We start from the raw sequence: 144,179 nt of genomic DNA, 5'->3' as shown, positions 1-144,179 counted from the left end.
TGCAAGATAGTTTAACAAACCTGGCTTGTTCTTTTGCATAAACACAGTAAGATTAGAGAACTCTCCATTTGGGATACCCAATTATTTACTGAGAAGTCCTGGGGATCAGCTAAAGACAGGAGACACAACAATAGTGGCATTAATCTTCATTAATCTTATCTGGCACGTCAGAGCTACCCAGGCCTGGCCAGAAGATGTCTTGCGATGTCTCGAGCCTTCGGGTTGTGGCTTTGGTTCTCGTTTTCCACAGAGATGTCCTGGCAGAAAGGAATCCATCCCATCCCTTCTTCAGGGCTGGGAGAAATCCTGGTTTCTAGGTTTCTCCTTGACGCTGAGAGTAGGCCCAGACTGAATTAGTCATTGCAGAGTCCTAGATTCCTCATTCTCCATAGCAGTGATGGTTTCCAGTCTTTTCTCGAGCCAGTCTGCCTCTAGGGTCGCCCTGAGGTTTGTAGGGTTCTTGAAACAGTACCTGTTAAATCCCTGCTCCTGTCATTTAGACAGATCCCCTGGCTGTTTCCCTGGAAGAGGGCTTTGGGGTCCCATGGCTGGTTTTTCCTGTCTGCATGAGGGGTAGACCCTATTACAGAGAGGAAAGACTTATCTGGAGTTATGCAAACCAACATAGTGCCATGAAACATCAAAAAACATACTGAAGGTACAAAAGAAGAGAAAAGCAAGTATTTCACTTTACTCACAGAGATGTAATACACCTGTTTGCTGTGGGTCCTAGTCAGAGAAGCTAAAATCTGTAGAGATAAAGCATACCGTTTAACATGTTTTTAATCCCATGTCAAAACCCTTGATTTCCTGCAACTTTTGAAAAATTCAATGATCTTAAGAGCATTGTAACAGGAGTCCAGATAATCCATCAATCATCTTTTCCATAGATCTTACCACAAAGATGCTAGAAGAATTCTGCATGTGATTTAAAGCATTTCTTATAACAGTTTGACCAGTTCCTTTTCTTTAGAACAACCTCAAACCTTCTACACATTCCTTTACATACATTCTGTAACTTTCATTCATTTAAAAATCAACTTCACTTTAACAGAACTCCTTTCCTTTTTTTTCCCTCTGATATTTCCATCCATTATCTTTCTGACTTATGACATACATCCATATTAGTGCAACATGATCTCCCAAGTTTAGACACAGCTTCCAATAATCTCACTTAACATGACAAAACTGTACTCTGCAGTACCATTCCAAAAGCATCAGTTCTATACTTAAAAGGCTTTAGAGATGCTCACAACTAAAGTTCTTACAACATATATTTAATGGGCAAAAGTTTACTTTACATTAGAAATTAACCAAGAGACATCTTAGAATTCTGATTTCTAGGAAAACACAGATATAAAGATTAAAACACTCATAGATTACCATGAAACAAAGGATTTCACACTTGAGGACAAAGCTCTCTGAAGGTCAGGACTAGGTTGATACCTGGAGACAAAGCTTGGCATAAAATAAAATTATCAAAATAATAGCATATACTTTCAAGCACTAGACAAGCAATGCTATGGCTTCTAATTGTCAGGCTGACATCTGAGACTAATTCAATACAACTTATTGCTAAGTAGCCCTAGAAATTTTAGTTACCAAGAGTCTCAGAGATCAAATAAAACCACTGGTAGGATAAGTTTTGCAACCAACTTTATAACTCTAGAAACTCATATTTTAAAATAAACATGAACCTGTTTTTATGTACCACATTATTTCAACTCACAAGATATTCTAGGTCAAATATTCTAATCCAATGCAGATACAAATATGTACATTAACATAACAGCATAAGACTTATAAACAATCAATTTTTATAAAACATGATAAAACCTTCTTTGGCTTAATTTCAATAGTTCTTGTACCTTAATTATTTAAAATCATGAGCTTTCTACACCAGATACTTTTGAACAATTCCACAAAAATACAAACATGCTTTCAGATACAGAAAAAGCCCTTTGGATTTTTTTTTAACCAAACTTTGATATCAGCATAAGAAAATATTTGAATTGTTGTGTGAGCACAAAAAGGATGGCAACAATCTATCTTTCCCACCGCCCGCGTTCTGTAGTTTCCCCCACTCCAGGGAGGTAGATGGAGATGGGCAGGAAAAGGAAGGAAACCTTATGGCCAGGCTGCTTGATCTTAGTTGCAGTTTATTCCAATCCTCTCTCCACTCTCGTACTGAAAGAATCCACATTAGGGCATCAAATTTTTGTGTACTTCAGCTAACTTGCAACATTGCTTTCTGTAAAACTGCTTGGCTGCTTTGCACCTGGGGGAGAGGGGACTTGCAAAGTGAACAGGGCATAACTTCTTTCTACAAGATTCAGGTGTATTTACTGTCCCTGAAATGTATTGTCTCAGTAAAGCACCCTGCAGATTTGGGTAAAGGCTAACTCAGGATGCTGGTGGTTGGGGGAAATTGCCCTTTCCTGGAATGTATTGTCTCACTAAAGCACCCTGCAGACTTGGGTAACACAAAAGAGGATGGTCAAGGGAGATTACCTAAGGCTTAATGATTCCAGCTATAACCTTGCTTGTGCTGACAATCGATGTACATAAATGCTGATCTTTGAATCTATAGGCTAAGGAGTGAGGTACTTTTAAATGGATTGGTTAAGAAAGTATATGTTACAAATCTATTGGCTATGAAATGCGCGGGCTTTGCTGTAACGGCCAGTGAAGGCCTATATAAGATCCCCTTTGAAGAAGTTCGGGGCTCTCAGCCACTGCCCATTTTTGGGGTATGCTGCGGAGCCCCAGCATGCTGGTCTAAATAAACCCCGTTTTTACTCCTGCAGGAATTGTGTCTATCTGGTCTCTCCGTGCCTCCCAGGGCCAGGGAACTCCCGATCCCAACATTTGGAGGTCCCACCGAGATCACCGAGGACCCTGCCCCAGGGACGCAGGATTGAGCCGCGGGGTAAGTTAAGGCGCCTCTTTCTCTCTCTTTGTTTCTCCGGTACCGTTTTACTGTAGTTACCGATCGGTGACACAAGCACAGTGGTGTGCAAGCACAGTGACAGTGGTGTGCAGCACACTGTTGTGTGTGCGAGCCTTGTGTCTGACAGACGTGTCGGGAATAGACACGGGCCGCAGCCCTGGGGGACGCCCCGGAGGTGGATGAGGGCCAGGGACGCCTGGAGGCCTCTTTTGTGGTAGCCTCGGAGAGGCTACATCTGGTGTGTCAGGAATCATCGGCCGCTCTATTACTTCTCTATTCTTCTTTCCTCTCCAAAAGGCCTTGCGCTTGCGTCATTTTTTTTTGTAGGTTGGATCACGCTCGTCCTTTTTCTCTACCGAGACACCGTCTTTGGAACCATGGGACAATCTCCGTCCACTCCTCTCACTCACTCTCTCCCACTGGTCAGAGGTCTGCTCTCGTGCTCAGAATCCTTTTCTGATTGTTAAAAAGCCTAAATGGCAGACCTTTTGCTCTGCAGGATGGCCGACGTTCCAGATTGGTTGGCCCCCCGAGGGATCGTTCCACTCGCCGCTTATCTTCCAGGTCAAGGGAGTCATCTACCAGCGTGCTCCCCGGGGGTACCCGGACCAGGAGCCTTAGGCAGGAGTGCCAGGCCGGGGGGAGAAGGGGCCCCCACTTACTCTGCTCCTCCTCTGCCCCTGAACCCCGAACTCTCTATTGCCACTCCCGGGCCAGCACTGGCCTTTCCCTACTTCTGATCTCTTCACTTGGAAGAACTAAACCCTCTGGAGGTGAAAAATCATGTGCATGCCCTTTGGGCATATTTGGGAGTCCCAGGGTGACTGGTGAGTGTGGTGCACACCCGTGTGAAAGAGTGGACCGGTCCGAGCGAGTGCCTAAGTGTGATCTGTGCGTGTATCCATAGTGTGTGTATTTATTATCTTTCTCCTAATTCTGTTTATTAAGATTGTTTAATACGGGTCAGAATTGATCACTTCTCTGAGATCCACAGGAAAGCTCAGGATCTGGGCTTGATGATCAAGAAAGGTAAATTTGACACTTATTGTTCATCAGAATGACCTTCCTTCGGTGTGGATTGGCCCCCACGAGGTTCCTTCTCTCCAAACCTTGTGGCTCAGATAAAGGAGGTAATCTGTGGAAGATCTGCTGTGAAGTTCTCCTCCAGGCAAGCATCTGAATAGTCTCTGCAAAGAGGCACCCCTCCTTTGTCTGTCTTGTGTCACCATCCACTATTGGGGGGATGGGAGGAAAGCCCACTAGTGAGAAGATTCTGGGAAACTAAGGCAGATCAATTTACAGGCAGAAAATCCTTTTCCCCACCCAGTCTCAGCTAGAGGTCAATTCAAATGCTAATGAAGGCAGTCCAGATGTAAGGCAGAAAGAAAAAAAAAAGGGGTAAAAGGCAGGTAAGAAGCCTAAGAAAAGCAGCAAGCCAGCAAAAGCAGGAAAGATGTAGCAAGCTGAGAGAAGGCAGAACTGTTTTTTTTAAGGAGCAGAGTTTTTAAGACCACAGCACTAACTTCGGCTCAGGCACACAGCTGTGGGTCTGCCCAAAGCCAGGCCCACCCAGGTGGAGATGAGCCTCTGAATAAAGGCCAATTTAAGGGAGGTTAGAGTCCCCTTAGGAGAGGCAAAAGTGATAGACCTGGAGAAAAGTTTTGCCAAGGAACCATCCCTTTTCATAGATTCTTGCTTGCAATTAGGAAATCATCTGAGGAGCTTCTAACTAGGTAGTTTTAGATAAGGAGATCTTATTGACCTCTGTAACACCATGTGGCCTGAGTATATTGGGGAAAGATAGCCAGTGAATGGCAGTTTGCATTACCAGATCATTTTGCAGTCAGATCTTTGCAGGTAACAAAAGAAATAGGAGAGTATCAAAGCAGAGGAGGCAGGAAAATGCGAGATCTTATGATTAACTGTTTGACATCAGAAACAAAGAAGCCTATCCCCATGTCTGATAGGAAGGTACTAGTTCCCTGCCTCAGAATTAGCCTTGGCGAAAATATGGTAACATCTTTGTCATAGTTTATTTTGCCGGCTTATATCAACAAAAGCGCTTTCTTGACCCATTTTTAACAAGTGGGAGACTGACTAGTTAGGCTGGGAAATGAGGAGCAGAGTTCCCAATCAGCCGCCCTGGGAGCTGTCCCTTCCTTTCTCAGTCCATCAGTTTCTCCCTGCCATTTTTTTGAAGGGTCAGATTGATCGATCAACTACAGATATGTGCACATGTACGTGTGGTGTTTTCGTCAGTTCACTGTCTGTCTGTCTGTGTCCGTCTGTCTGAGTCTGACTGTCTGTCTGTCTGTGTGTCTGTGTGGAACACTTGAGTGTTGGAACCAGGCTGAAATCAGAAGTAGAAATTTTAGAGAAGTTAGTGACATGCAACCCAGTGATTTAAGAAATGCAGTTGTTTTAGGAACCTGTTAGACAAGGGTTAATCCTTATCAGAAGGTTGAGCCTACAGAGAAAGCAGAATTCTCAATCTAAATTTCTTGTTAGAAGAACATTGATTATATTATTAACAGTTGAAATCCTTTTTGAACTTAAGAATCTTGTACTGTCTAGAAGAGCTATGGAACTAGAGCCTGAAACTAAAGTGAAATAAGAGTTCAGAGAAAGCAAGAACTTGTCTTACAAGCCTCAGCTAACTTTTATGAAAAATTTGTAAGAGGCAGTTTCCCTTTTTCTCACAGAACCTAGCAGGTCTTAGATACGGAGATCTCAGGTGCTAGCCAGGCCTGATCTTTGGGTTGCAGATTCCCAGCTCTAGGCAGGCTAGTCTTTGGTACGAGAGTGGAGAGAGGATTGGAATAAACTGCAACTAAGATCAAGCAGCCTGGCCATAAGGTTTCCTTCCTTTTCCTGCCCATCTCCATCTACCTCCCTGGAGTGGGGGAAACTACAGAACGCTGGCGGTGGGAAAGATAGATTGTTGCCATCCTTTTTGTGCTCACACAACAATTCAAATATTTTCTTATGCTGATATCAAAGTTTGGTTAAAAAAAAAATCCAAAGGGCTTTTTCTGTGTCTGAAAGCATGTTTGTATTTCTGTGGAATTGTTAAAAAGTATCTGGTGTAGAAAGCTCATGATTTTAAATAATTAAGGTACAAGAACTATTGAAATTAAGCCAAAGAAGGTTTTATCATGTTTTATAAAAATTGATTGTTTATAGGTCTTATGCTGTTATGTTAATGTACATATTTGTATCTGCATTGGATTAGAATATTTGACCTAGAAAGAGTTAAAATAACTATGACACATTAAAACTGGTTTAAAAGTAATGGTTTAGTTTAATCATGAGTTTCTAGAGTTATAAAATTGGTTACAAAGTTTGTCCTACCAGTGCTCTATCTGATCTCTGAGACTCTTGGTAACTAAAATTTCTAGGGCTACTTAGTAATAAGTTGTATTGAATTAGTCTCAGATGTCAGCCTGACAATTTGAAGCCATAGCATTGCTTGTCTAGTGCTTGAAAGTGCATGCTATTATTTTGATAATTTTATTTTATGCCAAGGTTTGTCTCCAGGTATCAACCTAGCCCTGACCTGAGATGCTTTCTGTTTCATGGTAATATATGAGTGTTTTAATCTTTTTGTATTTTGTGTTTTCCTGTAAATCAGAATTTTAAGATGTCTCCTGGTTAGTTTCTAATGTAAAGTGATCTTTTGCCCAGTGGATATACCTTGTAAAAGCTTTAATTGTGAGCATTTTTAAGCATTTTGAATATCTATGGAACTGATCTAATGCTTTTGAAATAGTACTGCAGAGTACAGTTTTGTCATGTTAAGTGAGATGGTTGGTAACTTGTGTCTAAATTTGGGAGATCACATTGTACATTGTACTACTATAGATGTATGCCATAAGTCAGAAAGATAATGGATGGAGATATCGTCAGTGGGAAGAAAGGAAAGGAATTCTGTTAAAGTGAAATTGATTTTTAAATGAATGAAAGTTACAGAATGTATGTAAAGGAATGTGTAGAAGGTTTGAGGTTGTTCTAAAGAAAAGGAACTGGTCAAACTGTTATAAGAAACGCTTTAAATCACATGCAGAATTCTTCTAGCACCTTTGTGGTAAGATCTATGGTAAAGATGATTGATGGATTATCTGGACTCCTGTTACAGTGCTCTTAAGATCATTGAATTTTTCAAAAGTTGCAGAAATCAAGGGTTTTGACATGGGATTAAAAACATGTTAAACGGTATGCTTTATCTCTACAGATTTTAGCTTCTCTGACTAGGACCCACAGCAAACAGGTGTATTACATCTCTGTGAGTAAAGTGAAATACTTGCTTTTCTCTTCTTTTGTACCTTCAGTATGTTTTTTGATGTTTCATGGCACTATGTTGGTTTGCATAAATCCAGATAAGTCTTTCCTCTCTGTAATAGGGTCTACCCCTCATGCAGACAGGAAAAACCAGCCATGGGACCCCAAAGCCCTCTTCCAGGGAAACAGTCAGGGGATCTGTCTAAATGACAGGAGCAGGGATTTAACAGGTACTGTTTCAAGAACCCTACAAACCTCAGAGCGACCCTAGAGGCAGGCTGACTCGAGAAAAGACTGGAAACCATCACTGCTATGGAGAATGAGGAATCTAGGACTCTGCAATGACTAACTCAGTCTGGGCCTACTCTCAGCGTCAAGGAAAAACCTGGAAACCAGGATTTCTCCCAGCCATGAAGAAGGGATGGGATGGATTCCTTTCTGCCAGGACATCTCTGTGGAAAACGAGGACCAAAGCCACAACCCAAGGGCTCGAGACATCGCGGGACATCTTCAGGCCAGGCCTGGGTAGCTCTGACGTGCCAGATAAGATTAATGAAGATTAATGCCACTATTGTTGTATCTCCTGTCTTTAGCTGATCCCCAGGACTTCTCAGTAAATAATTGGGTATCCCAAATGGAGAGTTCTCTAATCTTACTGTGTTTATGCAAAAGAACAAGCCAGGTTTGTTAAACTATCTTGCAACGTTTTAAAATGAAGGTGGAGAGAAAACCATGTTTCTGTAACTTGCTTTTTGTAAGAATCAGATTCTAATTCTACAGAGGTGATTGAATAAATGTATTCTAATCTTGATCTAAAAGGTACCCCCTTTGGGGAAATTTAGATAAAACTTAGTTTACTGTCTGTAGGTAAAACAGCCTAATCTGTAAAGGGAACTCAATATTATACATGCTGTCACTAGTCTGATACGAGCATTGAAAGCCAGAGCTTTACTAGGGTGAAGCTCATCTCAAAGTGCAGAATTGCTTTCCCCCGGTCTGAATTGGCCAAAGTGTCGAGAAAGGCATCTAAACTGGTCAAATTAGAGTAGATTAATATCTAGTTCTAAAATACTGTGAATTTTCTTTCTATACTTTATTGCATCTCATTTTCTGTGAACAGTCATTTGGAGAGAACAAGAATATTATCAGCTCTTAATTTCTGTTGCATCATGGGATTAACAACTCCTGAACCAATGCAATGGAATATTATTAAAGGGTTATGTTTTAACACTAGTGAGAACCATCTTCCATGGGGAGGAACTGAACAGCAAGTAAGATAGAAGTAATTCAGAACTGTGCTTTCTGTGCCATTAATGAACCTAGTGGAAATCCTGAGCCTCCTCTCCTAACACCTGTTCAGCATCAAGGAACTTAGAGGTGAATCGGCAGCTTGACCTTATACAAATGATCAAATGTTCATATGTTCAAGGTATAAATATATGTTGGTTCTCATTGATAGCTTCAGTATATGGGCAGAAGCTTTTCCAGTCTGTACTGAGAAAGCCAGAGAATGGCTTGGTGTTTCTGTGACCATTAGAAAAATCTGAACACAGGAAGTTATATTATCAACCAAACCTGTTTGTAGAGTTAATCCTTTTCATTGTTTTAATGATAGAGATGGGTATGGCATTATGTTGCTTTGGTTTCTGTTGCTTTAACTCTTTTTAAGACCTCATCGAGAAATCTCTCACATCCCTGTTCGAGATAGTCTCCCAAAACCTGAGAGGACTCGACCTTCGACCTGTTGTTCCTCAAGAACAGAGGGCTTTGCTCTGATCTGGTGGAGGGATGCTGTTTCTACGCAGACCACACTGAGGTTGTCAGAGACTCTATAGCCAAGCTACGGGAAGGCCTTGAACGACGTCGGAGAAGCCTGGGAGAATTGGTTTGAGTCTTGAAGATCCTCCTAATTCGGGGCAACAATACCGGACTCTACCCACTGAGGGAAGCTACTCTTAACCACGGGTCCTTGAATTAGGCCCCGACCCCCCCCACGATCTCTAGGATTAGAGATGCTCATGAAAAGAAGTGGGGAATGAAAGAATCCACATTAGGGCATCAAATTTTTGTGTACTTCAGCTAACTTGCAACATTGCTTTCTGTAAAACTGCTTGGCTGCTTTGCACCTGGGGGAGAGGGGACTTGCAAAGTGAACAGGGCATAACTTCTTTCTACAAGATTCAGGTGTATTTACTGTCCCTGAAATGTATTGTCTCAGTAAAGCACCCTGCAGATTTGGGTAAAGGCTAACTCAGGATGCTGGTGGTTGGGGGAAATTGCCCTTTCCTGGAATGTATTGTCTCACTAAAGCACCCTGCAGACTTGGGTAACACAAAAGAGGATGGTCAAGGGAGATTACCTAAGGCTTAATGATTCCAGCTATAACCTTGCTTGTGCTGACAATCGATGTACATAAATGCTGATCTTTGAATCTATAGGCTAAGGAGTGAGGTACTTTTAAATGGATTGGTTAAGAAAGTATATGTTACAAATCTATTGGCTATGAAATGCGCGGGCTTTGCTGTAACGGCCAGTGAAGGCCTATATAAGATCCCCTTTGAAGAAGTTCGGGGCTCTCAGCCACTGCCCATTTTTGGGGTATGCTGCGGAGCCCCAGCATGCTGGTCTAAATAAACCCCGTTTTTACTCCTGCAGGAATTGTGTCTATCTGGTCTCTCTGCGCCTCCCAGGGCCAGGGAACTCCCGATCCCAACAGTACCAAAGACTAGCCTGCCTAGAGCTGGGAATCTGCAACCCAAAGATCAGGCCTGGCTAGCACCTGAGATCTCCGTATCTGAGACCTGCTAGGTTCTGTGAGAAAAGGGAAACTGCCTCTTACAAATTTTTCATAAAAGTTAGCTGAGGCTTGTAAGACAAGTTCTTGCTTTCTCTGAACTCTTATTTCACTTTAGTTTCAGGCTCTAGTTCCATAGCTCTTCTAGACAGTATAAGATTCTTAAGTTCAAAAAGGATTTCAACTGTTAATAATATAATCATCAATGTTCTTCTAACAAGAAATTTAGATTGAGAATTCTGCTTTCTCTGTAGGCTCAACCTTCTGATAAGGATTAACCCTTGTCTAACAGGTTCCTAAAACAACTGCATTTCTTAAATCACTGGGTTACATGTCACTAACTTCTCTAAAATTTCTACTTCTGATTTCAGCCTGGTTCCAACACTCAAGTGTTCCACACAGACACACAGACAGACAGTCAGACACAGACAGACGGACACAGACAGACAGACAGTGAACTGACGAAAACACCACACGTACATGTGCACATATCTGTAGTTGATCGATCAATCTGACCCTTCAAAAAAAATGGCAGGGAGAAACTGATGGACTGAGAAAGGAAGGGACAGTTCCCAGGGCGGCTGATTGGGAACTCTGCTCCTCATTTCCCAGCCTAACTAGTCAGTCTCCCACTTGTTAAAAATGGGTCAAGAAAGCGCTTTTGTTGATATAAGCCGGCAAAATAAACTATGACGAAGATGTTACCATATTTTCGCCAAGGCTAATTCTGAGGCAGGGAGCTAGTACCTTCCTATCAGACATGGGGATAGGCTTCTTTGTTTCTGATGTCAAACAGTTAATCATAAGATCTTGCATTTTCCTGCCTCCTCTGCTTTGATACTCTCCTATTTCTTTTGTTACCTGAAAGATCTGACTGCAAAATGATCTGGTAATGCAAACTGCCATTCACTGGCTATCTTTCCCCACTATACTCAGGCCACATGGTGTTACAGAGGTCAATAAGATCTCCTTATCTAAAACTACCTAGTTGGAAGCTCCTCAGATGCTTTCCTAATTGCAAGCAATAATCTATGAAAAAGATGGTTCCTTGGCAAAACTTTTCTCCAGGTCTATCACTTTTGCCTCTCCTAAGGGGACTCTAACCTCCTTAAATTGGCCTTTATTCAGAGGCTCATCTCCACCTGGGTGGGCCTGGCTTTGGGCAGACCCACAGCTGTGTGCCTGAGTCGAACTTAGTGCTGTGGTCTTAAAAACTCTGCTCCTTAAAAAAACAGTTCTGCCTTCTCTCAGCTTGCTACATCTTCCCTGCTTTTTGCTGGCTTGCTGCTTTTCTTAGGCTTCTTACCTGCCTTTTACCCCCCTTTTTTTTTTCTTTCTGCCTTACATCTGGACTGCCTTCATTCGCATTTGAATTGACCTCTAGCTGAGACTGGGTGGGGAAAAGGATTTTCTGCCTGTAAATTGATCTGCCTTAGTTTCCCAGAATCTTCTCACTAGTGGGCTTTCCTCCCATCCCCCCCATAGTGGATGGTGTCCCCCCCATAGTGGATGGTGACGCAAGACAGACAAAGGAGGGGTGCCTCTTTGCAGAGACCATTCAGATGCTTGCCTGGCGGAGAACTTAGCCTTAGTGGTTCAGCATTGTGACGCCCGATAGGAGGACCTATCAAGGTGCTCATACACACAAGCATTCACACAGAGGTTATCACATCCCTCCCCCAGTCCCCCTAGAGATTTCCAAGGGAGCATACCTTCACAGCAGATCTTCCACAGATTACCTCCTTTATCTGAGCCACAAGGTTTGGAGAGAAGGAACCTCGTGGGGGCCAATCCACACCGAAGGAAGGTCATTCTGATGAACAATAAGTGTCAAATTTACCTTTCTTGATCATCAAGCCCAGATCCTGAGCTTTCCTGTGGATCTCAGAGAAGTGATCAATTCTGACCCGTATTAAACAATCTTAATAAACAGAATTAGGAGAAAGATAATAAATACACACACTATGGATACACGCACAGATCACACTTAGGCACTCGCTCGGACCGGTCCACTCTTTCACACGGGTGTGCACCACACTCACCAGTCACCCTGGGACTCCCAAATATGCCCAAAGGGCATGCACATGATTTTTCACCTCCAGAGGGCTTAGTTCTTCCAAGTGAAGAGATCAGAAGTAGGGAAAGGCCAGTGCTGGCCCGGGAGTGGCAATAGAGAGTTCGGGGTTCAGGGGCACAGGAGGAGCAGAGTAAGTGGGGGCCCCTTCTCCCCCCCGGCCTGGCACTCCTGCCTAAGGCTCCTGGTCCGGGTACCCCCGGGGAGCAGGCTGGTAGATAACTCCCTTGACCTGGAAGATAAGCAGCGAGTGGAACGATCCCTTGGGGGACCAACCAATCTGGAATGTCGGCCATCCTGCAGAGCAAAAGGTCTGCCATTTAGGCTTTTTAACAATCAGAAAAAGATTCTGAGCACGAGAGCAGAGCTCTGACCAATGGGAGAGAGTGTGAGTGAGAGGAGTGGACGGAGATTGTCCCATGGTTCCAAAGACGGTGTCTCGGTAGAGAAAAAGGATGAGCGTGATCCAACCTACAAAAAAGAATGATGCAAGCGCAAGGCCTTTTGGAGAGGAAAGAAGAATAGAGAAGTAATAGAGCGGCCGATGATTCCTGACACACCAGATGTAGCCTCTCCGAGGCTACCACAAAAGAGGCCTCCAGGCGTCCCTGGCCCTCATCCACCTCCGGGGCGTCCCCCAGGGCTGCGGCCCGTGTCTATTCCCGACACGTCTGTCAGACACAAGGCTCACACACACACCAGTGTGCTGCACACCACTGTCACTGTGCTGCACACCACTGTGCTTGTGTCACCGATCGGTAACTACAGTAAAACGGTACCAAAGAAACAAAGAGAGAGAAAGAGGCACCTTAACTTACCCCGCGCTCAATCCGGCGTCCCTGGGGCAGGGTCCTCGGTGATCTCGGTGGGACCTCCAAATGTTGGGATCGGAGTTCCCTAGCCCTGGGAGGCGCGGAGAGACCAGATAGACACAATTCCTGCAGGAGTAAAAACGGGGTTTATTTAGACCAGCATGCTGGGGCTCCACAGCATACCCCAAAAACGGGCAGTGGCTGAGAGCCCCGAACTTCTTCAAAGGGAATCTTATATAGGCCTTCACTGGCCGTTACAGCAAAGCCCGCGCATTTCATAGCCAATAGATTTGTAACAACATATCCTTTCTTAACCAATCCATTTAAAAGTACCTCACTCCTTAGCCTATAGATTCAAAGATCAGCATTTACGTACATCAATTGTCAGCACAAGTTAGGTTATAGCTGGAATCATTAAGCCTTAGGTAATCTCCCTTGACCATCCTCCTTTTGAGTTACCCAAGTCTGCAGGGTGCTTTAGTGAGACAATACATTCCAGGAAAGGGCAATTTCCCCCAACCACCAGCATCCTGAGTTATCCTTTACCCAAATCTGCAGGGTGCTTTACTGAGACAATACATTTCAGGGACAGTAAATACACCTGAATCCTGTCACACTTGGTTTAGAAAAGAAGTTATGCCCTGTTCACTTTCCAAGTCCCCTCTCCCCCAGGTGCAAAGCAGCCAAGCAGTTTTACAGAAAGCAATGTTGCAAGTTAGCTAAAGTACACAAAAATTTGATGCCCTAATATGGATTCTTTCAGCAAGTTAGCTAAAGTACACAAAAATTTGATGCCCTAATATGGATTCTTTCAACAGAAGCTAGGTTGCACATCTATGACTGCCAGTGAACCTGAACAGAGAATGGCTGCATTCCCCTGCTGAAGAGCTCCTGACAGAAGTTGTGATGCTCCTGTTCCAGTGCTCCCTGCCTGATCCAGTGCTTCCTGAAGTTTGCAGGACTCTAACAGTTGTTTCTCTGGGACTCATTGCTGGAACTCATTGCTGTGACTACTACTGCTGCTGTTGTAGAAACAACTTTTCAAATTGTGATCTGGACACCTCATTTCTTCAAAAAGCAGCTGAATGACTCTGATCACCCTTGAACAGTGCAGGACTATTGGACACTTTACAACAAGCACTGCTCAGGGTTCAGGGGTGGATTGAAGTTTTAGTACTACTACAAATGAGACTGTTTTGTGATTGGAATTGTTACTCTCTCTATTTCAAAATTTTGTGTTTTTGTAAACAGAAAAGGGTGAGATGTTGGAGTACACGGAGCTTAGGTTTATCAGAGTGTACCCATCACAGTGCTCCCGAGTCACTCCCATTACTTTGTCAGTCTGTAACCACTTCTATGCTCTCTTACCCAACCAATTTGTAAGGTCTCATCCTTCTTAGACACCGAAGCTGTACTGTAAGTTAATAACGCCTTTCTCCTCTCCTTATGTCTTTGGAGCAGTTTACTTGAATGCAATGTCCTTTTGTGTAGATACAGGAAGACAATTAATTAATATGCTCGGTAACTTAGGAATTGATTGGCTTTGAATATTATTCACTCCTGGGCATCTGCCTTCTCAACTTAAGCCTCAGTTGCCCTCACTTCCTAGCACCCCAAGGGCAGGGTCCCGACGTGGGACTGGATGGAACAGGGCAAGCCGGTAAGTTATGTGCTACCCTGGCATCGCGATGGGCCAGGCCAAGATGACACGGTTCTTAACTATAAGTTAAGAGTTTGATCATAGGCAAATGCTGTCACGATCCAAAAGTAACAACGAGACTAGGACCCTGCCGCTAGGAATAGGAAAGCTATCTGGCCTGAGCACTGCAGTCTGAGATCGAGATGGCCCTAGGAGAGCAATTCTATAAGCTCAAAGTATTTCTTACTGTGTCCATACCAAATGATTAATATTATGTATGCTTATGTTGGTTGGACAAGGAGAGAAGAAACACGTCCTAGAAGCAGTTTTCCTACGTGTCCTGGCTAGCTTGGATGAGACTGAACCTTTCCCCCTCCAAAGTGCCTTCAGTAAATGATTTCAGTATATTGAGGCAGTTTCTCTTATCTCACAGGAGCCTAGCTGGTTTTAGGTAAGCAAATCTCAGGTGCTAAGCCAGGCCTGATCTTGGGTATGTAGATACCTGGCTCAGGACAGGCTGATATTTGAGATGTAGGCTCCAAGCTCTAGCAGACTCCTCTTTGATGTGTTAATCCAAATAGTTTGTAAAGGTGAGGCCAAGATTACTGGCCTTGCAGATGTAAAGAAACAATGTGGATGTAAAGAAACAATGTATGTTTGCTGCCTCAATGTTCTTTCTATAACTCTTTTTGATGACATCACTATATTGGCCCTTTAGAGGTACCATGATGTATATAAGGGAGATTTCGGGGGCTCTCTCAGGGTGCATGTCTTGAGGACTCCTGAAGCCTCCATGACATACATCTCTTCCATGTAATAAACTGCTGCTAAGACCAACCAGCCTGGCCCCCATTTCCTTTCTTCGCCTGACCATCGCCATCGACCTCCGTGGAGTGGGGAAATGGCCTGACCGCCGGCCTTTTTATTTTTGTGTGCTTACACACACTCCCACCCTCATCCCTTCACTGCACTACAAAAAACAAAACAAACAAAAACTTAGACTGGAAATGTGGCTTATTTCAGTAGTAGAATAGAGTACAAAAGACTAATTTGTTTTCATTTTTTTATAATTTTATTTATTGAATCACTGTGAAAGAAGTTACAAAGCTATCGGGTAAAAGTCTTGATCATACAATGATGAAACACTCGTCCCTTCACCAGTGCCCATTCTCCGCCACCAAAAACCCCAGTATACCCCCATTCCACACCCTCCCCCTACCTGTGGGGCAGGTGATTTCCACAGTACTCTCTCTCTACTTTGATTACATTCAATATTTTGACACCAGACCCAACATTGTTATTTGGGATTTTATCCCAACACTCAGATCTGCTGAAAAGGCAACAGTAGACAATTTGTTTTCTATTGCTGGTTATGAATAAAATATGATGTCGCGCGGCTGTAGTAGTGACCATGCCATTTTGAAGTTCTGAAATTTTAACAATTAAATGTGGAGGGATTTCTTGCCCAAACCTGCTGGGTTCCGAGATTTGTTCCTGAGTCTCTGGGATCATGGCCGTTAAGCAGCTTGATCAGGAGCTAGAGAGGCCGTTCGTGGGTGGCGACTCAGGGTCTCGTTGGGACTAGGAGAAACGGGCCGGCTCAACCCCCATCCCCTGAGACCCCGCGTGTCTCATCACTGAGGGACCAAACCTGTCTGTCCAATGGCCTCTGGAGGATGGCAGCCACTGAGCCGCCTAGGGGGAGCAAGCGGAAGGACAGCACCCTTTCCCCTCTGGGGAGGCCCAATGACAGTAACCTACTGAGCAGTCTGGATGCATTTCTGCCATAGCTGCTGGGTTTCAAGGATTGTTTCTGAGTCTCTGGGATCATGGCCATTAAGCACCTTGATCAGGAGCCAGGGAGGCCATTCGTGGGTGATGACTCGGGGTCTTGTTGGGATGGGGAGGAAAGGGCCGGCTCCACCCCCATCCGTGAGGCCCCGCGTGTCTCGTCACTGTGGGCCCAAACCTGACTGTCCAGTGGCTTCTGGAGGATGGCGGCCACCAGGCCGCCAGGGCAAACAGGCCAAGGTACGAAACCTATTCCCACCTGGGGTGGCCCAGCGCTGGTAACCTACTGGAGGGAGTGGACGCATTTCTGCCAAAAGCCGTTGGGTTCCATTATTTGTTTCTGAGTATCGGATCATGGCCATTAAAAGTCTTGATCAGGAGCCAGAGAGGCCATTCACGGGTGGCAACTCGGGCTCTCGTTGGGGTGGCGGGGAAAGGGCCAGCTCCACACCCATCCCGTGAGGCCCCACGTGTCTCGTCACTGCAGGCGCAAACCTGACTGTCCAGTGGCCTCTGGCAAATGGCAGCAACCAAGCCACCACGGGGAACAGGTGGAAGGACAGCACCCTTTCCCCTCTGGGGTGACCCAACGACAGTAACCTACTGTGCAGTCTAGACGCATTTCTGCCATAAGCCACTGGGTTTCAAGGTTTGTTTCTGAGTCTCTGGGATCATGGCCATTAAGTAGCTTGATCAGGAGCCAGAGAGGACATTCGTGGGTGGCAACTCGGGGTCTCGTTGGGATGGGGAGGAAAGGGCCAGCTCTACCTCCATCCTATTGGCCCCACATGTCTCGTCACTAAGGGCCTAAACCTGACTGTCCAGTGGCCACTGGAGGATGGCAGCCACAGGGTCACCAGGGGGATCAGACCAAGGCACGAAACCTGTTCCCACCTGGGGTGGCCCAGTGCCGGTAACCTACTGCAGAGACTGAACGCATTTCTGCCAAAAGCCATTGGGTTTCGAGATTTGTTTCTGAGTCTCTGGGATCATGGCCATTAAGCAGTTTGATCAGAAACCAGAGAGGCCATGCTTCCAATTATGTAGCTGAGCAGGAGGTGGTTTGTGGGTGTGTCTCCCACATACCTAACTTTTGGCTGTTTACTTTCTTGGTAAATGTTGCCCCAAGTTTTTGGGGTCTGGCCAAAGGCATAGCAGCAATTTTGGGGTATCTGGAAGTCTGAAGGCGCCATCAAGTTGCTGATGCACTCGCCTCACAGGTACAGAGTGACCTGCTGACACACCATACCCCCAAAAAGACTTATTTTTTTTTATCAAGACAAAAAAAAAAAGAGGTTGAAATTTTTACTTTATCATTAAACTGGAAGAAGGAAAAACCTTAAAAATCAATAAAAAGTCAGGCTAGGGATGTGACCCAGGGGTAGAGAGCCCAAATGCACAGTAAGCACCTTATCTCCTGTACTCTTTATTTGGCCCCATGATAATTTTAAACTGCCATGGAGTTGGTGAGTGAAGGTTTTTCTATGCAAAATAATTAAGATGAAACTATAATGAAGCTGGAACTCATTAGTCACTTGGGCCTCCACTTTGAATTTTCTTGGTTCATGCCTTGGACATAATGCTTTCACCTTTTGAGGTATTCAGCATCTGTAACACATCAATAGCTTTGGCAGAACATATAAAGATTGTATGCTGTTATGTAGGAGAGACGTGATCAATGATAAAAGGGGTGACTGATGCTAACATATTAAGGCACAGTGCACAAGCATTGCTAGTTCTTACATAAGCACATAGTTGTCTGCGTAAGAACATAACAGAATGTTTCCGTTGCGAAACTTTGACATTTTTGCACAAGGGAAGTGTTCTGATTTTTTTCCCCATCTAGATCTGTTGTATACCACATTTACACTGGCTACTCTTTTATCTCCATTTGATGTAATCCTCTTTGTTTCTTTTTGCTTTTGTTTTTTTCGTTACAATGGAGTCAAATCCCTGAAGACACCACTGAAGCAAATATTATGGAGTGTTTTGACTATATATTTTTTATCCATTGTTTTGGTCTTTTGAAGTAAAATTGTCTTTTGGGGAAGGGCACTAATTATAACAAGAGAGGCAAGGTGGGGAAGGGCACTAATTATAAGGAGAGAGGCAAGGGAAATGGTTGAAAAGACTGGAGCACATACTTTGCATTCAGGAGGTCTAGACTTGAACCCTTTCACTGCATGGTCCCCAGAGTATCTCTAGGAATGACCCCCAAGCTCCTAACTGGGTGTAAGCCCTCCACACCTCTGGTTAGGATTCAAAAAACAAAGAACCACAACAAAAATGGAGAATGTGTGTGTGTGTGTGTGTGTGTGTGTGTGTGTGTGTGTGTGTGTGTATGAGAGAGAGACAGACAGACACCGGGGGGTGGTGAAAGGAAAGGTAAAAGTAAAGGGGGAAAAGGGAAAAGTAAAGGAAATTCATGTACTAAAGGATACAGACAATCCCATGTTGGAGAGCTTTTAAGGAAAGGATCAACTACTAACCCAAACTGGGGTGTAGGAAGCTCCGCAGTGGAGTGTGCCATGATCTCTCTTATGAATTTGGGTCTGCCATCAAAATCTGTAATTCATTTTTATTTATGTTTGATTGCTGGTGTAAGATAGTTTTGTTTCATGTAACTGACCACTTAACTCAAATTCATTTACTGAAGAGCTTTTCTTTCTCCATTTCTGTATTCTTGGCTCCTTTGTTATAAAATTGACTGTCCATGTCGGGGAGCTGCGAGCTCTCAATTCTATTCCATTGATCTTTGTGCTTACCTTTATTTCATTACTGTGCTATGGACCAGAGAACTATTTCAAAGGGTTAAGTACATGCACGTGCAAAGGCCCACATTCAATCTACAGTATCCCACGGTTTCTGCTGGGAGTGACCCTCAAGCAGATCTGGGAGTAGCCTGATCACCAGGTGTACCCATTCCCCTCCCAAAATGCCATACCCCAATCCCATACTATTTGGTTACTATAGAGTTAAAGCTTCATTTAAAGTTGGCCCATGTTCAAGTAGGGCATTTGCCTTGCACACGGCCGACCCAGGTTCAATTCCTAGCATCCCATATGGTCCCCCGAGCACCGCCAGGAGTAATTCCTGAGTGCAAAGCCAGGAATAATCCCTGTGCATCGCCCGGTGTCACCCCCAAAGCAATAAATAAATAAATTAATTAATAAAATTAGCCCATGTCCGATCTAGCCTGCCTGTATTCAATCCTGGGCACAATGCCTTCCATCTTCTTTTCCCTCAAGATTGCTATGACTATTTTTAGCAGATATTGTACCTTCATGTAAACTTTAGTAGTATTTTTTCTATACTCTTGAAGTATGTCAATAGTATTTTAATAGGCATTACACTAAGTCTGAGTAATGCTATGAGTAGGATGGTCATTTTTGGTTTGTGTTGTTGCTTTATTACGATGGTTATTTTAACAACGTTCTTTTTTTTTTTAAGTGTTTGAAAGACACCAGGCTAGTTGTGCTCAGGGATCACTTTTGGCAAGGCTCAGGGAACCATATGGGATACCAAGAATCTAACCTTGTGGGTATGTTCAAGGCAGTACACTACCCATTGTACTATCACACCAGCCCCTGCTAATTCTTCTAATTCATGAATGTGAAATATGTTTTTATTTCCTTGTGCCTCCATTTCTTTTAACAGTGACTTGCAGTTTTTGATATATGAGTCACCCTCTTTGTCAATACCTTAGAAATTGATTCTTAATGAAATTATAAATGCAATTTAAATTTTTCTTAATTGCATATAGAAATGAAACAGATTTGTATATGTTGATTTGAAAGCCTGTCACTTGACTGTATTGGTTTATTGTTTTTAAATGTTTGGGGATTTTTTTGGGTCAGTTATTTAGGGTTTTATGTATATTATTATGTCATCTATACAGTAATAGTTAAACTTCTTTTCCAATATTGTCATTTGTATCTTTTTTATTGCCTAATTGCCGTGACTAGGACTTCCAGTATTGTATTGAGTAATTGTGGCAACTGCAGACAAGATTGGGGCAACCCAGGTTTGATCCCTGGAATTGTTCCCCTGAGCACCACCAGGACTGTCCTAAGTGTAGGAATAACTCCTGAGCATCGCCAGATGTGACCCCAAAACAAACAAACAGAAAAAAATAAACCCAAAACAGCGACAACAAAAACAGTGGACAGTCTTGTCTTTTGCCTCTTAGAGAAAAGTGTGCCTTACATTGTTGAGTATTATATTAGTAGTAACTTTTTAAAAATAACACTTTATTGAATCACTATGAGTACAAAGTTACAAAGTTCTTTATGACTGTTTCAGGCTTACAATGGTCAAACACCAATCTTTTCACCAGTGTCCACTTCCCTCCAGCACCTCCACCAATATCCCCAGTTTCCCTCCCCCCCCCACCTGCCTTTACAACAGCACTTTTTCATATTTCCTTTTTCCTTCCTTCCTCCTCCCCCATTTTAAGGCACTATGGCTTATAATACTGTTACTTATTGGGTTCCCTCTTGGAGAGCCCGGCAAGCTACCGAGAGTATCCTGCTCGCATGTCAAAGCCTGGCAAGCTGCCCGTGGCGTGTTCGATATGCCAAAAACAGTAACAACAAGTCTCACAATGGAGATGTTACTGGTGCCCACTCAAGCAAATTGATGAACAACGGGAGGACAGTGCTACAATGCTACTTATTGGGTATCACGAATATCATTTTACCTCCTTTCAAAGTCGCTTTCTGGTCTAGAGTGACCACTTCCCTCCTTCATTGTCTTAATGAGCCCTTTCCTCACCTATGCCCCCTCTTTAGAATCCGCACTCCCCACTCCCAGTGGTAAGCTTCCTACTAAGGACCATTCTCCTTTTCATTCCTATTTCCTTTAGGCATTAGTTTTCTCTCTACTACATCTCTTTATATCCCTCCTATGAGTGTGATCATTCTGTACCTGTCCCTCCCTGACTCATTTCACTCAGCCTGGTACTCTTCAAATCCATCCGTGTGCCAGCAAACTGCATGGCTTCATTTTTTATGCCAATTGGTATCCTTTGTTGATATGTGCATATCCAGATATCTGTTTGAGGGCATTGGAGGTTGTTTCCAGATTTTGGCTATTGTGAATAATGCTGCAATGAACATAGTCATGCAGATATCTTTTCTGCATTGTACGTTTCAGCCCTAGGAGTATATTCCCATGAGTGGAATTTTTGGGTTATATGGAAGCTCAATTCTTAGTTTTTTGAGGAATGTCCATATTGTCTTCCAGAAAGTCTGGACCAGTTGACATTTTCACCAGCAGTAAAGGAGAGCACCTTTTTCTCCTGCATCCATGCCAACTCTGGTGGTTGTTGTTCTTTTTTTTTTTCCTGGTTTTTGGGCCACACCTGGCCATGCTCAGAACTTACTTCTGGCTCTGCACTCCAGAATCACTGCTGGCTGGGCTTGGGGGTCGATATGTGGTTCGGGGAATAAAACCTGGGTGCAAGATAAGTGCCTTCCCACTATACTATCACTCTGATTCATGTATCTCTTTGGGGGGAGGGGTCACACCCAACATGACTCAAGATTGGCTCCTGGATTTGCTCATGAATCGCTCCTGTTGGGGCTCAGGGGACCATATGGGATGCCTGAGATGAAATCTGGGTCAGCTGTATGCAGGTCAAGTATCACTCCTGACTACTATCCCTTCAAAGGGCCCCTATTCTTTTTTGTGCATGCCAGTCCCTCTAGTGTGAAGTTATGTCTCATTGTTGATTTGATTTGCATCTCCCTGATGATTAGTGATATAGAGCATTTTTTCATTTGCCTTTTGGCCATTTGTATTTCTTCTTTGAAGAAGTTTCGGTTTATCTCTTCTTGCCATTTTCTATAGGGTTCAGTGTTATGTTCTTGTAAAGTTCTCTCAGTGCTTTGTACCTTTGATATTAACCCTTTATCTGATAAGTGGTGTTAAATAATTTCTCCTACTCTGTGGCCCGTCTTTGTATTCTTGTCACCATTCCCTTTGAGGTGCAGAAACTTCTTGATGTAGTTCCTTTTGTTTATCTTTGCTTCCACTTGTTTGGTCAGTGGCATGACCAAGCAAGTGAGAGCAAAGATAAACAAAAGAAAATCACATTAATTAAACTATCTTTGCATCCCTGAAATAAAGCCCACATAGTCATTTTGTACTTTTTTGGGGGATGGGCTCCCAAGAAGTGCTCAGCAATCTCAGAGATACTCAACCAATCAGGCTGCATTGGTCAGTGCTTAGGCCCAGTGATGCTGGAGACCAGTAAGGCAACCCTAGAGATGTCAAAGGCCACCGTGTCACACCTATCAGTGCTGTGGGTCTGTAGAGTTATACCCATGATGCTTGAGGAACCACATGGTGTGGGGATTTAAACTCTGGTTCTTGTGCATGCAAAGCTTATGACCCTGATCACTGTGCTGTCTCCCAAGTCCCACTGTGTACTTTTTGTTGTTGTTTCTGTTTCACATCACACCAAGCATTATTCAGAGGCTACTTCCAGCTCTGTGCTGAGGTAGTAATCCTGTTGTAGCTCCGGGGACCCTTCTTTGCATTCAAAGACTGCACTCAACTAATTGAGCTATTTCTCCACTCCCCTATGAAGTACTTTCAATATGTTGTTGATTTTAGTTCACAAAGATTTTGCTGAGGACTTTGTCATCAATGTCCATTTGGAATTCAAGTCTGTAATTTTCTCTCGTGTGTGTGTGTGTGTGTGTGTGTGTGTGTGTGTGTGTGTGTGTGTGTGAAAGAGAGATAGAGAAGAGAGAGAGATGTTGTATCTTTTTGGTATCAGTGTAATGTGGGTCTTATGGGTCCTATTTGGAAGAGTCTCAGCTTTTTCATTTTGGAAGAGATTGAAAAAATAATAAGCGATCTTTAAAAAGTTTTTTAGAACTCACTAATAAACTCATTTGGCGTTTGGTTCAATGAGACTACTGATGACTATATTAACTTCTTTGATTGTAATTCATATATTCAGGTTTTTTATTTCCTCCTGACTCAACCTTCGAAGGCTGAGATGAGTCTAAAATTTTTTTCTTTTTTTTAGGTTTTGAGAGTTGGTGGCATAAAGTTGTTCAGAGGAGTCTCTTGTATTTCTGTAGTCTCTGTTGTAACTTCTTCCCTTTCATTTCTAATTTGTTTATTAGAACTTACTTTTTTCATGAATCTAAAGGTTTCTGAATCTTGTATAATCTTTCAAAGAAACAATTTGGTTCCTTTGATCTTCTGTATTGTCTTCTTAAATGTTTAGTTCATTTATTTATCCTCTTTATAAAAATTATTTCATCCTACTGACTTTGAATTTCATTTGTTCTTTTTCTAGTTTCTTGAGATGAGGCTAGGGTGTTTATTTTTTCCTTTCCTTGTCCTCTGATATCAGCCTGTGTTGCTATTATTTCTCTCCTAGTACTATTTTAACTATCCCATAGGTTCTAATAGTTTATTCTTAATTCTCATTCATTTTCAGGCAGTTTTGTAGTATTTGATTATCTACTTGACTAAATGATTGTTCAATAATACATTATTTAGACATCAAATATTTGACTCTTTCCAGCTTTGAATTTATGGTTAATTTCTACCTTCATAGAACTATGAAATAAAACTATTTCATTTATATTTTCATACTTTATGAACATGTGTTTTGTGAACAAGAATGTTGTCTAACCTATAAAATGTTCCTTGTATACTGTTAGATGAATGTGTATTTCTTTTGGGGGTGGAGAACCAGGTACATGTATATTCATTCCAACTCTTCCAATTCTTCATGTTAGGCTACTGTTTCCTTATTGATTTTTTATCTGATTGATCTATCCAGTGGTTAGAGTGGGATCTTAAAATCTACTATTTAAGAAGAAGAGATGATGAAGGTAGAGGAGAAATATATAAATCAGTAATAGAAAGCCCCACATTAGAAAACTAGAGAAAAACCAGAATTAATCCAAAATAAGTCAGAAAAAAAGTTAGAAAGAGTTCAAGCAATTATCAATGAAATTGAAAATAAGGGAAAAAACAACAAGTGAAACAAAAAACTAAAAGTTAATATTTTGAAACTGTTTATAAACTTTAAAAACTCCTAGACAATATCACTAAAAAGAGGGAAAGGAGGAAGAAATAAAATAAGTTACTAATATTAGAAATGAAAGAGGGGAATATCACTAGATATCTTTTTCTCTTGTGTTGCAGTTGTTGTCTTTCTTTTGGCCTGTTAAAATGTTAATACAAACTGTTAATCATTTTTTCATTCATTCATTCATCATCCTGTTATTCCTCGATTGCCTCGAGCAGGCCCCAGTAACGTCTCTTTCATCCTAGCCCTGAGATTATATTCAAGGCTCTTTAGGAGAATGAGACCCATCATTGTTACTGGTATTTGGCATATTGGGTACGCCATGGGGAGTTTGCCAGACTCTGCCCTGTGGGCAGACTACATTCCATAGCCTGCAAGTTATCATAATACCTGTTAATCAAACTGTTGCTTGATGTCACTTTATTTAGTGCAATTATGTGATTGAGTGTTGAATTCTGTTACTAATTTGATGGTTACATACTGTTCATCTCTGTCTCCTATTACCTTTTTTAGATTAAAATGTATTTTGTCTGAAAGGAGTAAGACTGCCCCTCCCTTTTTAAGGCTAACTTTTACCTGTACAGTTGCTTTTCAACCTTATATTTTTATCCTGTGTTTATTATTAAAGTCCTATTGTGTCTCCTGCAAGCAGAAGAAGGTTGAGTTAGTAAACAAAGAGATGGAGGAGGAAAAGGTAAAAGGAAACAGAGGAAACTGAGAGAGAGCAAGAGGAAGAAGAGATGATGAAGGTAGAGGAGAAATATATAAATCAGTAATAGAAAGCCCCACATTAGAAAACTAGAGAAAATCAGAATTAATCCAAAATAAGCCAGAAAAAAAGTTAGAAAGAGTTCAATCAATTATCAATGAAATTGAAAATAAGGGAAAAAACAACAAGTGAAACAATAAACTAAAAGTTGATATTATGAAATTGTTTATAAACTTTAAAAACTCCTAGACAATATCACTAAAAAGAGGGAATGGAGGAAGAAATAGAATAAGTTACTAAAATTAGAAATGAATGAGGGGAATATTACTAGATATCTTTTTCTCTCAGTTGAAATAAACTCCAAGATAACTGGAATTATAAAAAAGTTCCAGTCCTTTGAACACCATTCCAATTTTGGTTATGTCTGTTTACAACAGCAAGACAAGTGCATAAAATACAAATTGTTGAGGTTAGTCTATCATCTAAAAATCACCAGGCAAATAAAAGATATGTATCATTACTGGTGATCAAGTACTGGTGAAGGTACTGGCAGAGGGAAAAAGTCACGCGGGTTCCGGGCCGAGATCTCCAAGCCTACTTGGATTTGGGCCGAGCATCCTCCACCCAGATCCTCCAAATTCCAGTAGGCGGGGGTCACACCCACCAACTGGCCCCCTGGAGCCCTGTAATCCCATCAACGGCCAAGACTCAGAGACTATAAAACCCAGCTCCCGGAAGAGAACAGTGCAGTCTCCTGACATCTTATTATGACATCTTATTATCTCATTCCTACTTTGGACAAACTGGCAGGGTACTGAATGTAGCCTGCCCCCACGGCAGAGTCTGGCAAACTCCTCGTGGTGTACCCAATATGCCAAATACCAGTAACAATGATGGGTCTCATTCTCCTAAAGAGCCTTGAATATAATCTCAGGGCTAGGATGAAGGAGACGTTACTGGGGCCTGCTCGCGGCAATCGACGATTAACAGGATGATTTGTGATTGTGATTGTGATCATTACTGGTACATAAGAAAAGCTGTGGGTGCTTCTTTACTGTTTTTCTATTCACACACAGACAGTAAGATGTCATAGCACTGACTCTCCTATGATGTCACAAATCTGAGCAGCAAAGATGAAGAAGCAGCAAAATAAAGTGATGATAGTAAAAGTAAAATTCTTCTTTTCGAAAATTCCATTCCACCCTATCCCTTTTCCTTATTGAAATGACTTAGGGGATGACAGGGATAGCACAAATGCTTAGCTAAGTTACTGCACTGGCCGTTGCAGCAAAGCCCGCGCATTTCATGGCCAATAGATTTGTGGCAACATATGCTTTCCTAACCAATCCAGTTAAGGGTACATCACTTCTTAGCCTATAGTTTAAAGATCAGCATTTTGCGTCGGTGCTTAGGAACTGACAGGTTTTTAAGGCAGTCCTGGGTCTTGCAACATGGGTCTTGTGAGAGACATCCGGTTATCTGGTCTGACCCCCACCCTTCGAGTACCTGTATCTGAATTCCTTGCTCAGGGGCAGAAAAACCAGTTATTTTGCAGGGTATGCTCCTTAAGATGCGCGACATCTTATTATCTCATTCCTACTTTGGACAAACTTGCAGGCTATGTAGCCTGCCCACAGGGCAGAGTCTGGCAAACTCCCCGTGGCCTACTAAATATGCCAAATACCAGTAACAATGATGGGTCTCATTCTCCTAAAGAGCCGTGAATATAATCTCAGGGCTAGGATGAAAGAGACGTTACTGGGGCCTGCTCGAGGCAATCGACGATTAACAGGATGATGAAATGAAAAAAATGAAAGTTACTGCACTATTCTTCTGGCCCTTGGAGTGAAATTCTCATAGAACTTAAATGGGGTTTAGGAAAAATGATGACCATTGTAATGCTGAGTATGCAGATCTTAGAAAGACTATTTATGTATACAACAGAACTTAGTAAAGACAAAATCAACATAAAGGGAACTAATGGGGACAAAGAAGGGGCTGTCCCAAAGTTAAGTGACATCAACAAGGTAACTTCGTAGTAAGTGAATTTTAGGTGTATTTTATAACATTTGTAACAAATACTTTTAGAAATACTGTTGTACCTTGAGGGATGTCTTAGGTGGGCATGAGAATGCATTCTGGGGGGGAGGGGAATCACACAAGATCTACTCAATTTCTTTAAAAACCACTGAGCTAGAAAAGAAGCATTGAACTTCTATGCTGATTTTACAAAACCTCTATGTAGTACCTTGATTTAGGAGCAAAAGTTAAGACTCTGCTCTTTGTTTTTGGTAAACAACTATATGGTAAACTTAGATGACTTGTCCCCCCTGAACATGACTTGGAAACGCCCTTTTTTAGTTTTTTTTTTTTTAATTTAAAAGAAGGCAGGTTTGACACTCTTCTACAGCTGTCACCAATGTTAATATTTTTGGGGATCTCAAAAAGTTTCATATTCTTTACATCTGATACAGCACTGACTGGAGCTCCAGCCTCAGGTTTCTCCAGTTTACTTTCTGCACTAATTAGTGTAACAGTCTCATTCGTGTTAGTTTCCAAGATCCTCACCATTTCTGCAACTTTACTGTGAATCTTTGAAAATGCAATGGAAATTACGTGGAAAATTAAATCCAGTTCACAAAAATTTTGCAAATCAAGTGTCTAGTGTTTCCAAATACTTGAGTTAAGTCTAGAATGCCAAGTTCACTTTCTGAAGAATCCACGCAGAAGGCAAAATATAATATTGCATAATGTCCACAAATCAGTTTGTGGTCAGATCCTCCAATTAATAATCCTCTTTCTAGGAAATTACAAACATTTTGATCTCTTGGACACGAAGTAGAGAATTGCTAGTGGAGAATTGCTGCCTCCTGTGCTGATCGAAGATGAGAATTTCCTTAACCGAGACTGAACCTGGGTCCACTCAGCCGGGGGAGGGGGAGGGGGGAGCTGAGAGGGGCGGGAGGGCGGGGCGGGGGCGGGGAGCAGGCAGCAAGCCCTCTCCAGTGATCCTTCCACACCCACCCGCTCCAGCACGCGAGTGCACCCGACAGAACTGGAGTTACTTAACCGAACGGTTATAACTGAAATTCACGCAGAGCTGAAAGATAAAGTGCGAACTTTCTGTAATCCATTTGGTAAGATACGCTGAAAGAAAAATATTCTTTAGAAAAATACAAAAGAGAATAAGAAAGCATAGTCTTGGTGTGATTAAGTATGATTAAGTCAGTGAAACGTTAAAAAGACAGTGGATGGGCTTCACAAAAATCCAAGAATTCTGAGGCAGGAGCCAAAGTACACAGTGCAGGTAAGGCGCTTACCTTGTGTGAACAGCCTCCTATGGGGCTGACCTGGGTACAATCCCATCACTACTTGTGGTATTCCCTGCTGCCTGGGGCAATCCCTGAGCGCAGAGCCAGGAGTAAGTCCTGAGCACTACTGGGTTTGACCCCCAAACCAAAAAATAAATAATTAAATGTAGGGGAAAAATCAAATATTAAAAAATTAATTTCACATAGGCAAGTGCAATCCAAAGTGTAAAGAATAAATGGTGAACTAGAAAATATGTCATTTGACCAATGACTTTGTCAGACATTTCCTGTACAGCAATATGCAGAGGAGAAATCTGAGAGATAGCAGATAAAAAACTAAACGAAGTTCCTCACATGGAGTGAATCTTATTTTATGAAATGCAAAGTACCTCCCATCAGAAAACATTAAATGCTGCAAATCTGATCCAGTTCATTTGCAAATATATATAGCAAAACCTGGGTGTCAGAGAAATAGTATAGAGATTGTTAAAAATCTTGCCTTGCATGTGACTGATCATTTCAATCTCCAGCACCATTATGGTTCCTGGAGCTCTCGCTAGGAGTGATCCCAAAGAATAGCAAAGCCTTGAACACCTTGGGTATGGCCAAAACAAAACAAACAAAAAACTTACGTTAGATGAATCTACTTTGTGTTCAATAACACAAGGAGAACAATGAAGAGAATTTTTCCTAAGACTGTGTCTGCCTTGAGTTTTGCAAAACACCAAAACACGTCATCGTTAGCAAATCACTCATAAACCAACAGGAGTACTTAATGAATGTACCAACTATCTTTTTTTGTAGCCCTGAAAATATAATAATGAGTACTAGCGATTAAAAACACATTAGAGTCTTTTTTTTTCTTCTTGGGTCATACCCGGCAGTGCACAGGGGTTACTTCTGGCTTATGCACTAAGGAATTACTCCTGGTGGTGCATGGGGGACCATATTGGATGCTGGGAATCGAATTGGGTCGGCTGCATGCAAGGCAAACGCTCTACCCACTGTGTTAGTGCTCCAGCCCCACATTAGAGCCCCAAAGGGCATAAAGGACATCATAATTCAAAAGATGTGGAACAGGGGAAAAAAGAATGCCTCTGATAACCCACCAAGTTGAATTTTTATAGTCTCATCTGAAAAATGTTAAGAGATGAGATGATATATTGAAAAGCAGCTGGTGTGGGGCTGGAGTGATAGCACAGCGGGTAGGGCGTTTGCCTTGCACACGACCAACCAGGTACGATTCCCAGCATCCCATATGGTCCTCTGAGCACCGCCAGGAGTAATTCCTGAGTGCGGAGCCAGGAGTAACCCCTGTGCATTGCTGTGTGTGACACCAAAAAAAAGGCAGCTAGGGAAACTATACCTGTCTCAAATATTTGTACAAACACTTGCCCGCAGATGTAAGGGAAGGGAAGAAAGAGATCATGCCCTGTGAGCAGGCTTATGAAAAGCGCGGCTGATCTTTTCAGCAAATCATTACTGATCCTCAGAAAAATGTAGTGATTGGGTCAAAAACTTGATGAATTTTCCATACACATACTGGGTGGGTTTGCAGATGAACTTGCCAGTTACCTTTCCAACATATTATAGGCCATAGCCAGAGGACTAAAGCTGCTCGTTCTTTCTAAAGTGTGAAAGGATTTTAAAAGTTCTGAGCAAATTCTTTCTCATACAAAATGAGAATAGCAGATTAGTACAAGAATCTGTGATCCTGAATTTGGGGTATCAGGTCTCAGTTGATGTGACTCAGACTCACTCTTCCTCTAAATATGTGATTGATTAACCAGGACTGGATATGATTAATCCAGAGCGGGGCATCGGGTATTTGATCCTAGTCTTCCAGAATGGCTCTTGATAGGATCCTGACACCTTTTCATCTACTGTTTTTGGTGGTGGTTGTTTGTTTAAATATATGAAGTGGTGCTAATACTACTTGGTGTTGTACCCTTTAAGGAAGTCCTATATTATGAAGCATAAACTAAATAGTAAAAACTCAACAAGCCTTTTAAACATTTTTCTGAACTCTTTAGGTTGGGTGAGTTTCATAAATACAACAGTTGAACAGAGCGATGAAAGAGTATGCAGTAATTTATCCAATGTGGCCTTGGTACCTGAGGGTCTCTTAACCAAGAGCATGTAGTGGTTAAGAATGCAGGTGTGGGGGGAGGGAGTGAAGGAGGAAGGAATGGAGAGAGAGAAAAAGAGTGTGTGTGCGCGCGTGCACGCGTGTGTGTGTGTGTGTGTGTGTGTGTGTGTGTGAGAGAGAGAGAGAGAGAGAGAGAGCGCACTCAATAGTCAGGAGCACATGCTATGTGTGCAGAAGGCCTGGTTTTATTCCCAGCCCTATAAGATCTGCTCAGCCCTACCAGGAGTTAAAGAACCTCTGAGCACAGAGCCAGGCATGTAGCTCCTGGGCATTGCCAAGTGTGGCTCAGGGAAAAAGGAGGAAGCAAGGAAGGGAGGGAGGGAGGGAGGGAGGGAGGGAGGGAGGGAGGGAGGGAGGGAGGGAGGACTAAGGATGGTTCAGAGTATCCTAAAGTTGAATTTCATGAACATTAAACATTCTGAATTTGTTTAAGACCTAGGATGGGTCAGAGGAATAATACAGTGAGGAGAGAGCACTTGCCTTGCATGTGGCTGAGCTGGGTTCGATCCTCAGAATCCCATATGGCCCCCTGTGTATACTGCCAGGTACAATTCCTGAGTGCATAGCCAGGAGTAATTCCTGAGCATAGTCAGGTGTATGCAATCAATCAATCAATCAATCAATCAATCAATAAAAAGGCCTAGAACAAATTGTTTCCCTATAACTTATCACCTGCATCTGAAAAAAATAATCTGCTTTATGGCAGACTGAATGCCTTGCCCCAAAATATCCACATCCTACTTCCTGTATCCTTTCCATTTAAGTAGAAAATATGATTTTAGAAACAGATTAGTAACCTTGAGATGGGGAAGTTTATCCTGAATTGTATGGGCATACCTTTAAGTTGTATGGGCTGAAGCGAGAGCCCAGCAGGTAGGGTGTTTGCCTTGCATGCGGCCAAACCAGGTTTGATTCCTCCGTCCCTCTAGAAGAGCCTGGAATGCTACGGAGAGTATTCTGCCCGCATGGCAGAGCCTGGCAAGCTCCGCGTGGCATGTTTGATATGCCAAAAACATTAACAACCAGTCTCAAAATGGAGCCATTACTGGTGCCAGCTTAAGCAAATTGATGAACAACGGGAGAACAGTGCTACAGTGCTACTTGTATTTTTTTTTCTTTTTGGGTCACAAACAGCAGTGCTCCTGGCTCTGCACTCAGGAAGGCGGTGTTTGGGGGACCATATGGGACGCTGAGAATCGAACCCAGGCCAGCCACGTGCAAGGCAAATGCCCTACCCGCTGTGCTATCACTCCAGCTCCAACTACCTTTAATTACAAATATTCTTCTGAGAAAGACAGAGGAATAGTGTACTACAAAGAGATGAAAAAAGAGATCGGACTAACATGACTCAAAGCCAGTGAAATGGATTATCTCTTAGACTATCCATAGGGAACACAGCCTGACCACATCTTATTTGAGTCCAGTGAAACCGATCTCTGACTTCTGATATCCAAAACTGTACAAGAATGGGTGTTCTGTTTTAACTTTGTGGTGATGTTCTAGGTCACTTATCACTTACTCAACTTCCCGTTAGTCATCGATTTGCTCGAGCATCTCTTTATGAGATGTTCTAGGTAACAAATATAAACCATGATTTTTTTTTGCTTTGTTTAGCTTAATTTTATTATAATGTTGATGAGGAAAAATGATCTTGGCCAAACATTGACAACTTTGAACCAAGCATTACTCAAAAAAAAATGCTGTACTTCACTTCATTTAAAATTTCAGCTTTCCGGACCCTATGCATGACATTCAATGGGGATTTATTCTGTTTCTCTTTTTTTTTAATTTTTATTAGTGAAACACCATGAGGTACAGTTGTATATTTACATTTTTTTTTGCTTGGGTTTCGATTATACAATGATCAAATACCCATCCCTCTACCAGTGCCCATTTTCCACCACCATAGATAATATGCCCCCTACCCCCATCCCCCCCATCCCACCCTGCCTCTGTGGCAGGGCAACCCCTTGTGTTCTCTCTCTTCTTTTGGGTGCTGTGGTCTGCAAAAGAGGCATTGAGTGGCAAACATGTTCAGTCCATAGTCTACTTTCAACATCATCTCCCCTCCTGGGAGGATCCTCCAAACACCCTTAATTTGGTGCTCCCTTCTCTATCTGAGCTGCCTTTCCCCCTAGAATGCCTGGCTGCATCTAAGCTATGGAGTAAGATTTTTAAAATTCGTTCCAGTGGCAAAAGTGCCTCAGCCTCTCACAGAAAGCATTCTAGCTTATTCCTGGGCAAGTTTTGCTGTTACATAGAGAAAAGACTACTACTTTTCAACTGTTATTTTTTTCTCCTTGTGAAAGAAATTCTTGGTCTTGTAATTGGCGAAGGACAAGTGAGTGTTGCGAATGCTTTTCCTGGCTTTTGCAGCATCAACCAGAACTGCTGCTTATATATATATATATATATATATATATATATATATATATATGTTTTATTAGTGAATCACCATGAGGTACAGTTGTAGACTTACAAATTTTTGTGCTTGGATTTCAATTATACAATGATCAAATACCAATCCCTCCACCAGTGCCCATTTTCCACCAACACGTGTTCCAGCACCCTCCCACCCCCCGTCCCCCCATCCCACCCTGCCTCTGTGGCAGGGAATTCCCTTTTGTTCTCTCTCTCCTTTTGGGTGTTGTGGTTTGCAAGAGAGGCTTTGAGTGGCAATCATGTTTGGTCTATAGTCTACTTTCAGCATGCTTCTCCCATCCTGGGAGGATCCTCCCAACACCCTTTATTGGTGCTCCCTTCTCTATCTGAGCTGTCTTTTCCCCTAGCATGTGTGGCTGGCCTGCAAGCCATGGAGTAAACCTCCTGGTACTACTCTCCACTATTCTTGGGTATTAGTCTCCTATTTTGTTACTTTCTGTTCATCCAATGCAATAGTTATGTGTACCTAGGTTGAGAAGTCAACCTGACGAATGACCTGTGCTTGGAGCTGGAGGTTCTTCGTCCTCTTAGTTATTTCTTCGACACTCTGGAAGGCATTCCAAGCCGCTCTCTTCTCTCTTTAAGGTCTTCCTTTATTGCTTCTCTGCACTGCTTTGCGAGCTCAGTCACGTTGGTGAATGAGCTTGAGAGTTTTTGAATACAGGCGTCTTTTGGTGGCTTTATCTCCCTCCACGTTCCTCGCACACATATTCTTCATCAATGTCATCAACGAGGGCATCGTTCCCATGTTGCTGAAATAGTGCCAAAGAGCTCCCAGTTGGTGGTCATTCTGGGAGTTCTCTTCTTAAACATTGCAGGCCTTTCTCTCTGCTCCGTGAAGTAGAATTTTGCACGAAGGAGAAGGTGGCCTGATCCCATTTGGAATTTACAGTGACATCGGTCAGGCAAAACCGTTGATCGAATATTATGTGGTCAGTTTCATTGTTGAACTGTCCACCGGGTGACTCCCATGTCCAATGTTTAGATTTGGCCTTCTGGAACTTCGAGTTACCGTGGATGATCTTGGTCAACATGATCAACCATATCCACGCAGTAACCAAGCTCGTTGAGGTTTCTCGGGTGTTCAAGATGCTGCACTGTCTAATGTTCATTGATTTAAAGAAGGCCTTTGATTCTGTTGAGACTGACGCGGTCATTGAAACCTTAGCCAAACAGGGGGTTCTAACTCAATACATCGGGATCCTCCATGAGCTGTATTATGGATTCACTACCAGGATCTCCCCATTCTACAAAGAAGTGATCATCGATGTCAAGAGAGGGGTTCAGCAGGATGACATCATTTCACCGAAACTCTTCAGTGCCACCCTCGAGAATATCATGCGATGATTGGAATGGGAAGGAATGGGAGTGAAGATAAATGGTCGGCAACTACACCACCTCTGCTTTGCAGATGACATCGTTCTAATAAGACCAAACATTAGCCACTGTCACTGTCACTGTCCTCCTGTTGTTTATCGATTTGCTCGAGCAGGCCCAGTAACGTCTTCATTGTGACAATTGTTACTGTGTTTGGCATATTGAATATGCCACGAGTAGCTTTCCAGGCTCTGCCATGCGGGTGAGATACTCTTGGCAGCTTGCCAAGTGGCACAAATGCTGGCTGAGGTTGACTGTGACTGTGGAAAGGTTGGACTGCAGCTGAATCTCATGAAGACAATGTTCATGAGAAACGGTCTCCTTCCTGACCTTCCATTCGCTCTCAATGGAATGAACATCTCCAAATGCAGCAGTTATGTGTACCTGGGCCGAGAACTCAACATGACAAACGATCTGGCACCTGAGTTGTGCAGAAGGAAGAGAGCGGCTTGGAATGCCTTCAAGAGCGTCAAAGAAACAGCTAAGAAGACGAAGAACCTCCGGCTCCGGACACATCTCTTCAACTACACCATTCTTCCTGCATTAACATGCCTCAGAGAGCTGGGCCCTAGGAAAACAGGATGAGAACGCTATTCGGGTCTCCCAAAGAGGAACTAAAGAGCTATGCTTAGAGTATCACACTTCACTCAAGTGAGAAAAGGAATATGGAGTTCCATCCTCCATCAAAGATCGAGAATCAGGGATGCTGTCTCATTTGCCAAGGCGTCAAAAATCAGATGGGCTGGACACGGAATGCGATTAGAAGAAGACCGCTGGACTAGAGCCATTACTGACTGGATTCCATGGAACATCAAAAGATTGCATGGCTGCCCACCTATGAGATAGTCAGACTTCTTTGTCAAGACCCTGAACGATCAGTTTGAGGCTCTTCATGTTTCTGGAGAGAGCAGACACCATTGGGCTACACTAGCATGCAACAGGGACAAATGGAGACATTACTGGCGCCCACTTGAGCAAATGAATGAGTAACCAGATGTCAAGTGATCAAGTGAAAAGAAACTACTCATTCAACAGGTATGAGCCGGTCGTGATGGGCACCTGAAATCTCATGGGAAGGGGGGCGCTCATGTCTGAGCTTGTAGGAATACAGCTATTTTGTAATGAATTCTTGTGTGATACCAACTTAATTAAAGTACGTTCTTACCCTTCTTTCTAGGAATCTTCACTAGAAATTTCAGAACTCCCAGTTTCCAACATGACTCCTTGTACTTCTCTCTGCCTTTAGTTCAGATTTTTTGTGAATTAATTCCTATAAATATGACTCATTATGTTATTGTTATAGCTTATTAAAAGTGATAACACAACATGTTTTTGAATACTGAGTCTTTGACACCTTCACATTGTATAAAATTGACCAATCTGTTTTTTAATTAAATGAATTCATTAATTTATTTTTATTTATTGAATCACTGTGGGAAAAGTTACAAAGCTTTCAGGTTTAGATCTCAGTCGTGCAATCATCAAATACATTTTCCTTCACCAGTACTTATTTTTTACCACCAAGAACGGCAATATACCTGCCCTCCCAACCCTTCCAATGCCTGTGAGGCAGATAAATTCTAGTTAACACTCTATCTACTTTGATTAGATTCATTGTTTCGACAAAAGATGCACCATTATTATTTAGAGTTTACACCCCCAAATCAGACCTGCTGAAAAGGCATTGTGAAATAATGTGTTTTCTACAGCTGGTAAGAAGAACCAAAAGATTTTGGATTTCTGATATTTTACTTATTAAGCCTGGAAGTACTTCTGCCGAAAGTCAGATAATTATGAGATTGGTTTCTGTGGCTCTGGAGCCAGGGCCGTGTCGGAGAGCCGCTCATGGGGGGCAAACCTGTGACCTCGGTAGGGTGTGAAGGACAAGCCGGAAAGGTCCCCCTTTCCATGAGGTTTCAGTTGCCCGTCACGACCGGCTCATACCTGGATTTCCAAAAATCTCCAAGGCGGCCGCCATCTTGCTGTCCAGAGGGAAAAAGGCAGAAGAGGGCAACACCCTTTCCCTCCCGGGCAGGCATGGTGGCGTGGATTAACGCAGAGTCCATTCACTTTTCTGCTGCAAGCTGCCGAGCTCTGCATTAAGTCCTTGTGCTTCTGGAGCCATGGCCGTGCTGGAGAGCCGCTCGTGTGGGGCAACTCGTGACTTCAGTAGGGCGTGAAGGACGAGCCTGACCAATTTATTTAAATTTTGGGCCTCCAATTCCAAAGTATACACACATGTACAATGTGTGTGTATGTGTTTAGGAAATACCATATGTGTTTAGGAAATATCATATGTATTTAGGAAATATCTACCTACATGCTGCTATTAGGATTACTGAGCTAATATTGACTAAATATTTGGAGTTTATCAAAGTGTATACCCTAAAAATGTGCCTATTGATAATAATTTGTAAATTCTAAGCATGACACTGATTCTACTGTCTTTGAGATAGAGTGATGAAGTAAAACATTCAAGGAAGAAAAATAATATTTCTATCCAGAAATGATTTTTTTTGGAGAAGCTGTTGTATGGGCTTATTCCTGGCTCTCTGCTCCACGATCACTCCTGGTAGTGTTCAGGGAACCATATGTAGTGCCCAGGACTGAACCTAGTTTTGCCACATGCAAGGTTAGAGCCATGCCCACTGAATGATCTTTCTGGCACCCAGAAAACTAATTTTAATTAAGTTTTTAAATAAGTTTGGCAAACTCCCCATGGTGTACCCAATATGCCAAATACCAGTAACAATGATGGGTCTCATTCTCCTAAAGAGCCTTGAATATAATCTCAGGGCTAGGATGAAGGAGACGTTACTGGGGCCTGCTCGAGGCAATCGAAGACTAACAGGATGATTTGTGATTTTGTGAAGTTTTTTAATTCTTTACACCAATCCCACCACCAGTGTAACCTTCCCTCCACCATTGTCCCTAGTTTCCCAGATGCCCAAGACGGCCACTATCCAGGCACATAATTATTTCATCTTGCTTGTTACAACTAAAGGGCTGGCTGATGATGTTACTGAAAAAGACTCCAGGAGAAGAAAATTTGTGAAAATTGTTTAATCTAACCATGAAGTCATTAAGTCTTTGTCTCAGGGTAGACTAAGTTGTTTGTTGCTAGCTGAGCCTGCTATGTTATTCTGTTTGTTGAGCTTAGTTGACTGACATGTTACTTTCTCATGTAATTTGGTGTGTTTCTATGGGCGTGTCAGTATTGTGGAATTTGGAGGTGTCCTTCTCCAGGAGCTCCATGAACTGTGGAACTGGTCCAAATCAGTTTACATGGTGGTGACTGTGGGATGAGTTGTGGCTGCTGGGGCTTCTGGAAGTATGGGGAACGTGGGAGGTGGCTGCCTGCCCTTACCCTGAGAAGACTCCTGATTTTCAGCCTGAAAACTGAAGTACCTAGAAGTTTTGACATTTTTGTGTTTCTACAGAAATTAGTTGTCAAACAATGAAGTTTGGCCATTGGCATGACAGCAGCTATGGGGTGATTAGATGTGGATTTTGGAGCTTTGGCAGAGTGGGGTCTGGGCCTAGCCACCTCCTAAGACTGCCCAAAAGTTTTCAGCTGGATGACCAATGTACCTGCAAATGTTAGCAGCATAGTTTACATGTCTTCTTAGATTAATTGTGAATCTGGGAAGCTGGGCTGATGAGTTTACATGGCAGCAGCTATGTAATGTGGATGTGTCTCCAGAAAAGTACTTTTCACTTATTCATGTGAGTAATTTAAGTATGTCACCACAATTGAAGTTCCCAAATTCTTATATAATAGTTTCGACTAATCCACTGACTAATTAGAACAGGACTAAGGAACTGGAGCAATAGTGCAATGGGTAGGGTGTTGACCTTGCACGCTGCTGACCGGCGTATGGTCCCTGACATGGCACATGGTCCCCTAATGGCCTCCAGGAGTGAACCTGAGCAAAAAGCCTGGAGTGATCCCTGAGCACTACCAAGAGTGGTCCAAAAGCAAAAATGAAAAGGCAAATAAAAAAGAACAGAAGGAAAGAAGGAAGGAAGGAAGGAAAGAAGGAAGGAAGGAAGGAAGGAAGGAAGGAAGGAAGGAAGGGAGAGAGAAGGAGGGAGGAAGGAGAAAGAAAGAAAGACAGAGAGAGAGAGAGAGAAAGAAAGAAAGAAAGAAAGAAAGAAAGAAAGAAAGAAAGAGAAGGAGAGAGAGAAGGAGGAAGAGAAGGAGGGATTAAGTAGAAGAAAGTAAGAAAGAAAGAAAGAAAGAAAGAAAGAAAGAAAGAAAGAAAGAAAGGAGATAGAAGGAGAGAGGAAGGAGAAAGAAAGAAAGAAAGAAAGAGAAAGAGAGAAAGAAAGAAAGAAAGAAAGAAAGAAAGAAAGAAAGAAAGAAAGAGGAGAAAGGAGGGAGAGAAGGAGGGACAGGAGGAGGGATTAAGGAGAAGAAAGAAAGAAAGACAGAAAGAAAGAAAGAAAGAAAGAAAGAAAGAAAGAAAGAAAGAAAGAGGAAGGAAGAAAGGAAGGAAGGAAGGAAAGAACAAAAGAAGGAAAGAAAGAGAGAAAGATTTGCATCTCCCTGATGATAGCAATGTTCACCATTTGTTTTGCGTACCCTTTTGCCATATCATATACAATGATTGAGTACCCATCCCTCTATCAGTGCCCAGAGGAATCACACGAAGACAAGTTGTGATGCAATAAGCAAAGAATCTTTATTGACTAGCTCGGCTAGCCTGAGCTAGGGCCCTCGTCTGGCTCACCCACACAGTGGCAGCCTTCTGGAAATGAGCGGCCCCAAGTCTCAAAAGTGAGTGACTTTGATAGCATATCATAATATAACAAACTTTCTATGGACCACCATTTTGGATGCAGTCTAACAGGCTTTCCACTACTTGTATTTAGCTGATTGGTTATAAGTTGCTGTTACATAAGTGTTGCATTACAGTTACGGAAGGGTTATATAGGGGGCATCCCTACCTGCATCTGATTGGTGAACCTTAGTTGACCTCCCTTGTGACTTGTAAAGTCAAATTCCTCAGAAATCTCCGATTTTGTATTTCTGATAGCACAGCGGTAGGGTGTTTGCCTTACACGCGGCCAACATGGCAGACCCGAGTTCGATTCCTCCGCTCCTCTCGGAGAGCCTGGCAAGCTCCTAAGAGTATCTCGCCCGCATGGCAGAGCCTGCCAAGCTCCCCGTGACGTATTCGATATGCCAAACACAGTAACAACAAAGTCTCCAATGGAGACGTTACTGGGCCCGCTCGAGCAAATCGAAGATCAACGGGAGGGCCTTTACCCTACCTTTACCTAAGTGAAATATTGCTTCTCTCTTTCCCTTATGTCCTCTTGCATAGTTTACTTCAGACCAATGCCCCTTTTTGTATAGACACAGGAAAACAGTTAATGCTATTCTTTTGTAACTTGGGAATAAATTGACTCTGAATCCTATTTACTCCTGAGCATCTGTTTTCTCGACTTGATCCTCAGATGCCTTTCGTTATTAGCAGGTTCCAAAAAAAATCTCTTTGGACAAATAATGAGCAGTTATAAAAAGAATGATTACTCAACTATCAGGATAAGCAATAAAATTAATATGAAGAAATAATAGTTGAATCAAAACCAAACTAAAATATAGGATCGTTTTAAACAGTTGAAGTTAAAGACAGTAGGGGTGATACTGCTTCAAAAATGAAAATACAATCCTCTTCAGACTAAGACTTAGTTAAAACAATCTATTGGTTGAAAATCTTGAGGAAAACTCTGGATAAAACACAGGATACTTTGCTATCGTTGCTTATTATGATGTAAAAATAAGCAGCATAGGGGCTGGAGCGATAGCATAGCAGGGAGGGTATTTGCCTTGCACGCGGTCAACCCTGGTTCAAATCCCAGGATCCCATATGGTCCCCTGAGCACCGCCAGGAGTAATTCCTGAGTGAAGAGCCAGGAGTAACCCCTGAGCATCGCTGGGTGTGACCAAAAAAAGCAAAATAAATAAATAAGTTAATTAAATAAAATAAAAATAAGCCGCATAGACAAAAGCAGACATGTACTGAGGAAGGCTATCAAAGGAATGCACGATGGCTAGGGATGTGACTTCAGTGCTCTATGCCTGACATGCAAGATCCAAGACCTAAATTTAATCCCCAGCACTGAATCACCACACCACGACCACAACTCTAAAGTGCCAAGTACAAGTCCAGTAGGTCCCCAAATATTGCACTCTCTCTGGAGTGGACAGGCACTCACCATAGGCCCCTCCACCCCATGCCAGATCTGACCATGCATTTGAGCCAGATGCTGGGTCTGGGCAGACACTTTTTATATCTGTCTCAAGGTATGTGCTTTCCAGACTCTGCTCCAAGGCTAGAGCTTTGATGTAGGTATTGTATTACTGGCACTGCATGTATTTCCGGGAAAAGTCTGTATGAAACTTTGCATTTGAAGGAAAACATCTTGAGATTGCCCAAAACAAAAACCGAAGTAACTACCATTGTGTACTTGTTATCCACTAATTTGATTACCTGCCTCTTTCTTCTGCTCTCTTAGTCTGCTTCACATGCAGGTTGTTTTCCAAGTAATCCAAGAAGAGCTTAGGTTGGACTCCAGCTACATACCAATGGCCAATTGGACAAGGGAAAGAAAAAATGAAAACTATGGAAGCACCCACATGTGGAGGAAAAACCCTGACGTTAGATGTCAAGTTGATCAAATAAGAAATAACAGTCAATGTTCCTTGTTTTATGTGTTGAACACCAGAGGCTACACATGCTTAATTAATTGGATCATCATGAATGTGATCATAATGCGTTGCACGTGGAAAGCCAGGTTTTAGCCCCTGACATCACATGGTCCACAGAGCAACCCCAGGTGTTCCACCCCCACTCCAGACGCTGGGTTTGGAGGGGCCTTGAGTACCTTGAATGTGGTCTAGAAAGAAAACAAGGAGGGAAGGAGGCAGGGAGGGAGAGAGGAGGATGGAAGAGGAGAGAGGGAAGAGGAGAGAGGGAAAGGAGGGAAGGAGTGAAGAGAGGGGAAGAGAGAAAAGTGGGAAGGAAGGTGGAAGGGGGGTAAAGAGAAGAAAAGGGAAGGGAGAGGAAAGGGGAGGAGATGGGCACAAGGGGAGGGAAAGGGAGGAGAAGGAAAGGAATAGAGGAAAGGTGGAAATAGAAAGGTTTCCTCCTGGCTGTACATAGGGATCATGCTTGACAGGCTCCGAAAAACATAAGTGGTGCCAATGATCAATCCTGGTCAGCCAATCTGAAAGGCAAGTACCCTACCTGTTGTACTATCTCTCTGGCACAATTGTGGCAACATAACTTTTAAGCATAGTTAAATTTTGAAAACTTACAGAGAAGATATAAAAATGTTCTTGTTACTCCAGATGTAAAACCCAGTGTCAAATCCATTTTCTCTGAATGAAGCAAGAAAGTGACAATGCGGACGTATGAATAAGTTAAAAGCCACAAGAACCAGGGATATGGCTCAGTGGTATATCACATGCTTCATATTTGTGACATCCTGGGTTTGATTCCTGGTACCACAACACAAGAGCATGCATAAAAACCCAAAACAACATTAAAAATGTTTTTCAAAACTTGATTTCCTGTGCATATCAGGGACCAAACTAGTTTCAAGTGAGGTTAGAGTGGTAGGAGAGACGAGAGAAACATAGAGGGGAGAGTCACCCAAACTCTTCCTCCTTATCATCTTCCTCCTCAGCTGACAAACTCCTTAGATCCTCTACAGGAATCAGGAGTCAGCCATGCAGTCAGAATGCATGATTACTTTCATGGCCTAAGCACTGGAACAACAATTTTGCAGTTTACTTTGGTCCAACATATTACCATGTGAATGTCAGTATCTCCAAGACAGCTAAGTTGACGAGTAAAGACACATGAGCAGAGAGAGGTTAATAAGAATGAGTTTTTATTCAAGTGCATCTAAGACATAAATGCACAGAAATCAATTAGGGACAAAAATTGAGAAAATGGGTAGGGAAGAATAAAAGCCAAGCAATATAAGTAGTAGAAGTTGTCATCCTGCCAATTTAATTCTGCACCCACTGCAGAGCCTGAGCCCGTCAAATTAGAGACATCAGTCAATGAAAATACATCACTCTGGTGAATCTATAAGTCATTTTACTGATACTTGAAGTCCAGTGCTCCATGACATCCAATGCACTCACTTGGTGGCGAGAATGTCGAACTCTTGAGGTCTTGAGATGTTGGGAATGACCTTCAAAAATACCACCCATGGTCTGAGAGGAGCCCACTGCAGAGCTTGAGCCCGTCAAATTGCAGACATCAGTCCATGAAAATACATCACTCTGGTGAATCTACAAGTCAGGGTACTGATATTTGAAGTCCAGTGCTGCTAGACATACAATGCACTCACTTGCTGGTTAGAATGTTGGACTCTTGAGGTGTTGAGATGTTGGGAATGACCTTCTTCAAAAATACAACCCATGGTCTGAGAGGAGCCCACTGCAGAGCTTGAGCCCGTCAAATTGCAGACATCAGTCAATGAAAATACATCACTCTGGTGAATCTACAAGTCAGGGTACTGATACTTGAAGTCCAGTGCGTCATGACATCCAATGCACTCACTTGCTGGCTAAAATGTTGGAATGTTGTGGTCCTCAAATGTTGGGAACGGAGCCAGGCTCTGTAGCACTGTCCACATCTGTTTGTGTCCATCGTTGATCAGGGGATAGGCAACTCAAATGTCAAAAACATTACAAAACTATTTGCAAGATCGAAGATCCCAGAATGCCCAGTTTCATTGGTGCCACTGACGACCACCAGGATCAAGAAAACCACCTAACCACCTACACTTGTAAGAGTCACCACAACAAATAAGAAACGTGTCCTTGACTGCATCAGAGAACCTGGGGCTCACCTAACCATGGAATATCCATTGTATGTCCCACTGTCAGCTCTGTCTAATTTTCATACTTGTCTGCCCCCCTCTGCATGGTTAGCTGAGTCCCAAGTTCTCTGATCTAGTGAAGGGCACGTTTCTCATTTGTTGCAGTGAGTCATACAAGCATAGATGGTTAGGTGGTTTTCTTGGTCCTGGTGGTCCTCAGTGGCACCAGTGAAACTGGGCATTCCTGGATCTTCAATCTTTCAAATAGTTTGGACTGCTTTTGACTTTTGAGTTGCCTGTCCCATAATCAAAGATGAACACAAACAGATATGTTGAAAGATGGTTCTTAAAGTAGTGCTTGTCATTCATCTTCGTCTAATCACTTCCCTTTTGCCTGTTGGTTCCTGGGACCTTTGATTGATCACACAATTTTAGGTCGTGCACAGCAGCTGGAAAATGTGAGGCAATGGGACAGAGGATGGGAAAAGGGTGACATGTGGGAACAGTGGGACAGGAAGAATAGGGTTCCACGGTACAGGGGACAGATGGAAAGGTAAAGGCAGTTGGGGGAAGAAGGGAGACAGGGGAAACACGGTGGAAAGTGTGCACAGAACAGACAAGTGATGTTCCAACTGGTGCTGTTCCAAATGAAGGTGTTTCTTGAAGTTCTTCCATTGTCAGAAGGACTTCTGTTTCTTTAAACAGCATCTGTTAAACTAAAGGATAGACTGGCTCCCTGATCAGTAAGAGTTGCCTTGTTCTTTCTTTACCGTAGTGAACTGTGTGACCATGGATGAGTATGGTCTGAAGAAGGTAGGTTGTTCCTGATGTTTCTACCACTCATTGGGATTGAGGGCTCTATGAATACAGATGTTTTCTTACTAGCAGCAGCAGACGATGCACTTCGGTCTCCAGTGCTAGGTATTCTCTGGGTCTTCCCCCGAATTAGTGATGACAGTACTCTGCATAGATGATCTTGGACTGATGCAAGTTTTGTACACTCTGTTGGAGCTGAATTTCGGTTGCTATCAAAAAGCTGCTGTGTGTCTACTAACGCTCATCCCAGATGAGTACCGGACAGTTTGATGGGACTGATTGGGAATTGTAGTTTGTATGTACACTGATGCTTCCGGCAGATAGTTCAAAATACCGGCGAAGACCATGGATAAGTTTTACTCAGAACGGGTTGCATCAGATGGTAATTCTGCATGTTGTTTCTGGGCTACACTTCTTGCTTGGCAAAGAGGCATGTGGCTTCTAAACTCTCCACCCAGGTGAATACAGGACATTTCCAGGGGACTGAGTGGGAATTGTTGGATCTATGTCCATTGCCATATCAGACAGAGAGGTTGAGCTCCGGTCCCCGCATGTCGCTGACCTGAAGGCACTCAGGGCTAGCTTCTTCCGACCGGCCCTGAAAGATGGGATGGCCCTTTTGTGCCGCAGTCTCTTGGAACACTCACTGTGGTTGGCTGCCTGGAACTTTTTGTTGAGTACACAGGGAAGTTTGGGAGGAGGGGGAAACTCACCGCGGCCCCACTGCCGGGGCAGTTGGGGAGGAGGCAGCTGTGGTACCTCTGGCATAGGGTGTTTCCTTTTGCAGGCCCTCTTGCCTTCACATTGCGGAGCAGCACTCCCCGGTGCAGGCTCTGGAGGCTTCTTCTCGGCCACGTTGGTTATTGTTGGTGGACCGGGAGGGCTGCGCCGGGCGTCTGCAGGCTGCTCTCCTGCTGCTGACATCCGTGGCAGTGAGCAGCAGGGCACGGACCCCACCGACGCGCAGGCCGGAGGCTCTCCAGGAGGCTGGACATGTGCACCCCGGGGCGGGGCAGAGGGCTCGGGAGATGCGGCCGAGGCTGGCTCTGCTTCTGCTGGCAAGGCCTGGAGGTGGAGAGGCCGGGGGTGGGAGCACGTGGGGCCGGTGCCACTGGACTGCAGGCTGCTGGTACAAAGGGCCTTGGCGCTGCGGGTGCCCTCGTCGTCCTCCTGTCGCGTCTCTGCACCCACATCCCCGTGTCCTGCCCTTTTGGGGGGGTGGTCTTGGATGATCTCAGCTTTTGCCCATGGTGCGGGTTTTATCAGTTCCATGATCTGAAGGGATGGGACGCTCAGGGTGTCGAAGTTGCGCCCCGCAGCCGCGATCTTGACATTGCTCCGGTCCCCGCATGTCGCTGACCTGAAGGCACTCAGGGCTAGCTTCTTCCGACCGGCCCTGAAAGATGGGATGGCCCTTTTGTGCCGCAGCCTCTTGGAACGCTCACTGTGGTTGGCTGCCTGGAACTTTTTGTTGAGTACACAGGGCAGTTTGGGAGGAGGGGGAAACTCACCGCGGCCCCACTGCCGGGGCAGTTGGGGAGGAGGCAGCTGTGGTGCCTCTGGCATAGGGTGTTTCCTTTTGCAGGCCCTCTTGCCTTCACATTGCGGAGCAGCACTCCCCGGTGCAGGCTCTGGAGGCTTCTTCTCGGCCACGTTGGTTCTTGTTGGTGGACCGGCAGGGCTGCGCCGGGCGTCTGCAGGCTGCTCTCCTGCTGCTGACGTCCCTGGCTGTGAGCAGCGGGGCACGGACCCCACCGACGCGCAGGCCGGAGGCTCTCCAGGAGGCTGGACATGTGCACCCCGGGGCGGGGCAGAGGGCTCGGGAGATGCAGCCGAGGCTGGCTCTGCTTCTGCTGGTAAGGCCTGGAGGTGGAGAGGCCGGGGGCGGGAGCACGTGGGGCCGGTGCCACTGGACTGCAGGCCGCTGGTACAAAGGGCCTTGGCGCTGTGGGTGCCCTCGTCGTCGTCCTGGCGCGTCTCTGCACCCTCTTCCCGGTTTCCTGCCCTCTTGGGGGGGTGGTCTTGGATCGTCTCTGCTTTGGCAGATTGTGGGAGTTTTGTCGGTTTCATGATCTGAACGGATGGGACGCACAGGATGTCGAAGTTGGGCCCCGCAGCCGCGATCTTGACATTGCTCCCATACCCGCATGTCGCTGGCCTGAAGGCACTGAGGACCATCTTCTTCCGACTGGCCCCGTATGATGAGAGAATCCCCACCCGGGAGTTGTTGGTCTGCGGCAGGGGACAGGGCCTCCTGGGCGTGATGGTGAAGGATGCGGGCGGGGGCCTCCGTGGCTGGTGCGGTTGGTCGGCAGGTGCAGGAGCCCCGGGGTGGCCCCGGCCAGGGCGAGCAGCGGGGTTTCTGGAGACAGGAATTGGCCCCGGACGACCCACTGGGGGACGTCGGCGATGGCTCAGCAGGAGCCGAAGTCGACTCAGAACGTTGCCCATGTTTCCAGGCCACGGTCCCAGAAAGTGCAGAGGACCGCGCTGGAATCTCGGCTGAAACCAGGCTTCTGACTCCTGGCCTCTGTGAGGTCAGGATATACTGGGAGGTGATTGTGACGTTGCCTGGCCCACGTCACAGTGGAAACAATGTAGCAGCTTTTCCACCACCCACACACGGCTCAGGGACCACGTGCAAGGGCAGAGCGCTGAGGCCCCATTGCCCAGCCCCTTCAGGGCTCTCCTGAGCCTGGGACTTGTGCTGTGGAGGGTGGGTTGGCACCTGATCGAATCCGTGAGGGGTCTGCTAGGGACTGCGCGGGGCACACGTTGCTGAGAGTGTGGTTTCAGCGCCCGGAGTCTGTGCATGCAAGGCCCTGGGCGCCTGGTGCTGTCCCCTCCCTCGGTCCGGAGAGGAGACCCCAGATCCTGTCCTCCCTCAGTTTGTCTGCCTGGCTTGGAGTCACATGGACATTCTCCCAGGCTCACTCAGGCCTCTGAGTTTCCAATTTCCAAGGATGGATGAGTTGCCCAGACCTAACCTCTCACTCCATCTCCACTTCATTCTACACATTGTTGCTTTTTTTTTCAGGGGGGGGGGGGGGGCGGGTGAGTAACTTTTTTTAGAGCATTTCAAAGCCATTCATGATTGAATATCAGTCGGACAGTATTCCAACACTGATCCCTCGACCAGTGTACATTTCCCAACACCAATATCCCCAGGTTCTCTCCCATCACCCCACCCCTGAACCCCCGTCCCTTGCCTGCCTCTTTGGCAGGCGCTTTTACAGATTTTAAATCAACTGAAAACATGTAATTACATCTTCAGCTGTGCCCCTAGGTCAACCCAGGTGGTCGTTGGTCTACCCAGGATATGAACTTAGTCCGAGTTATCTGACTGGTCAGGGCTGTGGGGTGGCTATCACAAGCACATCCTATGTGTCTATTTAGTTACTGTAGTGGAACAAGACTGGAGAGAGAGTACATGGGTACAGCACTTGCCATGTGTGAGGACAGTGCAGGTTTAGCCCCTGCCATCCCTACAGTCCACTGAGTCCAGCCAGGAGTGATCCCTGAGCACAGAGCCAGGAGTAGCCCTGAGTACAGAGGCATCTGGCCCCAAATCAACCAAACAAAATTCTCCCACTGGAGATTGTCATTATGATCACAAAGCAGCTTGGGGCAATCTTCACAGGACCTTATTGGCAACTAAATCTGTCTCTAGATACTCTTCTGCAGCTTATTTCACTTATTTCACTTATTTCTGGCTTATTTCACTGGGATCTTTCATCTGGCTGCTGCTGAGTATTATGGCATATGGCAAGCAGAAGTTACGGACCCAAAAATCATACTGAGCAGTAAAAATACGTTTCAGTGGATGGAGACAAAATCCAGCAGGTAAGGGCATTTGCAATTATGGGAAATCCGGGTTCAATAGCTCTGTTCACCAGATGTGAGCCAAAAACAGGAAAAAAAACTTTTTAGTTGACAATCTATGTAATGTTGGATATTGGTCATATATGAAACGAACTTGTGACCTTTGTTCATGAGATTTCTTGAAAAGAGCATTGGTGAGTAAATGTGGACTTCCACACAAACTTTGAGGCATGGTAAATCATATTAGGTTTTGCTCACATTCAGAATGATTTTGAAATGTAGGGTATAGCATAGGACACAGAAACCTCACCATGATAACAAAATATTTACAACTATAAATTTAAATTACAATTTTTGTTATCATTAGAGATTGTTCAATAAGAACCAATTTCTTAATTTTTTAATTTAATTATAATTTTATTTTATAATTTATAAAATTATAAATATAAATTATAATTTTAATTTAATTAATTTCTTAATTAAACTTGCATGAACACACATGGCATGCTCTCATACTAATTTTGAATGAAGATTTTTTATTGTAAGTTGCGTTTTGCTTTATCTTATTGAGGTATCATGGTTGACATTCATCTTCATGTTATACTTCGGTGGACTCTGATTGCACTCCACCATCACAAAAGTACCAGAGACCCTCTACCACTGTCCTGATGTTATTATTATGAGCAAGGTTTATCACAGGAATTCTGCAAAGTGTTGAATACAAGAGTGTTGCATATGCTAAACTGCCATGAAAACAATCAATTATGCTGCTTTTAAAATCTTTGAGAGGGATGAGGGGGATGAGGGGTGGGAGGGATACGGGGATCCATGGTGGTGGGAAATGGGCACTGGTGGAGGGATGGGTATTTGATCACTGTATAATTGAAACACAAGCACAAAAATTTGTAAGTCTACAACTGTACCTCATGGTGTCTCACTAATAAAAAAATAGTTATGTAATGATAACATTGTACCCCTTAACTTAAAATCATGTGCACTTTTTTGAGATGATGTTACCTAACGAAAAAGAGAAAAAATTAGAACGTCTTTATAATGATGTCAACTATTATAATATCCACATGCAGAAAAGTGTACCTGAGATAGAAAAACTAGAGTAACCGTAACAATGAAAAATTATACAGTACTAAAGAATGCAAAGTGTTTGTTTTATTATTCTATGAAACTTGTAAAATACCATGATGTGCAGAAAATTAATAAGTTTATTGCTACAATTAAAAAAATCTTTTTTCCTGAGATTGGGAAAAACTATGTATGATGAGTGTCGAGGATTTGGTATGGTAAAAGAGAATTGAAAAAATGGTATCCCAGAAAAATCCATCACCTGATTTTTCCTGTCAAACGGTTTGCTTGGGCAGGCAGGCAGGAGTTAGAGAGGGAGAATCCAGATTTTCTTCACTAAAACAAAAAACAAAAGAACAGCAAAATTTTAGTAATAACAGATATCATGGCATTGGCCAATGTGGGGGTACGAACCCACGACCCTGAGATTAAGAGTCTCATGCTCTACCGACTGAGCTACTGACATCTTATCATCTCATACCTACTTTGGACAAACTGGCAGGCTACCGAATGTAACCTGCCCACACGGCAGAGTCTGGCAAACTCCCCGTGGTATACCCAATATGCCAAGTACCAGTAACAATGATGGGTCTCATTCTCCTAACCCTGAAAGAGCCTTGAATATGGCACTTTAAAAAAAAAAATCTCAGGACTAGGACGAAGGAGACGTTACTGGAGCCTGCTCGAGGCAATCGACGAACAACAGGATGGTCGTGATCATGATGCTGTTGCCAGGTAAGATTCATTTTTAAACACCAATCTCCAGACATATCAAATGTATGTGACAGCATGACTTAGAATTTGTAGTAATGACAGTATACTAGCTGACAAAATTTAGTTCACTCATTCCTCATTTTCTTGTATACAGTAATTCATTGTAATTCATGGATAATAAGGATGCAGATAGAGTGATCTGTGGGATTCATTTAATAATAGACTTGTCACTGTGTTTTCACTGGCTGTTCTGCCTCATAACCTTTACTATAGGATTTAGGAGCGATATTTTCTTGAGAGGGAATAATACATGTCACATGGAGTTGATGATAATTAAATGTTAATGAACATAAAATGCTTTGTAAGGTTTATGTCTAAAAATATCATTTCATTTATTACAAATGACTTTACCTGATGGATGTTTATGACTTTATGTGAGAAAATGACTTCTGGTTTACTATTTTGACATTTTAAAATATTTTATTCTAAAAATCTCATTGGAAATGGTATTGTTGATTGTGGATGAAATCATGGGTGTTCTTGACTCCTTCACCCATGCATGGTTCAATATTTGCAGCAACTAATTTTTCATATACCCTTTCTTCAAAATGATTGCGCAATGCTCTATACCAAGGATTGAAAAATATTTTACAAATTTTCAATTATTGTCTATGTATAATTTCTGGAGCTTCATCCCCTCCTCCTCCTCCACCTTCTCCCACCTTCTCCTCCAAAAACCTTTCATAATTTGAAACTGTTATTAGTACATAGTTCAAAGACATACAAGCTAACAATCTTATTGGGTCTGTGGGTCCTTAATTTGCCACTTCCTGCTCAAGATCATCATTGAGTAGATGCCACATTTTTTAGTAGGTTACTTTTTTTAAATTCTTTTCTAATAGCTGAGTAGTGTCTCTCTACCTATCTTTCTATCTATTACAATTACCTTTTATTTATTTTTTTATTATTGAGCCACATATCCTGTAGTGCTGACGATGTACTTCTGGCTCTGTGCTCAGATCGCTCCTGGTGATGGTCCGGAAACCATATGGGGTGCTGAGGATCAACCCTGGGTCAGTCACATGCAAGGCAATTACCATGCCCATTGCATTGTCACTCTTGCCCAATATAATTCAGTTTATTTATTGACTCATCTTTAGGCAGGAGTTCCTACCAGATCTTGGCTAATGTTGATAAACCATGAGGAACATAGGTGTGCATTATCTCCTGTCAGATTAACGTTTTTGTGTTCTAGGCATAGAGAAATGGAAACTCAGGGTCATAAGGAAGCCTTATTCCTCAACTTGTCGTTTGTTTCTTTTAAGAAAGCATAATGCACAACAAGGTTTTTCAGGCATACAATGTTCCAACATCAATCCTACCACTAGTATCCTCCTCTGCCCACCAGTGGTCCCACGTTCCCTCTCACCAGCCCCAGCATGCCCCCTTGGCACTCACATCATAAATTTATTTCATACTACCTGCTCCATCAAAACTCAAAGAAATGGCAAATAGAATTATCAGAAAATAAATCAGTAAGAGTCCATTTGTGATGATTGCTGATTTTTTTGGATTGCTGATTTTAACCAATACAAATAGAACATTCATCATGGAAAATGTACAAATCCCTTAGCAAGCAAAAATAACCTTTCTTAATCTAGTGGCAGGCAACCATATGCATCATTCGTGAGTGTCATACTCAATGCCACAAGTTTATCCTGTCCTTGAGAGAAGCTCTTTTAGCACTTCTTGCAAAACTTGTTTCAAGGCTATGAATTCCCTAAGTTGTTGCCTGTCTATGAAGCTCAGTATCATTCTTTTAAATCTGAATGTTAATCTAGCTGGATAAGATATGATTGGTGAGGTGTTCGTTTTGTTGAGTTTTTGTACTATATTCCTCCATACTCTATACTATATCCACCTATACTCTGCTGTAAATCTTTTGGGGTGTGTGTGTGTGTGTGTGTGTGTGTGTGTGTATGTGTGTGTGTGTGTGTGTGAGTGTGTGTGGTTACTTTCCATTTGTGACACTGTAGATTCTCTACCTTTGTATTTTGAGTATAATATGTCTTTGAATTTTCCTAGTAAAATCCTTTGTTGCTGGGATCCTTGAACCTTAACTCTGAGTAATTGTTATTGATAATTTTGTAACTATTGTTTCTTCATCACCTTTGCCTTCCTGTTTTTCAGGAACCCCTATGATTCTCCTATTGTTCCTCTTCAACTCAGTTCTCCGGTATGCTATTTATTTCTCTTCAGGCTATTGTCCATTTTCTGTTGTTTCCTAGACTTTCCTCATCTTGGAGTTATTGTGGGTGGTGACTCAAGGTCTCGTTGGGGTGGGGGGAGGAAGCGCCAGCTCAACCCCTATCCTGTGAGACCCTGCGTGTCCTGTCACTGGGGCCCAAACCTGACTGTCCATTGGCCTCTCGGGATGGTGGCCACTGAGCCACCAAGGGGGAGCAGGCGGAGGGACAACACCCACCCCCCCACCCCCCGGGTTGTCCAGTGCCAGTAATCCATTGTGGTGACTGGGCACATCTCTGCCCAAAGCTGCTGGGTTCCGAGATTTGTCTCTGAGTCTCTGGGATCCTGGACGTTAAGCAGTTCTAACAGGAACCAGAGAGGACTTGCCTCCAATTATATAGCTGAGCCGGAGGTAGTTTGTGGGTGTGTCTCTCACATACCTAACTTTTGGCCATTTACTTTCTTGGTAAACTTTGTCCCAAGTTTTTGGGGTCTGGCCACAGGCACAGCAGCAATTTGGAGGTATCTGGAAGTCTGAAGGTGACATCAGGCTGCTGATACACTTGCCTCACAGGTACAGATTGACCTGCTATTGGCAACATACCCCCTAATATCATGCAGTTTTAATTATTGGAGTATTGCAGTCAAGACTAAAGTCTAGAAATGCAATGCTTCCCTTCTTTTCTTTTGCTTTCTTATGGATTTTCTGGGAGTTTTATAATTACATTTGAATTTTAGGAGTACTAGTTCTGTTTCTTTAAAATTACCATGGAAATTTTGGTGGGTTTTGCATTACATCTAAAAATTGCTTTGGATAAAACGGTCATTTTAATTGTATTATTTCATCAAATCCATGAACAAGGAATGTGATTTTATTTTCTTGTTCCTTCTATGACGTAATTCAGAATTGACTAATATTTTTCACTAAATAGATATTTCACATTTTTTGCTAAATTGATTTCTAGGTATTTGGAGTTTCTGACACCAAATAAAAGGCAGGGATTTTTTCCTTCTTCTATATTGTTGTTTATGTATAAGAATGCAACAGATTTCTTTCTTTCTGTATTAGTCACCAGTGAAATGACCAATTATGTATGATTTGGTTTTAGGCACATATTGTTTCAACACCAGTTTCTTCACCAGTACCCACTGCCCTCCGCCAATTTTCACTACTTGCCCACTTTGCCTCCTATCTACTCGTCTGTCTATACTGGAGACACTTTTTAAAAAGTATGTGGTTTTGCTGTACCGGCGTGATTGTACAGTGGGTAGGGCATTGCCTTGCATGCAGTTGACCTCGGTATAATTTCAGACCTCCCATGTGGTCCCTCAAACAGCACCAGGAGTAATTTCTAAGTTCAGAACCAGAAGTGGCTTTAGCACTGCCAGGTATGTCTCCCAAACCACCTATGTGCATGTATATGTGCAAGTGTATATGTATATGTATATGTATATGTAACTGTATATGTGAGTACATATATATTGGTCATGTATATAATCATATATATTGGGTTATATATAAAAGTATATATAAGCATATATATTGGGTTATATGAATTATATGTTTTTGTATTGTGGTTTACTGTTCTGTGGCTGATAGGATTTCATACAACACACTTTATCACCTTTGAGCACTACATCCGACTTCAATAATTTGATTTTCCCTTCACAATACTAATTGCCCTCTCCCTGTCGTATCTCCCAGCCTCCTCAAGTGGTATGTTTCCTATTGAATACTAGCTCTCATTTTCTTTGTTTCCTTGGTCTTTAGAAAGTATCACCCTGAGTGAAGTTTTTCAGCGGGAGAAAGAGGTACACAGAAAGATCTCTCAATGTGGAGTCTAAGGAAAACATAACGGGGAAATAATGAATGTCCAAAGACAATGCAACAGTTTTATGTGCATTTATTTTATAACTTGCTACTTTACTTTTTATGTTTTTTTCAAGGATTTTTTTAGTGGAGTCTTTAGGGGTTTCTATGTACAATATTATGTCATTCGTAGACAGTATTTGTTCAACTTCTTTACTAATTATCATTGCTTTGATTTCTCTTTTTTGCCTCCTTGTGGTAAGGACTTCCCACACTACATTGCATAGTCATGGTAAAAGTGGGCATCGTGTCTTGTGCCTGACTTTAGAGGAAAGACTCAGTTTCCCCCACTGGGGATGATATTGACTGTGGATTTGTTGTTGTATATGACCTTTATAGTATTAAGACAAAATTCTATGGTCTCCGTTTTGTTTCAGGTCTTCATCATGAAAGGGAAGAAGAGCTTGGAGGCAGGAGTGCCTCCCAAGCAGTGCTTAGGCCTGAGGTCTTTATCAGTGATGCTTGCCCAGCTGGGCTGGTGTTTCATGCAAGGACACAACAAGGTACTATGTCTTGGAGCTGTGGTCCTGGGAATTACCTGAATCATTCCAGTGGTACAGTGGCAGGGAGAGGGGAACAGGGAGAAATGTGCTTCTAGGCCCCATCTAGTGGTGCTTGGGGTCTCCCCAGGGCTCCACCTGGCAACACCTGGGGCCAAGACTTGAAATGGAATAAGTTTCCTAAGGCATGAGATTTAGTCCATTAACCCCTTACTATCTTTATGTCCCCAAGAATACATTTTAAGTGTTTCTGGGAGAACTCAGTGGTAGATCACTATCAGAAAGCTACAAATTTGAACCTGGGAATTCTCTCACAGGTCGAGTGTGATCAGCTGCCATTTGGGCTGGAATCCCTGGCTCCACAACAAAGTGTGTGCAGTCTGCAGTGTAGCACAATCCTCTGATATTGCACTGTCCTCCCGTTGTTCATCGATTTGCTTGAGCGGGCCCAGTAGCATCTCCATTGTGAAACTTCTTGTTACTGTGTTTGGCACATTGAATACTCTCGGTAGCTTGCCAGGCTCTCCGAGAGGGGCGGAGGAATCGAACCTGGCTCAGCCAGGCTGGCTGTGCACAAGGCAAACGCCCTAACACTGTGCTATCACTCCACAAAGTAAAATTAATTGTACTATTAAATTATAAACATCTAATACTTAGAGTTCCCTGGTAGTCTGCCTCAATATATAGGCAGATTATTTATTATATTTTGAGAAGTTTTAGTGAAAGAGTAGTGGACACACGACATGAAATATTTTGTAGCCCATTCTGTAGAGTTCCTTTAAGTCAGTACAAATACCAGTGCAAATATATTAAAAATAGATTGAAACAAAGACACCTGTATTACTTTAATATTTTACAAGAGCTATCTTGTGGTTAAGAGAGAAAGTATCAAAATCTTCTTCATAATAAGTCTAATTTGCTTAAGATGATACCAGAATGCAATTGTGATATCCTTATTTCAGCTTCTAATCAAAAACCTGTAACTTATTACCATGACCCAGTAAAAACGCATTCAGTTTCGACCAGTCATAGTGTGAGAAAACAGTATTGCCATCACCCATCCTGTTTGGAACTGAAGCCACAAATACCTTTAGTTGCTAGTCCTGCTCATTTACAAGGAACTATCTTCAGGTGCCAATGTTTTTTCTCTATCTGGTCTGTATCTCAGTTTTCAGAATTTGCCGGAAATATTATTTTAATGCACAGAGTTCCAGCTTCTTATTTTTTTGTTTGTTTGTTTTGGGGTCACACTTAATAGTAGTCAGGATTCATCTCACCCTGCACTCAGGGATCACTGCTGGTGTTGCATAGGAGGATCACTATGGGGTGCCTTGATTCATACTTCAATTGTGAGCAAGGCAAATGACCTACCAACTGTATTATCTCTCGAACCCCACCTTGGATAATTTTCAGCAGCAGGATAACTTCTAAGAAAACTTAAATTCTCAATACTTACAGAGAAGATACATAGTTTTTCTTCCTGTAATTCTAATGGAAGAATCTCAATGCCAAATCCATTCTCTTCCGATGATACTGTGATACTGAAATGTGAGAGAATGACTGGCTTCTGACTATGTTTCAATAAAAGTCAAAAGAACCAGGACTGTGAATCAGTAGTTTGCCACATAATTCATGTGTGTGACATTCTGGGTTTGATTTCTAGCACCGCAATACATACATAAAACCCCCGAAAATATAGAAGTGTGTTTAAAAGGGGCCAAACTATCTTTGGGTGAGTTAAGAGAGGTAGGAGAGAAGAGGGAAGCATAGAGAGAGGAGTCACCGTCACCCCAACACTCCCTCCTTAGGATTTTCTCCTCAGTGCACACATTCCTTAGATCCTCTACAGGACTCAGGAGTCAGCCATGCAGGCTAACTGCATGATTACTTTCAAGCCCAGGCACTGGAACACAAGAAATTTTGCAGTTTGCTTTGGTCCGTTTGAATGTTAGATTCTACACCACAAATAAGTTGAAGAGTAGAGACGTAGGAACAGAGGCAGACTAATAAGAATGAAGTTTTATACAAATATATCTGATACATTAATGCATAGGAATACATAAATTAGGAACAAAACTTGGAGAATGGGTAGGTTGAACAACAGCCAATACAATCAGAAGTAGTTGGCATACAGCCAATTCCAAGTTCTGAGATCCATGTAAGAGGTAGGGTCAGTCAATTCAGTGATATTACAGTTAATGAGCATGCATCTCCACACTGAATCTTTTTAAGCTCTTTTGTACAGATGATTTGGACTTAGGTGCTTCTTAGAGTCCATTGCACCACATGTGTACAATAGCACATAGGAAAAGGGCATGTCGTTTCACATAAAAGATTGAGTTTTGCACTGAAAAGAAGTCTGTTCTTGGTTATAATTTGCAGAGGAAGATTTATCCCTCATTTGCTGAGATTGCTGCTCAAAGATATTTGCCGACACCTATGAAGTACTTCACAGGTAATAAAGATGGCATGAAGGCAAGGCAGGACTTTCCTTTTCCAAGGATGAGCATAGTTGATCTGACTCAGGAACTTCTACACACAGGGCTGGTCCCTCCAAATTTGGACGAGGCTCTGAGCATTCTCATCCAGAGTTTTACCTGAAAATTTATGAGCTTTTCACAAATCATTCCATTTACTCTTGGACGCGGAAGGGGAGAGGTGACCAGCAGCTCATTATGAATGGGGGAGATTCTAAGTTTTGTGACAAATGAAAACCTGTGCTGCCTTGTGACTAGAAAATTGGAATACTGAGGTCATCAAAGGATGGATTTGGCCATATCCCCTTACAAAATACCATGAGTATTTTGATAGGTGGGCCCTGAGTATGGAAGTTAGACAGATCTGGCAGTGGGGCATATAATGGATATTGCATGGTTAGGAGAGTCCCAGTTTTTCTAATCCAGTCAAGGACAGGTTCTTAATTGTTGGGTGACTCTTGCAGAAATAGATAGTTTTTTTTTTCATCCTGATGGTCCTTAGTGATGAAAGTAGGGACTGATGAAAGTGGGCACTCTAGGGCCTTCAGGCTTCCAAATTTTAATGAAATGTTTGTGACTTCTTATTTGTATGTCTTCTGATCAATGTTGGAAACACACTTGTGTCTTGAAAGACTTTTCTTAGATCCATGGTTGCTGTTTTCCTAATTATTTTATATCTAATTATATATAAAAATATCTAATTATTTTTCTTTGGCCTGACAGTCATTCCCAAAAGAAAAATCCCTAAATACACATCTTTTTCAGGATTGAGAATGCCTTTACAAGGTTGGTATTATAGTAGTGTTTCTTCCAAACTGTCTTCGTCTGTACTTGCCTTCATATAAGAATGTGTTATATGGAAAAAGCCTTGAATGCTTGATGGCCCTTCCATTCCACATTCTTATAGCGACTTTTAGACTATCTTGAAGTTTCTCCTTTTCTGAGTGTATCAGCCTTCTTTTGGTGGAACCTATGTTTCTGGGTGGTGGCCCATTTTCTCTATCTCCAAAATGTTCTATATCTAAATTTCTAAGGGATGTGGTCTTTGTGCCATTGGGATACGTCAGGTATGGGTAGATTCTTCTCAGTTCCATTATTCCCCCAAAACTCATCACCATGTTCTCCCTCTTTGACTGTAACATTACCTCTAGTATTCTTATCCCTTAAATTGTATGGGCCATATGGCTGAAGGTCCATCTTCTATATCTGCTTCCTACGGGCAAAGGGTGTGGACCTGCCTGTGTAAGGGAATGAATCTCATGCTAACTTAACATAACCCAGTGATAGTTTGTTGGTTTTCAAAGTTTTCAGTCTGAAATAAAAATCAGAGTAATTAGACAATACATTTTGTTTTCATTATTAAGTCATATACCTTCTGTATGTATATGAAGGTATAGCATATATAGAAGGTATAGCACAGCGGTAGGGCATTTGCCTTGCCTGCAGCCAGTCTGGCTGAGCTGGGTTCCATTCCTCCACCACTCTTGGAGATCCCGGCAAGCTACCAAGAGTTTCTTGCCCACACAGCAGAGCCTGGCAAGCTATCCGTGACGTATTCAATATGCCAAACACAGTAACAAGAAGTCTCAAAATGGAGACATTACAGGACATTAGGGGAGGACAGTCTTTGTTTGGGCTGGAGTGATAGCACAGCGGTAGGATGCTTGCCTTGCGCGCAGCCAGCCCGGCCAAGATGGGTTCGATTCCTCTGCCCCTCTAGGAGAGCCTGGAAATCTACCGAGAGAATTCAATATGCCAAACACAGTAACAAGAAGTCTCACAATGGAGACGTTACTGGGCCCGCTCGAGCAAATCGATGAACAACAGGAGGACAGTGTTGTTTGTTTTTTGTTTATTAAGTCATAAAAGCTAGACAAATAGTACAGTGGGTAGGGTGCTTTCCTTGCATGCAGCTCATCTAGGTTCAATCCCTGGAAACCCATGTTATCCCTCAAGCCCTGCCAAGAATGATCCCTGAGTGCAGAGTCAGGAGTAATCCCTGAACACCACTGTGGATGTGCGTGGGTGGGGGGGAGGGGGGCGGGGAGGAGAAAAGGGGTTAAACAAACGAACAAACAAATAAAATATTAGGCCATGGAGAAGAAACAAAGACTTTCTCTGACTCAAGGAGAACAGAACATTTAGAAAACAATAAAATAATGACTATATCACAATTTATTGTCCTCTTGCTTGGTTCTGATTAGTTTCTCCAAAGGAAAGTGCTATCTCTTACTTTAAAAAATATATTGTAATTGTGTTTTCATTTTTGTCACAGTAAAAGAACTTTGATTCAGAAAATTTTTGATAGTTGAGTTTCAGGGCAGTAATATTTCAATACCAGTGTCAATTTCCATTTACCAGTGTCCCATAGTCCCTCGCCATCCCAATCCCCTCTCCATTCCCACCCCAATCCCATCCCCCTTATAAACTTGACAGGCACATTTTGATTTCAGTGGTTGCAACTTAGAACTCACATTGCAGTATTCTAAAGTCTGTGTTTTGTATATATGGCTATACCACTCACCCATATTACTAGTGCTACTGAAGCCCTGATGTCCATTCACCCACTACCTCCCATTCTCTTCTCCCCCACTCCACCCGCTGCCAGATTTCTCTTGTTCTCTGTCTTTCTACTCTCCAAACACTGGAGTAATGGGTGATATAGGCCTCCCCCTTTTCCTACAGTGCATTTCCTCATACAGTTTTCTATATACCACAGTTAAGTGAGATCACCCTGTACTTATTATTCTTCAGGCTTACTTCACTCAACAAGATACACACAGTTTCAACCATGTTGCAGTAAATTGTGTATTTTCATCATTCCTTGCAGCTATCTCCTGCATCTGCTGGCCTACTAGGAGAATTACGTGTAACTTGGCTTTTAGAGCTGAAGAGTGAGATATGGGTTTTCTGAAAAATGACTTTTATAAGTCCCAGATTGATTTACAGGAGTAGATTAACTGTTACCTATCAGAGTCTGGTCCTCAGTTTAGGCATATGTAACATTTTATTCTGGAAGTATTGAGAGGTTCTCAGAATATCTTGATAGTTCATTTCCACTTAGCTGTTGATCCAAAGGGGACCAACAATGCTAAACAGCATTTTCATATTCTTGAATTGCTTTCTGCACCTGTCCTAGGTTAATGACATGAGTAGTTAATTCTAGACTTTCTAAGTAAAATAAGAAATGTGTGGTTAAAAAGTGTCTACCATACAATAGCTTTAAGTTTCAGTTGATAGTTTAAGTTTGACCCCAAGAGCTATTCTGCACCCAAGTAGGACTGTAGTTAAAAGTGAGAACCACAACTCAGATGTTTTTTGACATAACTCCCCCAGTATTACTTTTAGGGTGTGATTTAATTTGTCTACAATTCCTGATAATTGGAGATACCTGGGTGTTAAAAATTGATAATTTTTAAAGCGGAAGTTAAATCCTGGAAAACTTAAAAGTGAAAGAATTCCCATTGTCACTCTGCAGAGATTTGAGTAAGTCAAATCTAGGGATTATTTTCTTAACATTTTAAATATTCTCTGCTTTTTTTCAACCTGCAGAGAACACTTCTATCCACTCAGTGAAGGTTTCAGTAAGAACCAATGTATCCTGGAAATCAAGCTACAAGTACCCTTGGGTAAATTCCTCATTGCTGGGCAGATTGAGTAAGAAGAAAAGGATTTCCACTAGTTTCATGAATAATGAAAACCACAGCCTTGCCATGGGAACTTCAACTCAAAAGAAAGAAATAATTGTTCTTACCCAAGCCTGCCAATTGGCAGAAAGACTTACAATAAACACCTATATTGATTCTAAATATGTTGTTAGTTCTCAAGCACATGCATATATTTGGAAAGAGGGAGGATTTTTAGCAAATAAAAATTGTCCAATAAAGCATAGGGAGGAAATTTTAAAATGCTTGGAAACAGTCCAGACCACAAAAGAAACAGTACTTATGCACTGCAGGGACCATCAAAAAGCAAATAACGAGATAATTAAGGGAAATGACCAAGTGGATCCATAGCTAGAAAGACCGCCCTTTAATATTGTTCAGTTATGGAACTTATACCACATTCAAAGAATATTTTTTATTAATAAGAAAACTTCCAAAGAGAAATAATGGGCAATGCTAGAAGGGAAGTTATTCCTGGTCCAATATGATGGGAAATTGTTAAGGATTAGATGAAACATTGCCATTAGAAAGAAATGCTCTAACAACATTAGTAAAAGCTGTGATCCAAAGAAAAGGACTAAACTGGACAGTAAAAGAGGAAGCTGAGGGCTGTGCTTTCTGTGATGTTAAGGGACCCAGGCCCTTTTGGCAACTTCATTTATCTGCTCAGATTTAGCTACATTTCCAGAGTGATTGTCATTATTCTGGTTGGTCAAATTAAATGTTCGAAACACATTTCTAGATGCTTGTGCCTCAACAATTTAAAAGGTTGTGCTCACAGTCTCTCACTACACACACTTTTGAATGCATTGGCTGTTCCTCCAGTTTTTATTCAGTACAGTGGACCATGAGAGTGTAAAGGTCGGACTACAGCTGAATCTTACGAAGACAATGTTTATGAGAAACAGCCTCGTTCCTGACGCTCCATTCGCTCTCAACGGAACCAGCATCTCCAAATGCAACAGTTATATATACCTAGGCCGAGAAATCAACATGATGAATGACCTGGCACCTGAGTTATGCAGGAGGAAGAGAGCGGCTTGGAATGCCTTCAAGAGCGTTGAAGAAATAACTAAGAGGACAAAGAACCTCTAGCTCAGAGCACATCTCCTCGATTTCACTGTTCTTCCTGCATTAACATATGCCTCAGATACCTGGGCCCTACGAAAACAGGATGAGAACGCTATTTGGGTCTCTCAAAGAGGAATCGAAAGAGCTGTGCTTGGAGTATCATGCTTCACTCAAACGAGAGATAGAATCCGGAGTTCCGATCTCCGTCAATGCTCAAGAATCAGGGACGCTGTCTCATTTGCCAAGGCATCAAAAATCAGATGGGCTGGACAAGTAATAAGGTTTAGAGATGACCATTGGACTAGAGCCACTACTGACTGAATTCCACGGGACATCAAAAGATCACATGGACACCCACCTAAATATGCTCCCACTTCTTTGTCAAGACCCTGAATGATCAGTTTGAGGCTCTGCATCTGCATGTTCCTAGAACAAGCAGTTGCCACTGGACTATGCTAGCACGCAACAGGGATAAATGGAGACGTTACTGGCACCCACTCGAGTAAATCGATGAGTAACGGGGTATCAAGTGATCAAGTGATATATAAGTTATATATATATATGGATATATAATCACCACTCAGAAAAAAACTCATAAATGTAGTACATATGAAGAATCTAAAACATTTTTTGGATGGTGAACTGCCTATGTTTGAATTACTCTCTACAACCGATTCCTTTGGACAGAGCCAAAGGAACTGTTTTGATGCAGTTTTTTAGTGGTTATTTTGAACAAAAAATTATAAAATGGGAGAGGAGACTGAGAGACAGTACCCCAGGTAAGGACAGGCTTTTTGTTTGGGTCAACACAGGAACCATCTTTGGCACCACATCTCATCCCCCAAACTCCACCCTTGAGAACAGAGCCAGAGTGTAACCCAACATCCCTCCAAAAAATTAATAATATTAGATGAACAAATGTATTTGTTTGAATAGTGATTTCTAAATCTTAGAATCTCATCATTAAAGAACACTTTATTCTTTAGGGCAATGAAAGTAGGATTTATTCTTTTGTTTGGATACTGGGAATGGATCCATGGAAACACAGTCACCTTTGAATTATCTGTCCTATTAGGTGAACAGTATGAATCCAGCACCAACAAGGCTTTTAATTATTTTAAGATATTAATTAAAAAGGCCCATTTATTATAGGAATTCACCCATAAGTTGTAAAACAGTCTTTGTTGAAAGTCAAAACTAGGGGGCTGGAGCAATAGTACAGCAGGTAGGGTGTTTGCCTTGCACGCAGCCGACTGGGGTCAATTCCAAACACCCTATATGGTCCTCCGAGCACCTCCAGGAGCAATTTCTGAGTACAGAGCCAGATGTAACCCCTGAGCATCACAAGGTGTGACCCCAAAAATAAAAAAAATCAGAACTAATAGAGAACAAAGAAGAACTATTGATTGTAGTTTTGAGTATATTAGCAAATGTATACTGAAATGTCAAAGGAAATAGTACAGGGGATAACGTGCTTGCCTTGCATGTAGCTAGCCCTGGTTCCATCCCAGGTTCTTTCAATAAAACCAACTCTATTGTTGAATTCTCTCCCTTTGACAAAATGCCTTCCTTCTTTGTATTAATCTATGTTCTCCCACTTCTGTTCACATTATACTCACCATCTCTTTTAAGATCACTTCATCCTGACTTAATCATACAATAGTTTAAATACCTTTCATATCCCCAGTTTGCATGCCTACCATTTATTTCACAAAGTTAAACAAAATGCACTACTTTAAAATTGCTAATACACTTAATTTTTAATACACTTAATTTCTTTCAAAGGTAGGTCAAGAAAATCATTATAAGTAATTCAAGGTAAAGTGTGTTTTATTTTGTATAAATATGAATAAAAGGAACTTTTGAACAGTAAACTAACTAGAAACAATTAATTGACAATTTATTTTCTTACTTCCAAAATAAAATGACAAGAAAACTGGTATGTTATCTTTTGAAATTTTTTTCACATACTTTAATATATTTAGTCCACATACTCATACACATCGGTATGTATGATTATCACGTCTTTTATTTTATACACTTCGATCAAACTTTCAAACAATAAGAAAATTCTGAAAGTCCTTTGTCAGGCAAGGTTAAACAATAACAACCCAAGTGGATTTTTGGATAAAGGTACTAGCTGAAAGAAGAGAAAACGAGTTGGTTTTCTCTGTTTCAACAAGCATGTAAGGGATAATATTTGTAGCGACTTGAAAAAGAATTACGCTCCATGTAGGGCCAAGGTTAAGACTAAGATATTAGAGGCTAGGAGAGCAAAGTAACTACAACAGTTCATATACTTTTGAGAGTATTTCTTTGTATGGGAGAGATTGATTTTCCCACAACTTTTCCCAGTACCCCAACGTTTAGTCTTTATTAAATGACCCAAGAGAATATGAGCAGCAGAGAAGGCTTAGATTTCCTTAGCCCACAGTTATATATACTCAATAGAGTTTTCACTAAAATTACTGAGAGTTTTATAAGAGTAAATGAAATCAACCAAGTGTACTATTATTTCAACAGTGTACATGAAGCTTTTGTTGTTCTTTCTTAACTCAATTCTGTAATTTTTTCAGAATTCTATAATCAGCTTCTCACGGATGTAGCTACAGTGTTAATAAATATGAAAAAGATTTTATGTTAAAAATTTGGCTCACTGCATGCATTTTTAATTTAAGAGAATAAAATTATACATCTTTTTTTTCTCTATTTCTTCCACAAAAGTACTTTGAAGTAAATTACACTGGGCATTTCTTCTTTCCAAAATGACTTCAACTAGAGATCAGAACAAAGATACTTTAGCTGCTCTTGGTTCCTTATCTAAAAATAATGAGAACCACCTTTTTCTCTGACAATTTAAAAACTCATACTCAAAAAAATAAATAAATGATTGCCACTCAATGCCTCTTTTGCAGACCACAACACCCAAAAGGAGAGAGAGAACAAAGGGGAATGCCCTGCCACAGAGGCAGGGTGGGAGGGGGGGTGGGGGGAAATGGGCACTGGTGGAGGGATGGGTATTTGATCATTGTATGACCAAAACTCAGGCACAAAGATTTGTAAATCTACAACTGTACCTCATGGTGCTTCACTAATTAAAAAAAAAAAAGTATGGAAGCGCTCCAGATATAATAGAAACCAAAGGGTCAAACTGATACTACAATGGACAGGGTACTTGCCTTGCACAAAGCTAATCCAGGTTTGATCCCTGTCACTGGATCTGGTCCCCTGAGCCATGCCAGGAGTGATCCCTTAGTGCAGAATGAGGAGTAAGCCCTGAGCACCACTGGAGTGTGGCCCAAACAAAATACAAAAAAATATGAAGGGAGACCAAATATTCCCTGCTTTCAAACCATTCAAATTCTGGAATATATTATATCTCAATGTATTATATTGAGATTATGGATCTCAATGTATTATATCTCAATGTATTGGATTATATCTCAATGTATTATATCCCATTGTATTATATCTCAAATTCAAGAATTTGAGATATTTGAGATTTGATAGGCATTTTCTTTCCATGCTGACAATGCAAGTTCAATTTCAGACACCTAATATTCCCCCGAGTCCCTCCTGGGGTGATCCATTAGGATAAAGCAAGGAGTAAGACTTGAGCACCTCCGGGTGTGGCCCCCAAGGTCACTCAAATATGCATCTTGGTTTTCTGTTCTCCACATTACTAAATTTTTACATTTATTTTTCACATTGCTTTCAGTTTTTAGTTTTGCTTTTATTTTTCACTTGCTTTGGAATTTTTTGTCTTCTTAGTTTTATTTTCCTTCTAGTAACCTGATTTTCTCCTATTCTTATTCCAACTCAATGAAGTACATTACCATGTTAATTTTTCTTATTGTTTTTATTTCCTATTCTAAGAAATATGCATAAAATGATTACTGAGCCAGGAGTAACCCCTGTGCATCGCTGGGTATGACCCAAAAAGCAAAAAAAATTAAAAAAAAGAAAAGGTGGTTTAATGTTGAGTCTTAATCTACTCACAGGTCATCTAACATCACTTATTTCATTCTAATAACAGAATAGGTCAGACAAAATTCGGTGTAATAGGAAACTACAGAAGGACTCAAGAACTGAAGGCATAATACAGTGAAGTTAATTGGGGCACTTTCTGGAGAGTATCCAGCAATATGCACAGTTCATTAAAAATATATACTGTACATATCATATTGTATTCTATGCTCTAAAATTCATTATTTATTAATATATTATCTATAACATTGTATAAGACTTCCCTCTTCTTGGAATTTTTCTCTACTCTAAACACAAGAAGAGACCTGGACTCTCTATCCTTTTTTCCCTTTCTCTAATTCAGTCTTAAACTTCTACAGACAGAATTCTCCATAGTATTTCCCAATAAATTGTTTTTAACCACTTGCAATATAAACACTCAGAGCCATTGATACAGTCACATCAGCAAAATGGTAAATAGCTCCCCACAGAAGCATTGAAAAACAAGCAGAAACTGTCAAAATCAACTTTAGAAAACATCCAAAATTTACAGGAAACCAAGCAAACACTGAAGCAGAGAAAAACACCACTTTAAAATGGCAGGAAAATTTTGTAGCTGTTTTTTGAGTCCTGCTTACATTAGCATCCTAACATTCTGGTGATCTTAAGCCTTTGAAATATTAATGCACCTGATGAAGGCAGGTGATTTTTAGTGATATTATAAAGTCCTGCTCTGGCCAACGGTTCACATCTGCTGGTATGTGGTAGGTTATGGGGCGTAATAGCTCAAACTAGTTGGTTAGTGACTAAAATTGTGGGTACATGTACCCACAATAGTAGCTTTTCTACTCCCTTTGTTGTCCCTAGGGAATTTTTGTAGTGGCCAGTATCAGTTTCAGCAAGGTTCACCTTCAGAAAAATTATCTTAAAGTTAGTTGTACCAGGAGTAGTTGTCTGAATGCTGGGCTTCAGAGGACGCAAGATTGTTCTTGATTCAGTGTAAAGTTGAAGTTATTTCTGTAAAAACACAGCATTCAGCACACTCCTGCCTTTGGTTGGCATGTTACATCTGACTTCGTCTTGCCTGCCCTCTTTCTCTCTCCGTCTACTTCTCTTCTCTCACTCTACTCCAAGTTATCTACGGTCCTGTGGTCCACAGAACTGAAAATTCCTGTGATGATGTCTATGTTCTCTGGTGAACTTTATTCCCTCAATGCGAACCCGCCCATCACACACTGTGGGAAATTTCTTTCAACTCTGATTTGACATGTTCTTTGTGTTGATGCCCCAGAAATGCTCTCAGAACTGTTCATATCCTGCCATTCTGAACTATATTGGTGTATTAAATTGTTAGCTCTGTCATAACAAAGTATCATCGGCAAGTGGGTTAAATCATATTTTCTCACTTCTGGAGGTTAGACATCTAAGATTAGTTGCTGTTAGGCTACTTTCTTCTGTTGCCTTTTCCCTTGACTTGTAAGTGAAAATTATTATATTTTCATATGGTCTTCCTTCTGTATATTCATGTCCGATATTTTTCTTCCAATAAGATTATGTTGGCGCTCACCCTGGGGATCTTCTTTAAACTTAATCACTTCTTTGATTTTGTGTTATTTTTGTTTTGGAGGCCACACCCAGTTGTGCACAGGGCTTAATTCTGTTTCTGTGCTCAGGAGTCACCATTGCTGGTGCTCAGATGACCATATGGTATTCTGGGGATCACACCTGTGTTCACTACATGCAAAGCAAACACCCTACCCATGTACTATCTCTCTGGACCCCTTAGTTGCTTTTTTAAAGACTACTTCTACAATAGGAGAAATAGCACAGCTGTTATTGCATTTGCATTGTATGTGATTGACCTGAGTTTGATCCCTGGCACCACAAAGGTCCCCAGAGCCCAGCCAGAAGTAAGCCTTGAGAGCAGATCCAGGAGTAAGCCCTGAGCACAGACAAGTGTGATCCCAAAACTAAAACCAACAACCAAACAAAAAAGATTACTTCTAAGGGCCAGAGAAATAGGATAGTAGGTAGGGGGCTTTTTGCACTTGGCCAGTCCAAGTTTGATCCTCAGCACCCCATACAGTTCCCTGAGACCCACCAGGAGTGATTCCTGAGTGCAGAGTCAGGACTAAGGCCTGAGCATCTCAGCCTGCCACCCCCAACCCAACCCACCCCCCAAAAAAGTCTACCTCCAAATATATCACGTTCTGAAATATTCAAGATAAATTTGAGGCAATGGACAAATTTCATCCAAGACAGATGAGTTATTTTAAACATTCACTTCCTTATCCTCCCTTCCTAACATCACTGAAGTGGCTAACCATGAGTATTCAATTTGATTAGGTTGCTGGTTGCTTGGCTGAGGTGCTCACTGAGGATCACAGACTTGGTGCAGTGCTGTGAGTGAGTCACCCAGGCTCACATGGGTTAGCTGTGGGGGTCATCGGAGTCAAAGTTTATCATCGCAGTGTTCACACAGACTAGATTGTGGAAGAGGAGAGACCTTTTGTGGCATTACCAGAGATCTCAAGTGGCCGTGCAGCGTGAAGCAAGCTTAGAGCTGTACGAAGATGCAAGGACATAACTTGCAGCCTCACATCTACAATATAGATACTATTGATCCCTCTGGACTCGCTCAGCACGAAAGTAACTCTCTTCATGGTGAATTACTTAAGGACATAAACTTATTCAATAATAACAATGGCAACAGCACACAACAGAGAGGAAACACAGAACATTCATCTGCATAACATCTTGTAAGATAAGCATTAAGTGAGATTGAGTAATATTACACAACTAATCTTGAATTATATAGCTCATACTACTCAAATCTACAGTTTAAATCAGGTATTTTCTCCATTTCACGTTCACATTTTGTCTTAGCACAAGAATCATTCATTTCTACAATGAGAGAAGAAAAATTATCCTCCAACACAAGATTGTCTTTCTTTAAAAATCTACAGAAATTTCCACATTTGCTTACCAGTTTTTCTCTGAGGAAAACTACCAGATTCTGTTTTGTAATAAAAATAACTTTACTTAACTTGTGTTATTGAAAGTATTTTGACTGCTGATCCACTATGAGATCAAGAAAAAAATATGATTAGCTTGAAAAAAATCAGTTCTGTTTTAGCATTTAGCAAATATTTATCTCATCAATACTTATCTCTACAATCTCTACAATCTCGAGTATTTCACCCACACGCCAAAGCCTGGCAAGCTACCTGCGATGTATTCGATATGCCAAACACAGTTACAAGTCTCACAATGGAGAAGTTACTGGGCCCGCTCTAGCTAATCGATGAACAACGGGAGGACAGTGCTACAATGCTACAATCTCTAAACAGAAAACTTACCTACCTTTTATCTTCAATCTCATCTAGGAATATAAAGCAAGAGATTGATGAGAAGCAGCAGGACATAGGGACCAAGCGCATTAAGGGTAGATGCATAATGTTCTGAGATTTATTTTTATTTCCAAAGATATAATTGCAAGGGAAAGTTACAGATTTTAAAATATTTTTATAATAAAAGAATCAACTTCATTAGTATGTCATATGTTATTTTTTGTTTGCTTTTGTTTTGGGGTCAGACCAGCAGGGCTAATGAGACCATGCAGTGCGTAGGATCAAATTTGTGCTTCGACAAGCATGCATACTTTGCTCCCCAGCCCTTTGTGTCATCTTCTTGGTCCTTCATATATTTTCTTCATCTCCTCTGTAACTTTGTCCTATTTGTTTTGTTTTGTTGTCCTTGTATATTTTCATTTTTTTCTTAAGCAAAGTGCTTATTCATTATTAAATGTTTTCAAAGAATACAAGTTTGAACTACTTGTCACCTTAATTGTATACTTTTTCTCCGATCTATTCAGTTCTCTGAATATTATAGTTATCTACATTTGTAAAATGTTCTCTTGCTTATTGTCTTGATTTAGTGACATTTTCATTTAAATTTTGATAGCACTTTAAATTTTAAATAAAATTTATGAGGCTGGAGAACAGCACAAGCGGTAGGGAGTTTGCCTTGCGTGCAGCTGACCGGCCGAGCCGGGTTAGATTCCTCCACCCCTCTCGGAGAGCCAGGCAAGCTACCGAGAGTATCTTGCCCGCACAGCAAAGCCTGGCAAGCTACCCATGATGTAGTCGATGTGCCAAACAGAGTAACGAGAAGTCTCACAATGGAGACGTTACTGGGCCCACTCGAGCAAATCGATGAAAAACGGGAGGACAGTGCTATAGTGGTACAGTGCTTTGAGGAAGTTTCTGTTCATCTCTTCTCTTCTTCTCTCATTTAGTTTATACATATATAAGTATCTTTAAAGTTTTCACCTTAATTGAAGTATCAGATCACACACATATTTGTGTGCATATATATACACACACATATATATTTGTGTATATATATATATATATACATATACACACACAAATACACACACATACACGGAGAGAGTATAGCAGTAAGATGTTTGACTTGTACAAATGCGTTTGTTCCTCAGCACTTCACATGGTCCCTGAGACCTGCCATATCTCTTAATTCCAAGCCAGGAATAATTCCTGAGCAATAACAAACGTAGACCCCAAGCCAACCAAACAAACAAAAAGCCAAAAACAAACCAAGGTTTGTTTATGGTCCAAAGCTTAATTCTCTCTATATCAGTTATTGACACTTATCACTGATAAGTCATCTTTTGTTATTTTCTACTATCTTTGGGTAAACATTCTTTGAAATATCCTGTACTTGCTACAGGGCAAGTAATGCATTACAAATTTGCTTCCCCCAATCTCACCCATCTCACCCCAGAATCAATCTATTTATATATAGCAAAAAAAAAAAAAATCTACTACATTGCTAAGAGCACCATCATTTCATTATTTTTCTATTTTTAATCTGCCATATTACCCAACCACTGAGTTTAAATTATGTGTCTTTAAATTTTAAAAGATTCTACCCAGTTATTTATAAAATCATTCCTTTCTCAAATTCCAAATACATATATGTACATATATTTATACACAGATGTACTTTTTTGCTATGGCTCATTTGATAATTATAACATCTGATGCCTTTTCTGATATATATATAATTATGATATTTATTATAGATTGGTATTGCTTTTTGCTCGAGCGGGCCCAGTAACGTCTCCATTGGAGACTTTGTTGTTACTGTGTCTGGCATATCGAATACTCTCGGTAGCTTGCCGGGCTCTCGAGAGGGGCGGAGGAATCGAACTCGGGTCGGCCATGTTGGCCGCTTGTAAGGCGAACGCCCTACCGCTGTGCTATTGCTCCAGTCCCGGTATGCTTTATTTAATAATTTATTTTATAATTGTTTTTACAATGTTTATATAAACATTATCTGTGGAAATCCTCTAAGTCAGGTTTAAGATATACTTCTTAAGAAAGAATTTTAGTTTTAAGACCTAAATTTCTGGGAACTTTCCTTCTTTTCCTCTTCCTTCCTTCCTTCCTTCCTTCCTTCCTTCCTTCCTTCCTTCCTTTCTTCCTTCCTTCCTTCCTCCCTTGTTTTCCTTCTGTCTTTCCTTCCTTTCTTCTTCCATTCCTCCCTTCCTCCCTTTCCTCCCTTCTTTCTTTCTTTCTTTCTTTCTTTCTTTCTTTCTTTCTTTCTTTCTTTCTTCATTTTTTTTCTTCCTTTCTTTTCTTTCTTTTCCCTTTCTCTCTTTTTCTTTCTTTCTCTCTCTTTCTTTCTTTCTTTCTTTCTTTCTTTCTTTCTTTCTTTCTCTCTCTTTCTTTATTTCCCTCTCTCTTTCTTTATTTCCCTCTCTCTTTCTTTCTTTCTTTCTTTCTTTCTTTCTTTCTTTCTTTCTTTCTTTCTTTCTTTCGTTCCCTCTTTCTTTCTTTGTAATTTACATTAATCCCAATTATAGGGTTTCATATATACAATTTTCCAATCCCAAACCTGCTATCAGCATGTCTGCTCTGCTCCAACATTATAGGATACACTCTATTCCTCACACTCCCCCTCCCCCTGCTTTATCAGGTTCTGTAATCTTTTGTCATTCACCAGCTTGATTTGAATCAGATACTTCAAATTAGCACCCAACTGCATGACTTCATCTTTTTCTTATAGACAAGTAGCAGCATATATTCCACTCTATATATAACCAGGTTTTTTATACACAATCATCCATTCTTGGACACTTGGTTGTTTCCAGATTCTAGCAGTTGTAAACAGTGCTGCAATGAACATAAGAGCATACGTGATCTTTTCAGAATAGAGTTATTGTGCCATTGGTGAAGGTACCCCAAAGTTAAATTTCTAGGTCATAGGAAAGTTGAATTATTAGTTTCTGTTTTCGACAAATGTTGAATCAGTTGACATGTCCACCAGCAGTTTCTTTCCTCCCACATTCCTGCTAACACTAATTGTTTTTATTCTTTTTGATATGTGCTAGTCTTGCTGGTGTGAGGTTCTATTTCATTAATGTTGTGATTGAATTTCCCTGATAATAAGTTAGGTACATTTTTTTTATCAGGGAAATTCAAATTTCAGCATCAATGAATTAGTCCCTCATACCAGTGTGGATCTAAAGTAAGGACTAATGGAATAGTCCTGAGAACCAAAAGACAGATCATCAGATATATGAAGAGCTACCTATGACAAAGGAGCAGATCACATGAAGTGGAACAAGAAAAATTTCTTCATCCAATGTCATTAGGAACTCAGACCCCCTATCTCACACATGCATAAAAGTTAATTCAAAATAAATGAAAGATGTCAATATCATAACTGAATCCATAAGTTATATTAAGGGAAACATAGGCAAAACTTTTTGTGATTTTGAATCCAGATACAACTTTGATGATTCACTTTATTTTCTCTACTTCCATCTTCAGAAAGACGGATACATTTTCAACCAATCACTGTGAATGGAGATTCAGAGTCCCAAATTCTCATTTCTTTAGCTTTTTCATACCCCAAGTAGAAGCAAGAGAATTTGCTCTTGTTCTTTTTTACCAGTAGTTATTATCCTTATCCACTCTTTCATTAAATATGAAGGTTTTAGGTGTAACTCCCATCCTATACAGATAAGTTTGATCTCTGCTTCTTATCTTATCATGGTTATTAAAATCAAATCTTTGTCAGGTGTACGCAAAATATGACCTGGGGTCAAGTCTATTCTATAGCCTTTTCTTTATGTCCTGTGAGACTTCCATGTTTTTAAGAGTGGGATTGAAAGTTATCATATAAGTATCCAAAATGCTAAATTTTGCTACTTGCTTATATAAACTAAAATATACACTTTGGCTTACTCTGTAAGATTTAGTCAATTGCTATATGGCGGGTAGGGCGTTCGCCTTACAAGCGGCCAACATGGCCGACCCGAGTTCGATTCCTCCACCCCTCTCAGAGAGCCTGGCAAGCTACCGAGAGTATTCAATGTGCCAGACACAGTAACAACAAAGTCTCCAATGGAGACGTTACTGGGCCCGCTCGAGCAAATCGACGATCAACGGGAGGGCCTTTACCTTTACCTTTACCTTTACCTTACCTATAATATTTAGTCAATTGCTGTTTTAACTATCAGAATTTACAATCAGTGGGAGTGCACTCTCACGTCAGACTACCATGTTTCTCATGTTGATTCATTTATGGATCCCAAAATTTCTATGACACACTTCAGAAATAATTCATGGATTTAAAAATAAATTTTGTATATTTAATGTACATATTTAAATGTTTTTCTCCCTAGAATCTTATTTGACATATACTTTTGGATCCGAATAATGGCAAAAATGTTTAAAATTTAAACAACCTACCATTAAAAGAAGTAGATGTTTTAAACATACTTGCACCTAGTAAAACAGTGAGACACAAATATTTTTATTATATAGACTCTGTTCATTTGCTTAAATAAGTACTTTTCTTTGTATATATGCAGGTATGTTTATTTACACATACATGACTAGGATATATTTTTTATACATTTGAAATTCATTAATGTATATAAACATTAAATCATGGTGTTGTTCATACACAGATATATACTGTGTATTAAACTGTGTATTTTTATATTTATATACACTGAAATGGAAGACAAATTAGATTTTATATACTTATGGAGATATATAATGTGTATATATTTGAAATTAAGATATAGATAAGTTATTTATTGAAGGTTCAAATATAAAATAAAATATTCAGAGTTAAAATGATACAAATAATATTATTAATTACATAGTTAACACATTATGTAGTGTGTTGCCTAATTATTCACTGCACCATTATCATTAAAGCACTGAACAAGCACAATAGCTGGGGTATGGAATCAACCTAGGTATTCACTAACAGATGAGTGAATAATGAAAGTGTAGTGTATACTCATGATAGAATACTACACAGCTGCAAGGAAGGATGAAATATTGCAATTTACTGCATCTTGGATGGAACTGGAGGATATCATGTTAAGATGAAGTGAGTCAGAAGAAGGACAAATACTGAATAATCTCATGTATCAGTGGTATATAGAATAACAGGCTCATGGAATACAAGATATTAAAGGGGGGATACCTAGATTAACCTTGACCCAGTATAATATGAGAAAACCCAGGGAAGGAAAAAACAATTCGAGAAGATTAAGAAGAGGTAAATGGGAGATAACAAGGGGATTTGGGCACATGAGTGGTGTAGAGCTGTATTACATGCATACATCTAAACCACAGAGCCAACAACACTGAAAACATGAGAACCAGCTGAAACAACCAAACTTAAAATTGTGTCTTCCAGTGGGCAGACTAGGGTGTTGGAGGGAGCGGACCAGGGAAAGAAAGTCAACAGCAGTGGAAGGATTAGTGCTGAGCTTAAAATTCAACCAGGAAAAACGTTGTTAATCATGGCACCTTAACAGATTCTTTTTAGACTATACATGCATAAATATTATGTGTGAAAACACCCAAAAATAGTAAATATATGTGCAATGTATAATTGCAATATATAGATATATTGGTGCCAGAGAGAGTGCAGTGGGTAGGGCACAGATCTGGGTTTAATCCCCAGAAAATCATATGCTCCCACCAACTCACCAGAAGTGATCCCTGAGTGAAGAATCAGGGGTAACCACTGAGCACTGTCTGGTATAGATCCCAAATAAAATATATAAGAATATTAATTATGCAATTAATGTATTATATATGTTATCTAATAGTGCATACTTATGTATACTATAAGTACATTTATGTATACTATAAGTAATGTATCATTCAAGTACATTATTTAAATAGATATGTAAATATGAATATGTTATGTGAATATGTATTAATATTTACATATCTGTATACATCTCACATTTTATATAACTTTATGGCTATATGTGACAAATGTTATTTTATATAAATTTATTACAGATATATTTTAGATTTCATATAAATATCTAAAGTTAATGACTGTCCTCCCGTTCATCGATTTGCTCGAACGGGCCCAGTAACGTCACCATTGTGACAATTGTTACTGTGTTTGGCATATTGAATACGTCACGGGTAGCTTGCCAGGCTTTGCCGTGCGGGCGAGATACTCTCAGTAGCTTGCCTGGCTCTCTGAGAAGGGCGGAGGAATTGAACTTGGGTCGGCCATGTTGGCTGCATGCGAGGCAAATGCCCTACCGCTGTGCTATCGCTCCAGCCCAAAGTTAATGACAAGAACATATAAATATTATACTATCATCATGTATATAATTAATTTCCTCTAAAGCCATCCACTATAAGTAGAATGTGATCAAGCCTGAGACCAAAGTAAATTATAAGTCTATCAAAATGTTTATATTCATTAGATTATCGTCCCTCTGAAATTTACATCCTACAATAAGAGAACAGCAGAATCACCTAAAAGCTATCAAGAGGGACTAGGATCCTTTGTTTTATTTTATTAAGAATTCCAGTGAAATTTAGTACATTGTATCATCACTATCTACTTCCACAATATTTTCATCATTCTAAGGGAAACACCACAATCATTAAATCCTTTTTTTCTGCACCACACCTCCTAACTTCAGGTATTTCTCTCTGAATTTTTCTATTATGAACATTTCATGTATATGGAACCAAACAATATGAGACCATACGCTTTTGCTTTTATTCAGTGGACAGCTTTTCAAATTTCATCCTTGTTGTATCATGCAAAAGTATTCCACTATCCTTTATAACTAAATTTATTAAATGTTCTATTATATTGACTTCAAATTTTCAGATAATTAGTGTCTGAAGAAATTTCAACAGCAAGCTGCTTTTTTGGAGACCTTTTGTGTGTCTCTGGATCATGGCCCTTAAGGAGCTTATGTATTAGCCTGGAGACAGGGTCCCATGGGGATGGGGGCTAAGGGGAACCGGCTCATTCCCTGTCCCTTGAGGCCTGGAGTTTGCCATCACTGAACTCTCGTATCTGCACTTCTCATTGGGTTCTGAAAGTTGGGAGCTACCGGGGTTTTTAGGGACAGGTGGAGGGACAACCCCTACACCTGTCTAAGGCACCTGGGTAGAGTTAGGCTGGCTAAAAATCCAGAGACAACTCTGCAATGAGCTGCTCGGTTTGGAGATTTTTTTTGTGTCTCTGGATCATGGACCCTGGAGGTTCTAGGTTCTTTGGGCTGGAGCGATAGCACAGTGGGTATGATGTTTGCCTTGCATGCCGCTGACCCAGGTTCGATTCCCCACCCCAGGTAGGGAGTATTTGACATCAAATTTCAACATTATAAGTTCAACGTACACTGTAGCTGTGAAATGATGAGAAAATAACATTTAATTTTAAGTATGGACTTTAAATTTTGTATGCATTGTCACATTATAAACATCATTTTGTTTGTTTGTTTTTAATATAGTGACACTCCAGCTCTCACTAATTGAGAATCTTCATTTATAGTGTTTGAATATCTGAATGAGTTTTACTTACTTGTGTGATATTATATACAATCATTGTTAAGATGAACAGAAAGAAAGCAAAGAGGCTACTTAAGCTGTTAATGTAAAAAGGATTATTTTATAAGTATCCATTATTCTGATTTATATACAATTACATCTACATATATGGATTTCTAAATACCTACTCTTCTATTTAAATTCACAAATTATGACTTATTCTAATAAAGTTATAACTTTCTTTAATTTTGTTTCCTTCATTTCAGATCAATTCAAACTACACTAAGCATATATATATATATATAAAATGATATATCTATGATGATTTACCATCACTAAATTTCAACTGTTTTAAACTTTATTTTAAGAAGTGACCACAACAATATAAACACATTCAGCTTTTCAAACAAAATTTTCTTAACAAATACCATAACTAGTATTGATGCAAGTAAACAAAACTCTTCAAAATATACATCTAAAATTAGTTATTTACAATAATTCTAAATATTTTATATCGTCATTGAAAGAAACAGTTTCATTTTGGTTCAATAACTTGCTAAAATAAATGCTATAAAGTATATACTATAACTTAAATAAACAAGATTCAAAAATTAATGGAAAAACAAAATTAGTTGCTGGAGGTTTTCTCCTCTGGGGCCTCTGTTAGGGTAGAGAGGGGAACTTACTTGCCCCTCTGGTTTGCCTCAAAGAGACAGACAGGCAAGGGGTCTAGAGACATTTCTGAGGTGTGTTGATCCATGTTGCTCTCTCTTCTGAGGGCTTTATTTCTGAGTCTCTGGATCATGGACATTAACTGGGACTCTTGGATCTTGGTGCACATATTCTTCAATTCTCTGGGAAATTATTATCTATAATTTATTTTGCTAATTGTACGACATCAAGTTCATCTTCCTATTTCTCTGAGATTCCAATAATTCTTGTATTGTTCCTCTAGAATTCATCCCATATTTTGCTGGCATCCATTCATTTTTCTTCAGAATTGTCTCCATTTACGTTTGTTGACTATAATTTTTCTGCATCTCATTTTGGTGATCACTGATCTTTTTCTCGATTGCTATAATTTTGCTGCTCTGGCTTTCTGACCCTTTTTCTGTCACTTCTGATTGCAGTTTTTCATTTCCACTTTTATAACTTCTTGTGCTTTTCTGACTACCTGTACCATCAATTCTTTGAGTTCATTAAACAACTTTAACATGATGTCTCTAAAGTCAGTATCTAAGAATTTTAACTGCTGGTTGGTACTGGTACAGCCTTCCAGGCTGTTCACTCATTGAGACTGGTGGGCTCTATGCAGCTTCCCGCTGAATTTTCTGAGGGTGAACCTTTGCCTCAGGCCTTCTGTGAGTTTGGGAGGGTTTAGCTGAGTGTTGTTGTTTTCTTTCCTTGCTGTTCCTCACTCAGAGACAATAGATACAAATGTGTGCACTGTGAGATGCAATAAGTACAGCTGCAGTACACAAGCGAGCCTGTGCTTCAGGGAACAAGCAATATGGGATGCAATTATGGGTCCAGGGTACAGCTGTAAGCCTGTGAGTTTGGACGAGAAAGTAGAGGGTCTGGAATGTGAAATTTGGTCTACTTAGATGGCAGAGGTCAGGCACACTGTCAGTTACAAGGGAGGAAAATCTGCTTCTGGTTCCAAAAAAGGCTTCAAGAATGTCAATTGGAAACCTAGACTCACCTGGAAAGTTTAATGAGTGACAAAAAGCTCTGGGACTGCTGAGGTTCCTGCTTTTATGAACTTCATTTACCATATATTACAGATCATCATCACAGTAGATAATCACAAGAGTTTGATATTCTCACAACGTAGCTTACCCACATCAGTGTTAAGAATAAACACTAATAGTAGGTTTAATATTGTTTTTCCATGAATTTCTGAATCTTCTTTATTTAATTTATAGTATTTATCTTATCACATTTATTTTAGCAAGTTACTGAACCAAAATGAAACTGTTTCTTTCAACGCCGATATTAAATATTTAGAATTACTGTAAATTACTAATTTTAGATGTATATTTTGAAGAGTTTTTGCTGCCATGCTCACGGCTGTTCTGACCCATGAGTGAATTTGCTGTATAACCGTATTTTTTATTTTAAAATTCCTGGAGTGCACAACCATATTCGAAGCTGAGAGATATCTCATACTTTACACCACTGATGTACCAATAGTAGCACAAGATATTTAATGGGGTTTAAAGTAGATGGCAACCAATCTCAGGGGGGAGGAAAAGAAATATATATGCATATATATATATATACACACAGACATATATGTACACACACAAAAGGCTTAACCTTTAACAACATGTTAGTAATCTCTTATAGAAGGCCTTAATGGCACCAGGTGAAATACAACAATATTCACACTGTGTTTTGGATTGTTTTTAGTGGATTATTCATAATAAGCAATACAAAATAAATTATTTCATTTCTGCTTTGGGGGCAGGGTTTGGAAATAGTCAAAATAAGTTGAGGAAAGGTGTAATGGTGATGGGATTGTTTTCCACTCACCATTATTAAATATGATAAATTGTTGTGAACAACTTTATAAAAATTGAATTAAAATTTACAAAAAGACCCAAGAGTCCTGAAGGACACCAGACAAAATAAACCGAATTAAAAAATTGCCAAAAGGGACTGAGATATGGTGATACAGTTGAAGGAGAAAGGTGGAGGGCCTAGTGAATTTAGTTGGTCACTTTAAAACTCACCCATGGAACAGGTCGTCCATCAGAATATATCAGGGAATGGCTGGGGTGGAATATGGTAGCAGATCAAAGGAAGTCCCCAGTCCCATCTCTCTTTCTCTTCACTCCCTCCCTGACCCTCCCTCTTTTCACAGAATGTGGGATCATGTAGTATGATAGAACACCCAGACAGATGGCTGAGTTCAGGTAGACCCAGAGAGGGACAGACTTACACACATGGACACCCAGAAATGCTCAGGATCAGGAAAGGCTCAGACACCCAGGTAGTGACAAGGTGCTGCACGCAGGAGACTCACCCACATGCACATGGCCATGGTCCGTGACTACGGAAGCCAGAACGGGATGGCAGAGACTGCAGGGGTACAGCAAAAGGTTGAGAGCAGGGACCTCCATCAGCCACTTGTGGCCCGTGGCTGGAGACTGAGGAAAGCTTTGAAAACAGGAGAGACAGTGACTCAAGGATGGGACCTGGTCAGCGTTCATGGGAGACTAATAGGGGAGAGACAGACTTCATTCCCAGGATGGGAAACTTCAGAGACAGGATGTCATTCCGGGTAAAAGAGAGGTCGGGACATCGGGGGAGGGACTTGTAACCATCTACTTTAAACATACAATAAACCCTAATTATTAATCTTCTGAGTTTTGTATGAAAATCTGCACATGTATGTTCATTGCTACACTGTTTACAATAGCCAAAATCTGGAAAAATCTCTAGTGCCCAAGAACAGATGACTGGTTAAAGAAACTTTGGTACATCTACACAATGGAATACTATGCAGCTGTTAGAAAAGATGAAGTCATGAAATTTTCATATAAGTGGATCAAGATGGAAAGTATCATGTTAATTTACATGAGTTAGAAATAGATGGACAGGCATAGAAATATTGCACTTATCTGTGAACTATATAGTAACAGAATGGGATATTAACTCCCAGGGGTAGTAGAGATAAGGACCAGGATGTATGCTCCAGGGCTTGGAAGCTGGCCTCAAATGCTGGGGGAAAAGGCAGCTCAGATAGAGAAAGGAACACCAAGTAAAAGATGTTTGGAGGACTTGTTCATTTTGGGAGATGCACACCAAATGTAGATTATGGATCGAACACAATGATCACTCAATACCTCTATTGCAAACTACAACACCCAAAATGAGAGAGAACAAAAGGGAATGCCCTGCCAAGAGGCGACACGGGGTGGGATAGGTGGGATCGGGTGGGGGTGGAGAATATTGGAAACATTGGTGGAGGACAATGGGCACTGGTGGAGGAATGGGTAAATAATTATTGTATGACTAAAATAAGAATCTTCATAAGTTTGATAGCACAGCAGTAGGGCCTTTGCCTTGCATGCAGCCGACATGGCTGACCAGAGTTTGATTTCTCCACCCCTCTCGAAGAGCCTGGCAAGCTACCGAGAGTATCTCGTCCGCACAGCAAAGCCTGTCAAGCTACCCGTGATGTATTCGATATGCCAAACACAGTAACAAGTATCACCATGGATATGTTACTGGGCCTGCTCGAGCAAGTCAATGAACAACAGGAGGACAGTGACAAGTTTGTAACAGTACCTCACGGTGATTCACTAATTAAAAATTTAAAAAAAAAGAAAGATGCGAATAAACAACCTAATCACATATCTAAAGAAATTAGAAAACAAGCAATAAATCAAACCAAAAGTAGATAGAAGAAAGAAGATAACAAAATAATTGATGGCACAAATAAAATAGAACTCAGAAATAAAACAAGGGAATAATGAAACCAAGAGTTGTTTCTTCAAAAAATTTAAATAAATAAACAAGGAGCTGGAGAGAAAGAGAAGACATGTCTTTCACTGGACATGGTCAACTTTCTGATACCAATAACCCATATGGTTCCCAATAAATCATCAAAAGGTATTCCTTAGCACAGAGCCATAAGTCAACCCTGAGCAAAACCAGCTTCTTACCCCACAAGACTACTCCTCTTCACAAGAGATAAAGAAAACTGACAAACCCTTAACTTCATTCTCTCAGAAAAAAAGGTGAAAATCCTAGTAAACAGAATAAAAATAAAAGGAGAGAAAATAAAATGAGTATGACGGAGATATAAAGGATCATACGAGGAACTTAGTTAGAAAACATTGAAGAAATGGACAAAAGTTCGGAATCTTACAACCTCTTCTGACTCAATCAAGAATAAATAGAAAACCTGGACAAATCAATCACCGACAAAGAAATTGAAACCAAAATAAGTTTCCTCCAAAACAAAATCACAGGACCAGATTATTTCAGTAATAAATTCTACCAAGCTTTTAAGTATGACATTACCCATCCTTCTCAAACTTTTCTAAAAAAAGTGAAGAGAAGTGAATTATTTCAAACAAATTTTTGAGAACTTTTATCAAAAAGTAAGCAAGACTATCACAGAAAATTAAACTGCAGAACAATACCCCAGATCAAAATATTTTGCAAAAAATTTCAACAATATATTAAGGTTAATAAATCAAAAGTGTCATTTGATCCCACTTGGGATCATATATATCAAATAGAATTTATTCTAGAGATGTAAGACTGCTTCAACACATGTATGTCATGTAAACATTGAACTAAATGATAAGGAATATTTTTAGAATACCACTTACGATTATATCTAAAAGAAGTAAATACTAGGATTTAACTTAACTAAAGAGGTGAAAAAGTGAAAGGCTTGTACTTCAAGAACTATGTCACTGTTTAAAAAAATAGTAGGAAAAGCAGAGATATCCCATGCTTATGAGTTTAAAAGATTAAAATTGAAAAATGGCCAAGCTACAGCAAAATCACATTTATTAAATGCAACTCTTATCAAAACCCCAATGAAAATTGTCAAGGGGATAGAGTAATTCAACATTCTCTTTCTATGTCAAAAGAAGTAGATTATTTGTTGTAAATACTTTGAGACATAAATTTTTACTTATAGTGGTTCTAATGGCATTTAATTTTAGGTATTTGAGAATTTTCTATGATTTTCTCTTAAATAATAAATACACAAAACTTGAAATTTTATTTTTAATAATAAGATGTTATTAAAGAGTCTTCTGCCTGCGTGCCAGGCTGTCTTCACCAGGGCCCCTCGAGGGGAGAAGGACAGGTTTAGTTTCCCTCCCCATCCCGAGCAGAGCCTTGCTACTGAAGACCTCCGGTACCCAGCCACAGCCATGCTCAAGGCCACTCTCCACACGCTGAGACAAACCTCACACATGAAGGAATTGGCAGAGGAACAAAGGTGCATTGGTCCCGGGACTGAGATCTCAAAGCCTGCTCGGATAGGGACTGGGTCTCCTCCACCCAGATCCCCCATTTTTCCGTGGTTTGGCAGTCACACCCACAAACTGCCCCAGCTCCATGAAATCCCATCAAAGGCGAAGATCCAGAGACTATAAAATAAAGCTCCCACATGCGGCAGTGTGACCTCTTACAATCTAGCTCTCCTGTTCAGAGAACCAGACAAGCTACTGAGAGTATCCTACCTGCACAGCCAAGCTGGGCAAGCTTCTGTGGAATATTTGATATGCCAAAAGCAGTAACAATGATGTGTCTCATTACCCTGACCCTGAAAGAGCCTCTAATGTGGCACCGTTGGGAAGGATGAGTAAGGAGAGACTGCTAAAATCTCAGGGCTAGGACGAATGCAGATGTTACTGGTGCTCACTCGAGCAAATTGATGAATAATGGGATGACAGTGATAAAGTGAATAATAAGATGCTAAATTAATTTATACTTTTGTCGAAGCTGGGCTGTAGCCTTGTTGTTCAGGGAATAATCCTTATACTGTGCTCAGGTATCACTCTTGGTACTGCTCTGCTTATCAAATGAGGTGCCAAAATAAAACTGGTATCTGCCATATATAGCACTGCACTGTAGCACTGTCCTCCCATTGTTCATTGATTTTGCTTGAGCGGGCACCAGTAATGTCTCCATTGTGAGACTTGCTGTTACTGTGTTAGGCATATCAAATATGCCACAGAGAGCTTGCCAGGCTCTGCCGTGCGGGCTGGATAGTATTGGTAGCTTGCCAGACTCTTTGAGAGGGATGGAGGAATCTAATCTGGGTCAGCCGCGTGCAAGGCAAAAGCCGTACACGCTGTGCTATTGCTCTAGCCCAAAATTAAGGAAAGTAAATTCACTTCAGTGTTATCTTTTTGGTCTGTAAATAAATTTACATATTTTTAGTTATTGATTTTCAAGGTATGATGTCCTAATTATATCTTTAAAATAATGTATTCTTTCTAATAATATTTTTGGAAAGTGTTATATAACTTTAAAAAAATCACTTTTTGTTGTTGTGGCTAATGTGAGCTTGCAAAATTATGTAGTCTGAGCTTAACAGAATTTTATTCAGGTTTCTGCTAATATATTTTTGGTTAATCTTAAGAAACTTGCACTGAAATGCTAGTTTTAATTTTTTTCTATATTTTGTTTACCAAATGCTTCCAATGATTGCTTTATTATATATTTTACACCTTTCACATACAGGTGATATCTTTTATATATTTTGACCTATTGTGTGTTTTGTGTATATAATTTATCTCATGCTTTTACTAGTTATTTTATCTATTTTTAAAAAACTTTAGTGAAGATCTTTTGCTCCAGTTAATAGCTATATTCAGAAAATATCACAAATTTTATCTCTGTTTTATTAAGAAAGAGTTGCAGGACACATTGTTTGATTATGCAATTTTAATACAGTAGTTGAATGCAACATATGTTTATTTTAACTGCAATTAATCTTAATTTGGGATACTTTGGTCACTAACTTTGTTTTCCTTAATATTTTCATTTCTTACACTTTCAGCATTATTTTTCTCTATTTCTCTTGCTTATTTTGTACATTGTTTGAGAATTTACAGACATTCTACTTTTTCCTTCTGGTGTATAAATGTAGCTCAGTAGGGTCTACATATATAGTCATTTATGACTAAGATTATTTCCAATACCAGTCTAAAGTATTTTTCAAGAGAAAAATAATATAACATTATTTAACATTTTTCTACTACTCATTAATTGCTCACACAAACAAGCACACTGAACTTAACTAAGAAGTTTCAGATCTAAATTAGTATGACAATTCTTATTGTCCTGATTTTTGAGTTTTATAAGAAAAATTACAATTGCTCTATTTTCTATTTGTTTTCTAGCAAATTGATTTTATTACAATTTTTATTATTAAATTATTATGGTGTCTGTGTCCTTGTCAATACGAACTTTGCTATGAGCATTGATTCATTCAAATGCCTAACAACCTGAATTGGACAATTATGCTCGAATAGGTGTGGCTCATTGCTGGCAGTTTCTATCTTCGTTGTCTACACACCAATATCCAACTATGATGAAGAAGAAATTGAGAAGTTCTACATGGAGCTGGAGAAGTTCTATAACGAAGACCACACCTTCTACTAGATCTTTGTTGGTGATTTTAATGCCAAGATAGGACTGAAAAGGTCGCCTGAAGAACTCCACATCGGGACCCATGGCCTAGAATGGAATGAATAGTGTGAGATACTGTCTAAGTTAATCATGTCGACCAAGACCATCCATGGTAACTCACAGTTCCAGAAGGCCGAATCTGAATGTTGGACATGGGAGTCTCCTGGTGGACAGTTCCACAACAAAATTTACCACATCATATTTAATCGGTGGTTTTGCCTGACCAATGTTGCTGTTGTCCCAAAATTCCAAATGAGATTGGATCACCGTCTTCTTTGTGAAAAATTCTACTTCATGGAGCAGGGAGAAAGAGCTGCAAAATTTAAGAAGAGAAGTCCCTAAATAACCACCAACTGGAAGCTCTTTGGCACTATTGCAGCAATGTGGGAAGATGTTGTCATTGACATTGACTAGGAATACGATCAATTGGTTCAGCACCTCCATGACTGCTCAAGGAATGCCAAGAGTGGAAAAGCCATAAACAGATGCCTGTCTTTGGAAACTCTTTTTTTTTTCTGTGTGAGTTTTTTTTTTTAATTTTTATTAGTGAAACACCATGAAGTAGTGAAATGAGTCAGAAAGAGAGGGACAGACATACAAAGATTGTGTTCATCTGGGGAATAATTTAATAATAAGGCACCATAGTAATTTAATAATAAAAATTATAATAAAATCAATTTGCTAGAAAACAAATAGAAAATAGAGCAATTGTAATTTTCCACAATGCTCGCCTGTCCTTCACCAACTGCAAGACAAAGATGACTGCTATCCGATGTCCTGATGGATCTATCACATCTTCCAGAAGAGCAATGGAGAAGATTATCCATGATGATTATCCATTATTTCTACTTTGATCTCCTTGATAGCCACGTCTACCTGCCCACAATCCAAATTCCACAGGATGGATATGTTGTTCCCAACATTCTCCCTTCTGGAAAAAAAACAAAACAGCATTTTGTTGGTAAAGAAGTGAACAGCACCCAGCCCAGACAAGGTCAGACCTGAACACCTGAAGAATTTCCCACAAGTAGTCATCAATACACTGCCTCAGCTCTTCATACTCTGTCTGAATGCAAGTTTCTGTCCCAGTGGAAAATCAACAGGACTTTTCTGTAGTCTAAGAAGAGAGACATCCACAATATTGGCAATTATCACCCAATCTGCCTGCTGTCTGTTGTCTACAAGTTGCTCGCTCGAGTCATCCTGAATAGAATAGACAGAACACTAGATGAAGGACAACCATGTGAGAAAGCCATGTTCCTTAAAAGATTCAGCACATCAACCATATCCAAATGGTGACCAATCTCTTTGAGGTTTCTCGAGAGTTCAAGATGCCACTCTGCCTTAAGTTCAACTATTTAAAGAAGGCCTTTGATTCTGTTAAGACTGACGCAGTTATCGAAGCCCTAGCCAAACAGGGCATTCAAACTCAGTACATCAGGATCCTCCAGGAGCTTTATTACATACCCTCACCGTTCTACAAGGAAGGATTATCGACATAAAGAGAGGGGTTCAGCAGAGTGATACCATTTCAACAAAACTCTTCAGTGCCACCCTTGAGAAAGTCATGCAACGACTGAAATGGGAAGGAATGGGAGTGAAGATAGACGTTTGGCAGCTACATGACCTCTGCTTCGCTGATGACATCATTCTAATAACACCAAATATTAGCCAAGCAGCACAAATGCTGGCCAACTTCGACTATGAGTGTGAAAAGGTCGGACTGCAGCCGAATCTCACAAAAATGTTCATGAAAAACGAACTAGTCCCTGACATTCCATTTGCTCTCAATGGAACAAACATCTTCGAATGTAGCAACTTTGTGTACCTGGGTGGAGAACTCAACATGAGGAAAGACTTGGCTCCAGAACTGCGCTGGAGGAAGAGGGTGGTGTGGTATGCCTTCAAAAGCATCAGAGAAGTGGTTAAGAGGATGAAGAGTCCCCGGCTCCGGGCACATCTTTTCGACTCCACCATTCTTCCTGCACTAACAAATGCCTCAGAGACCTAGGCCCTACAAAAATAGAACGAGAAGTTTATTCAGATATCCCAAAGAGGAATCAAAAGAGCGGTGCTTGGAATGTCACATTTCACTCAAGTGAGAGAAGGAATCTGGAGATATGACCTCCATTGATCAAGAATCAGGAACACGGTCTTATTTTCCAAGGCGTCGAAAATCAGATGGTCCAGATATGTAATGTGATTTAAGACAACTGCTGAACTAGAGCTGTTACTGACTGGATTCCACGGGACGTCAAAAGGATGCATGGCCACCCACTTGGGAGATGATCAGACTTCTTCGTCAAAACCCTGAACAAACCATTTGAGGCTTTTTGTGTTCCTGGAGTGAACAGATGCCATTGGGCTACATTAGCATGTAACAGGGATGAATGGAGATGTTACTGGCCCCTGCTCGAGCAAATCGAAGATCAGTGGGATGACAAGTGATACAAGTGATTAATAATAATTATTTTGGCTTGGGTGCCACACTGACAGTACTCAGGGCTTACTCCTTGCTCTTCATTCAGTGATCACTCCTGGTAAGGATCACTCTTACGGTGCCAGGGATTGAAGCTGGTCTACCATGTACTAGGCGAGAACCCTGCCTGCTGTACTATCTCTTCAAGGGTCCCTGCTTTTTGTTTTTTGGAAGGGGGTGTGCATTTCTCCATCTAATTCTTGAGCAACAAGGTCCTGTAGTTCAACTCAAGATCCTGAGGATGCAGGGCTCTTCAGGCTGACAGGGCTAAGGATTCTTTGGATGATCTAATCATCAAGACCTTCCAAAACCATATCTGGAGGTGCTGGTGACTTCTGGGGACACAGCAGGCCTAGGACAACATTATGCCAGGCATTGTCAGGGCCAGCAGCAGAACAAGTAGACTCCTTCTCTCTAAAATTTCTCTGGGCCCTTCATTTCCTGACTTATTTTTTTAACAAATATTTTCTAAGGAGTTTTTTTCAAATTATTTTTAAATTTCATTAAAGCACTATGACTTACAAAGTTTCATAGTTGAGTTTTGGACATACAATACCGCAGCACCATTGCTACCAGTGTTGTGGAGCATGGTGACAGGCACTGAGCATATAAGACCTGACCTAGTGAAGCAACCCAGTAGCAAAGCCTCAAAAGAGGGAGTGTCTGGACAAAGTTGGCAAAAACAGTGCATCAGCCAGCACTGTTTTCGGCCTTCAGCCTCACTCCAGCTCCTAGTCACATGTGCCTTAGACACAGAAATGTCACATATGTTTAGCAAGTCATCCTAATTGCAGCATCCAGACTTGATTGGGATTGGACCAGGGCAAAGAAGAGTTGGAAAGGTGATAGGCCGATACTGATAAATTTTATGTGATTGGGCCATCCTCTTAAACCGAGACCCCCTGTAAAATATGTGTGTGTGTTTGGCAATAAAGGGAACAGCCATCAGCTGCTCCCAGAGGGTGTTTCTCCATTATCCTTCAGAGAAAGGATAACATGTCCATTATCCTTCGCTCCACATCTGCCCAGACCCAGTGCTCAACGTGTCCAGCCACCATTGGGAGGAAAAGTGTTCCCCAGCACACCAGTGTCAACCTCACTCCACCAATGCTCTCTGGTTCACCCTCATACGCCCTTCATTCCAGCACTCACTCTTGACAGGCACCTTTATAACTTCAGCAAAACTCCTAGTAAATGTTTTTGTTCAAGGACTTGACCCATTCCATGATTTTACATTCAGCGTGTAGAATAGAAGGTAGTTTCTGAAAGTTTAGATGACTTATTTTACTTCAACCAGATTTGATGACTACCCACATGTTATCTGCAGACCAAGCTATTCATTTAGGTGCTGTGCTACTCCTAAGTTCTCATATAATATCTAAAAATGTAGATTTCTGGTTCTACACCTATACTTTCTTTGACCCCAGAGCAAGTCATCACCATTCTCTCAGCCCTAGAATTTCTCTAGGGGCTGAAATTCATTGTTCTCCACATTCATGTAAGTTTGTCTACTTTCTCTGACTTTGACAGAGAAGATTTGTTGAAAACAATCATCAGTCTGTATAAGTTCTCCCTTTACTCAAAAATTGAATGATTTGATTTTTAGTTTTCACACAGCAGTTGATTACAAATATGAATGAGCATTAATATGTCCAGGTCTTGAGCAAATGAAAATATTGAGGCATTCACATTTATTTATATATATAATTTAATTATACATATAATATACATAATAAAATAAACTGTAAATATTTGGAATAAAAATATACCTAAGTCTGGCAATTCTACACCTAATAGCCAATTCATCTAGACCTTGTACCTAACTTGATCATCTCTCACTTCTATCAGAATATGGATGTGTTTTCTTTCCTATCTGAGCAAAGAAATATTTAAAAATTAAATTGTTACATGACTCATATTCTTGGACTAGGCACACCAATTTTAAGTGCAAATAGCAATATATTAAAAATATTTATAAACATGTATAATATTTTATATTTAAAGAATTTAATGCATATACATAATACCCAAATTGTTACTGTTACTGTCCCTGTCTTCCCTTTGTTCATTGATGTGCTCAAACGGGCCCAGAAATGTCTCCATTGTCATACTTGTTGTTACTCTGTATGGCATATCAAATACGTCAAGGGTAGCTTGCCAGGCTTTGCTGTGTGGGCAAGATACTCTCAGTAGCTTGCCGTGCTCTCCGAGAGGGGTGGAGGAATCACATCCTGGCTGGCTGACTGGCCGCATGCATGGCAAACGCCCTAATGCTGTGCTATTGCTCCAGCCCACCCAAATAACTATTGATATTTTTCAATATCTTCATCCATGTGTTTCAACAACAATGGTGACACTGAAAAATTAATGTAGGTGTTTTATTCACTTTTTCATATGTACAGATCTTTCACATATCTTCCTGGTGTGTAAGGAAATGGACAAGAGAGAAACTGTAGATTATCTTTTCAGTTGTATCATCACTTTTAGGATAAGTCGTATCAGCACTTTTAGGATAAGTCATTGAATAATAAAAAGGCACAATTTTTAATTATTTTTTCTTGATGTCACAGTTCACAATATAATTGAATTCATAATTTTGTTGATTATATCACAGGGTTTATTTTTCACTGAGAATTATTTAATCCCTTTGTTTCTTTATAATCTACCTATGAACAAAATAATCTGGAATTTATTTTTTAATTTGGCCCACTTCACTTTACCTGACACCCTCCAATTCCATTTATGTTTCAGTGAATGGCAAGATTTTATCTTTTCTCATGGCTAAATAGTATTGCACTGTATATCTATACTACATTTCCATTATCTACTCATCTCTTTATGGACACTAGAATTGTTTCCAGATCTTAACTATTTTAAAAGAAAATAGATAAATAGATAAAGTGACAAATAAGAAATAATATATAGGACTCCATGGTTGCTGGTGTTTCTTAGACCCCCAATGTCTTTCTTTCCATTCTTCATGAAAATTCTAGTTCAGATGTAAATCGATGCCTTGCAAGGTTGCGAGACCCTCACTTATTCATAGATCTAAGAAGTTTCCCTCTATTTGCATGAAACCTATAAATCAAATCCCAATGGAATCCTGGGCTGATGGTGCCCATGAATATTGGTACACAAATTAAGGTGCTGATGAGTAGTGAAAAGAATGCATACTTAGCTTGAATGTATATTGTCTGCTTACTTGTTTAATTCTAAAGAATAACAGAAAAGTAACAGAAGCATATATATATTGTACAGAGTAGTTTTCTGTGCTGGTCCTTATAAACACAAGGATTTGAGTTGTCCATGGGCCCACTTCACTTATTTTCCTGTGAGTCCTGGCTACAATCTGTGTTCCTTAATGCATACTTTAACCACATATCTAAACTATGTCCTATCCCCTGAAAATTGCTGTATATTGGCCATCTGGCCTTGGAAGCATGGACCCAGAGAAGCCTAAAGGGAATTAACAGCAGGTTAGAGGTCTTTGGGCAGGAAATTTCAATACAAAGGGTTTAACTTACGTAGGCATATCCCGGAAGTCCTATGATCTCTTTATTTAAAGAAGCAGATGAGACAGGGCCCCTCCAAAAACACAGGGTCAGTGCCTGGTAGTACACTAGCTATGTGTTAGGTGCTCCAAACAACCTGAAAATCTTACCTTTGTTCTCACTCTTGTAACCCATTTTCTTTCATCTTTTCCATTTCCCCTAAGATACAACTCATTCCGTGTTTCTGAGTTGTGCCTTTATTTGCATTTTCTGCTTTGCTGCATGGCTCTTCTTTAGTCTTTTTACACATGTCCTTTCTTAAGTAAATCCTCCTGGAGAGACACTTGAACAGTCACAAAATCTCTGTAGACATTTCTCAGTTTCTTCCACACTTACACTACTAAATGAGAAAGTTGTAAAAGCACTAGAATCAGAACATTGTAGAAGTTTATAGTGTTACTGGATCTGTGGTTTATATAGTATAAGAAACTCTTTTTTAAAATAGAAAAGGGGCATAACAAATGAAAGACCCCAGCCTGGCCAAGAAAAAACAGTCATAGGACTAAAAGCAACTCCCAAAAGATCTCTAAGGCATGGAACTTTACCCTATTAGAGAGGAAGGGCTTGTACCAAACAACTATATCACCAAGACCCCAAAGCTACACTTATTTCACTGGAACAGAAGACAAAAATATAGAATATAAGGGGCTAGAGCAATAGTACATGGGTAGGGTGATTCGCTTGCATGCCACCAACCCAAGTTCAGTCCCTGACATCCCTTATTGACCTCTTGAATACACAAGGAATAATACCTGAGCAGAAAGCCAGCAGTGAGTCCTGAGGATCGCTGGGTGAGGCTTAATTCCTGCCCATCCCTCTCCCCCTGCAATATATATAAGTCCTTCTAAGTTTTCTATATCATTAAAATGTTAATTGTTACTGGAGCAATAGCACAGCGGGTAGGGCGTCTGCCTTGCACGCAGCCAACATGGCTGACCCGAGTTCGATTCCTCCGCCCCTCTGGGAGAGCCCGGCAAGCTACCGAGAGTATTCAATATGCCAGACACAGTAACATCAAAGTCTCCAATGGAGACGTTACTGGGCCCGCTCGAGCAAATCAATGATCAACGGGAGGGCCTTTACTATATATATATATATATATATATATATATATATATATATATATGCCACTAGTACCTGCACTGCACCATACTGTCCTCCCGTTGTACATCGATTTGCTTGAACGGGGCTCAGTAACATTGTGAGACTTGTTGTTACTGTGTTTGGCATATCAAATATGTCACGGGTAGCTTTCCAGGCTTTGCCGTGCAGGTAAGATACTCTTGGTAGCTTGCCGGGCTCTCCGAGAGGGATGAAGGAATAGAACTCGGGTCAGCCAACTGGCCATAAGCAAGGCAAATGCTCTACCCACTGTGTTATCGCTAGGGTTAACAAATCAATATATTACAATAAGAAATTTGTAAAAGGATATAGAGGTATGGTGCCTCCAACAGGTCAACCTATACCTGCAGGGGAATGAATCAGCAGGCTGATGTTGCCTTCAGGCTTCCTGATACCCCAAAATTGCTGCTGTGTCTTTGGCCAGACCCCAACAACTTGGGAACAAGTTTACCAAGAAATTAAATTGCCAAAAATTAGCTATGTGGGTGTCACACCCACAAACCACCTCCGGCTCAGCTATACAAGCTCACTCAGATTTGGGATAGGCTACCTCCCCCACTTCCCAATACACATGGAAGAACTGTCAGGCACCCCCATGAACCAACTCCAGTGCCACCTTGACTTTGCCTCAGAGACCCCTAAATAAATCTTGAAAGAGATCGAAAGCTGCAGTTAAGCTGAGACCCATACATGGCTAAAGAGTCCAGAGTAAATTGGAGGAGATGGGTTAGGCTGTGCCCACTCAAGCAGAGTCCCCGGCAGCCACTTGCTCCCACAATCTAAAGTTTCCACCATATCCCAGCCTGACTCCACTGTCTCAGGATGGACCTCACCAATGTATAATCTGAAAATTTTGTAATGTGGATCTTGGCACCAACAGCCCTGGCCCAGTGACACAGCAGCAAGTCCCAGAAGACATCACAGAACCATAGATCTCTCTGGGCCCCATACTGAGCCAATATCACCAGGACACCCCAGATGGAGCAGGTACAGTCTCCCCGCCTACTCCAGATGGAATCCTGGTGACCAAGAGCTTCGACAAGCAAGGCCTAGATATGCGGGTTCCAGGACTACACTTCCAGGACGCATGTTGGCAGATGATCCAGGCTGTCCCTCCCCAGGTCCCCGCCTACCCAGAAGACTGGCTGTCATCTCCACAATTATCCTCCAGGCACCATCTTAGCACACCAACAGACCTGGACCAGAGACACAGCAGCAAGTCCCAGATAACACCACAGCACCAGAGATCTCTCCAGGCCCCACACTGAGTCAATATTACTGGGGCACCCCAGAAGGAGTAGGTGCAGTCTCCCCACCTACTCCAGATAGAATCCTGGTGACCAAGAACTTTCAAAGCAAGGCCTAGGTATGTGGGTTCAGGACTAAATCTCCAGGCCACATGGTGGCAGAGAACCTCGGCTCTCCCTCCCTGGGTCACCACCTTCCTAGAAGACTGGCTGTCATGCCCACAATTTACCTCCAGATGCCATCTTAGCGCACCAACAGCCCTGGCCCAGAGGCTCCTAATTGAATCCCCAATGGATTAGTGCCATACAGAGATGTCTCTGGAACCCAACCATTTACAATCTAGAAATTTACATTTACAATCGTGCCTGCGTGAGCTCTCATGATATTCAAAATTTGCTATGGAAAATATATTATTTAGTGTCTGCCCCGGCAGGTAGGCTTGAATGGTGGTGGGAAAATTCGAGCAAAATTAATGCCCCAAATTTAGAGAGAGAGTATTGGGGAAATTGTCTGCCATAGAGGCAGGGTGAGAACTGCGATGTGTATATATGTGAGTGGGGGGTGATACTTGGTGGTGGAAAAAGTGCACTGGTGGAGGGATGGGTGTTTCATCATTGTATGGCTAAATCTCAAACATGAAATCTTTGTAACTCTATCTCATGGTGATACAATAAAATAAAAAGGTAATGTGGAGTTCATGCCCAATTCAATCAGTTTAATCAATGACTGAACAAATAGCAGTACTCCTACATTATTTAAAAAAAAAGAAATTTGTAAAAGCATAAACCACAAAAGATAAATAAAGAAACAAAAGAAGATTTTTGGAAGTGGATGTTTTACCAGTGTATCCATATCTGCAAATTCATCAAACTGAATGCATTATAAAGTCACTTTTATGTAATTTATAAAGTATAAATAACTCATAAATAAATCTATTGCTGTCTATTAGATTAGGTAATAATAATCTACCTATTGCTTTCATTAGACAGATAGGTGGTGCTAGCTAGAGAAGCTTGACATTTGATTATCATTCATTTTGCTACTTAATCTTAAGTATTGCTCATGCTAATTGATAAAAGAAAAAAGTCACTAGTCTTTTATGCAATAAGGCTTTCAGTCCAGATCTCGTCTAGTCAAATTAACTTTGTGACACCTATCACTGGCATTTCCGTCGGATTAAAAATAGCTGCTATTGATGGATTTTCAAAGCTAGATTGTCTTCCCACTATGCCATGATCTCACTAGAAAAGTGTTTCAGAAGGAATTAGATTAATTTTTAAAGACTCCTTTAGTTTACTGTAAGAATTCATCACCTCAAAACCTCATGCTTATTAAATAAGCTTATGTTTTATATATGCTGTTTATAGAAGTCATTGTGTGAGTGGTTTGTTTAACTCACTAAAACAATGACTTCCTAAAACAATGAGGTTAAGAGTTAACAGAGTCAGAATCTTAAGAATAAGAGACATTTAGTTCTATTATATATAATTTTGTCTAAATATTCAAGCAAATAAAAGCAACGCATTTAATTCTAAAATTTTCAATAAGGGCCAGGGAGATAGTACAGCATCTAAAGTTCTTGTCTTGCACATGCCCAATCTGGGTTTGATTCCCAGATGCATATGGTGTCCAAGGAACGGTTATGTGCAATGAGCAGAGAGTCAGAAGTAGGTCCAGAGCATAGTCAGGTATGGTTCAAAAATGAACAAAAAGTAAAATTTGCTATAAATTTTTTTATAAAAGCATTAGATAAACTTTCATACTCCAAACTTACAGCTCAATAGCACACCCTACCCCTTTTCATTTTCAGCATAACATTCCCACTCTCTTTTAAATCAAGGCAAGCAATATATCTATCTCTACTATTTATGGTATCCACATGAACAATTTTATCCCACATAATATTCTAGCAAACTTTGAAAACTGTTGACATGTCATTAAGCTTATTTTTATATATTGCCCCCATTTTATTGTGGTACTATGATTTACAATATTATATTTATGATAATTACATGAACACATAGTTCCAACAAAACATCCATCACCCAAGTACTTTCTTCTCTCCATCAATGCCCCAAAGACCCCTTCAACACACATTTCTTCCATCCTCCCAGGTTAAGCTGAGTTCTGTGGATCAACTCTCCAGTTCTTTACCTTTAGTCATTTGTTGCTCCCTCATTATATTCCTTTATATACCACAAATTCAAGTGAATATTCTGTATCTGTCCCTTTCCATTTGACACTCTTCACTCACCAGGATAGTCTCCAGTTTCATGCATGTAGCAGCAACTTGAACGATTTTTATATTTTTCCTTATAGTCAAGTCCATTATGAATACATACCATTGTTTCTTTAACTGTCTGTTATAGGATAATTAGATTTTTCTCACCAGGTCTTGGTTATTGTGATAGCACTGAAATAAACATAAAGGCAGCAACACACTTTCAAAATTGTGTTTTTGGACCCTTAGAACATATGCCAATAAATGAAACTATTAGCTTGTATGGAAGCTCAGTTCTTATTTTTTAATAAATGTCCATATTGTTTTCAAAGAGGATGAACCAGTTGGCATCCCCAGTAACAATGGATGATTTTCTCCTCACATCCATACAATATTAATGTTTTCTTCTTTTTAATGTGTGCCAATTTCACTGGCATGAGATGATATTTCATTGTTTTGGTCTGCATTTAAAAATAACCAACACATATTCATTAGAGAAACAAAAACGAAACTCTTTATAAAATGTGAGTAGCAGGAACTTCCCTAAATATAGGTAAAGAAAGAAATTTACCAAAAACCAACAGTTAACACTATACTCAGTGGTTAAAAAAAAATTAAAAATCTTCCCTCTAACATCATATACAAGTCTGCCAACTCTCACCACTATAATTCAGTACAGTATTGAAGATTTTGTATAGATACTAGATAAAAAAGATAGTTGTTAAGGGGACCCAAATTGGAAAATAAAATGTCAAACTATCACTACATATAGGATAAATAGTACTTAAAAAAACCTAAGAAATCTATAAAATATAAATCTCAGTGAAATATTAAACTTGTACAGTAAGATAGCAGGGTGCAAAATTAACCAACACAATACATGGCATTTCTGTTTGAATACAATGAAGTAGAAGAGAAATAAGTAAAAAGTAATTCCATTAAAAAATTATTTCAAAATAAAATCAATTCTCGGTAATCAGCTTAACAAATGAGATAGCAGACATACAAAAATAAATAAATAATTAAGTCAATACTAAAAGAAGGAATAAAGACAAAAGGAAATGGAAGCACATCCTTTATCCATAGATCAGAAGGACTAATTGTCAAAATGATTATACTTCTTAATAAACTATACAGATTCAACTCAGTCCTTAAAAAATACCTATGACAAGGTTTTAGAGACAAAGGCCAAATGCTACTAGAATAAAACCCTCTTGGGCTGGATCAATAGCACAGTGGGTAGGGCGTTTACCTTGCACGCGGCCAACCTGGGTTCAATTCCCAGCATCCCATATGGTCCCCTGAGCACCGCCAGGGTGATTCCTGAGTGCAGAGCCAGGAGTAACCCCTGTGCGTCGCTGGATGTGACCCCAAAAGCAAAAGCATAAAATAAAATAAATTAAAATCCTCTTAACAGCCAAAATAGTCTTATGGGAAGAAATGGGACAATTTTCTTTCCTTTGTTTTAAATTATACTAGAAAGATATAATACTTAAGGCAGTGTGTTACTGGAATAATCACATAGCTAATCTTAATAAAGGAGCCAGAATAAAACAAGGAAGCTACTTCAAGAAATAGTGTTGGTTGGTCACATTTAAGAAAAAGAACTTAAACCACTATCTCACTCCTTACATTTGTACAAAAGTCAATTCAAAAATGAGTTAGACAACTTGATATAAGTCCTCAGCTCATAAATTATATGTGCATAATACTTTATAACACTGAATCTAGAAACATGTTCAATGACTCCATGCCACTTTCCAAGCATACAAAAAAATAAGCAAATGGGACTCTATCAGATTAAGAATCTTCTGCACTTCAAAAGAAATGATGACTAAAATAAAAAAAACTGAAAGAACATATTTGTTTATCTCTTGTGTGACAAAGGGTTAATACTAAGATATATATATATATATGAAACATCTGTAAAACTTAGTAATAAAATAACAAATACAACCCTATCAAAAATGAGACAAGATAAACAGATACTTTCTTAAAGAACTACAAATGGTCAATAGGTCTGTCACTTATGTTCAGGGACATTTAGAATATTTAATTTATTTATGAGAAGTGAAGGTGGCTCAAAATACAAACTACAATAATACACTGCTGAGAATTATGCAAATAATAGGCAACAAAGTTAGAAAAAATCCAGAGTTTTTTCATATAACCCAATCGTAGTTGACTAACATATTAAATTATGCTACATAGCCCCAGTTACATTTACTAAACTCACTCCAAGAGATTTTACTGTGCTGAAATGGAGACCAGCATTGAGAATCTCAGATTGCTTCCCCCAATACCAAAGACAGATCAATGAGAAAAACAAGACCCAATGCATCCTTAAAATACATAGCCTCATTTTTAATTCAATTTCTTTGCTTCTATTTTGCTTAAATGTAAAAGTCACCAAGTTCTTTCTTCTATAAAAGGTTCTTGTTCCCTCTCTCAAAGTTTGTTTTTAAATAAAAGCATTCATCACACTCTGCTAATGTCAAGAAAAAACTAATTTTTTAATTGAGGTAACATGGGGTGAAAATACTGTGTAATATTTAAGGGTACAGTAGCTCACCTCTGAGCCTCTAGGCATCACACCATGTATTCCGCCAAACATCTGGCGCTCCTATGAACACAGATAAACAGCGTCTATCTATTCCATGCATATCTCGTCACAGGTAACCAGGTAACCACTCACCATTGATCAGAGAATAAGAGTTTCCTTTGGGTTTGGTTTTATTTGTTCATTCACTTTCTTTCTTCTTACCACATAAATGAGTGCGAGCATATAATTTTCTCTTTCTGACTTTCTCTTTCTGACTTATTTTACTTATGATAATCTCTTCAAATTCATCCATGTGTTTTCAAATGGAAATATTCCATCTTTTTTGCCTTTTATTTATTGAGTACTTAGTTGCATATTGTACCTTAGTTCTTCCATCCTTTCTTTGGCAGCCATCACTTAGCTTGTTTGGCCTCTGTGGAGAGAGAACAGTCTCACTGTTTATGACATTGGCCTTCTAACTAATAGCTGAAGTCACATGGCTACAGGGATTCATTGTTTTCTCTCTTTCCAGAAAAGCATGAGAGCTGGAGCTCACCTGGGTGTTGCATAGTAATCTTTGCTTTGGTGATCAATAGGTTGGAAGGTGGTTCCTGAAAAACTTGTAAAAGCAAAGATATTTTCTAGCTTGAAATAAGTTTGGGGGGTAATAATTTTCTGTAAACTGTATCAGAAGTAAAAGTAGTTGTAAATTGTATGGCCATGATTACACATCCAAATTGTTTTTCACTTTATACTCAGTCATAAAGACTAAAATCCTTGTTATCCGTGATAACCTTCAGGGTTCAGTTTATTTAGCACATCATACACTGCCTTAGTCTTTGCAGAGTTTTTATATGATTTATATTTAATGGGAACATTTTTATGCATTAGGAAGTGTGCTTCTCATTAATTGTCACACAGCTAATTAATTATGAATTCCTAATCATTAAAATGTTGCTGTTTAGTCATTTGACACACTCATGATGAGATTAGAAATTTAAAAATTAAGACCTTAAAATATTTCATTAGAAGAGTGAATCAAACATTGGCCAAATTATCTCTTAAATAAGGCTTTCTACTTCATGGATATAAAGCAGAAAAATACCTCAGCAACCTCCAGACTTAAAAACATTGAGGTGTGTAAGATAGTATAAATTACCTCCTTTGTTTCTGGCTAATTTGACTTTGTCAAATAATATGTCATTTGTTACTGCTCAAGAAATTAGTTCCCAAGAAAAGCACTATTCTTTTCTGTTTTACATATTTAAAGGAAAAACAAGAAAGGAATAATAATCATGAGATATCAGGGAAGAGAAATGCAATTAGTAAGAACAACATAAAGTTGAAGATGAGTTATATTCTTGTAGAAGACAACAGAAAAAAATGGGTACATTCTATGTATGCCAATGCAAATGGTATATACAAAAATACATGTTTTATTTGTTAAATATATATGGTCACATTGTTGAAGTGAGATGTTTTCTTGACTCTTCAGAGATCAGAGGGCAAGCAGACAGACAACCATTATTAACTAATATTTGAATAAGAATCAAAACCCCCAATAACATTCAAAAATTCAATCCCTCTTTTAGCTTGATAATTTTAAACAGCGCAAGCAGTTAATAAAATTGAAAATGTAGGTTGTTTATTTTCTTAACAGAAAAGAAGTGTGAGATTCTGCTTTCCCCCAAGGCTCCCGGAAGGTTCAGCAGTTGAAATTTGTTGCTTATGGTGTAAAATACAAACAACAGTATTTGCATTGGGGTATTGAAACACAGTGGCTTTTACACATAGTTTGGATAACAAAGTTATTTTGCCTTTCAATCATTTATAATACTTGGCATTATTGCTTTGGACTTGGCCATAAAAGTAAGAAGATAGTGCTAGAGATAATATAGCAGAAAATAAATTTTGAATTCTGCATCACAGCTAGCATATATTTACTTCATTAACTAGTACTTACATTTCCCAGGCCTTCAATTAACACTGGTTCCATTTTAAATGTTATCAGTTAAGACAAGATGCAATAAGAAAACATCATCACCAGGCAAGGATTTCTCAAACACAGCCGATTTATCTCTTTGGCAATTCATTAAAATGCAAAATATATTGAAATTGATTTTCAGCACTTTCAGGCAGAAATGTTTCTAATAATGTTAATTTGAAAATTTCCCCTCTCCCTCTTTCTCTTTTTTTTTTTAGTCTCTGTTGCAGTCACCATGTTCAGCTGAAGACCATTTGTATTGTGCAGACAGAAAATGAACAGTGAACATTTATTTCTCATATCTTTCTGAGAAACCTGAGGTGCATGAAGATATTTGTGCTATAACAGGCATAGTCAATCCCCTTCACTTCCTTTAGCCTCTATATATCACCAGCAAACTCCCATCTACTCTTGCTGTAGCAATTAACCTGCCAGAGCTCTCTCCTGTCAGTGAAGTAATAATAAACTCCCTCCCACAATCATCTTCCCCCATCCCCTACACACACACACACACACACACACACACACACACACACACACACACACTGCCATAGACTTCCTCTGAAACACCCATAAAGGCTAAATTATTCAGAACCAGCATGATTAAGATGACATGATATTATTTAATAAGACATAAAGAGACATATCTACTCCTCCCCACCTCACCATCACTGAGGTTTCAACCTTTTAAAATGGAAACAACTGATCTTACCCTCTTCAGTGTTCCTAAAATAGGAATTCTAGAAAGACTATTTACAATGCCTTGTCAATTTCCAAGTTTATGAATCAAAGTATAAATACAAGGAGGAAAGCATCAGACTCAAAATGTAAGCTCTCTATAAACCAAGGAACTGGCTAAAAATAATATTTTAACCCCAAAACAAAAAATAGAACAGGTACATTTTAAATAATTTGTCATGTTTCAAATGTTATTATTAAAAGCAAAGAAAAAAATCACTGTTTATATTTTTTGGGGAGGGGGTAAGTTTCAAGAGGACCAATTTATGTTGAATTATAAATTAAAAATTTGGATATACAATCTGTCAGATAAACAAGTTGATCAGCTCTGGAAATAGTGTACCCCTAACAATAAACCCTGTCTGCGTGGGTATAGCAGTATTATAAATGCCATAATGCATTGCAAATGAACCAGCTGTTTATATTCTATTCTAGTCCATGAATGAAAGAAGAGCAAGCCAGGAAATAACGGAGATTGAGGAAAATTTACTAGTACCCAGTCACGGAAAGAGCCCAAGAAACTCAATTTTTACGCATTCCCATCCAATTTACCCTTGCTGGTGACTTTTGGGGAGAAGTGTAGCTTTTGAAACCAATTGTATTATTCCACTTTAAGATGCCATCTAGTATAGTCAATAGACCCATCACAGTTATATGTTCCTTTTTACAGTCTCAAGCTGCCCTCGCCTTACGAGATTGGTTACTGTCAGAGGACTTTCAGAAAAGCATTTGAATGCAATTTCAAAGGCCAGACAGAGCAGCTTTCAAAACACTGCAGGCTTAGGAAAGCAGGGTTAGCAGACCAAGAGGGGAGAGATTTTGGCTTTTTGTTTCACATTTCACTCATTTTACTTTAAGCTAAAGCCGGTTTTTGATCCCAACCAGGTAATATTGAGGCAGCATGGCAATACTAAGTGAATGACCCCATCCACCCAAGCTCTGCAAATGACTGTTATCTGTAACTGAATTACTGCCAGCATCATTCCTATTGGTCCAAAGAGACCAGCGATTTCCTTTGAGAACAGAAACACTGCTGTTATGTTTATGATTATATCTAGGTGCACCCATGAGATTTCATCAAATGGCCAGACCACTCATGGATGCTTGTTAGCAGGTGACTGTTTTCTGAACATCACTTATGAATCATGTGTTTGTTATGCAAATATTAAATTAAAACGAGTTCTCTTAGTCAGAACAAAATTCTATTTAAGGGGTGCAAAGGAGGATACAACTGTACTTTACAAATTAAGAGTGCTGCTTTATGGAGCATTACAGTTACTATATTAAAAATAACTCAGTCCAGAAGATAATACTCCTGCTTGTTATGTTTGCATTTTCACAGTCCTTACCCTTGGCTGCAGTTCTCTTATCTCTGTAATATTCATAGACTACTGCCTTTTAATGAAACCATCCACAACTCTTTGTAATTCAGAGGATATATTTTTCTGCTGCAGGAACTAATAAGTCAAGAAAAAGTACATTTTTTTAAATTTATTTTTGATGCCTGGATAGTTTAATTGCCAACGATGTCATGAACAGTGCTAGCCCACAAAGAGGACTAGGTTTTGTGTTTCAAGAGCTGTGCCAATCATATCAGGGGCCCCTGAAAGTTCAAGAGACTCTTGACTTTTGGAAATATATTATTCAGAGATTTGATTTTGTCAGAAACACTTGGAGGTCTGTTACATGTAGTCATTTGTCCCTTAAAGTGTAATTTTATTCACATGCGGTATGAATCTGGAGTGCAGGAACAAGTCACAAAGTTTCTGATACATCCCCCCCCCCAAAAAAAACCGAGCATTATTGTTCACAAATAAGACATCTAAATTTCTGAGACATCAAGCCACTTCCTTTCCTTTTGATTTCCATCCTGTAAATATTGAAATTTAAGACTACTAATTTCTCATTCTTTATACTCACCCTAGGGCCTCTCATTCATGATCAGAGGACAGAGAATATTGAGTTCTGTACATATGTTGAAAACTCCGACACAAAAATCCCACACTCAGGTCTCACTTGACGTTCAGAAACTTCCTAATACACTGGATATCTCTCTGGCATTTATGTTCAGCATATCGCAGATAACATCAATAAAGATGCCAGAGATATTAAATATTGATTACTTGTTTATGATTATAATCGTTGTAAAAACACAATCAGGTAAGTAACTATCACTTTATCAGGTGAGGAAATAGGGGCTTGAGGAAGCTAATTGTCAGGATCATAGATTTTGGAACCTGGAGCTGGAGCTCCAGGTTTGGGCTGGAGCGATAGCACAGCTGTAGGGCGTTTGCCTTGCACGCAGCCAACATGGCCGACCCGAGTTCGATTCCTCTGCCCCTCTCGGAGAGCCCGGCAAGCTACCGAGAGTATCTCGCCCGCACGGCAGAGCCTGGCAAGCTCCCCGTGACGTATTCAATATGCCAGACACAGTAACAACAAAGTCTCCAGTGGAGACGTTACTGGGCCCGCTCGAGCAAATCGATGATCAACGGGAGGGCCTTTACTTTTACTTTACTGCATCCATCTGACCAGCCTTTATATTGTTAATTGCTATCCCAGCATGGGTTTCCTTTTTCAATCATAAACTTGTGGTTCTTGCTTTCTTCACGTGTTCAATTACTTCCTGAGAGATGTTTTATGTGCTCTTACAGAGAAACAAAAGTTTCCCAAACTAAAGTTAGTTCTGAGCCTGCAATTAAGTATTTCATTTTAATCTTTGCAATCATCTGGGAATGACAGAGAGCTGGCATATTTAGAAGGTAAAGGTAAAGGCCCTCCCGTTGATCGTCGATTTGCTCGAGTGGGCCCAGTAACGTCTCCATTGGAGACTTTGTTGTTACTGTGTCTGGCATCTCGAATACTCTCGGTAGCTTGCCGGGCTCTCCGAGAGGGGCGGAGGAATCGAACTCAGGTCAGCCATGTTGGCCGCTTGTAAGGCGAACGCCCTACCCGCTGTGCTATCGCTCCAGCCCTGTTTAGAAAACAAAAGAAAATGAATGGAAAAGGAAGTATAATCTAGAGAGAACAGTGAGTATGGAGGTCCTGGTAAGGGAAAAATATATAACACAAAAGTGACATAACATCCAGTGTGGAATGATTTTCTTTAAAGTTAAACAGAGAATGAAACTAATTATGAATGAGAGGGGAGATGTAAATTGTTAAGAGGTACTATATATGGGCTTAACAAATCATTTAAAGGATTTGGAAATAAATTATAGTGCAGTGGGTAGGGTTCTTGCCTTGCACATGGCTGACCCAGGTTTGATTCTCAGCATCCCATATGGTCCCCTGAGGATTACATGGAGTGGTTCATGAATTTAGAGCCAGGAGTAAGCCCTGAGCATAACCAGAGGTGACCCTCCAATCAAAATAATAAAGCAAAAAAAATAAAAGGATAGGGGGGATAATACAGAATGTAAAAATACTGCCTTGAACACAGCTGACATTAATTTGAATCACTCATATGCTCCCAAGGCAGCTCAGATGATCTCTGAGCACAGAACCTTAGTAATGCTTGAGCACAACTTGTCATAGCACCTGCCCCTCCCCCCGCGCCTAAAAAAGAAAATAAAGTTTTAAGCAAGTGGATATGGGAATTCGAAGTTCATTTACTTAATCCTAAATCATTGATGCATCAAATCAACCCTGGAGACTTATAGTCCAAAAATTTTGCTCAATGGTTCATCCTCTGCTGCCCATATCCCGAACTGCAATCCTTACACATTTTTCTAAATAAAACTATTTTACTTCAAGAATATTTTAAGCATTTTATCCAGTGCATGTGAGAAACCATTAAAGAAGAACATAAGGAAAAATGTTTGAATTACAATTGTTTTTCTAACACATTAAATATATATTCATATTATATTTATATATTCACATCATTTGTTCATATACATAAATTATGATAGTGATAGCACAGTGGTAGGGCGTTTGCCTTGCACGTGGCCAACTTGGACGACCTGAGTTCGATTCCTCCACCCCTCTCAGAGAGCCTGGCAAGCTACCGAGAGTGTCTTGTCCACACGGAAAAGCCTGGCAAGCCACCTGTGATGTATTTGATATGCCAAACATGGTAACTCACAATGGAGATGTTACTGGGTCCACTTGAGTAAATCAATGAACAACGGGAGGACAGTGTGACAGACAGGGCATGATATATATTCAATAGATTTCATTTTTCATTTAACAGCATAATTGTGCACAAAATACGAAGTTCCCCACATTCATTCTCCCTCCTTTTACCCAAACAGACCAAAAGGTGGGTTTTGAAAAAGGGTGAATAAATATTGATACATTTTTTTCACTCAAAGTTCAAAGCTTATATTATGGTATGTTACAAGTTTCTGTTTCCCAAAAGATTTTGGAGAGCTACATTTTGATCACAGATCTCATAACCCCTGATAACTGATTATTTTATATTTTTATTGCATTTTATCCCCCGCACCATATTTGGTACCCTGAACTCTGCCTGGAGTGTCCTTGAACACAGACCCAAGAGTAAGATTTGATGACTGCCTGGTGACCAGGTTCCCAAAAACAAACACAAAATACCTTCTTAAATTTCCTTCACATACTTCCATGCCTTAATAATTCTTCTTAGGGAGAGGTCACATTCCATTTCTGAATATATTAGTTTATGTACCCCAGTGTTTCCCAGACTGGGCAGTGAGGCTCTCTGGGAGGTACTGGAGTGACTCACTGGAGAGCAGATATGTTTGTTCAACTCTAGGAGGCGGATTACCAGCAGAAGACTGAGTGCGGGGAAACTCTGAGGCATACATTCCTCTACCTGAAGGGCATTCTGGTCACTTCTAAGCTTTGGCAATTATGAAGAAAGCTGATAAGTTATAATCGTACAGGTACAGGATTTTGTGTGATCATAAATTATCAACTAAATAAGTTAAAGGTAAGAAGCATAATGCCAGATTGTTCGTAAGATAGTGTTTAGTTTAGTCAAAACTAAGAAACTGCAATTTATTCAACAAAGTAAATACATTGCTTTGTGTTCCCAGCGGCAAAGAACAGAACATACCAACTGTTTCACAGAATCATTAGCAATTGTGTTATAAGTGCTCTTAAATCTGATCAATCTCATAGGTGTGTGTTGGTTTGGAATTTTCTGATGATGTATGGTATGGTTCATCTTTTACATATACTTTGTACCTATACAACAGTGTCAATGCTCTCTGGTGAGACTTGCTTATGGTTATGTGTTTCTTTCACATCAGACTTTATCTTATTTTTACTCAGTTTGAAGAGTTCTTTATATATTGTGCTTAATAGTCCTTTATCAGATGTGTCTTTTTAAAATATCTCCTCCCTGTTGTTTTGTCTTATTCTGTTTTATTTTGGATATCTATGAAAGGATGTCTCTAAATTTCTACCTTATACTTAGCCTCCTGAATCATTGGCTTGTAGAGAGCATATAGAATCCAATGAGTGACATCAGACCTATTTTCTTTGAGATTTGACTGGCGAGATGCACTGTTTGATGACAGATGCAATGAGACACATATACTATTTAATTTCTGTCCTCAAGAAAATTATCAAAGTTATGATAGTGGGGCATACAGACTGAAAAACCCCATTCCATGGATTTACATTAAAAGATTTTTTACAAGACGTTCCCATTTTCTTTGTTTAAATCTCTCTGGGACTAGTCAATGCTTATTAGTCTTTCCTATAAAGGTTTATCACTTTGGGGCCAGAGAGACAAAGATTCTTACTCTGCATGTGGTCCAATCCTGATTAGAATCCCAAAACCTCATTACATTTTCATAGTATAGCCAAGAGTTATCCCTGAGTGCAGAGTCAGAAGTGAGCACTGAGCACTGAGCTCTAAGTACTGAGCTGAGTGAGGCTCCCAAAACAAAACAGAAAACACTTTATCACCTAGAAGACGCCCTTTCTGATTTTAGGGCATGTTCTTGATATTCCTCTGGAGATTTTAGCCAGTATCTCATATTTCAGAGACTTTGGTTTTTATTTACTAAGTTCATTTTTTATTTATTCCAGGAAAATCTTCCATATTCTAATGCTAATTTTGGAAGCATGAGTTCCAGTTCTCTAATTATGTGTTCTTCTTTCCAGAACGGTTAGAAAAAAACACAATTATAGATTGCAGTTTTCTGGATATATTTCACATAAAATAAATTAAAATTCAACTGAGATTTGAATTTTAAAGAGATTAGTAGGAGATTGTAAAAAAAATAGACAAATGAAAGGTTCCTCCTTGAGAAAACAGTAGACTCAGATATGTATATCAATCCCCCAAATTAGACAAAGGAAAAAATGCATATGGAGGAGCAATGCAGGAAAGAGTTGCAAATTTGACAAAGATCTGTAATCACATTTTTCTTTTAGATACTCTAGAATTCTTGCACTTCTATTGGAGATATACCAACTGAGATTTTGTGAGGTACCAGGCACTTTTCCGTGTGTTTTTATGTACAGAGTTGTAGAGCCTATTATATGATAGTGTTTCTGAGTCCAGATCTCTGTCTCACAACCACAGAACTCTGTTCATTTCCCACAACAGAGCTTCAAATTAACATTTTTTCTGTGTCTTTTTAGTCAATATTAGTGTCTGTTATGGATCTGTCAAATTTTACTTCGATGTTTTGAAATCTTACCCTTAAATCTAATATAGCTTCACCACTTCAGAACTCAGCAACTTCAATTATAATACAATTTAATACAATTTTAAACTAAGATACTTAAATAAAAACAAATTTAAATAAAGAAAATTAAATGGTGCTTACTGTAGGTCCGAGTTCAGAATCATATAAAAATGTGATTGAAATGTTATTCTGTGATTAGCAGCTAAAGTTTAAAGGATTAAATTAATTTCCCTGAATTTCAATTTTCTCATTTATAATACTGACATTATTTGATTTTGTAAGAAATAAGATGCATAGAAAGGGAACTTTACCCCCCCAAATCAATAAATTAAGAGAAAAATTGAAAAGGATCATATAATTAAAGTGTCACATACAAAGGCTTAAAAAATCATGTATTGACTGCAGTGAATTACCACTGGACTAATGCAGAGTGTCAGCTGAGCCATACTTCCTTCTGGAAATTCCAGGGGTGAAATTCTTCCTCTGTTGTTCTCATCTTCAACTGTGGCCCTCCTCTTCCTCTAAGATGAAACTTTCTTACATGACAGCATACTTTTATTTCATGACTCTATGACACCATATTCTCCTATCTCCTACTTTTAAGGATTGTCTGATTATAATCAAAGATAATATGCCTATTTCATGAAAACCTGTTTTCAATTTTACTTAACCTTTGTCATGTAATCTGACATATTTACAGGTTTCAGACATTCTGAAATGAACAACTGTGGGGGTTCATTATTCTGCCTAGTATAGACCTCCGTCAAAATTAGTATCTATTAGTTTTTTTTTTAATTTTTATTAGTGAGACACCATGAGGTACAGTTGTAGACTTACAAATTTTTGTGCTTGGGGTATTTGATCTACTAGTTTTTTAAATGAAGAAATTAAAGAACATGAGGCCAATAGTTATTAAATAATTTATTCTGAGTTAGTAGAGTATTTCTGATATTCTCCAACTGTTTTATTTGTTTAATTTGACATAAACAATTTTCTCTACACACAAACACTCTTTATTTAAAAACCGTTTTTTATTTGTACATGATTATTTATTTGTACGTGATGATTTATTACAGGCATTCAGTATTACAACATCAATCCCACCACCACTGTCACCTTCCCTCCACCAATGTTTCCATTTTTCCAACTATCCCTCAAGCCTGTGCACAATAATTGATTTTATATTGCTTGTTTCCACTAAATGACTAGTGGAATGATTTAAAAAGTTATCAGTAAATGAAAATTTGTGGAAGGTATTGTATCTTACCATGGAGACATTAAGTCCTTGTCTGAGGATTTCCTAAGCTGTTGTTGCTATTGATGCATCCTGTGGTAATGCTTTTGCTAGTGGAGATTAGTTGACTTCTACTTATATACCATCTGTTCTTATACCAGGAACCTAGTATTACAAAGTTTGGAGATGTCACAGGTTGCAAATTTGGCAGTTCAGAAAATCTAGAATACTTAACTGAGCAGTCCCTCTCTTGAGGTTGTTCCAGAGTTCTCAGCCAGGGCCCGGTATCTGAGAAATTTTTATGGCTAGTTTATCTTTTTGGAGATTTAATTATGAATCTCTAAAACGGGGCCAGCAGATGTAATAGTGACTGTGATAGTGACTGTAGGACGTGGGTGTGACTATGGGGGCTTCTGAAAGTAAGAGGAGAGGAGCTGTGCGGAAGGTCATCCATCCTGACTCCGAGAAGGCCCAGAGTATTCAGCCTAAAGAATTTAGTGTACCTGAGATTTACAGCAGGTTAGCATCTCAGTGGAACTCATTTTTGAGTTGGTGGAGTCTAGCCAAAGGCATAGTGGCAGCTGTTGGAATGTGAGTGAGATGGTCAGGGCTTTGGTAAAACTTGGCTTGCCCCTCCCAATGCACTTGCCTCAGAACAAAAATGTTTTCTCTAGCATCCCCCAAACAGGAATTTAATTGAAAGGGTTTAGCTTAACTTTCATAGTATATAACTTTGTTTCATAGAAACCAAACTCCACATGTCTTCTCACTTATATGGAGTCTACAGTTTATACAATCTTTAATTGAATTATAGAATGGCAACCTAATTATACCTGGATAAACACATGGGAGAAACATGATTGTTGGTAAACACTGAGCTCAGTGGGAGAAGCAGAGGTGTTTGGGCTCGGTGGAGGAGTGAATGCCAGTGACAGATACGCAGCAGGTAGTGAATACCCATCTGTGTGTTCTCCAGAGAGAATAAAGATTGACAATTAATCTGCTGTACACTAGTTGAGTGAAAGTTTTTAAAGATTCTGTTTTCTAACCTACAGGAGAATATATGCTCTGAGCCTGAACTTGTATTCAGATTTCTTCTCTCTTAAGTTTATAAACTGGGTAATTTTTTTTGTGGGGGGGCTGGATTTTACCCAGTGCCATATGACTTAATTCTAACTTTGTCCTCAGAAATCATCGCTGGTGGATTGGGGGTGGGGTCAGGGGAGTGTATAGGATGCCGGGAATTAAATCCAGATCAGCTGCATGCCAGACAAGAACCCTGATCACTTTAATATCATTCAGGTTCAAAATTTGGATACTCTGAATAAATTAATAATATCAATATATAATAAATTATATATAATAAATTATATATCAAAAGATCAGTTCTGCTTGTTTTGTTGTCAAATGAGTATCATAATTCTACCTATATTGAAACAAACAAAGCACTAAAGTAAATATAAAAGGAGATTGTGCAGGTAGATGTCTTCATTGGATAAAGAGTGTCCATGATAAATATTTACATAATACTACCATGACTCCTTCAAATAAATACTAGAAACAAAGTTCTGAAGAACTGCATTCACAAATTTCTCAATTTTTATATAAAATTACACCAAAATACATTCCAGAAATATACATCATTCTATACTAATTACAGTGTGTAATTAGTAGAGGATACTCACTCCCTTAACAAATTGCCAAGATTACTTAGTATTTAAATATCACCAGTAAGGTTGCACAAATAAAAACATAAAGAGGTCCTGAGATATTGTACAGTCTGAAAAACATTTTCCTAGAACACACATAACATGGATTCAATTCCGGTCACCCCATATGATGTCTTGAGCACTGCCAAGAGTGATCTATGAGTGCAGAGCCGGGACTAAGCCTCAAACACTGCTATTCATGACCCCAAAACAAACAAAAGATGTGATATTAAATAGAGCTGCATTTGTGGCCTCACGACATTTAATTATCTCACTCTTACTTTGGACAAACTGGCAGGGTACCAAATGTAACCTGTCCACATGACAGAGTCTGGCAAACTCCCCATGGCGTACTCAATATGCCATATACCAGTAACAATGATGGGTCTCATTCTCCTAACCCTGAAAGAGCCTTGAATATGGCACTTTTTAAAAAATTCTGAGGGCTAGGATGAAGGAGACGTTACTGGGGCCTGCTCGAGGCAATTGATGAACAACAGGATGGTCATGATCATGATCGTGATTAAATAGAGTGTCTAACATTGTTCTTTTCTTTTGAATTCTGTTTAGTTTGGGTTTTGGGGGGCCACAATGGCCAGTGCTCAGAGGATATTTCTGGCTCTGTGTTCAGGAATCACTCCTGTCATTGCTCAGGAGACCATAGGGCATGCTGAGGATTGAAACCAGGTTGGTTCACATGCAAGGCACGTGCCTTACCCACTATACTATCTCTCCAGCGCCCTTTTTGAATTTCTAAGATGACACTTGGAGAATATATTTGGATAGAATAGTGAATATTTAAATTGTGAATCATATAAATTTCTTGCTGATATATTTACCCCATTTTTAATAGAAATTTTACTTGCAGTTACAGCAGAAGTGTACAGAATGGACTAAATCTGTGAATAGTAGAGCTATAGTTATCTCAGGGAAAAGATCTGGATTGGTTTTATCCCAAAGTTTTCATTTCCTTACATTTACCCAGCTTCTGCTATTAAGATGACTGTGCCACAAGTTACTTATACATTTCTTATTCTACTTGAGTATTAGAGCATTGGCACATGCTTATTAAAATGGATGCTGTGTAGCTTCAATGAGTAATTGACTGAATGTATTTTCCTACTGAGATTAGCCTGACTGGCATAGGGGAAAGTCGGGGCATCGAGCAGTTAACCAGAGTTCTCTCTTGGTGTCAATTCTGCTTCCCTGAGGCAGCCCTTGTCTCTGAAAAATGAAGTTCTTCCCTTCCTCAATACAAGAGTAATTATTGTTGTTTTGCAGAGAGGAGTGGGGACTCCCGAGAGTTGCATGGGGTCCATGTGTTCCTCCCAGTGACCTGTCACCATACATGATGATACAGGCCTGATGGTTTCAGGGCTCAGGGCCATGATGTGGTGCTTAGATGACTCCAGGGCCAACATGACCATCCATGGGAGTTCAAACACAGGGACTCCTGTATGCTAGACAAACCCCTTGACCCTGTAATTATTATTGGCACCATGATTTATATTACTATTAACGATAGAAGTAAATGCATGCAATGTTCCACACCCACAGCCTCCACCAGAGTGCCTGCTTCCCTCCACCATTGTCTCAGGCTCCCTTCCAATCCACGCTGTCCCCCGACCTTTATAATCTAAGTGCTGTAGACTAGTTCTCAAGTTCTGTTGTCTCTGACCATTTGCTATTCTTTTACTATGCTTCTTTATCCCACATATGAGTCAGATTATTCTTGATTTGTTGCTCTTCTTCTGCCTGACATCACTTGGCATGATATCCTCTGTTTCCATGGATGTTAGCAAATTGCCTGACTTCATTTTTTTCTTATGCATTATTTTTTTTCTTATTTCCTGTTTGTATCTATATACACCTCCCCCTTTTTTTTGGTGAAGTAAGATTGCTTTCATTGAAATTTATTTAGGAAGAAGTGAGGGGGAAGGAAGAGCAAAGTATGCATTTAAGAAAGAGCATAGGCTGCTCCTGAGTAGAGATATGAAAGGAAAAAAAAATACAGAGGCATGCAAAGGAGATATGTGTTCCAGGGAGAACGCGGGCCCCAAGAGCAAGCTATACCATTTTATAATGTGATGTTTGTGTTTCTTATCTTTGTGAGTATTCCAAACACCTTTGACTCTAATGCCCTTTTTTTTTCTAATTCATGTTTTTCTTTCCTTTTTACATGTGTGCTAAGGATATGCCTGGACAGTTGTGCTGAAATTCCCCTGTTCTCCAGAGGAATGTAAATTGAAAATGAGTCAAGATGACAAAACTAGAGAGCTAATCCCACAGAAATGAACTGGAGGAAAGAGCAGTGGGCCTCTGGAGGTACTGTTGGAACTCTGGTGAAGGGAAGCTGGGTCTCTGGTGATGAGTCTGATAGAAAGGATTCATTTATGAGACTATAGATAATAGCATTGTAAACTACAACACCTCAAGAACATAATACAATTTTAATCAATAATCTAAAGTTCATTAAAAATAAAATAGAACATTATCTGTGGCAAGTATTTTTCCTATAATAATATTAGTGTGTCTGTTTCAGTAGTTATTAAGTTAAATGGAGTCTCTAACAATAACTTGACTTTAAAATCCTATATAAAAAACACATATTTTATATAATGTTCAGAACTTAGGTACCAAAATAACTTTTAATTATGATTTTTGTTAACACCAATTTCTGTTTTTTAATTGCATATTTCATGAGGCTTGCCTTTATTTAGCCACTGTTGCCCTAAAGCTTATTATCATAACACCTCTGTCTGTTAAATAGGGTCAACGTTCTTTCTGTCACCTCGGTACTTCTAATTCCCGTCCATATAACCCCCCTTCAATGAATGAAAAGCGGTGCATTATTTTTTTTGTTAAAAGCTCTGAATGAATAATTCATTTATAAAAATTGTCCGTGTTCTGCACGTTCAGGGGACTGAGCGCTTCTCTTGTCAGTCACAATAGCTCAGGCAGAAGCAACTGCTATTCCGGGTGTGCTCGGAGTGTACTGCTGATGGCAGGTTGCTGAGATTGCCAGCTGTGTTAATCCTGACCATCCTTAGCTGTCTTTTGTGACGGGAAGATTAAGATTCAAGTTCTTATTCTATGGCTGCCGTTAGACTCTATTTCACCTGGTTGTTTCAATCCTTCTATTCAGTTACTGACAGTTTCTCATCATCATCTTTTCAAATCCTGTGAAATCCGGTCCTGAAGTAGTGTTCTCCTGAGGCAAGAAGTTAGAAAGAAAGGAGAGCAAGGCCTTTCACCTCAGATATCCTGGAGTTTGAGTTCTCCACCAGTTATTTGTGAACTTGGTAATAGAGGCAAGTTTTAAATAACCCTGATAAGACTCAGTTCTCCATCTGGAATGTAAAAGTAATTATTGCTACAACCCGGATTGTGTGTGAGGTTTCTACAAAGTAAATGCTAGATGATGCCAGCCCAAAAGTGGCCTAGAAACTGTTTGTGTTTTATGATTTTTTTTTAATTTCTCCCTCACTACTGCCTCCAACATCTCCCTTACCTTTATCCACTTCATTGAACTACACTGCACTGCACTGTCCTCCCACTGTTTATCGATCTGTTTGAACAGGCCCAGTAACGTCTCCATCATGAGACTTGTTGTTACTGTGTTTGGCATATCGAATACGTCACGGGGAGCTTGCCAGGCTTTGCTGAGTGGGCGAGATACTCTCGGTAGCTCGCGGGCTCTCCGAGAGGGGTGGAGGAATCAAACTCGGGTCAGCTGTGTGGGCTGCGTGCAAGGCAAACGCCCTACCCTCTGTGCTATCGTTCCACTTCATTAAATAGATTTCATAATACTAAATAAGCATAGTGTTTTGTCTGGTAGCATGGAGTTCACTCTCTCCACCATGATCCCAATTATCTAGCCCCTCCCCCTCCTGGATATACACCCAGTATATCCAGTTGACTATCAACATGGAAATATGTTTCACTTTCCCCAAGTAACTCTAACTCTTCAACTTCTAAAACAAACAACTCTAGCTCCCTCCTGGGGTTGTTCATTCTTTGCTGCAAAAAGCAGAGTCTTTCCTTAAGATATGACAGCACAGAGCACACCTCCTGAGTTCCCCACTGACCTACAGTAGAGCCGTGGGCCCTGTGTCCATGTTGCTCAATACAACGTACACAACTTTGAATTCATAATGATTTCATCAAAGAATAATTGTGTGTCCATGTCAACATACGCCTAATAGAATGAAGCCCTAAAGAGTGTTAATATACTTCTGTCTTTTTAGAGGGTTTGTAGAAAATGCCTCCAGACATTTTGAGTATATGAATAAAGGAAATGCTGAATATTTTGGAAGAATGATACCACATGCATTAAAAACGACTAAAATCATTATGTGTCACTGGCAGTGAACGAAAGCCAGACATGTTGAAAAACATAGGTTTTTAAATTTTTATTGCTTATATAAGAACCCTGTTTCCTAGATTGCTTTATTCAATTTCTTCAGTTTTCCTTCCTGGTTTTGAAGAAAGCAGAATTAAGAGGGATAATTTGAAAATCCCTCAAAGGCTGGAACCCACATCTGTGACATCTGGAATCCTGCCTAATTTACTTAGTGAGACAATAAAATCCCTTCACCAATGGTAACTAGTCACTCACCTCCCTCTATTACCCAATCTTTCTGAGCTTGGCAGTTGCTCTAGCCTTCATCTTGTAGCTGGCCTTCCTTTTATGCTCTAGGAGTATAGTGTAGGGCATAACCTATCTTAACCAAGTGTGGGCTAAGTATTCTGTGTAGCAAGACACATACAATGAAGTCCTTTAACACAGCGGTAGGGCATTTGCCTTGCTCGCAGCCATCCCAGCAGAGCCGGGTTCGATTCCTTCACCCCGCTTGGAGAGCCCAACAAGCTGCTGAGAGTATCTCGTCCTCACGGCAAAGCCTGGCAAGCTACCTGTGACATATTCAATATGCTAAACACAGTAACAACAAGTCTCAAAAAAATGGAGACGTTACTTGGCCCGCTCGAGCAAATCGATGAACAATGGGAGGACAGTGTTTGTTTGTTTGTTTGTTTGTTTACTAGGTAACATTCGCTGATTTTTTAGGGTGTCCCAGCACTTTCTGTCTTTCCATAAAAAAAACACTCTAATGTCCTAGAACAGAAAGTATCATCTTATCATCACTTAATATCAACACTGAATATATATTTTTAATAGGGCTGGAGTGAGAGCACAGCGGGTAATACGTTTGCCTTGCATGCAGCTGACCTGGTCGACCCAGGTTCAATTCCTCTGCCCCTCTCAGAGAGCCTGGCAAGCTACCAAGAGTATCTCACTCACACGGCAGAACCTGGCAAGCTCCCTGTGGCATATTTGATATGCCAAACATAGTAACAAGTGTCATAATAGAGACATTACTGGGCCTGCTTGAGCAAATCAATGAACCACAGGAGGACAGTGACAGTGACAGTGATGGTGCCAACACAAAAAAAACCATTAATCAATCATCAGAACTTAAATTCCTGACACCAATATTTGCTAGGAACTCCATGAGCAATATTTGCTAGGAACTTCATGAGAACAAAATTTTCTTTCAATTTACTCCTTAAAACATAAAGTGCAATTAATTCAAGGTGGTTTGCTACTTAAGATGAGCTACTGGTCATACCATGTTTATCACTACAAATATGATCAATGTACTTATGTATGTTCAAAAATATATCTGTGCATATATATACACACATACATATATACATACAAATATATATATAATATATATAACACATTCATAGATTTATCAATTGTTGGTATCACGATCACAATCACGACCATCCTGTTATTCGTTGATTGCCTCGAGCAGGCCCCAGTAATGTCTCCTTCATCCTAGCCCTGAGATTTTTAAGAAAGTGCCATATTCAAGGCTCTTTAGGAGAATGAGACCCATCATTGTTACTGGTATTTGGCAAATGTGGCCGCGCGCTTCCAGGAGCTGGGTTTTATAGTTTTATAGTTATACCAACATTGTTGGTATAGTAACAACAAAACAATCGCCAAAGAAGCAGTACAGTGGGTAGAGCCTTGCCTTGCATGTGGCCAACCTGGATTTGATTCCCCATCACCACACATGATCCCCTAAGTAGATATCCTTGAATGCAGAAGCAGTAGTAAGGCCTGAACACAGCTGGAAGTGATCTCAAAAGAAAAAAAAAATGAACTCAGAAAAATGTCATACATGGTCTATTCGTTAAGGGAACACTTGTTACTTAACAGCATTTCACTTTTCTGCTTTTCTTACTGCTCTAAAAATACAACTCAGTTTGGCACATAACAACTCAGGGATACTGATACTCATCACTTCTCCTCAAGAAGCATCAGTCATCTCAATCTCCATCAGATTTTCATAGTCATTGGCTATTTGAATTAGGCCATTCCCTCAGAGTTAGTGGTTCTGGGGGTACATGGCACTCAGAACCCAAGAAGATCATTGGGTCTCATATTGAACTGGCTTGCTTGGTCAAGAATTGCCAGGAAGTGCCCCTGGGCCCTGATTTATTCTTGGGATGCTTTTGCCCCCACTTCACCCCTCACCCCTGCCAAGAATTGATTTGGATTATTAATGCTATTTTTTCTTGGTATATTATTAGAAAAAAACTTAGTTCAAAAGTTGGGGCTAGATAAATAGTATAGAAGTAAGGTGCTTTACTTGTACACGACTAACCTGGGTTTGATCTCCGGTATCTCATAAGGCCCTCTGAGCACTGCCAGTAGTGATTCCTGAATGCAGAGTCAGGAATAGTCCTTGAATATTTCCATATGTGGCCCAAAACCAAACAAACAAACCTAAAAAAAAAGTTTGTCTTTTAAATAGACAAAGAAAGAGTCTAGGCATTATTGACCAAGCTAAAGTTCAGTCACCTTAAGGAAACTTTGGTAGACTATCTATAGAAATGGGTACAGTGCTCCCCCTCCTTATATCATAATCTCTACAGTGTGACTTCACAGAGTCTCTGAATTTGAATTCAAGACTAGTTCCATGCCCCTTATACTGGGCTTGACTTGTGATTATTCTTTTGATGAAATACTTGTGACAAAGTATAGGTGTGCAAGTACTTTGTATCTCAGTATTACCTTGAACATTTCTGCTTGCTCTCTTGGAAACTACCCAATTGTTTTTAACAATAAGCCTGAGCATTCACTAAGGAATAGACAACTTGCAAACACAGATACAAGTCACCTTTTTCTAACCCAGCAGCTGAACATAAATGGAATAAGGAAGTCAAGACCGAGAAAAGAATCATCCAGTGCAGTCCATTTCAAATTGCAGATAATGACTCAGATATTTATATATTGTTTCACTATGCATTTTAGTTTGTACCTGTTCTGCGAGTCATCAAAAGGTACTTGATATAATGTCCCAGATTTTACTAGCTGACATTCTGTGAGTTTTCTTTATGAACCACATCTTCAACATGCACAGCTCTTTAAAAACAGAGATTCTCAAAATCTAGAGCTGATTCATCAATGTTACTCCCTACCTAGGCATTGCCATTTGCTTTCAACAATTTGTCCATTATTTCATAAAGCAATCATACACATTTCTATGTTTTCCAAGACATTCACAATAATGGCATAGATTACTATAAAACTGGAAATGAAAGTTTTTCGCACATAGAAGGGTTTCTCCATTAATCGAAATTATGTACATAAAGGAGCATTTTTAAGTTTATTTAAGTTCATCAATATTTCCATTCATGTTAATAATCAACACATTCATTTAGATAGATTCATAATATAGGATGTATCTGGATTTCTCAAACAAGCATTTTTTAACATTCTCTTACCTTTATGGAATTGGGTAGTTACAGTTGAGCCAATGGGGAAGTTAGAAAAAATAATATTTAGAGAGTTTGTAACTGAGTCTGATGCTCAGCATATGATATTTGAATGTTTATCTTACTTTTTCTTGTTAAGTCTGTCTTAGGATTTCTCAGTTCAATAATCACGGAAAGAAGGAATTTCTGTGTCAGTTGTTTTTATTTTTTCTAATTTTATTTCCTTCTATGTTTGGTTTACTAGTTCATGTTTTCATGGTATGCTAATTTGAGTGCTGTGCACTCCAAAAATATTCGTGGGCCACTTCAGTACTCAGGGCCACTGGGGTAGTGCTGGGCAGCATATGGTGTCAGGGATTGAGCCTGGGAAGCCCATACAAGGCATGCCTCCACACTGTGGAGCTCGTGTCCAGACCGTTTTCTAGGTTTTTAAAGGTAAAACTTTGGTAATTGGATTGGTAACCTTTATTTATTTATTTGTTTGTTTGTTTATTTATTGGCAAGGGGTGTGGGAGGAGAAGTCCACAGGTCCCTTGCGGTGCTTAGGGTCTCCTCCTGGCTCTGGATGTGGTGATACTCCTGGCATTTCAGAGAGGATATATGTGGTCCTGGGGCATAAATCTAGGTTGGACACATTGGAGGCAAACCTCTCAACCCCTGTGCTATCTCTGTGCCCCTGTTTTCTAACAGAAGCATTTGATTTCTGAGTTTTTCCTGTTGACACTGCTTTAATCAATGATTTTTGTGTGTGTGTGTGTGTGCGCAAATGATTTAAAACATTTTCTAATTTTACTTGTGACTTCCTCTGACCATACTTATCTAGAAGTTTACTCATTTTGGTGATCAATGCATTATGATTATATGGTGATTTTCTCTATCTATGATGTTGTTCTTATTCTGAAATTCATTCTGTAGCAATCTAGCCAGTTCAGATTTCACTGATTAGTGTTTGCATGGTATGCCTTTTTCAGTGATATTTTTATTCCTTACTTTTTCTTTCTTTTTTTTTTTTTAAATTTATTTATTGAATCACTGTGGGAAAGGTTACAAAGCTTTCAGGTTTATGTCTCAGTCATGCAAATATCAAACACATTTCCCTTTACCAATACTTATTTTTTACCCTGAAGAACCCCAATAAAACCCCACCCCCCCACCCCTCCCCGTCCCTGTGAGGCAGATGAATTCTAGTTAACACTCTATCTGCTTTGATTAGATTCATTGTTTCAATAAGATTCACCACTATTATTTAGAGTTTACCCCCCCCCCAAATCAAACATGCTGAAAAAGCATTGTGAAGTGATTTGCTTTCTACAGCTGGGTTCAAGAATTAAATGTTGGTTTTGGATTTCTGCTATTTTAACTATTGACCCTGGAAGTATTTCTACTGAAAGTCAGATAGTTAAGAAATTGGTTTCTGTGTTCTGGAGTCGTGGCCGTGCTGGAGAGCCGCTCGCGGGGGGCAACCGGTGGCCTTGGTAGGGCGTGAAGGGCGGAGTGAAACGCCCCCCTTCCCATGAGGTTTTAGTCACCCCCACACTCCCGGCTCGTACCTGCTGTCCACAAGGCTCCCATGTGGCCGCCATCTTTCTTTCCAGAGAGGAGAGGGCGAATGGGGCAACACCCTTTCCCCTCCGGCAGACTTGATGGGCTGGATCAACGCATAGTCCGTTCACTTTTCTGCTCCAAGCTGCTGGGTTCTGCATTAAGTCCTTGTGCTTCTGGGGCCATGGCCGTGCTGGAGAGTCGCTCGCGGGGGGGTGACTGGTGACCTCGGTAGGGCGTGAAGGACGGACCGGAACGTCCCCCGACCCATGAGGTTTTAGTCGCCCCCACTCCCCCGGCTCATACCTGCTGTCCACAAGGCTCCCATGTGGCTGCCATCTTTCTTTCCAGAGGGAGGAGGGCGGAAGGGAGCAACACCCTTTCCCCTCTGGGCAGAAATGATTGCCTGGATTAACGCATAGTCCTTTCACTTTTCTGCTCCAAGCTGCTGGGTTCTGCATTAGGTCATACTTTTTCTTTCTTTTCCTTCCTTCCTTCCTTCCTTCTTTCCTTCCTTCCTTCCTTCCTTCCTTCCTTCCTTCCTTCCTTCCTTTGCATTTATAGTGGGTTTCTGGTTGGCATCATTTATTTTGCTACTGATATTTTAAAATCAACTGTCTAATAAACTCTGACTGTGAATATTTGTAGACAATTTTAAAATATAGTTACTCATGGCAAAAGTAAAATTTGCTGATTATTTTTTATTTTATAATTTTTTTCTTTGATCTCTCCCACCTCTTAATGACAGAGGAATAGTGTTATTCTCCATCCTTCTTAGGTTGAATAGGGGGTACTGCATTAGAATATTGAGGGGGTACTGCATTACTCCAAATTTTTCTTTATTTGAAAAAAATTAAGATTTCTTTGATTCATATAGATATTTTTGTCTTTTTGTTAAGAGTTGGAGTGACTCTCTGTCTCCGTGTTTTTCACCACAGGCATAAGCAGAGCTTCTATAGACGTTTTTGAATCTATCTCATACCTCAAACTACAATGTCTTTGTTTCCTGAATTTTCTGAGTTCTGTAATTGGAATTAACCTTCTTACTTGATGATTCATTAGCCCTCTCTCTTGCATTCTACATCTTTAAAGTTCAAGAAAAATGTAATTTAAGTTTGTGCATGGCATATTCTGTTTATCTGAAATATCTTTAAGGTTTCATCTTTGCTACTGTTTCTGTCTTTTAAGATAGAAGTTTATTTTTGGCTTGGGAGCTACTCTTGAGAGCTACTCAGGTATTAATCCTGGTGCTGACACTGTACTCAGGAATCATGCCTGGTAATGCTGGGGGCTTGTAGTGGGTATGGGAGATGGAAGCTGGTTTGCCATGTGCAAGGTGAGCACCTGAACCGTTATACTTTCTTTCTGTCTCCTACCAAATTTAACTTGTATTGCATATATTTGTCTAATATGCAGATGATGTGGAACAAACATGTACCCTAATAGGAGACTCCTTTGAAGGATCTGTAAATAACTAAATGAAATAAGTTGGTTTTATGATTTATGTGGAACATAGTTTAAAAGCCTTATAGGTTTTAGTAAAGGTGTTAAAATTGGTGCGTAACTTTTGAAGGACTTAATACAGGGAAGATTATTTGAATGTGGATATTTAGCTGGGAGTGGTTTCTTTATTTCACTCAAGATTTCATGATGGTATACATGAATTTTGACAAGTGAATTTTCATTTCCCAGGCTCTTTTTTATCACCAAAAATGAGTTTTCAGCTTCAAAACGTGTTATTGTGTGGACGTAACAATTGCTGCTGCATATAAAGACAAGAATGTGATCAACCTTTGACTTAATTTAACTGCTGACTGCATTAAATTCATTTTTGTCACAAAATTTATATTATATATTGGTAAGCAAACTTTTGTTTTTCGATGCTGGTTGGAAAATTGCTATGTGTCTAGCATAGTTAGAAAATACTAATACCACAATTTTATTTTTTCTAATTTTTAAAAATAACTTTTTGCTATTTATCATGACTGAAATGGTTAGTACTATATGGAACATCGTATTCACATGTAAGTATTTTAGTTATTTGGAATATATATTTTATATATTAATATATACTAGACTTAATATATGCACATTATTTAATCATTATTTTATGTATTGTGGGTCAACTGACACCTGACTTCCATTTATATACTAAAAATCTAAATATGTTATTGAAGTTTGTTTTGGTGTCATACCCCCATGCACATAATTATACTTTTATTGTATTAAATTTTAGAAATGTTATGGGTTTAGTTGTCACTTTACATACTATCATCTTAAATTATCTGTTCTATTCTTGTTGCTTTTTCTGTTTTTAAAAATTTTGATGTGAAGCTATATTTTTCCTGTGTCATACCTCCTCTGGGATGTCAGTATTCTCTTTTAATGCTGCTAATGTGTTTTGTTGCAAAAGCCAGAGTTGGTTCTAAGTAGAAGTTGCTGTTTCTGTGGTTATTTAAGCCTGTTTCTTAGGAAAAGGAGACATTACTGGCCCCAGCTCAAGCAAATCGAAGATCAAGGGGATGACAAGTGATACACTTGATAAAAAAGCACAGAAGGCTCTTGATCTCAAGATGAAGGGGGACAGGGGAAGTGGTCTTCTCTTGGTGGCGGCCACGTGGTGGAAAAGAAGATTTTTTTTTTAAAGTAATGTGTGTGCCTGGCCCATTCCAAATCCAGGTCAGAAAAGAAGTGGGCATGGTTTTGGAGAGAAAGGCCTCTAACGCCAGTTAAAGGCCTTTTATTTTTTAGCAGAACTTGTAAGGACTGCTTATATGGCACTAAGGATTTTTTTTCTTTCATATAAAGCAATACACAGAAAAGCATAGTTCTATCATACATTTGATCTGTCTTATCAACAATTAGATTTTCACCTTCTATATCCCATAAGACCAACCCCTTCATCTAGGATTTTTATAATGAACTTTCATCAGAGCAGCCTGGCTTCCCCTAACATTAAGTCAGTAGCCCTTTAGCCGCTACTCCAATCAATGCTAATCCCAAATTTACAAAAATAATGGTAAGCATGAGAAAAAATATAACCCCAATCAAAATATAACTGGTCAGGCCAGAGAAACCATTCACTGAATAGGCACAAGAGGACAAGAGGCCAAACATAATATACACAGGATCAGCAAAGAGAACAGTCTTTGCAACTGTGTTCGTTGGGAATGTGGTTTCTTTTCCTTTTTTTACAATTGCTTTCTGCTTTTGAATCAGGGTATTATTGGCCTCATTATGAACAGTATTTTGATGAACGTGCTACAAATTTTGGGAATGTTTGAGAGGTTTAGGAAATTGGTCATCTTTGAAGGTTTGAAGAACTCACTGTTAATTCCATGTGGGCTTGGGATCTTTTTTTGTGTGAAGGGAGACTTGATTATTATTTAACTTTTCTTGTATGTAATTGGTTTGTTCTTATTTTCCTCTTTCTTATTCATTGATCTTGGTATGTCCGTGTGATACAGGGAATTCATTAGTTTCTTTTAGTCTAGCTTAGTGGAATAAAGTTTTACAGAGTAATCTTTTGTGGCATGTGTTGTAACTTTTCTCTGGCATGCGGCTTTTTTTTTTTTTTTTGGTTTTGACTTTTGTTTTGGTTCAAATTAAATTACTCCAACATAAAGAATAAGCAAAGTATATGCTCAATCGCTGAGTTATATCCCCAGATCAAGTGATATTAAGCATTTTAATCCGTAAGAATTTGTGGGATACGTTCCTTGCTTTTCTCATGAGCATTATGTAGTTCCTTCTTCCAGTATCTATTAAAACTAGTCTCTAGCTGTCACTGTCACTGTCCTGTTGTTCACAGATTTGCTGGAGCTGCCCCAGTAACATTGTGAGACTTGTTACTGTGTTTGGCATATCAAATACATGGGTAGCTTGCCAGGCTTTGCTGTGCGGGTGAGATACTCATAGTAGCTTGCCGGGCTCTCTGAGAGGGGAGAAGGAATCAAACTCGGGTCGGCTGTGTCGGAGGCATGCAAGGCAAACGCCCTGCTCGCTGTGCTTTCCCTCCAGCCCCTAACAAATTTGGTGTATTTGAAAAAAACTATTGTGAAATACACTTCTAAAACTGTTTTCCATTTTATTTTTTAGCAGAACTTGTAAGGACTGCTTATATGGCACTAAGATTTTTTTCTTTCATATAAAGCAATACACAGAAAAGCATAGTTTCTATCATACATTTGATCTGTCTTCTCAACAATTAGATTTTCAGGGAGCGTAAAACTTTCCTTCTAAGATATTTTAGTGGCACAGAACGCAAAGACTTCCTTTATGTATCCTTCTGTTATTTCTGTGTTTATTTTAGCATTGTCTTCTTAGAACTGTAATGAGGAATGACGTTTATACAGTTTTAAAGGAGGAGTTGCCTGATTTTGGATATGATCGAGTATGAGACTTATACCTAATACAAGAGACACTTGCTTCTCCCCACTCTTACAAACATTAATATAGCCTTTATTGGAGATTTACTTTCAAATAAGAGAATAATTTTTAAAATTCTTTTTAGACAAAAAAATCTGAGAAATCAGCTTATTTGATTTCATCATTGGACAATACCGTGGAAGATCTGTTAACTAAGGAATATGTGAAGGCAAGTGTTTTTTTTTTTATTTCTGCTAGTTTATGGTAGTTGTACTGCTGAAATATTAGTCACGTTTTATGAGATAAGCTATATACTGTCCAGTTTTAATTATAATGTGTTATCTATAATCCTGAAACTCTTGTTTTGGCCATACTAATAAGTAGTTGTGATCTATAGACACTTTATGTAGCAAAATAGGAAATGACCAAGCTTTAGCAGAAGTGACCTGAAGTTCGACATTTTTTTTCTAATCAAGATTAAAAAAAACCCACCTATTTTTTGGGTTTTTTTTTTTTTTTTTGCTTTTTTTTGTCACACCTGGAGATGCATAGGGGTTACTCCTGGCTCTGCACTCAGGAGTTACTTCTGGCGGTGCTGGGAATTGAACCCGGGTCGCCGTGTGCAAGGCAAATGCCCTACCTGCTGTGCTATCTCTTCAGCCCCCCCATCTATGTTTTAATCTTGTTGGAATTTATTGTGGTGTGTGATGCAAGATGAGGTTTTCTCTTGGTCCTCCACTGTTGACCAAAGTCACTTGGTTTCCCTGGTGTTAGTTGTTTCATTTCTTTCCTGTTGACTTAGATATCAATTTTACATTCATTATTTTTTATACAAACTATGAATTCATTCCATGTTTTCATTAACTAATTTTATGCTAATGTCATGACATTAAAAAGTTAAGAAAGCATTTTATCAAAGACTATTTTTACTGTTATTGATATAGTAATTTTAAATATTTTTAAATTTTTAAATTTATTTATTACTTATTTGTGGTATTGAATCATTATATGGACCCCAGCCATGTTAGACATGGGCTTGAGCACCGAGCCAACTGCTTGTTCTGATATTTTAGTTTTATATTGTCTATGCATAAAATAAATTTAAGGTTATAATTTTTTCTAGACCTAAAGATAATACAGAATGCATTTGGGTATTTGATGCATGTAATAAATGTGTGAACATTTTGTTTTCATAGGCAGCAAGTATTCAGTGTATCTTTCTGAATCTCTAGATATTGATTGAATATTATCCACACTCGATAACAGCTAAATTTTTATAAGAACAACAGTATGTATCATTTATTGAAAACTTCAATGGAAAAATAGTTCTATACTTTCTTTTTGTGAAATATTTGTGTAGGTCATTGTGTCTATATGAATAGCTTTAAAAACTATACATGTATAGCAAGTAGAATAAAGCTCTGTATACACATTTCTTCATAAATAGTCTAATTGATTTTTTCCTTTTCAGATAGACTGTACAAATTATACCCTAGCTGAAAAGTACCTCTAAAAATGTCATTCAACTGATTAAGGTATGAATAAATATCTTTAAAATGAAGTGTAAATATAAATTCTAATTATAAATGTAATATCCTTCAAAATAAAATAATATAAATTATAGATTTATACCACAATGTACAGTCATTTATAGGGAGCAGAAAAACACATACTTGTTGACCCATTACTAAAATTAGGTGAATTTTTATTCCTTGGAATTCATTTGCATGCCAAAGCATTCACGAGCACAAGAATTAGCTTTAATAATTTTTTTTATACAGTTGGAGGAAAGAACAGCTTCACTGTATTTTGTGGATACTAAGACAAAGACATCATTAAAAATTTTGTATGTTTCCTTAAATCACAGCATCAGGATATTTACCAGTAAATTAATACATTTTGTCTCTGGTCTTGTATACAATTGAATTCAGAATTTTGTAACCTAGATTAATATTTAGAAATGCATCATATTACCAGGTTAAACTTGAAACTAATAGTAAAAGATGGTCAATACTCATAAAGAAAATATAACTTTTATCATATAATTTATTTATTTAATTATTCAATTTAATTTGACTTTGGGACCCATCCCTGGCATTGCCTAAGGCCTGCATCTGGCTCATGACTCAGGCACGTTCCCAGGCACTTGGGGATTGTGGAACTGGGAATGGATTGAACCTGGGCTAATTGCATGCAAGACTTGTGTTCTAGACCTTTGAGTCATCTCCGCCTGGCATATCAGTTCTTCCAGTTGAAGACTGTAACATACAAGTACTTGCTTTGTGTTAAAAGCCATGAATTTAATAATATTTTAGATTACAAAAATAAGTCGTAATCTTGCATATTTTAGCAGAATTATCAAGTTTACAGATCATTACTGAGGATAAGAAACAACATTTCTGAAATTAAGATTGAAGGTAATAAAGTCTCAGACAAGCCAGACAAGCAAGCTGAGCACTGTTCAGGGAGAGACAAGGCATTCAATCACCCTTTCATTCTCCTAGGACTGCACTCTGAGTAGTCATGAGGCTGTTAGTAATGGAAATTACTGCAAAGCTGTAAATATTCTTGTTTTGGATTCTGATAGAAGAGCCATGTACATAAAGGTATGAACCTTTTTTCATGAATGGCACATTTGAGGAACAGCTTCTCTGTTGACCGGTGATCCTGGCCATAACCCTTGCTTCAAGTTTCCTGGAAACTCATTCCAGGTCACCCTGCCAGTCAGGTGCAGTGGCCCTGGGTACCTGGTCTGTAGACACAGAGAGCTGCAGGCCTTGGGAGTGTGGTGCGTCTCTGGTTCTCTCCTCCTGTAACACATCACACACACACACACACACACACACACACACACACATACACACACATATAAATTTGAATGAATTTGATAATGGACAGTTGTTGGGAATAAGTATTTAGCTTAGATTGTCCTTAGATTTGAGTTAAACCTAATTGTCTCATGGTCCTAGGAGTGGGCATGGGTCTTGGGCCACACCTGCTGATGCTTTTGGCTTACTCCTGGCTCTGTGCTCAGGAATTACTACTGCAGGGGATAAGGATCGGGAGGGGATGTGGAATTGTGGATCAAACTGGATTCAGCTTTACAACCTTACCCTTATCTTAGCTCTCTGACCATAGATAACTGGGTTTAAGGTAAACTGCTCTGTTGGTTACCATTAGCAAATGAACTTGTCTTGGGTTTTGTTTTAAAAATTAGGATGAAATATCTGGGGAACATAAAGTAACAAAATAGGAGACTAACACCCAAGAATGGCCGAGATTAGTACCAGGAAGTTTACTCCATGGCTTGGAGGCCAACCACACATGCTAGGGGAAAAGGGAGCTCAGAGAGAGAAGGGAATACCAAATAAAGGTATTGGGAGGATCCTCCCAGGATGGGAGAAGCATGCTGAAAGTAGACTATAGACTAAACATGATTGTCACCCATTGCCTCTTTGGCAAACTACAACACCCAATAAGAGAGAGAGAACAAAAGGGAATGCCCTGCCACAGAGGCAGGGTGGGATGGGGGGGATGGGGGGTGGGAGGGATACTGGGATCCGTGGTGGTGGGAAATGGGCACTGGTGGAGGGATGGGTATTTGATCACTGTATAATTGAAACGCAAGCACAAAAATATGTAAGTCTGCAACTGTACCTCATGATGTCTCACTATAAAATAAATAAATAAAATTAACACACACACACAAAAGATAATGCAAAAAAATTAGGATGAAGGGTAGTTTAGGTGTCATGCTTACATTAGTGTTACTACTATTTATAGTTTTGCTGTACAGTTTGAATAGCTCCACTGATACCAGGTGCCCAGTACTCTCCTCCAGGGTCCTTGGGATACTTTAGTCCATCCTTACATCCCTCTTCACTTTGCTTGATAATTGCTTGGTAAATTATATATAATATTTGTGTGTACTATAGCACTGTAGCACTGTCCTCCCATTGTTCATCGATTTGCTCAAGGGGGTCCAGTAACGTCTCCATTGTGAGGCTTGGGCTGGAGCGTTAGCACATCAGATAGGGCGTTTGCCTTGCAAGCGGCTGACCAGGCCAACCCGAGTTCGATTCCTCCGCCCCTCTGGGAGAGCCCGGCAAGCTATCGAGAGTATCTCACCCACACAGCAAAGCCTGGCAAGCTCCTCGTGATGTATTTGATATGCCAAACACAGTAACAAGTCTCACATATGAACTATAATTGTTATACAATTGCTTATATAAATATATTTTATTATATTATGATTATATAATAATTACCTTGTTTGGTAATTATATATGTTTTTGACTTGATATTTTGAGATACTGTGAACCTTGCACTGCATTTTTTCAATTTGGCTGGCAAGATCTGAAATCAGATTGCATAGATGAGATATTTTAAGGCATGTGTTCATGTGGAATACTTGTATAACTATTATAAGTTTTTAATTAAGTGACTAGTAACAGAAGAATCCTTTGTTCCTGGATATTTTGTTACTCGGTGTATGCTTGCAACATTCACTGACTTCCATAGAACTGGACTGTTACAGCTAATTTGACCTAGTATTTGGATAAGATTTCACTTTGTAGCCGAGTCTGATGCTCTGCATAGGATATGTAAATGTTTCACTTACTTTTTCTTGGGAAGCTTTGCTTGAGATTTCTCCAGTTAATTAAAATCTTTCAGAAAATAAATTTCTGTCAGTTGAATTTTATTTTCATGTGTTCTCATATTTATTTTCTTCTTTCATCTCACTTTAGATTTAGTAGTTCTTACTGACTTACTTTCTTACTTTTGGTGAGTTTCTCCCCAGCAATGCTCAAGGACAATTCCTGGCAGAGCTTAGGGCTATTGGGCTTGTGCTGGGTTTTATGGCTTGAACTGGGACCCTTCCCATATGGGGAGTGCCCCCCACCGCATGGAACTTGCTCCTAGCTCTTTTCCTAGTATTAGAAGTTAAAAATTTGGGTAATTTATTAGAAAACTTGTTCTTTGGGTGAAGACAGTCCTCCAGTCCCTCATGGTACATAGGGACTACTCCAGGCTTTGTATAGGGGTGCTGTTTCTTGCATTTCTAGGGGGCATATGTGGTGCTGGGGATGGAACTAGGGTGGTGCTCATGGAGTCCAACTTCTTAACCTCTGTGCTATCTCTGTGCCCCTATGTTTTCAAATTGAAGCATTTGCTTTTCTGGCACGTGTGTTATAGTCAAATCTCATTTTGTTGATTGTTTTTTGTTCCTATTTTCTTGGGTATGATAATTATTGCTTGAATGTCAGATATTTGTACAAGAAAGAGACATTGATGTGACTGACTTTGTATCTAAAAATCGTTCTTTTTTTCTGACAGGTTATTAATATGAGAATTTTGAGTCATTTCAAGTTATCTGCTGAATATTTGCTTCTTAACGATGCACTTCAGAGAGAGGACATATACAAAACTGATGATGTACCAGAAACTAAATTGATATTATCTAACCATGCTGAGAAGCAATTAAGAAATAGCTAATGAAGATTTTGGTGCCTTTCTTTCATTTATAAAAGATGACTGATTTTTATAAATAAATTGCATTTATTTATTGATGTATGGGACTCAGCTACTCTTTCAGTAATGGGTAAACTTATTCACAAAGAGCTTTGAACATTGTTGATGATTACCAAGTGTGTCCAGGAATTGGACAAGCTGAAAAGTTCCTTCATGATAGACATGGAGCACAGCTCACAGATGCGCTGATGATGGCAGTCGTGGGTCCTACCTCTCTGTCCTGCAGCATGGCCAGCTTGCACCAGAGCAGCGGGATCTCTGGAGCGGTCAGAGATAGAGGCACTGCCCACTCTCTCATCTTCTGGGATGTGCTCACACACCGCGTTGGGTTATGGTGAGCCGCAGGGCAGTGGGGGCCTGTGCTTCTCTGTCCTTCCAGGATGGCTTCCCGGTCAGGGTATTGGCTTTTCAGGATGTTGGCCAGGAAGTTCATAAAGTTGTAGGTGACTAAGGCTTCATAACAGTCTAGGAAGTTGTCAACTGTACGGTTATAGTAGGCTATTCCAGTTATCTAATTTGTAAACAGCACTTCCCAGAGGTCCCTGTTGATGGGCTTCTGGAGCTCAGTCACCACGCAATGCATCCAGAGGAACCCAGGATAGTGAATAGTACATCCCTCTTTGGTGTGTATTTCCAGCTTCAGTAGCTGCTACACAAAACTGGCCTTGATGTCAGCTGGGAGATTATACCTGAAGGGTGTGTCTGTGTGCAGAGTTTAGGAACTGTGAAGCTGGGCCCCTTGAAAATGAGAAGGTCAGATGTTGCAAATATCCTTAGCTATTCTTGCAAGCAAGAGTTGAGGTCCCCTCTACCTATTTCCCATGGAAATCCAGACCCAAACTGCAGTAAAAAATCTTGGGTCACTGGGTTCTATCAACAACAACAACAACAACAACAACAACAACAACAACAACAACAAAAGAAATAATAAAAGGCAGGGTCTGGTGTATGTTGCCTCTTGTTTTATTTTTATCTCACTTATTCTTAGTCAAAATTCTGAGAAGCAGTTAAGAAGCAACTCGGAGCTTCGGGTAGTGTCTTTTATAAAAAAGAATTTGATTCATTATTTGTAAATCATAACTGTCATCAATGTCATCCCATTGATCGTCGAATTACTCGAGGAGGCACCAGTAACGTCTCTATTCCTCCCAGGACTGAGATTTTAGCAGCCTCTTCTTACACATCTTTTTCCAACGATTGGAGGCTCTTTCAGGGTCAGAGGAATGAAACCTGTTGTCGTTACTGTATTTGGCACATTGAATATGCCACAGGGAGCTTGCCAGGCTCTGCCCATGTGGGCAGGATACTCTTGGTAAATTGCTGGGCTCTCCAAGAGGCATATATTTATATATTTCTTTCTATGATTATATTTTTCTTTCTGTGATTAATATATTTCTTTCATAGAAAGAAATATTTGTAAATAAATTATATTTATTACTTGAAGGATGAGACTTAGCTCACCCTTAAATAATTCACAAAAAAACTTTGACAAGTGTGTCCACTAATTGGACAAGCCAAATGTCCCTTCGTGGTGAACATGGAGCAAGGTTCACAGAAGCAAAGGTGATGGCAGTGACGTGCCTGACCATTGTGTCACAGGAAATCTGACAGGTCTGGTCACAGACCATGGTGAGCAGTACAAGCTTTCCCTAGATGAGCCATGCCTTGCCGTGCATGTGGAGTCCCAGCTTCTCCAGCTGCCACATACAGAGGGATACGGCCAACAATAAGGCTACGATGATGGTCAGTGCTAGAGTCATAATTAACACCCTCCACTTACTGCACAAAGAAAAGGTTTCTTGGCATCACTGGTTTTGCCTCAGCACACCCATACCCTCTCTCAGGGCTGAAACACTTGCCAACTCCTGCCAACTCTACTTTCTTTTCTAAGTCATGCCTCAGGCAGCAACCAAGTAGCCTCTTCCCCACCCCACCCCACCCAGCTCTGCAGCAGTTGCTCCTGCCCCCTGGGCCTGCATCACTGTGCAATGTGTCTGCACCTCCCTCCCCACTCAGTTCCTATGGGCAGACATGGGCACAGGATACAGCTCATGAACCTCTGGGTACTTAGGCAAGTGCAGTACTGGAACACGTATTGGATGCTGAAGGGGACACGTTCTTCCATGTATTCAGTGGTGTCACTTTGCACGTCCTTCGGTATCTCAGTAACTGTACTTGGTATAGATTGCAGTGTCAGAGTGTGTCCAAGCCTTTGGAGTTACCACGGGGACAGTGATGAGAAATCATGGAAAGTGTGACTGGTGATGAAGACGAGTATATGTGATCATGATCATCCTCACCTGTTGGGACGCTTTATTCTTTGATTGTCCTCTCGAGTTTTTCTAGTGGATTTTGACTGTGTGTGTGGACAAGCAGCTTGTCACAAGCAAGGGCATGACAATGATTGGACAACAGGGGGCATGCTAGGAACAGGATACACTATCTCCAGCTCTTGTAGGGGCCCGAACATGTACCAAGCAGCTTTCCACAAAAAATAATTGCAGCTCTGTGGAGCACCAGAGCACGAAGGGAATCTGAGGGTTGCACAGCTGTGCTGGGGTCTGCTGGGATGGACACACATCCCACCTGAAAGAGGAAATTGAGGATATCCTTGTACCAGGATGTACCTAATCCCTCCATGTGTTTTGAATGTACATAATACCTCCATGTGCTTTGAATGTACCTAATCCCTCCATGTGCTTTGAAGCTGTGAATTAAGCCCTGTATGCATGAGGCTTTAGACCTGGCTCTACAATATAAGCCATGTTGAGTCCACACATGTAAATGGAAACATGCTTCTCTTTCATCTTTTAAATGTAGACTGTATTTTTGGTCAGATTTCTATAACCGTTTTCCTCACATTCCCTAGTCTGCTCTTTTTTTTTTTATCATTTTTTTTATTAGTGAAACACCATGAAGTATACTTATAGACTCACAAATTTTTGTGCTTGGGTTTCAGTTATACAATGATCAAGTACCCATCCCTCCACCAGTGCCCATCTTCCCCCACCACGGGTCCTATCATCCCTCCGACCCCCCATCCTCCCCCCCCCCCCGTCCCACCCTGCCGCTGTGGCAGGGCATTCCTCCCTGTTCTCTCTCTCTTCTTTTGGGTACTGTGTTTTGCCAGAGAGGCATTGAGTGGCAGTCATGTTTGGTCTATAGACCACTTTTAGCATGTCTCTCCCACCCTGGGAGGGTCTTCACAACACCCTTTATTTGGTGCTCTCTTCTCTATCTGAGCTTCCTTCTCACCTAGCACATGTGGCTGGCCTTCAAGTCATGGAGCAAAATTCCTGGTACTAATCTGAGCCCTTCCTGGGTGTTAGTCTCCCGTTTTGTTGCTTTATGTTCCCCAGATGAATGCAATCTTTCTGTGTCTATCCCGCTCTTTCTGACTCATTTCGCTTAACATGATACTTTCCATGTAGTACCACTTGTATGTAAATTTCATAACTTCATCTTTTCTAACAGTTACATAGTACTCCATTGTGTAAATGTACCAAAGCTTCTTTAACCTAATCCCTCCATGTGTTTTGAATGTACATAATACCTCCATGTGCTTTGAATGTACCTAATCCCTCCATGTGCTTTGAAGCTGTGAATTAAGCCCTGTATGCATGAGGCTTTAGACCTGGCTCTACAATATAAGCCATGTTGAGTCCACACATGTAAATGGAAACATGCTTCTCTCTCATCTTTTAAATGTAGACTGTATTTTTGGTCAGATTTCTATAACCGTTTTCCTCACATTCCCTAGTCTGCTCTTGAGCACATAACACATTTACCTCGTGTTGCTTTCTTCATAAAAATGAAGGAATGGCAAATGGAATTATCAAAATATAAAGCAAGAAAAGTCAGTTTGTGGTGACTACTAAATTAACTTATGTAAGGAAATTAAAGTCATTTAATATGGTGCCTATTCTCATCTACATAGACATGTTTTCAATTCTGTCCCCAAAATGCATTGCGTTAAATTTTATTTTGTACTTGGGTCATTGCGGTGATAATTATGTCTTCCCAGGCTTTAGTAAAACTTAAAAGAAATTCCTTGCTAATGTATTTTAGGTTTTACATGTACTTGTTAAAGTCTAACATATGTAAAATTTAATGAGTGAAGAGAACTAAGAAATATAAAGGTGAAAATATGAACAGATCTTTAAATCTTTAATATTTAAATTTAAGAAATAAAATATTGATTTTCCATTTAAAAATTACATTACAAATACTGGTTGTCTACATTAGCAATTGTAATAAAAATCTCTGGATGTGAAAACAAAACCCAGTAAGACAAAGAACATTCAATATAAATGAGTTTATTCTGGAAGCTGCATAAAATCCCTTAGCAAGCTTAGAGTAAACAGACGTTTCTGAATCTAATAGAGGGTAAATCTAAGCACCATGAGATCATATCCAATGTCATGTGCTGGGAAGTTTGTCCTGTCCTTAAAAGAAGCTTCTTTCATGCTTCTTATAAAACTGATTTCAAGGCTATGAATTCTTCAAGTTGTTTACTGTCCCTGAAGCTTTGCATTATTCCTTCAAATATGACTGATAATCTAGAATATGAAGTATTCTTGGTGAGTTGTACATTTTTTTCCAGATATTTATCAGCTCTTTAAGTGAATTTTAACTTGAATGCTGATGTGGGTGTGTTAGGGTGTGTTCAACAAAGTACTAGCAAAGTCTCTCTAGAGAGGCGTACTTTAAGCGGAATCTGATTTTTTTTTGGTTCAAAATCTTTCCTGATTAAAAAAAAGTTTGTTTTGTTTATTGAATCACACAATTACAAAGTTGTTCATGATTTGGTTTCAAAATATATTCATCCATACAATGTTTCAGTCATGCAATGTCCCTACACTAGTGTACATTTCCCACCACCAATGTTCCCGGTTTCTTTCCCACCAGCCCCTTGCCCCTCCAGACCCCAGCCTCCTCTAAAGCAAGTCCCCCACTCTCTCTCTCCTTTTGCCATATATATTTCCTATAATCAGTTTAACTGCTTTGTTGCATTTCGTTACGTGCTCTTATTTTATGTGGACCTTTGTATATAATTTTATTTCAAAACTAGTTTTGACTACAAGCAACATAAATCCAAACAAAAAGTTAATAATGTTGAGTGCGATAAACTGTCAAATGCTGTTAGTTTGGAAAATAAGGGTTCTCCAAAACATAAAAACATCAATTCAAAACAATATGCACTACACCAATGTTCATCAGTTTACTTAATACAATAGTCAAGATATGAAATCAACGAAACTCCCCAATTATACACAAAGGGATCAAGAATTTGTAGGGATATATACACAATGGAATTCTATACAACTCTTAGAAAAATCAAAATCATGTAATTTGCTGCAACATGGATGGGAACTAGTGGATATCATGCTGAAAGAAGTCAAATGAAAGGGAGAGATACAGAATGATCACTCTTATGTGTGGAACTTAAAGATACATGTGAGGTAGCAATAAGTTGGAAGGGCAACATAACTTGAGAACTCATCCACATGATTGAGTGGCAGGGGATAAGAGAGAAAGCTTTGAGTATCCTTAGGAGAGGGAGCAGTTATGGCCTTGGTCTTGGATTTATGTATATGATAAACCACTATTATTAGCTTTGCACACCATATCATCTCAATTTAAAAATTCCCCCCCAAAAAAGCCCTGCTACAAAGGCAGGGTGGGATGGGGGGCGGGGGTGGGTGGGAGGGATACTGGGATCAGTGGTGGTGGAGAATGGGCACTGGTGGAGGGATGAGTATTCGATCATTGTATATCTGAAACCCAAGCACAAAAACTTGTAAATCTACAACTGTGCCTTATGGTGTTTCACTAATAAAAATCTAAAAAAAAAATCCCCCCAAAAGAAAATTAAGAGAAATAAGCATGACAAATTACTGGATTTGGCATTACAATGATCATTTATAACTAAAACAGCTGTGCTTTGACAACTTTGAAGGTGTACATTGTAAACTTGTCTCCTATACCAGACCTGACCAATTAGAGACTCATGTTGGAGCTTAGCATATGCTTTATTTATTTTTAGTTTTATTTTTAAATTTAATCACCATAAGATACACAGTTATAAAGTTATTTATGACTGGATTTTAGTCACACAATGTTCTAACACTGTCACTTTACGAGTTGTGCATTTTCCATCACCAGTGTCCCCAGTTTCCCTTCCCATCACCACACCTGCCTGCCTCTATGGCAGGAACTTTTCTGTTTTTTATATTATTTTTTCACTGAATCACCGTGGATACACAGTTAAGGAAGTCTATGAAGTTACTTCGCTGCTGTTTATCTGTGAAAGGATGTATCATTCCTTTGAGTTTGAGGTTAGCTGGATAGAGTTTTTGGGTGAGGCATTCATATCATTGACTAAAAAACCAACCTTAAAAGAAGGGACTACTGTAAGACAAGACAAACCCCACAACACAACAAACCTCTACAGGAAGATAGCACAAAACCCCATGACAATAATCTCTCTCAGTGTCAGTAGTCTAAAATGCACCAATTAAAAGACACAGAGTGGCAAAATAGATTAAAAACTGAACCCAACATCCTGCTGCCTACAAAAAACAGTCAGAGCAAACAGAGACTCAAAGTTAGAGGATGGAAAACAATCCTTCAAGCAAACAACTGCCTCAAAAAGGCTGTGGTGGCTATACTAATATCCGACAACATAGATTTCAGGCTGAAAAAGATTAGAAGCAAAGGCCATTTTTTAATAATCAAGAGATATGTACAGCAGGAAGAAGTCACACTCCTAAACATATATATGAACCAAATGAGGGACCAGCAAAATATCTTTAAAAAACTGCTAGTAGACTTCAATGATGACATTGGCTGCAACACAATAGTTGTTGTTGACTTCAACACCACCCTATCACCTCTTGACAGATCAACGAAACTAAAACTCAGCAAGGAAGTACTGACTTTGAAGGAAGAAATGGAAGAGAGAGGTCTAATAGATGTATACAGGACTTTTTATCCTCCCCCCAAAGAAACTGAATGCACATTATTTTCCAGTGCAACATTTTCCAAGATAGACCATATACTGAGTCACAAAACATACCTCAGTAGAATTGGGAAGATAGAAATTCTATTAACTATCTTTTCAGACCACAATGCACAGGAGATAGAAGTTAATTACACACAGAAAGGGAGAATCAAATCAAACATCTTGAAATCAAACAGCTCAATGTTGATTGGGTGGGTTTGAGAGGAACTCAAGGAATAAATCAAAAGATTTCTGGAAACAAATGAAAATGAAGACATGAACTACCAGAACTTGCAGGACACAGCTAAAGCAGAGTTAAGGGGAAAATTTATAGCTCTGCAAGAATTTCTCAGGAAGGAAGAAAGGGCCCACATAAAAAAGTTGACTTCACAGCTCCAGATCTTACAAAAAGACCAACAAAAGGAGCCCAAACAGGTAGGAGGAAAGAAATAATAAACCGTAGAGCGGAAATTAAGACTTTGAAGTCCAAAAAGCAATCTGAAAGATCAATGAAACAAAGAGCTTGTTCTTTAAGAAAATAAATAAGATTGATAAACTACTAGCAAGACTCACAACGAAAGAGAGAGAGAGAACCCTAATAAACTGAATCAGAAATGAAAAGAAGGACATCACAACAGAAATCAAAGAAATTCAGAAGATCCTCAGAGATTACTTTGTTAGTCTGTATGCCACGAAACAAGAGAAACTAGAAGAAATGTATAAATTCCTGAATTCCTATATCCTCCCAAGGCTGAGTCAAGAAGATTTGGAATAACTTAATAGACCTATTACTATCAAGGAAATTGAAACTGTAATCATAAGTTTTCCCTCAAACAAAAGCCCAGGTCTAGATGGATTCAGTAGCAAATCCATCCAAACATTTAAAGACAACCTATTGCCAGATAATTTCAAACTTTTACAGTAAATTGAAGAAACAGAAACACTCCCAGTTTCTATGAAGCACATATCACCCTAATACCAAAAGCAAACAGAGACACCACAAAAAAAGAAAATTACAGGCCAATATCCTTGATGAACATGGATGTGAATATCCTCAACAAAATATTAGCAAATATAATCCAACAACTGATCAAAAAGATCAAAAAGACCATAACCAAGTGGGATTCATTCTGTGGATGCAAGGAGGGTTTAACATTTGCAAGTAAATCAACATAATCCATAATATCAATAAAAAATAAAACCATATGATCATTCAATAGATGCAGAGAAAGCATTTGACAAGATCCAGCACTCATTTATGATGAAAACTCTCAGCAAAATGGGCACTGAAGGAAAGTTCCTCAATATAGTCAAAGCCATCTTTCACAGGCTCACGGCCCATGGGGATAAACTAAAAGCATTCCCCCTATGATATTCCAGCTCAATGTAGAACTTCTCAATTTCTTCTTCATCGTAGTTGGATGTTGGTGCATAGATGATGAAGATAGAAACTGCTGGCAGTAAGCCACATCTGTTCAAGTGTAATCGTCCAATTTGGGTTGTTAGGCATTCGAATGAATCAATGCTCATGGCCAAGTTCGTGTTGACAAGGGCACCAACACCTCTGACGCCTCTTTTGTCGCATGTTCTGAGGAACAGTTCTTCTCCAGTGTCAAAAATGGCATGATGTGATTGATGCCTTCTCGTCTTGGTCAGACCAATGATGTTGTACTTGATCTTTCACGCTTTTACCATCAGGTCCTCAATGGGTGCATCTGATGCCAGCGTATGTGCATTGAAATTACAGACAATCCATTTTGTCTTTCTTCATTTGGGCAGCCTAGTTCGGCCTTAAGATTTTATCAGCCTCTCCTTCCACATACTTCTTATCGCTACCATAATGCTGAGTCCTTCAGGGTCAGGGGAATGAGACCCATTGTATTTACTGTTTTTGGCATATCGAATACACCACAGACAGCTTTCCAGGCTCTGCTGTGTGGGCGGGATACTCTTGGTAGCTTGCAGGCTCTCCGAGAGAGATAGAAGCTTTTACAGCGGCCTCTAATCACCCTTGTAGGTGTTCCCAAGGTTCAAACCATATTTGAATCCTATCAATTATGGTGCGGTATATATATATATATGTATATATATACATATGATAACTTTTCAATAGGTGTATTTCAAACAACAATGCCCAGAAGGAGAGGAAGAGAGGAAGAGGGAGAGGAAGAGAGAGAGAGAGGAGAGGGAGGGAGGGAGAGAGAGAGAGAGAGAGAGAGAGAGAGAGAGAGAGAGAGAGAGAGAGAGGTGCCTGCCATAGAGATAGAGGAGATGGGAATGGGTGGTGGTAGAGAAAAACTGGGGACATTGGTGGTGGGAAATATACACTAGAGAAGGGATGGGTATGAAGCAATCTTGTGCCTGATACCCAATCAACTATTATACCTCTCTCTTCCATTTCTTCCTTCAAAGCCAGTACTTCCTTGCTGAGTTTTAGTTTTGTTGATCTGTCAAGAGGTGATAGGGTGGTTTTGAAGTCTCCAACTACTATTGTGTTGCAGCCAATGTCGTCATTGAAGTCTACTAGCAGCTTTTTAAAGATATTTTGCTGTTCCCTCATTTGGTTCATATATATGTTTAGGAGTGTAACTTCTTCCTGCTGTACATATCTCTTGATTATTAAAAAATGGCCTTTGCTTCTAATCTTTTTCAGCCTGAAATCTATGTTGTTGGTTATTAATATAGCCACCCCAGCCTTTTTGAGAGAGTTGTTTGCTTGAAGGTTTGTTTTCCATCCTCTAACTTTGAGTCTCTGTTTGCTCTGACTGTTTTTTGTAGGCAGCAGAATGTTGGGTTCAGTTTTTAATCTATTTTGCACACTCCGTGTCTCTTAATTGGTGCATTTTAGACTATTGACATTGAGAGAGATTATTGTAATGGAGTTTTATGCTATCTTCCTGTAGAGGTTTGTTGTGCTTGTGGGGTTTGTCTTGTCTTACAGTAGCCCCTTTAGTCCTTCTTTTAAGGTTGGTTTTTTTAGTCTATGAAGTTCCTTTGCTGCTGTTTATCTGTGACATGATGTATCATTCCTTTGAGTTTGAGGTTAGCTGGATAGAGTATTCTTGTTGAGGCATTCATTTTATTGAGTTTTTTCACTATATACGACCATTGTCTTCCGGCTCAGATGGTTTCCTCTTATAATTCTGCTATAAATCTAAGGGGTGCTCCTTTGTATGTGATTTCCTTCTTTGACCTTGCTGCTTGCAGTATTCTATCTCTATCTGTGGTATTCATTATTCTTATTATAATATGTCTTGGAGTCTTTTTATTAGGGTCTCTTTTAGCTGGTGCCCTTTGGGCTCCTTGTATCTTGAGGCATGCATTCTCCAGCTTTGAGCACTTCTCAGCAATGATATCTTTAACTGTTTCTACTTCACTGGGCTTGCCTCCCTGTCCTTCTGGTACTCTGATGATTCTTATGTTGTTCCTCTTGAGTTCATCCCCCAGATCTGTGATTCCCTCTAGTGCTGTTTTGAGGTCTTTCCCATTGTATGTTGTTACCTGTATGCTTTCTGAAGCTCATCTTCAAGCTCACTGATTCTGTATTTGGCTCTTATTATTCTACTGTTTAGGGCACCCACTGAGTTTTTAATTTCACCTACTGAGTCCTTTATTAGTGACACTTCTGTTTGTAGCTTTCTTATTTCTGCTCTCATTTCTTCCTGTATTTTATTGGCTGTCCGTCCCACTGTTTCTTTCATGTTCTCCTTTAATTTGCTGGGTGCCTGTTCCACTGTTTCTTTGAGTTAAATAAAAATCCTCAACATTTAATTCATCTCTGAATTCTTTATCGGAGAGATTGTATTTGTTGTTTATCCCTATTAAGGCTTCTGGGCTCCTTTCTTCATCCATTTCTCGTGGTGTGGATTTGCGCCATTTCTTCATGTTGCTGTAGTAGTCTGGAGGTGGGAACTTCCAGTTCATTATCAGTGAATGAAATGAAATGAAATCCTTTCTCACAGCGAGAAAGGATTCTGGATGAGTTCAGCCAATAGTGGTCATCTTTATCCCCTTCTAGAATACTAACTTCCTTGGTAATCTCCTGGAAATTTCATCCCTCCCCGGAACCACTCCATCACCCCCTGTCCTGGTCCTGGGAGCATTTTCACAGTTCAAGCAGTCCAGCATGTTTTGGAGCTTTGCCAGTGGGAACTCCAACAGGAAAGTAATAAATACATGATCTGGTGAGATAATACAGTAGCTAAGGTATTGGCTTTGCATGTTCCCAATCTGAGTTTGATGCCAGGTACCCTATATGGTCCTTCTTGCTTGCCAGGGGCTATCCCTGAGTGCAGAGGCAGTAACTCTACCAGTCACTGAAAGGTTGAAATAGCTGAGCATTGGCAAATAGCTTCTACCTGGACTCTGGCCCATGGGCCCTGTTGTCTAGGGATCACAAGAGTAAGCGGGAGTTTTTGGTGAACTCAAGTCGAAGGGAATCTGAAAGGGTGACTGGGAGCTAACAGCATGTCTTAATGGATTTGGAAACGAAATTTTTCTTCAAAAAATAATGATAAAGGGCTGGAGTGATAGCACAGCAGGTAGGGCGTTTGCCTTGCACACAGCTGACCTGGGTTCAATCTCCGGCATCCCATATGGTCCCCCAAGCACCGCCAGGGATAATTCCTGAACGCAGAACCAGGAGTAACCCTGAGCATTGCTGGGTGTCACCCAAAAAGCAAAAAAAAAAACAAAAAAGATAAAAATACACATGCATTTGCATAAATTGTAATAGAAATATAAGAAGTACTTTAGAAAAAATGGAATAAAGAAGAAGCACTGCTGGCACTTGAAAATTGATAATAGTGTAGGGGAGAGAGTGTAAGTGTTAGAGTGAAAATTCCTCTGTTCTATCACTGGCAACACTTGGTCCACTGAGCAGCCCTAATGTAGTTTTCCTAACCCTAGGGATAAGACATCAGACCGTCATATAAACATATATATGAACCCCAGCACTGGCCCTAGGGATAAGACATCAGACCGTCAGGCTCAATCACCGGGCAAGTATCGCCAGAAGTGGACTTGGGTCCCCTGAACTACACTGGTGTTGGATCCTATGCAAATAAAATAAAATCGCAGATACAATAATGCGTGAATGTATGGTTCCCTCTGGTGGCAAAAATAGGACATAACTACTGTGTTTAGCGGAAGGAAACAGGTGAGAGCAGGGATAAGGTTATTATTAACACAGTTCTCCAAAATAGAGTTTTACCAGGATGTTCTTTTGTAGAGAAGAATCTGAGAAAACTAAAACATTACAAGGACAGGTTTATTTACAGAAAGGGAAGTAAAAATAATAAGGACTTCTTTCTTTAAAATGAAATCTCACACAGAGATAGAGGAGATGTTTTGGTACTTGGGGATAAATCCCAGGGCCTCATACATGTCAAGTATGTATCATACGATGAGCAATAAAGAATATTTGAAATTCATAGGATTTGGGGAGATGGAAAGTAATTACCCTTGACTCTAAATTGGTCCAGTGAAAAGAATCTAGTGTTTAGTAGTTTAACTTCAGTTTTTAGAGCAGATTCCTTTATTACTAGAAAGATGCTTCATGTTAAAAACTTTTGGTAGCAAAGAAATCACATCTTATCTTCCTGTACCGTAATCTTTTATTTTTTTATTTTTTATTTTATTTTTTGTGAAACACCATAAGGTACAGTTATAGACTTACAAATTTTTGTGCTTGGGTTTCAGTTATACAATGATCAAGTACCCATCCCTCCACCAGCGCCCATCCTCCACCACCACGGGTCCCAGCATCCCTCCCACCCTCTATTCCCCCCCATTCCACTCTGCCTCTGTGGCAGGGCATTCCCTTTTGTTCTCTCTCTTTCCTTTTCGGTTCTGTGGTTTGCAAGAGAGGCACTGAGTGGCAATCATGTTTGGTCTATAGTCTACTTTCAGCATGCATCTCTCAACCTGGTAGGATTCTCCCAACACCCTTTGTTTGGTGCTCCCTTCTCTATCTGAGCTTCCTTTTCCCCTAGCACTTGTGGCTGGCCTCCAAGTCATGGAGCAAAATTCCTGGTACTAATCTCTTAAATGTGAGAATGGTTCCTGGATCTGAGACATTTCCTCAGCAGTTTCACTAATCATACCTAATCTCAATTATAGGGCACAAAAAACGAACTGAGAACTGATTCATTGACTCTGAAGTCTTTGTTCTCAGCCTATTGCCACTACCACGTGGGGGGGGGGGGGACTGAAGCCCCAGGCACCTTGCTAAAGAGAGAGGAGAATGACAGAACAAGGCTGTCATCGGTCAGGAACATGCTATTAGAAGCTGGTGAACTCAAGAAAAGCGTGTGTCTGGATGGATGCTATAGGAATGCTTTCTAATTGCATTACTTACCCCATCTCAGAGTAAGACTAAAGTTCTGGCTAGGAAGGTGAAGAAATTGTTGATTAGTAGAGAACTTTAAAGACCTAGGTCCCCCCTCAGTATCCTTTAGGTCTTCTGTCTTGGAAGTTCCATCTTTCAGAGCTTACAATACCAGGATAGACCCTGAGATGCAAGTACAATAATACAATGGTTTTTTTATTTCCTTGTTTACTGGTGTTTGTGCTCAGGCATCCCAACTCATTGTGCTGGTGGTTGCAAGGATGGGATAGGGAACCATGTGTGCTGGGGCTACCGCACACAAAACTCCAGCCTTTTGGGCCATCTCCCTGGCTTTCTTTAATTTATTAAAATTAATTAATTAATTAATTAATTAATTTTCCTTTTAGGTCACCTCTGGCAATGCACAGGGATTTCTCCTGGCTCTTTAATTTTTAGAGGAAGGACACCTTTCCTTTAAAGGGCCTTCGTTATCTCTCATTCCAATTCTTCATGTATGGCTCAATATTAAATACTAAAATGGACTCACAATAAATGGGTACATTCTTCAACGTTTCAGTGAACCAGCATGAGAATATTCTCATAGAACCAACTAGCAGACAGAGGACTTTAAAGGCACTTAGAAGAGTTGTGCCATGGGATATAGAAAATATAATATTGGGACTGGAGTAATGGTAAAGTGCATAGGACTTTTGCCTTGCACATGGCTGACTTGGGTTCAATCCTCAGCACCCCATATGGTGCCCTGCCCCTGCCAGCAGTGACCCCTGAGCAGAGCCAGGAGTGTGCCCTGAGCACTGCCAGGTGTGCCCTAAACACCCCCAAAGTAAATAAATCCTACCCACACCAAAGTAATTTATTAATGCTCTGTGAAGTAACCTGGAGATTTTAGAGACCTTATTGTGTCTAATAAAACTAGAGGACAAATATTTTGGTTCTATGAACAACCACAAATTTGGGGGCAGTTATATTGATTTTTCTCTACTATTATATATAAGGCAGAGTTTGTTACATTTATCACTTTTCTGTGAGTCAAAAATTTAGAAAGAGCTCACTCGATGATACTGAGATTAAAATATAAAGTAAAATGTCCCTGCAGTCTCTGCAGGCCCACATCTGCACCCCAGAAACTGCTTGCTCCTTAATTTTCCCGGTGAGGCTGACCACCTGGTCTTTTTCAGAGCTGGAAGTGGTTTCCCTTCCCTTCCACCTCACATCCTAGTAGCCCCTGTGCCTGCCCTCTGCAATCCCACATCCACGTTCCATACACGTAACTCAACTCTCTGCTTCTGAGCCTCATGACTGTGCATAGCAGATTCACTCATCACACCTTACATTGTACACACTTATCCCCCTATTGCCAGGAGAGGATGAGCAGGAAAGGAAAAGACGACACCCAGCCTAACCCTCACAGATTACCATGAGGGTGGACTACAGAGATTCACTCTCATAGCACGGCAGACACAGTGAAAAAGCTGTGTAGAAACCCACCAGGCCCACTAAGTGAAGGGAATAGCATAGGAATCTCTGCCAGTACCAACCAGCTCTATAGCCTTTCAGAGCCAACATGATGAGGATGTTTATGGACTGTATTTTGGTTTTTGGTTTGTTTTGGGGACAGATCTGACTGTGCTCAG

Source organism: Sorex fumeus, unplaced genomic scaffold (genome assembly GCF_029834395.1).
Source record: "Sorex fumeus unplaced genomic scaffold, SorFum_2.1 ptg000106l, whole genome shotgun sequence".
Taxonomy (NCBI): Eukaryota; Metazoa; Chordata; class Mammalia; order Eulipotyphla; family Soricidae; genus Sorex; species Sorex fumeus.
Note: the sequence above shows the minus strand (reverse complement) of the source record.